The sequence below is a fragment of the Castor canadensis genome, chromosome 4, assembly GCF_047511655.1.
Source record: "Castor canadensis chromosome 4, mCasCan1.hap1v2, whole genome shotgun sequence".
NCBI lineage: Eukaryota > Metazoa > Chordata > Mammalia > Rodentia > Castoridae > Castor > Castor canadensis.
Window position 1 is genome coordinate 134682749 of NC_133389.1, and position 109272 is coordinate 134792020.

General features: G+C 35.2%; 1 protein-coding gene and 1 pseudogene across 4 annotated transcripts; both read left to right on the top strand.

Moving 5' to 3' along the window:
* The first annotated feature begins 19544 nt into the window (after nucleotides 1-19544).
* On the top strand, nucleotides 19545-81390 carry Dnajc10 (DnaJ heat shock protein family (Hsp40) member C10). 4 transcript variants are annotated; one of them, XM_074071223.1, is made up of 23 exons: nucleotides 19545-19683; nucleotides 21084-21433; nucleotides 22961-23123; nucleotides 24506-24556; nucleotides 32336-32418; nucleotides 32647-32778; nucleotides 33281-33374; nucleotides 34395-34472; nucleotides 36534-36577; nucleotides 41540-41677; nucleotides 43637-43726; nucleotides 44516-44629; nucleotides 49572-49686; nucleotides 60218-60345; nucleotides 60654-60770; nucleotides 63991-64092; nucleotides 66138-66293; nucleotides 66882-67015; nucleotides 67949-68002; nucleotides 68257-68404; nucleotides 73466-73585; nucleotides 75955-76059; nucleotides 77550-81390. In XM_074071223.1, the coding sequence occupies exons 2-23, from the start codon at nucleotides 21230-21232 to the stop codon at nucleotides 77559-77561; spliced, it is 2382 nt and encodes a 793-aa protein (XP_073927324.1). In that variant the 5' UTR covers nucleotides 19545-19683; nucleotides 21084-21229; the 3' UTR covers nucleotides 77562-81390. The 4 variants fall into 4 exon arrangements, with proteins under 4 accessions (XP_073927324.1, XP_073927327.1, XP_073927328.1 ...); XM_074071225.1 differs by lacking the exon at nucleotides 19545-19683 and adding an exon at nucleotides 19956-20093; XM_074071226.1 differs by lacking the exon at nucleotides 43637-43726.
* An 8247-nt stretch (nucleotides 81391-89637) lies between these two features.
* On the top strand, nucleotides 89638-90422 carry LOC109677087 (malate dehydrogenase, cytoplasmic pseudogene; annotated as a pseudogene).
* Nucleotides 90423-109272: the final 18850 nt, after the last annotated feature.

Sequence of the window (109272 nt, forward strand, 5' to 3'; positions counted from 1 at the left end):
TACCTGAAGGAATGTGAGAGTCAACTTACAACAAAGGCGCCTGCACACCCATGTTTATTGCAGCACTATTCACAATATCTAAGCTATGGAAAGAGTCAAGATGCCCCACTATTAATGAATGGATTAAGAAAATGTGGTATTCTTGGGGATATACCCAAAAGACTGTTACTCCAGAGGCACCTGCACATCCATGTTTATTGCGGCACTATTCACAATAGCCAAGTTATGGAAACAGCCAAGATGCCCCAGCACAGACGAATGGATTAAGAAAATGTGGTATCTATACACAATGGAATTTTATGCAGCCATGAAGAAGAACGAAATGTTATCATTCGCTGGTAAATGGATGGAACTGGAGAACATCATTCTGAGTGAGGTTAGCCTGGCCCAAAAGACCAAAAATCGTATGTTCTCCCTCATATGTGGACATTAGATCAAGGGCAAACACAACAAGGGGATTGGACTATGCGCACATGATAAAAGCGAGAGCACACAAGGGAGGGGTGAGGATAGGTAAGACACCTAAAAAACTAGCTAGCATTTGTTGCCCTTAACGCAGAGAAACTAAAGCAGATACCTTAAAGCAACTGAGGCCAATAGGAAAAGGGGACCAGGAACTAGAGAAAAGGTTAGATCAAAAAGAATTAACTTAGAAGGTAACACCCATGCACAGGAAATCAATGTGAGTCAATGCCCTGCATAGCTATCCTTATCTCAACCAGCAAAACCCCTTGTTCCTTCCTATTATTGCTTATACTCTCTCTACAACAAAATTAGAAATAAGGGCAAAATAGTTTCTGCTGGGTATTGAGGGGGGGGAGCGGAAGGGGGTGGAGTGGGTGGTAAGGGAGGGGGTGGGGGCAGGGGGGAGAAATGAACCAAGCCTTGTATGCACATATGAATAATAAAAGAAAAATGAAAAATAAATAAATAAATAAAAATAAACTTAAAAAAAATAAATGAGTAAGAAAAAAATGAAAAAAAAAGAAGAAAATGTGGTATTTATACACAATGGAATTTTTACTCAGCCACAAAGAAGAATGAAATTTTGTCATTCGCAAGTAAATGGATGGAACTGGAGAACATCATCTTAAGTGAAGTTAGTCAGGCTCATACGATCGAAAGCCACATGTTCTCTCTCATATGTGGATTGTAGACCTAAAATAAAGGCAGCAATATTATGGGACATGGTACACACTAAGGGGAGGCTTCACACAGTAGGGATAGAGCAAGGGAAGGAAACTAAAATTCAATGTGATTGATGGGCTCACTGTACAGCAATCAATATAGAAATCTTAAACTGGCCAGTCAACCATGGGGAGGGGACTCAGGAGGAGTGAAGAGGACAAGAAGAGATGAACCAGTAGGGGCTATAATACATATATGCATTGAAACACCAGGAAACTCCTAGGGTAGCTATCTTTATCTCAAACTAGCAAAAATGCCATGTTTCTCTTTTTATCTTTTATGTTTTTCCTTCTACAAAATCAGAGAACAGGAGGGCAGAACACAGCAGGGGGCTGGCACTTGTGGGTGGGGGAAGTTGGTGGGGAAAAGGGTAAGAGTATGCATTTGGTGCAAATATGTATGCACATGTATGTAAATGCAAAAATGATACCCGCTGAAACTGTTCCAGAAATCAGGGAAGGGGGGAATGAAGGAGACTGGTGGAGGGGGTGAATTCTAGTAGGATATATTTGGTACACTGTAAGAACCTTTGTAAATGCTACAACTACACCCACCCAGCACACAATAAAGGAAAAATAAATGAAACCTCTTGCAATAGCTCTAAGTGGGACAGGAGGAGGTTAAGGGGGAGAAATAGTAGTTGTGATCTAACCAATGTACAGTGTAAGCCTGTTCAGAATTGTCACCATGAATCTCTCATGTACAACAAATATATCCTAATAAAAAAATTTTAAAAGACTCATGTAAATATGTCACACTGTTTTCACATAGTATGTTGAACTTGCTTTTCTCTGCAAATCTTATTCAATTGATGTATTTTTTACACATGTATGAATATGGAACACTGAAACCTGTCAAAGGCATTTTAAGGATGAGGAGAAAGCGAGAATAATGGAGGGAATGAAACAAATTGGAGTACACTGTATACATATATGGAAATGTCACAACAACCCCCCCATACAACTATTATGTACTAGTAAAAATGTTTAAAGAAAGAATTGTAAAAACAAAATATTTTCCCCAACCAAAAAAAGCATGGTGAAAGACCATTCTTTGCTGTAAGAATACTTTTGTATAAAGAACAAATTTGTGTTTATCTTTATTACTTGATAAATGCTTATTATGTACCAAGCTTTTTAAAACAAGGTATTTTAAAATTTTCTAAGCAATGCTGTGAGATAAAAAGAATTATGACTATTGTACAGATAAGGAGAAAAGAGGTTAACTGATTTGTCCAAGGTTTAAATGGAATAGTTGGAAATCAGACCCACATCTGTCTCATTTGTCTATAATCTCTGCTCTTAACCATGAGAACTGTCTGCTCCAGCACTCAGGATCATTTAACCTTTCTCTTCTTCTGGAAAAAAAAAAAACCTTATCCCCAAATTTCCTTTATTTATGAATAATATTCTCATAAGACAAACCACTTTTTCATCATCTCTGTCATTATATCATTATATCATACTTTTTAAGATTAACACAAGTACTTCTGTAGTAATATTTCCCAAGAATAAAAACTAGTAGCTTATTCTCAGGTTGACTGCATTGTAAGGATATCTCATGGTTTAACTGTTTTCAAAATAAAACATATAATAAGTTAGTTCAGCAAACTAATTTTTTAAAAAATTAATCAGTCTGGCTCAATTGTTAGAGTACCTGCCTAGCAAGCAAACCCTAGTACCAGCAAAATAAAAATTTTTTAAATTAATCTATGGGCTTCATATCCTGGTTAGTTTCCTGTTTTAATCAATTTTATTTCATTCTAAATGTTAAGGTTTATCATTAAACCTGTGCCCAAATAACTAGAGTCCTAGATTTGTCTTATACCAGCTATTTATTGTCACCCTTGTCTTCAAGAATATGATAAAGGAGATGTGGACTCCGAGTCAACAATCAAAGAACAGAGCTTTTATTCCAGGAAAACCAATTGACACAAACAATGTGAATAAGACTGATCATATGCATTGTTAAGATGATTCTTGCATTTTATGTTAATGCTCATTTAAAGAATACAAATAAATAAGCAAATAAAATTTAAGGATTCTAGGTTCCTCTTAAACCAATATATAATTAAATTTTAAATTATGGAAAAAAGTTCAGCATGTGTAATGAATAATTTATTTGTATGAGTATTTATTGGGCACATATAAAATGCAAAGCACTGTGATGCTTTTGTCAAAGGATACAAAAATAAATAAACAGGTTCTTTGCCCTTTCTAGGTTCCCTTCTAGGAGAGAGAGAAGTGTACATAGAAGGTGGTATGTACTAGGGATGTAGCTCAGGACAGAACATTTGTCTATCATGTGTGAGGCCCTGGGTTCAATCACCAGTACTACAAAGAAAAAAGAAGATGATATGTGATGTACATCATAAAATATTTGCAATGAATTCATATGAAGGGTCAGAGAACATAGGGACACATTGTCTTATTTTTCATAATTGTAAATGCTATCAAAAAGATACTTCTACATAAGATAATATATAAATAACTAAAATTAAATTAGATCAATACTTTTAAAAGCTACTTAGAATTCTAAACTTATTATATGCCACCTTAATTTTTTCTTACTCTGAGTTATTAGGAAACTTTTCATTAGGAAAATGGCTGGTGTTATTCCCCCACTTCATTGATGTGACTGGGATAAGTTCCAGTCCTCTTCTACTAGAAATAAAAGTAAATTGGTGACAGTTAAAATATACAACTTTGAATTTGTACAGATTATTCACTATCTTTCCTGTGATCTTTCAGATATGAAAATCATACAGGGTACTTTCTGAAAGAATAACCATTTTTAATGCTTTAGTTATAATGACAAATAGAGATGAAAGTTAATGATGTGAACTTGTTCAGGTACATAAGCTGATTATTAAAGTGGAACTGAACAACCCAACTTGGTTAGATAGCCTTGGTCTAAACATAATTTCTCTTATGGAATGGGTGGGGAGAATTTTATTTAAATGTTCATTTTATGTTACATAAAAATTCTACTTGGGGTTTATTCCTAACAACTCTTCATTACCTGCTGGCCATTTATTAAGTTCCTGTTAGACTAATATCAACTTGTATTATAGAAGAAACAGAATTATCCTTGTCATTCATTTGCATAGCTTTGAAAATTCAGTGACTATGCCAAAAGATCTCTGATTATAATGTAGGGCACATATTTATGAATGTATAAAATAGTTAGAAATTCTGATTCTGATCAGGGAGCTGGAATGACATGACAAAAAAGAAGTATCCTAAAACAACTAAGCAGGACCCAGTCCTGGGTTGGGTCAAACTTATGTTTCCATTCTATAAAAAATGTACTTATTAAGTATATGTTATGGTCATGAAAAATCTAAAGAATAAAAAATGTCACAAAAAGAATCAAAAGGAACCTCCTCCTCACGTGGTGCAATAACTAATCAATCCAGCCAGGGAATCCCAATACCACTGACTGTGCTGTCTTGAACAAGTCATTTCACTTCACTCAACCTAGGTTTTCTCATCATGAAATATGTCAATTATCTATACTTTGGAGAAATTAAGAATTAGAAATAAACAAATACACCAAAAAGAATGTCAAACATATTCTAGAGTATCCATAAATGATACGATTCCAACTCTGATTAGTTCTTCTTGGTTACATGAATGTGGGGTTACAGGAAAAATACTATTTATAAAGCTAGTTATTTCCACCATTATCTACACTTGCCTCTCCAAGTAACTTTTCCTCTCAATTCACCAAATTGCTGAAGTATTCAGCACTCTTAAACTTCAGGATTCAAAGCAGTTGATCTGGCAGTGACTCTGGCTGGGACAAGGAGAACGGAAGAGTTATAGGATCCATGAACTGAAAATGGAGTGAAATCATTCAAATGTTATCCAAAAATTCAAGTACGTACTTAGCTTTCTTGGTGTATGTGTACCGCATCTCCTGATGTTTACCATATAAGAAATTACAACAGGGATAAAGGAGAGTAGTGGAGGTGGTGAATTCAAGTATGATATATTTGATAAATTGTAAGAACTTTTGTAAATGCCACATGTACCCCCAACCCAGCACAAAAATAAAATTTAAAAATCATTTTAAAAATTACAAATCCATTATATATTAACATATTTTTATGCATCTGTTGAGATGATCAAGTGGTTTTTGTCTTTGCTTCTGTTAACGTGCTGTATTACATTTATAGATTTGTGTATGTTGAACCATCCCTGCATCCCTGGGATGAAGCCGACTTGGTCGTGGTGAATGATCTTTCTAATATGATGTTGGATTCAGTTTGCCATTATTTTATTGAGGATTTTTGCACTGATGTTCATTAAGGAGACTGGCCTATAATTCTCCTTTTTGGATGTGTCTTAGTCTGTTTTGGGGATGAGTATAATACTGGCTTCATAAAATGGTTAGGAAGTGTTCCTTCCCTTTCTATTTTGTGGAAAAGTTTAAGGAGATTTGGTATTAGTACTTCTTTAAAGGTCTGATAGAATTCAGCAGAGAATCCATCAGGTCCTGGACTTTTCTTTTTTGCTGCTTCAATTTCATTTTGTGTTATAGATCTGTTTAGGTGGTTAATATCCTCTTGGTTCAGTTTTGGATGGTCATAAGTATCTAGAAATTTGTCCATTTCTTCAAGATTTTCTTAGCATATATTTGTGAAAATTATTCTCCAAAATCAAGGAGTATGATAATACTTCACAGTTCTATAAATCTTATATTTGGCCTTATAAAAGAGGACTAGATTTTCATGTGTTTTTACATTCAGGCTACTGAAGTTTTCCATATGAGGTAGTCTGGAAAACTTCCTTAAGAATAGGAGCAGGCTAGAGATATAGTTCAGAGGTAAAGCACTTACGTAGCACATATGTGGCTCTGGATTCAATCCTCAGCACTAAAAAAACAAAAATTTAAGAAAAAATGCTGATTCTTGAAAAAAAAATGAGAGTAAATAAAATAGTTAACATCTCATTATCATGAAAATAGTTCTGACATTAGGGATTCCTGGAAAGAGACTGGGAGTCCCCAAGAGTCCCTTGATGTTATGGCATGAATCATTGGATTACATATAGACATCTTTGTCCTAATGATGGTTTGAAGTGTTTTAAAAAGATATTATTTTAATTCTTAGTTATATCATGGAGAAGATGGCAAACTACAACCTGTAGTTTTCTTCCTTCTGCACATGTCAAATTGATAGATAAAATTAAATGGAAGGCTTAATGTTAAACTTAAGACTATAGGGCAATGTGAAAATGTTCACATGTACTAGAGGTCCAAATATTGTGTACAATAACTTTTTAAACAAAAACTATGTAAAATAAAGCCTTTCTCACTGGGAAGACACTTTTCTTTTCCAGGATACTTTGCCAGCTCCTATTTCTTAATTAATGGTAGGTGGCACCTTTTGCTGGCTCATTGGCATTTTTACAAACTGAACAAAAACAATTACAGTTGGGACATAAGGAGATAGGCACAGCAACAATATGTTTTCTGCTATCAATGCAGTGGCAATCTGTCTTTTATTATTTTAATAACAAAAAATTATTCAACTAATTAACACTGCTAATTAATAAAGGAAAAGACATTGAGAACATTTTATAAGAAATATATATTTAATCTTCATAGGGTTAAGTCTGTCAAGGAAGAATTCATGACAAAAGACTTAACAATTATATTTAACTGAAGAATATTATTGATTTTATTATTATGCTAGAAAACATTCTTATGAATGGAATAACTGCTTTAAAACATTCACTGATGATAACAAGAAACTTCAGATTCTGTGGTCATTTATGCCAAGAGAATTTTAAAGTCTAAATCTGACTATTACAGGAACTAAACCTTTTGAAAGGAAAATAGGATAGAACAGTGAGGAACTTTTGAAAGGAAAATAGGATAGAACAAAATGTGAGATGTTGGCTATTAGGTATGACAAGTAAAAAAGAAGCCATCATCAGGTCAATATTTGTACCTAGGCAGAAACAGTGGTTCAGTGGTTAAAAGCTGAAAGAGCTTTTCAGTATCTTCTCCCTTCCCTGAAATCTTATTCCCTCCTTTAGGAACAGAGAACGCTCATCCTACTTATTTAGCATCTCCACTCAACATATAGTTATGTTGAGTAGATTCCTCAACATATTAGTCTATACTTGAAATTTAAAATTATCAAATAACCTTAGCTCTGGTTATATTAATTTTGACAGCATATTCATTTCTGTTTGGTATTTTAAAATGCTGAAGAGGGAAAAGCTCCTGGAAATGATATTTAGTAAATAAATGCCATTAGGGTAAAACAGATTTACCAAGAAGGAGGGTAGTATGTAACTTGGAACTGGCTGAAATGAGTATTATAGTCCAATGTAGCCAAAGTAAACTTTTTTTTCTTTTTTCTTTTTTTTTTTTTGCTTTTATTTATTTATTTTTAATTGTTTTATTATTCATATGTGCATACAAGGCTTGGGTTATTTCTCCCCCCTGCCTCCATCCCCTCCCTTACCACCCACTCCACCCCCTCCATCTCCCCCCCACCCCCTCAATACCCAGCATAAACTATTTTGCCCTTATCTCTAATTTTGTTGAAGAGAGAGTATAGGCAATAATAGGAAGGAACAAGTGTTCCTGGTTGAGATAAGGATAGCTATACAGGGAGTTAAAAAAATTTTAACAATCACAGAAGCAACAAGATATTTTGTTTTAGTTTGGTTTTAATACCCTACTTGTGTTCTTTCTTTCTTTTCTTGTTCTGGCCACACAATATTAAAAGGCACATAGCTGCTAAAGCAAGCAGAAGTTGCAAAAGACAAATAGTGGTTCTCTCTCATCCAAACTCTAGTGACTCCAAAAGCCCAATTGTATATTAGCAATATGAGAATATCAGGGCCCTCAAGCCTTTCTGATTTCATACAGATAGTAACAAAAGAGAATGAAAGATTAAGTGGTCATTTAATTATGTCCCAATGTTTACAGTAGCAGAGGTAAGAGAAAATTCAGATTTTTCTTTAAAGCAGACGAAGGTAAATTTGGCATTGAAAATCACAGTTTGATGCATGGTAATTATTATGTCAGGCACTGTTCCAAAGCACTTCATTTCTACAATAGTCCACTGTGCTTTGTGTCCCACATCCATTCATGGAGGGAGGTGCTATTTTAGTCCCCCCGTTACATCTAAATAACCCATGGGCCAAAGAAAGTTTGTTAGGAAAATTAAAATATTTGCCCTAAGTAAAAATAAAAACACATGGTATCAAAATTCATGGGATATTGCTAAAATAGTTCATTGAAATTTACAGCTTTAAATTCTGTACCAGAAAAAAGAAATGTCTCATATCATGAACTTAAAACTACACCTTATATAGGCAAAAATTTTAAAGATCAATTAAACCCAACATAAGCAAGTTCCTATCCTGTTCTTGTTCCATTCCTGATACTTCCATGTCCCTAATGTCTTGGCTTGCTAAAAGTTGGTTAAGAACAGATCCTTGAGGAAATACAGCTAAATCATGTACAGCATTAGGGTAGCAAGTGAAGCCATTCTACCAATGGTTATTAAGGAGCAGACTGGTTTGACTTTTTCTTTCCCTTTTTCAGGGATCCATTTCAACAGTTTATTGTCCCTACATCCTGCAGGTGATATGGTGCATGGAATACCCATAGGATCCTATGCTAGGAGGCCCAGCTTATTATTTTCTGGGTCATAAAGAAATTTTGAGTGTGTTTGGAAGATGTCTGGATAACCCAGAAGTAAACAGCATCATGCCTACAATGCTTTAAATGTGTATGTGAGCATCTGCATCTAAAAAACCAATTCCTCTGTTTATGTAAATCATCAGATAACTTGAGAGTCTTGGTAGGGTGGGATTATTTAGCAACTACCCAGAGAACATCTACTTCTTGAGACAAACCATTACTATTTAAATTCCAGGGAACAGATATAATTTGGAGTTCTTCCTTGGTTTCATTATCCAGATGGTTTGAACTCTGCCCTAATATTCCCTCTATATCACATACTAAGAACTCAGTCTTAGTCATTACGGGAAGGGGTTCACATATCCTATTATTTTTTTCATAAAACATAGCTGGGGGCAACTTCAAGGTTATTCTATTTGGTCCCTTGAATTTAAATGCCATAATCACATAGCCTTCCAAGAGGAAGAATCATTGTACAGGCCCACCAAGCAATTCTGTCAGTACACTTGGTAAAGTTATCACCTTTTATGGGACTAGGAGTAGTAGGAAGAATCATCAGAGCCACACATTTAATTCTTCCCCCTCCTCTTTCACTACAAAGTGCCCTAATGACATTCTGTCTCATACTATATAGGGTTGACAGACCATTACATACTCTGCTTACATGACAACCTATATTGCTCTGGGGATAGGGAGAGGATCAGGGAAGTAATCCATTTATTTGGCCTTAGGTTATCTAGAATTATTTGCATGTTCCACTAGTAGTTTTATTTGTGACTCCAGTGAACTCTTGTGCTTCTGCTTCACCTCCTATCTCCCTGTCAGTTCCTAATAATAGGGAATATTATTATGGAATACTGGTGATCTGCATCTCATCTCCCCAGGTCTTGACATTCTCACCAAATTTATTGTTTAAGAAACTAGGTACTAATGTTAATGGACTAAATTCCCCCATCAAAAGACACCAGCTGGCAAACTGGATTAAAAAGGAACATCCAACAATCGCTGCCTACAGGACACCCATTTTATTGACAGAAACAAGCACTGGCTGAGAGTGAAAGGCTGGAAGGAGATCTACCAAGCCAATGGCCTCCAAAAACAGGCAGGAGTAGCAATACTTATCTCAGACAAAGTAGACTTCAAGCTTACATTAATTAAACACGATAAAGAAGGACATTCCATACTAATAAAAGGGGAAATACACCAATAGGAAATAACAATTATCAACCTATATACACCCAACATCAATGTACCCAATTTCATCAAACATACTCTGAAGGACCTAAAAATATATATAAACTCCAACACAGTGATAGTGGGAGACCTTAATACTCCCCTATCACCAATAGATAGGTCATCCAAACAAAAAATCCATAAAGAAATCCTAGAACTAAATCACACCATAGATCAAATGGACCTAGCTGATGTCTACAGAATATTTCATCCAACTTCTGCACAATATACATTCTTCTCAGCAGCTCATGGAACTTTCTCCAAAACTGATCATACCTTAGGGCACAAAGCAAGCCTCAGCAAACATAAGAAATGGACAGATTTCTAAAACTTACAACCACCCAAAACTGAACCAAGAAGATATTAATCACCTGAATAGATCTATAACACAAAAAGAAATTGAAGCAGCAATCAAGAGTCTCCCAAAAAAGAAAAGTCCAGGACCTGATGGATTCACTGCTGAATTCTATCAGATGTTTAAAGAAGAACTAATACCAACTCTCCTTAAACTGTTCCACAAAATAGAAAGGGAAGAAACACTGCCTAACTCTTTTTGGTTTTTGTCCCAAAACCAGACAAAGACACCTCCAAAAAGGAGAATTATAGGCTAATTTCCTTAATGAATATCGATGCAAAAATCCTTAAAAAAATAATGCAAACTGAATCCAACAACACATCAGAAAGATCATACACCATGACCAAGTTGGCTTCATCCCAGGGATGCAGGGATGGTTCAACATATGCAAATCTATAAATGTAATACAGCACATCAATAGAAGCAAAGACAAAAAATACTTGATCATCTCAGTAGATGCAGAAAAAGCCTTCGACAAGATCCAACACCACTTCATGATAAAAGCTCTAAGAAAAGTAGGAATAGAAGGAATGTACCTCAACATTGTAAAGGCTATATATGACAAACCTACAGCCAACATCATACTTAATGGTAAAAAACTGAAACCATTCCCCCTAAAATCAGGAACGAGACAAGGGTGCCCACTATCCCCACTCCTATTTAACATAGTGCTGGAATTCTTAGCCAGAGCAATTAGGCAAGAAGAAATAAAAGGAATACAAATAGGTAAATAAACTGTCAGAATATCCTTACTTGCAGATGATATGATTCTATACCTTAAAGACCCAAAAAACTCTACCCAAAAACTCTTAGACACCATAAACAGCTACAGTAAGGTGGCAGGATACAAAATCAACCTACAGAAATCATTAGCTTTTCTATACACCAACAACGAACAAACTGAGAAGGAATGTATGGAAACAATTCCATTCACAATAGTCTCAAAAAAAATCAAATATCTCAGAGTAAATTTAACAAAAGATGTGAATGAACTCTACAAGGAGAATTACAAACTCCTGAAGAAAGAAATCAAGGAAGACTACAGAAGATGGAAATATCTCCTGTGCTCATGGATCAGTAGAAGCAACATAGTAAAAATGGATATACTACCAAAAGCAATCTACATGTTTAATGCAATTCCAATCAAAATACCAATGACTTACATCACAGAGATTGAAAAATCTACCCTAAAGTTCATTTGGAAACACAAGAGATGGCGAATAGCCAAGGCAATACTCAGCAAAAAGAGCAATGCTTGAGGTATCACAATACCTGACTTCAAACTATATTACAAAGAAATAGCAATAAAAACAGCATGATACTGGCATAAAAACAGACATGAAGACCAGGGGAACAGAATAGAAGATCCAGATATGAATCCACACAACTATACCCACCTCATTTTTTACAAAGGTGCCAAAAACATACGATGGAGAAAAGACAGCCTCTTCAACAAATGTTGCTGGGAAGAGTGGTTACCCATCTGCAAGAAACTGAAACTAGATCCATGTCTATCACCCTGTACTAGTATCAACTCAAAATGGATCAAGGACCTAAATATCAGACCTGAAAATCTGAAGTTACTACAGGAAGGAACAGGAAACACTCTGGAGCTAATAGGTATAGGCAAGGACTTCCCAATAGAACCCCAGCAGCTCAGCAACTAAGAGAAAGGACGGACAAATGGGACTTCATAAAATTAAAAAGCTTCTGCACAACAAAAGAAAGGTCTCTAAACTGAAGAGACCACCCACAGACTGGGAGAAAATATTTGCCAGCTCTATATCAGACAAGGGACTGATAACCAGAATATACAGGGAACTTAAGAAACTAAACTCTCCTAAAATCAATGAACCAATTAAAAAATGGGCAACTGAACTAAACAGAACTTTCTCAAAAGAAGAAATTCAAATGGAAAAAAACACATGAAAAAATGCTCATCATCTCTATCCATAAAGAAAATGCAAATCAAAACCACACTAAGATTCCACCTCACCCCTGTTATAATAGCCATCATCAAAAACACCACCAGCAACATGTGTTGGCAAGGATGCAGGGAAAAAGGAACCCTAATCCGCTGCTGGTGGGAATGCAAGCTGGTACAGCACTCTGAAAAAAACTTGGAGACTTCTTAAAAATCTAAACATAGACCTGCCATATGATCCAGCAATCTCACTCCTGGGGATATACCCAAAGGAATGCCACACAGGTTACTCCAAAGGCACCTGCGCACCCAGGTTTATTGCAGCACTATTCACAATAGCCAAGTTATGGAAACAACCAAGATGCCCCACTATTGATGAATTGATCAAGAAAATGTGATACTTTTTCATAATGGAATTTTACTCAGCCATGAAGAATGAAATCTTATCATTTGCAGGTAAATGGATGGAACTAGAGAACATCATTCTGAGCAAGGTCAGCCAAGCTCAGAAGACCAAAAATCATATGTTCTCCCTCATATGTGGACTTTAGATCTAGGGCAAATGCAGCAATGTGGTTGGACTGGGACCAAATGACAAGGGGCGAGCAAATATGGGTGATATAGAAATAGGTAGAAAACCCAAAACATGAAAGCGTTTGATGTCCCCACTGTAGAGGAGCTAATACAGAAACCTTAAAGCAACAGAGGTTATCATGAGAAGGGGATCAGTAACCAGGGTAAAGATCAGTTAGAGATGAATAAACATGGGTCATAACACGTGTACATGAAAGCAATGCTAGGAATATTTCTGTATAGCTGTCCTCAACTCAACTAGCAAAAACACTTTGTCTTCCTTATTATGCTTGTCTCTTTACTTCAACAAAACTAGTGATAAAGGCAGAACATGACCTGCCTGGAACTGAGGGGGGAAGTGGGGGAGAGGGTGGGGGGTTGGGGGCAGGTGTGAAAAATGACCCAAACAATGTATGCACATGTGAATAAATAAATAATAATAAAAATAGTCATCATATGTCACATAAAAACTCTTCCTATATAGAATTATTTACACATGTCTTTATATATAGATCTTGAAATATAAAACTATTCTGATAATATATACATTGAAAGATATTAATGTAAACCTTATAGATACATGTAAAAAACTTTGGAAAGATACATAAAAATATAGTTTTTTGTATAAACATGAATACCCCATATAAATATACAAGATAAATATTCTTATTTGAAAAATTCACAGAATAAATATCTTTGTACCATAATAATAAAAAAAAGAAACTAGGGACTTCAAAAAACTACTTCCTGCAACCAGGTGGTAAGTATCCATCCCAACCCCTGAAATTGGTCATGCTGCCATATTTGAATTCTTTCCCATTTCCAGGTTAGGTCTTTGATCTGTGGTACATTGGTATGCTGGATCAGATGCCCTGAGTTTTGTGCCATGTGAAATAATCAGACATCAAAAACATCAGGCCTATGATAAAGCTCCAAAGAAAGTAGTAGGTGTGCAGGTTCCTTCTTGCCTACCTATCATGCCTTGGCCTAGAACCCAAGCATCAAGAAGGCCTAGACATAGGCTTAGAAAACACAGCCTAGCCCTTGTGCTATGGGTATTTTGATTGGGAAAATACTAGGTCCTGTCTAGCATGATTGGGATTCTGGATCTAAGTCTGTGGTTACAAATGGTAGGCCAGCAGCTTGATCCACTACCTCAGAATTCCACCAAGCATTGAGTAGCTTATTTCCATGGAAGTGAGCAAAAGGCCAAATCCCTCTTTGACAGCACACCCAACAAGGAATCAGTCTCAGGCAAGTTAATTATAATGTTTCACCTGCTTTATTCCTTTGTATATTTTCAACATACATACTTAAATCCTTTTAATAGTACTCAGTTCTTCCATTTCCTTTCATCCTGTTTTTTTGAATCCGTTGGCCCTTTCATAGGAAAAAATCCTAACTGAATCAAAATGTAAATAATTTTATTGCCCTGTTTACTTTCATGTATCAGTTTCACTGCATTAAGGCATGCCTAGAAAACTGGTAAAGGATTATTTCAGGGCTTGTATTCAAGTGCGTTTCCAGAGAAATTGACATGTCAATCAGTGGACTGAGTGGGGAAGATACACCCTCCATTTGCATGGGCACCATCCAATCAACCTAAGGCCTAGAGAGAATAAAAAGAATTCAGTTCTTTCGCTCTTGGTCTTGAGACACAAATCTCATCACCTACCCTTGGACCTCAGAACTCCAGCCTTCACCCTGCATGTTTTGCACCAGTGCTTCATGTCTTCAGTCTCAGAGTGGGACTTCTACCATCAGTTTCCCTGGTTCTGAGGCTTTAGGACTTGGTCTAAGCCAGCTATCAACATCCCAAAGTCTCTGGCTTGCAGGTTGCTTGTCATGGGATTTCTCAAACCTCCACAATTGCATAAGCTAATTCCCCTAATAAATTTCCTCTCATCTATCTATCAAATCATTTCTCTGTCTATCCTATTGGTCTCTCTGGAGAACCCTGACAAACACATCTCTCTCACAAAGCAGTAAGTGTATTAGATTATGTTATAGTGTTAGCTCCTTTAATTTACCCCTTACTCACTTCACTTTTTTTTGTTGGCACTGGGTTTTGAACTCAGGGCTTTATGCTTGCTAGAAAGGTGGTCTTAAGCACTTGAGCCACTCTGCCAGCCCATTAGTTTCAATTGGGTCTTTTTAGAAGAAATGAGCACATTCCTATTTATATATTATAGCTTGTCCCTTATCTATACAAATACACACACACACACACACACACACACACACACACACACAAATCCTAGATAGCTTTGCCATTGAATTACCAAACATTTAAGGAAAAATACCAATTCTATACAAATTCTTCCAGAAAGAAGTGAATATATTCCCAACTTATCTTATGAGCCCAGCATCATGCAGGATAGAAGACTACAAACCAAAATCCTCATGAATAGAGATGCAAAAGTCCTAAACAAATTTTGGAAAATCTAATCCAATAATATATAAAAAGGAACAATATCATGACTGAATAAATTTACCCAGTGAATACAATCAACTTAATTCACCATATTCATGCATTGGAAAAAACAAAACTGTGATCATCTCAATAAGTGCAAACAAACCGTTTGGGAAAATCCAATACCTAGTCCTAATAAAGCCTCTTAGCAAACAAGTAGAGTACTTCCTCAACTTCATAAAGAGCATCTATTAAAGAAAACCTACAGCTGACATCAAGCTTTATAGTTAAACAATGAATGTTTTCACTCAGTACTTTTATTCAACATTGTACTAGAGGTTCTAGTCAGTGCAATAAAGCAAGAGAAAGACAAAAAACACTGTCTGGAAATAATTTAAATTGTTTCTACTCATAGAAACTATTATCATTTTGCTTAGAAAATCCAATGGAACCTATGAAATGCTATTGGAGTCATTTAATTTAGTTATGCTGCAGGATACAATTGAGTACATAAAAATAACTGTGTTGCTGTATATTTGTAATGAACAATCAAATATTAAAAAATAAATAAATATATGTGCCCTATACCCCATATGTATAAGCTATTCATGTGTAGTAGTTTCTTCTTGGTGTTGAAAAAAGGGGAAATATGCTTTTGAGTTATTTTTCTAAGTATGTCATCTTCTCCCTTCCTAGCAAACTAGGACTCTTCCTTGATACTTCAAAGAAATCTCATATCCTTAGCCAGGTTTCTTGGGATGCAGAGATTGGGAGGACCTCTGTTCAGGTCCAGCCTATGCAAAAAGTTTGTAAGATGCCCCTCCCTCCCTTAACGGAAAGTTGGGCATGGTGGTGAATGCATGTCTGCCATTCCAACTACACAGGAAGCATAAATAAGAAGATCTCAGTCCAGGCCCACCTAGGCATATAAAGCGAGACCCTATCTCAAAAATTGCCTAAAGGGCTGGCAGAGTAGCTCAAGTGGTAGAGCATCTGCCTAGAAAGTACAGGATCCTGAGTTCAACCCCAGTACTATTCCCTGCCCAAAAAATCTCACATCCTTACTGTACCTATTGGCAGATGCCTTCTCTGTGCACTAGTTGATTTATTAAAGGGGCTACAATACAGAATTAACACTACTATCCTTAGGAAGTTGTGCTTGAAAAGTTGGCCATTTATTGGCACCCAGAAACTTTGCTTCCAATACTAATGTAAAACTGTTCTGAAATAATAAGAGTGACTCACTGTGCCTAAACCCTAAAAATAATGTCGGTTGAGCTACCTACTTTCCTTCTGGGAATCTAGACTTTTGGTAACTGCTAAGTAGAGGATGTTTATGTGTACAGTTCCCAACAAAAACCTTAGGAACTGAGTCTAAGAAGCTTCCCTGTACATAACACATCACACATGTTGTCACAACATATTGCTGGAGTCGTGCATTCTGTGCAGATCCCACTGGGAGAGGACTTTGGAAGCTTGCACCCAGTCTCCTCCACACTTTGCCCAGGCCCCTTCTTTCTTTGCTGATTTCTGCTTGTATTCTTTCTCTGTAACAGATCTTGGACATGAAACAATTACATTCTTAACTATATTCTTAACCCTATGTGTCATTCTAGTGAATCATCAAACACGGGGAGTGATCTTGGGAACACCCCACATGGGGTGCAATGATTAAAGCTGTCCTGGATGCAGGGCCACACCAACCATCATCTCCAAGTTCTCTCATTCCCCATCAGTCTATTTGTCACTTGAAGAACATTCAGAGCCAATTTTACCTTCTGGAGCATTCTTCTACCTCTGCTTTGCTCAGTCAATTCAACACCTTTTGTCTTCCATGTTTCAAGGATTCCTAAAAATTTTCAGTTCATTGAGGGTACTTCTTGTTCTACAGCAATGATGTGGAATTTTTTTTAACTTATCACTAGAGATTTGGTGTATAGATATATAGTCAAACTTTATCAGTCTATAACCTTACATCCCATTCTTTGCTTTCGGTACAATTTAGCTAGAGGTTAGTGCTAAGAAAAGCCAAGGTATGTACTTATTATAGAGCTATAATAATTATATGTTTATATACACATATGTATGTACACATAGTTGTGTATATATACATTCCTATGTCTGCTTGACTTTGACTTTTGTTAGATTGCTTGATTACTATATAACATTTTAACACTAAAAACTGTAGTGTCAAAATAATTGAGATGTTATCTTATCTCCACCTGGAGATGTTACAAGAGATATCAGAAAATCAACAAATGCTTTTTAGTGTCTACAAATTAGGTCTTATCTAATAAAGTGTTACTAAACTTCCCAAATCAAGTATATATGACATAAAAAACTCCCCTAGTTTAAATAAATGCTGTCAAAAATATTTCAGTTAACTGATTGTGCCTTTCTTTATGTATTCCAGAATGAAGCTGCCCATGTTGGAATTCTAATTCTACCACTTACTAACTGTGCAACATGAGGCAAGTGGCTTAGCCTCTATGTATTTCCATTTTTTTCATCAGCAAAATTGATTAACAGTGCTTACCTCCCAGGGTTGTTGTAATAATTAAATGTAAAGTGCTTAAAATAGTATCTAGGCATGTAAAGTAGGTGTTTTAATTATAATTAACATCACTTTACAGTAGCCAAGGAAACATAGATTATTTTCTCATTTCGACATTTACTTTGGATTACAATCTTTGAGCAAGTCCCTCATAAATCTTCCCAGGCCCTAAGTTTTCTCTGTGTTATTTGAAGGAATGGACTTTGTGAACACGAAAGCTTTGCCTGATTCAAAACTTTCAAATGTGTTTTATTTAGAAACACCCATACTTTCCTCTAATTCTCTGAGTAGCACTTCACCCTAAAATTAAATCCCTATGGGCCATATTGTTTGTTTCACTCATTTGACATTTATTTTCTGTGAATGAGTTCTTCACCCACCTCCACCATGTCAGACAATAATAACTTTAGGAACTGGGGGTTACTCTTTCCTCTTTGCACATAATAAATATTGATTCTTCAGTCCATCTTAATGCATATATTGAGTAGATGTCAAGCACCATTCTATCTAGGCATTGAGGGAAAAAAATAAAATCATATTTCTAATCTCTCATTTTCCTCAACTGTGAAGTAGCCATAATACAATAGCCACTATTATACGATTATTTGGAGGACTGAGTTAATACAGGTGCACTTAGACCAGTTCCTGGTACATGTTAAGTATCACATCAGGTCGCTTTAACAGGTCTGCCTTGGTTAATTTTACTGTACTTTCTACTCCTTCCTACCACACACTGGTTTAGCCGTGGAGCCTAAAAATTTTTAAACGCCGACATTTGATTTACTATCTGTAAAGTTGTTATCAACAACTTATTTCATGTTAGAATATCCGCTTTATCGTTTCCTCTCTTGACGGTTGTAAATGCAGCTACTTTGTTGTACTGCTGTAGGTTCAAAATGCAGTTTAAAAAACAAGACATGCAGTTTCTGTACCAGATCATGTATATGTAAAGGTGAGAGACAGGGTTGTGGATAAAGTACCAGTTTCTAGATCGGATGACTTAGAAATACTGTAGAATGCAGTGTGAGCTGATAAACGAAAATTCTACTTTTATTTCTTGCAAGTTTCCTACTGCCTCTCCACTTCTCTGGGATGACATTATGATCAGTTCAGGCAAGCTCCCTTTTTTCTACCTAATTTCCCCTTTCTGCGTCAGCCACCCATCCACCGGACAAAACCTCCAAATCTCGGCTTCTCTTGAGGAGCAAGATCATTGGGAAGCCGCACGCCAGAACTTGCTCCCGTTTCCCGTCACCCTGGCAACGGCATCCGGAAGGGGCGGGCCCCGCCGTCCTTCCTTCCGCCTGCGGCGGGCGTGGGCCACACTGACTGCAAGGGCGCGGTCCGCGCTACTCTGACGCGTCCCTCAGCTCCGGGATGGAGCCGGACCTGGAGCCGGAATCGGATCCCGCACTGATGGCCACGTCAACCTACACCTACGCCACCATCCCCACCCCGTCCGCCGCGGCGGCTGGCCTCCCGGGCCGCGTCCTCCACGCCTTTCCCACAATGCCCCGCGCCAGGCCCCGCCCCGGCTCGCCGTGGAGACCGGCGCGCGGGGTTCGGACCGGAGCTGGCCGCGCGTGCGTTCTCCCCGCGGCCGCGGCTGGTCGTCCCCCATCCCGATCTCGGTCGGCAGCTTGGCTGTCGGAGATTGGGTGATTTCCGCCCCCAACCCCCCCCTCCACCGCGCGCACACTTTGGGTTCCGCTGGACAGGGTCCGCCGCCGGGGATTGAGGATGGGGGAGTAGCTGCAGAAGGCGACACTGAGGTGGGCGCGGGCCGGGGACTGGGGATTCCCTGTTAGCCGGGGGTGGCCTGGGTGCTCCGGAAGGAAGGGACGACATGCTGCGCCCCGAGCCTCCAGCCTTCCTCTGATCCCGTTAATTCCCGGCTCCTTGCTCCGGTTTCTCACTTGAGCTTCAATTTCTCAGGCTCCCTTCTTTTAGTTCGACCTGAGACTTTGGACGCACGCTTCACAGTCCCGTTACCCCCACGTCTCCATCTTCCCCCATCCCTCGGTAGCTGGCGGCGGGAAGGCATTGGCTGTGCGCTGCTCACCTGCAGCTTCCTGGGCCCTGCGCTCTGCCACTCCCACTGTGCCTGCGCACAGCCCTTACACAAGGAACACCTCCTCCCACGGAGGCGATCGATGTCTGTTCTCCAGGGTAATTCACAAAGGTAGAGCTTTTCTTTTCTTTCTCTTTCTTTCCTTCCTGCGTTCCTTTCTTTCCTTTCTTCCTTTCTTTCTTTTCTTTCCTCTTTCCTTTCCTTTCCTTTTTTTTTTTTTTTTTTTTTTGTGGGACGAAAAGGAGGGATTAGAAATGAAACAAGGACCATGCACAGGTAAGGAGAAAATTTTAGACCTAGGCATTCGGGTTTACATGAAGACATGCAAAACTGAGGATGCTAGGGAAGTACAAAGCAGCATGAGATCTTAGGACCAGGTATACTTGTTTAGATGTGATATGCAAAATAGTGACTCTACCCTCAGAGGTGAACTGATTCCCTTCACCTTTTCTGTTTCTTAGCATATTCTTATACTAAACATATACTTTGCGATAAACTTACACTAACTTGCAGTTATTTTATTTTATAAAATAGTCTACTTAAATTCAATGTAAACTCTTTAGAAAACTCAGAAGATGGCCTACCATTTAAGTTATCTATTATAATTGTATAGTTCACTGACATCTTCTAAAAAGTTATATGAAAAGTACAAAAGTTCTGAAAGAACATTGTACTTTTTTCTAGCCCCTTCAAAGGATATTTCCCGCAAAATGAGATCTGATTAGAAAGAAAACTTAACAGTTTTAGGGAACTACCAGGAAGAGGCATTACAAAAGGACATCATGCTGGGTAGAAAGAGGAAGGAAATACATCTTTTTCCTACCGCGGTGTTCTGATGCTGATGAGACTTGTCATTGCATTAATTGTGTGTGTGTGTGTGTGTGTGTGTGTGTGTGTGTGTGTGTGTGTGTAAGTGTTCTAGCTAGTTAACACCACTACCTTTTTTCCTGAATCTTAAGTGCCTCTCAGAGAATAGAGGCTAGAGCACTCACCCAATTTACCATTTAATGGAGGTTGTAATGCTGATCATGTTACTTGCCAAATGATGTCATAGCAGTTTCATTTGAGATGTGTTTTAACTGCCTGGTTTCCTCTCTTTAGATTAACATTTTTGGAAACAATTCTGTGATGTTTCATCCACCCTCAAAGTGATGTGGACAGAACTTCTCAAATTTGAGTATTATATCAACTGGACCCAGCAGTGTGTCTTAATGTTCACTTAAATCAGAACTTGTATAAGAAAGAGAATGGGAATCTGGTTAAATAAGGATGACTACCTCAGAGACTTAAAAAGAATCGGTTTCTGTCTTCTGATAGTGTATATGGCCGTTTTAGTGGGCACAGATCAGGATTTTTACAGTTTACTTGGAGTGTCCAAAACTGCAAGCAGTAGAGAAATAAGGCAAGCTTTTAAGAAGTTAGCATTGAAGTTACATCCTGATAAAAACCCAGTAAGTAAAATTTTTTTTTAAATATTTGATCATTGCATTTTAGTGTGTTTTGATATTTATTTTAAAATAAATGTTCAAAATTCTTAAGAACAGTGACATATCAAAAATTCAGGGGCTGAGAATGTACTCAATAGTACAGCACTTGCCTGGCCTGCACAAGTCCCTGGGTTGGACTCCAGCATCACAAAAAATAACAATAATAATAATAGCTCAACTAATTCAACTATTAAACCAAAGAAGCAGAATGTCCCAATTTTAAGTAGTGGGAAGATTTGATCAATAACAAATATGTAATTCCTTCTTAATTTGTAAACTGATTTCCAACAGATGTATTAAAGATGTTAATCCCAAAACCATATGTCAAATAGATGAAGTAGCATCGATAGTAAAGTAGATAAAGTATTTTAAAATAGTAACAAAGTAATAGTTCCTTAGAACTCAGTAGGGTATATAAAAGTGACACCAGTAGCTAATAATAGTTTTCATGCTAATAACAGCGTTCTTTAACTTTCATTTTTTTCATGAACATGAGCAGTTAGAAAGTTTTATAAATTACAACCTGAGAGCAACCAAATACACTTCCAGTTATAAATATTGTGTATCCCGTAATGTATATATTCTTTAGAAACTACTTTTGTTCATTTTATGGTATTTTAACATTTATTTCATTAACTGTTAGATTTAAATCTCTTGATTGATGAGAAGGACATGGTTAAGTTATTTTCTGTAGGTAGGAGTTTTTAAAGTAGGATTATGTTATTTCAATTACATAAGGCTGAACAATGTAAACTTCTTAGTTGATTAACTTTCCCTGAGAACTATATTATCTTTAGGACTTTTTTGTTTTAAAATTTCAGAATACAATTTTTCACTTTCCATGTGAAATATGGTAGACCTCAATCTAAGTATTACTTAAATAAAAGCATCCTTTAAAAACCAATTCTACAAAGTCCTGAGTTCAAACCCCAGTCCCACAAAAAAAAAAAAAGCCAATACTTCTACAAAGCACTGCAATAACAGAGGAACATTTTCAGTCCAACTTAGAATTGTTACTCTGGTATTATTTCTTATTATCTAATGGAATGTATCACATACTTTTTTTAGTTAAAACTTTGATTTTCCTCAAATAGAAAAACAACCATAAATGTTTATAATTTAGAAATAACATTATTTTTAAAATTAATGAGTCTATTAGGCAGTTTTTTTCTGAGCTGCATTTCTTAGAAGGAAATTATATTAGTCTATGTCCATTGTTAATATTATTTGGATATGTTATATAGTAATGAGAAATTGTATTACCACATCAACTTTTTGAAGTCAGTTCTTTTTTCTATTATTCTTTTTTTGAAGGTGGTAGTTTCTTAGAAAATACTTCCTTATTTCATAAGAACTTGTATCACATTGTACTATCTCTGTTTATGTTGATATCTAATATCCCAGAAATTTCTGAACTAATTTAATGTATATGTTCTGAAGAGACTTGGACTGTATATCTGAAAGAACTGTTACATATAACATTTTTAACAGAACAATCCAAATGCACATGGCAATTTTTTAAAAATAAATAGAGCATATGAAGTGCTCAAAGATGAAGATCTACGGAAAAAGTATGACAAATATGGAGAAAAAGGACTTGAAGATAATCAAGGAGGCCAGTATGAAAGTTGGAACTACTACCGTTATGATTTTGGTAAGTTGATATATTACTTGTAGGGTTGTTTTTTTAATCTGAGTACAAGTAAATTTTGTTTCACTGCTTGCTTAGCTTATGTATAATATACATCACCTTGATTAGCTCTTTTTAATTTACTGTGCAGTGGAATTCAAAAGGAAAATCACTTGACTATATAGATATTATCTATACAAACATGAACATATATTGGTCAAATTGTACTTAATAGTTTTAAAATAAAGATTCCTATATATATGTTGTATTAGAAGTTAAATATTGAAGCCTTTCAAAACTTTTTAGGACATCATACTTTCCACAAAGGCTGAACTTACTTTTAAGTTTAATAGCAGCTTCTTAGAAGAAATGTCACCCTTCTCATGTGGAACCCCTACTGATAATGGTTTAAGTTGTTAACAGGAATAAGAAATAAAAGAGCAGAGGTAGGAAACAAGTTAAAGGAACCAAGTGGGAGGGAAAATAAATACAGATATCAAGGCAGGAAGGCGTGTTCTAATAATTAGTGTTTCTCATATTATTAATTAGCCTCAAGTACAGACTAAGAACTGAAAGTATGCTTTTATATTAGATTAAAAATACTTTAAAGTTTCTGGAGAGTCTACTTCTCAAGACTGATTTTCTTTTCAAAATGGTATTCTCAAACATAATCCCTACAGCTTGATGACTACATCAGTTCATATTTGTGATGAAAAATGTATGTTCCACAAATCCGAAAATATTGATTTAATGGCCTCTTACAGAAAAAGTTTGCTGCCTTCGTCTGTATGCATTTGTTAATATTATTTGGATATTTTACGTAGTAATGAGAAATTTTCTTACATTGATTTTAATTGTGGTAAATAAAATTTGTATTCACTATTTTTCTTTATCTGTGTAAACTTTGTAATCATAGATTTTTAGCAATAGAAAATATTTTAAAGCAGCTTCCACTTACTAAACACCATATAATCTGAAAATTAAATGTGTTCTATAGTCATAATTAACAGTAATGTACCATTCAATTTCCCAGTTTTGATATTGTAACGTCATCGTTAGGGGAAGCTGGGTGAAGGATACATGAGAGTCTGTACTATTTTTGCAACTTCTGGTAGTTTATAAGTATTTTAAAATAAAAAGTTGGGCAGAAATTTTCTATATAGATGAAATTATGTGGTTATTAGGAATCTCCCCCCCACATACATTCCTGTATGGGTCATGTCAAGAAACTAGTATCTTTAGATGACTCTTTAACTGTATCACCAGTAGTATTGCTTACTATTGATATTTCTTTTACTTTGTTGCAGGTTGAGATTTAGTACAATAATCTGATTTTTTTTTTTTTTGGTAATCTATTTTTTATGGAGAAGTTTTAATTTATTATTTCTATGCATTTATAAAATTAGGTATTTATGATGATGATCCTGAAATCATAACATTGGAGAGAAGAGAATTTGGTAAGTTTGTGGGCATATGATTTTCTAAAACTATTACAAGTCCAGTCTTTTATGTAAAAACCTGTTGGTTCCAAATGTGTTCAGAATTAGAACTTTGTGGGGTTTAAAAAAGGTAATATGGTATATATTATATATTAAACGATGTTCCTAGAAAAATGTGAAACATTGTACCATAATAAAAACCCTAATACTTCTTCAGCAAAATGCATAAGTATTATACCAAACAAAAGAAATAAAAATAATATGTGTCGCCATACAGTTTAGGTCAGATTTGGATGCCAGGTTAGCTTGCTACATATTTGCGAATAGACTCCTGGTTTTAGGGCTTTAAATAAAATAGTTTTATTATATTTTTGAGTTAGTATGCATTAATAATACAAGGGGGTATCATTGTTATTTTTATTCATTTATTCACATGTGTGTACATTGTTTGGATCATTTCTCCCCTCTACTCCCCCCTCGCTTCCAGGCAGAACCTGTTCTGTGCTTTTCTCCAGTTCGTTTGAGGAGCAGAAATAAGCAATAATAAGAAAGACATAGCGTTTTTGCTAGTTGAGATAAGGACAGCTATAAAGAGAAATTCCTAACATTGCTTTCATGTACAAATGTGTTACAACCCAGGTTGGTTCATCTCTAACTGATCTTTACACTGGTTCCTGATCCCCGTCTCATGTTGACTTCTGTCACTTTAAGGTTTCTGTATTAGTTCCTCTGGACTGGGGACATCAAGTGCTTTCATGTTTTGGGTTTTCTACCTATCCCCATACCTCCCGTATGTGTTCTCCCCTTCTCATGTGACCCAAGTCTAACATTACTGTATTTGCCCTAAGTCTAAAGACCGCATATAAGGGAGAACATACAGTTTTTGGTCTTTTGAGTCTGGCTAACCTCGCTCAGAATGATGTTCTCCAGTTCCATCCATTTATTTGCAAATGATAAGATTTCATTCTTCTTCGTGCCTGAGTAAAATTCCATTGTGTATAAATACCACATTTTCTTGATCCATTTGTCAGTAGTGGGGCATCTTGGTTGTGTCCGTAACTTGGCTATTGTGAATAGCACTACAATAAACATGGGTGTGCAGGTGCCTGTACAGTAACCTGCGTCGCATTCCTTTGGGTATATCCCCAGGAGTGGGATTGCTGGATCATATGGCAGATTATATTTAGATTTTTAAGAAGCCTACAAATTTTTTTCCAGAGTGGTTGCACCAGCTTGGATTCCCACCAGCAGCAGATTAGGGTTCCTTTTTCCCTGCATCCTTGCCAACACATGTTGCTGGTGGTGTTTTTGATGATGGCTATTATAACAGGGGTGAGGTGGAATCTTAGTGTGGTTTTGATTTGCATTTCCTTTATGGCTAGAGATGGTGAGCATTTTTTTCATGTGCTTTTTTCCATTTGAATTTCTTCTTTTGAGAAAGTTCTGTTTAGTTCAGTTGCCCATTTTTTAATTGGTTCATTGATTTTAGGAGAGTTTAGTTTCTTAAGTTCCCTGTATATTCTGGTTATCAGTCCCTTGTCTGATATAGAGCTGGCAAATATTTTCTCCCAGTCTGTGGGTGGTCTCTTCAGTTTAGAGACCTTTCTTTTGTTGTACAGAAGCTTTTTAATTTTATAAAGTCCCATTTGTCCGTCCTTTCTCTTAGTTGCTGAGCTGCTGGGGTTCTATTGGGAAGTCCTTGCCTATACCTATTAGTTCCAGAGTGTTTCCTGTTCCTTCCTGTAGTAACTTCAGATTTTCAGGTCTGATATTTAGGTCCTTGATCCATTTTGAGTTGATACTAGTACAGGGTGATAGACATGGATCTAGTTTCAGTTTCTTGCAGATGGGTAACCACTCTTCCCAGCAACATTTGTTGAAGAGGCTGTCTTTTCTCCATCATATGTTTTTGGCACCTTTGTCAAAAATGAGGTGGGTATAGTTGTGTGGATTCATATCTGGATCCTCTATTCTGTTCCACTTGTCTTTATCGATATTCATTAAGGAAATTAGCCTATAATTCTCCTTTTTGGAGGTGTCTTTGTCTGGTTTTGGGATGAGAGTAATATTGGCTTCATAAAATGAGTTAGGCAGTGTTCCTTCCCTTTCTATTTCATGGAACAGTTTGAGGAGGGTTGGTATTTGTTCTACTTTAAACATCTGATAGAATTCAGCAGAGAATCCATCAGGTCCTTGACTTTTCTTTTTTGGGAGACTCTTAATTGCTGCTTTAATTTCATTTTGTGTTATAGATCTATTCAGGTGATTAATATCCTCTTGGTTCAGTTTTGGATGGTCGTAAGTATCTAGAAATCTGTCCATTTCTTCAACATTTTCAAATTTATTAGAGTATGGGTTCTCAAGGTAGTCTCTGATGATTTCCTAGATTTCCATGGTGTTTGTCGTTTTCTCCTCTTTTGCATTTCTGATTTTACTGATTTGGGTTTTTGTCTTTCCTCATTTTAATCAGGTTTGCCAGGGGTCTGTCAATCTTATTTATTTTTTCAAAGAACCAACTTTGTGTTTCATTAATTCTTTGTATATTTTTTTATTTGTATTTCATTGATTTCAGCCCTTATTTTAATTATTTCTGTCCTTCTGCTTGTTTTGGGATTTGCTTGTTCTTGTTTTTCTAGGAGTTTGAGCTGTAGTATTAGATCATTGATTTGAGATCTTTCTGACCTTTTAATATATGCACTCATGGCTATAAACTTTCCTCCTAGGACTGCCTTTGCTGTGCCCCATAGGTTCTGATAGGTCGTGTTTTCATTTTCATTAACTACCAGGAACCTTTAATTTCCTCTTTTATTTCATCAGTGACCCATTCGTCATTGAGCAATGTGTTGTTCAGCTTCCAGTTATTTGCATGTTTTTTACTACTGTTTTTGTTGTTGATTTCTACTTTTAATGCATTGTGGTCAGATAGAAAGCATGGGATTATTTTTATTTTCTTATACTTGCTGAGGCTTGCTTTGTGCCTAAGATATGATCAGTTTTAGAGAAGGTTCCATGAGCTGCTGAGAAGAATGTATATTGTGCAGCAGTTGGATAAAATATTCTGTAGACATCAGCTAGGTCCATTTGATCTATGGTGTGATTTAGTTCTAGGATTTCTTTATGGATTTTTTGTTTGGATGACCTATCTATTGGTGATGGGGGGTATTGAAGTCTCCCTCTATCACTGCGTTAGAGTTTATATATATTTTTAGGTGCTTCAGAGTACATTTGATGAAATTGGGTGCTTTGGTGGCATATAGGTTGATAATTGTTATTTCCTGTTGGTGTATTTCCCCTTTTATTAGTATGGAGTGTCCTTCTTTATCGCATTTGATTAATGTAAGTTTGAAGTCTACTTTATCTGAAATAAGTATTGCTACCCCTGCCTGTTTTGGGGGGCCATTGGTTTGGTAAATCTTCTTCCAGCCTTTCACTTTTCAGCCAGTGCTTGTTTCTGTTGATGAATCTCCTGTAGGTAGCAGATTGTTGGGTCTTCTTTTTTAATCCAGTTTGCCAACTGGTGTCTTTTGATGGGGAAATTAAGTCCATTAATGTTCAGTGTTAGTATTGATAGGTATGTGGTGATCCCTGTCGTTTAGTTGTCTTTGTTTTAAGGGTTTGATTGTGTGTAGCTGAACTGATGTTACTCTCTACTTTCTTGCCTTTTCCTCTCCTGTGGTTTGGTATTGCCTGCCCTTTCATGGTTTTGTTTGCTTTCACTTTCTGTGTGCAAAATTCCTTGGAGAAACTTTTGTAGTGGTGGCTTGATGGTCATACATTGTTTTAGTTTCTGCTTATCATGGAAGACTTTTATTACTCCATCTATTTTGAATGATAGTTTTGCTGGTAGAGTATCCTAGGATTGAAGTTACTTTCATTTAGTGCCCGGAAGACCTCACTCCATGCTCTTCTTGCTTTGAAGGTTTCCGTTGAGAAACTTATTATTTTGATGAGTTTACCTTTGTATGTTATTTGTTTTTTCTCTCTTACCGCCTTCCATATTCTTTCTCTAGTCTCTGCTTGTTGTTTTAATTATAATATGTCACAGGGTAGTTCTATTTTGGTCAAGTCTGTTTGGTATTCTGGAGGCTTCCTGTACCTGGATGGGCATAGTTTTCTCTACATTTGGAAAATTTTCTGTTATTATTTTGTTGAATATATTACGCATTCCTTTTGCTTGCACCTGTTCTCCTTCTTCAGTGCCCATGATTCTCAGGTTTGGTCTTTTAATGGCATCAGTGAGTTCTTGCATACTCCTTTCACAGGTCTTGAATTGTTTGACTAATAGTCCTTCTTCAGTTTTTCCTTTAACTACCATTTCATCTTCAAGTTCTGAGATTCTGTCTTCTGTTTGTTCTATTCTGCTGGAATGGCCTTCCATTTTGTTTTGTATTTCTGTTTCATTCTTTTTTCTGAGGTTTTCCATATCATGGGTCACTTCCTCTTTAATATTGTCAATTTTCATCCATAATTCATTTATCTATTTATGATGTTCTCTGTTTCATTTTGGTGTGTATTTAGGGCTCCTTTGATTTCATTTATTTTGTGTATGTGTGTTTTCTCATATTCTTTATTTTTGTTGTCTTGAAATTTCATGAGTGCCTCTCACACATTTTGGCTGACCACGTCTAGTAACATCTCCATGAAATGCTCAGTGACTACTTGCATGATTTCTTCATTCAGTATGTTCTTGTGGGTTCTTTGGCATAGTTTATCTTTGTTTTATTGGAGTCTAGATGTAGGTATCCGTTTTCTTCATTTCTTCCTGAATCCTGTACTAATTTATTTTGAGGGGGAGAATGGTTTCCATCCCTTTGTCGTCTTCCCATATTTCCACTTGGTACCATTTCTGTCCCTGGATTATGTGTAATTTAGTGTTAGCTGAGTTAGAATAGTGAAACAAACAAAACCAAGAAAGAAGGAGAAAAAAGAGAAAGAAAAAGAAGTAGAAGAACAAAAAAAAAAAAAAAAAAGGAGAATGAAAGAAAACAGCAGGGAGAGATGCCGGATGATCAAACAGCAAACCAGACAACCAAACCCTTAAAGGAAGGCAAAAAAGAAAAAGAAAAAGAAAATCACCAGTTCTCAAACAGTAAAGTTTCAGGCTTAGTAGTTCTGATGTTACTCCTTTAGCATCTAGTCCTGTCTATCTGTGTCTCCTAGGCAGATTTGGAGCCCTCCTGTGGCTGGTGGCAGGTGGGTGGGGACCCATGGGTCTGTGGGCTGTCCTTAGGGCAATCTGGCGGGTCTGTGGAGGGCCTGCCTGGCGGGCTTGAGGGGCAGTGCCTGGCCAAGCAGAGATCTGGGGGGCCTGTGAGCTGAGGCCTGTCGGGGCAGAGGGGCAGGGACCTGGTGAGTTCTGCTGGGCCTGTGGAGAGCAGGCCTGGCAGAAATCCGGTGGGCCTGTGGAGCCCGGGCCTGGCAGGCCTGAGGGGTGGGGGCCTATGGGAAATAGTGCAGACCTGTGGAGCCTGGGCCTGGTGGACTTGAGGGGTAGGGGACAGGCGGAAATCATGCAGGCTTGTGTAGCACGGGCCTGACAGGGCTGAGGAGTGAAGGGGGTGCGGAGCAGAGATCCTGTGGCCTGCAGAGCAGCAGCTCCACAGGCCTATGTGGCAGGGCTTGGCGGTTGCGCCAGCTGTTCTGTTAGTAAATTGTGGTGTGGAGAAGTCCACGAACTAGGGGTTCAGAGTGCCGATGTTTTGGCTCTCCCTGGTGCTTTACCTCAGCCAAGTGTGTCTCCAGCATCTCAGCAAAATCCCTGATTATGGAGCTCATGTGGCTGTGTCCCATTCGCCATCTTGGATCCCTCCACAACTGGGTATCATTGTGATAATATCATACATGCATGCAGTGTACTTTGAACAAGCTCACCCCATCTATTTTTACTCTTATCCTAGTCCCTCCTCCCCATTTTTTTCAAATTTTTTGTTGGGTTCCATAACATATATATAGTATATGTATATTATATGTATGTTATATCCTCTTCATGTATATTATATGTATGTTATATCCTCTTCACCCCTCGGTATCCTTTCTTTTCCCCCTCTATCCTTGTGTTGATCCCTTTGGCTTATCTCACTCAACATGGTAATTCCAGTTCCATCCACTTTCCTGCAAATGACATAATTTCTATTTTCAGTGGAGTAATATTCGATGATATATATCATATTTTCTTTATCCATTCATCAGTTACTGGGCACCTTGCTGATTCGACCATTTAGCCGTTGTGAATGGAGCTGTAATAAACATGGGTATATAAGTATCTCTCTTCTGTATTCTTATATTATTCTATAAGGAGTGTGTATTTACACTGCTTCCTATATATACCCAAGAGTAGTATGGCAGGATCATAATGTAGGTCTATTTTTAGATTTTTGAGGAAACTCCATACTGATTGTACTACTTTATATTCCCACCAACAGTATATGAAGGCTTCCACCTCTCCCCCATCTTCACCAGCATTTGTTGTTTGTTTTCTTGCTTGTTGTCGGTCTGAGTGGGGTGAGATGGAATCTCGGTGGACTTTTGATTCACATTTGCTTTGTGGCTAAAGATGTTGAACATTTCTTTATGTATTTATTTAGCCATTTATTTTTCTTCTGTGAGTTGTCTGTCCAGTTTGTTTGCCCATTTATTAATTGGATTGTTTCTTTTGCTGTTTAGTTTTTTGAACTCTTTGTATATTCTGAATATTAATCCTTTTTATGTTGAATTGCTGGCAAAGATTTTCTCCCATTTTGTGAGTTGTCTCAATTTTGGTACTTGTTTCCTTCAGTATGCAGAAACTTTTTCATTTGTGCAGTCCAATTCTTACTCTTATTTCCTGGGTGATTTGAGTCCTGTTCAGAAAATAAATGCTTTCCAGAGTTTTTCCTATTTTTTGCTGTAGTACATTCAAAGTTTCAAGTCTTATATTAAGAACTTTGATCCATCTGGAGTTGATTTTTGTCCATGGTGTGAGATTGGGGTCAGTGTTCTGCATGTAGATAACCAGTTTTCCTAGCACCATTTGTTGAAGGGGCTATCTTTTCTCTAGTGTATGTTTTTTGCTCCTTTGTCAAAGATCAGATGGCTATAGCTGTATGGTTTTATTTCTGGGTCTTCTATTGCATTTGTCTTTGTATCCATTTTTGTTATGATGGCTCTATAGTATAATTTAAAGTCTAGTATTGTGAAACCTCCAGTATTACTTTTTTTGCTCAGGATTTACTTTTGCTATTTGGGTTCTTTTATGCTTCCATATGACTGTGGTATTCAAATCTATTGTTTTAGCAAATATATATTAATGTTTTTAAGTGATAAACTCTTTTAGATTTTTCATACACCATGATTTTCCAAGTAAATGTCTTATTAGTGGAGATTAATTCCCACAGTCCTTACTGTTCAGGTCTTTTGTTTGATTCTTTGAGAATTTGAAGTTGCTGTCAGAATTGATTGCCTACATACTTAACCTATGTAAATACTTAGAAGAGCTTCAGTCTCGCTCTCTGGTTCTCTTTATTTCTGTCATCCTCATAAACTGTAGCATGAGGTTTGCTATTATTTATTTGTGCCACCTTCTTTTACAGCTTCATGACCATATTTATCTTGAATTTCAAGACTTCAAGTATGGGCATGGAGAGTTAAAGTTACAGTCGACTTGACATTGAAATACTTTTTAGGAAAAATCTTCACAAAAAATGATAAAGGCAATATGAAGAGTTAGGGCTATATTTTTCATTCTGATCTCACCAAAAGTTTTTTTAACTAATGCAGGCATTAACCTTTAGTAAATAATTCTGGTTTTTGTACTTTTAGATGCTGCTGTGAATTCTGGAGAACTGTGGTTTGTAAACTTTTATTCCCCAGGATGTTCGCATTGCCATGATTTAGCTCCCACTGTACGTATTTATTTACATCCTGATTATTAAAGTTTTATTTCTAATTGATCCATTATTTGTGCATTTTTTCTTTTTTTAGTATTTTAGTATTTTTCTTTTAATAATTATCAAATACTTTCACATATGTATGGTTTTATTTGATAAAATTTCTCTCCTTTAAGATTGTGTGGGTTGAAGTGTATTCAAGAAAATAAAAATGAAATACTTATGTTTTCTTTTTTCCTCCAGTGGAGAGACTTTGCTAAAGAAGTGGATGGATTACTTCGAATTGGAGCTGTTAACTGTGGTGATGACAGAATGCTTTGCCGAATGAAAGGAGTCAACAGTTATCCCAGCCTGTTCATTTTTAGGTCTGGAATGGTAAGGGATAAGTTAGCATTTTATAAGAAATATTAGAGTAAACATGATGTATAATTTTTTAGGGTGTTTTGGTTTTTAAGTTTTAGTTCAGGTACCATGTAATAATAATAATAATAAATATTTTAGATTATTTTATGAATACTCTGATGCCATTCCTTTGGCTTTGCTATATTTCAAAATTAAATGTTTGCCAGTTTGTTTCTGTTTTAACATTATTTATTCAAAATAGATGTTGTTCTTTACAAAGAATTTTGTGGAGTTGATGTTACCTCATTGAATATAAAGCTCTAATATCCTTCTTTCCCCAGTTTCCAGTGATAAAATGTCTTCTGTAGACTGTCTACTCTCAAGATTCTCTAGAGTATCATTTGGAAATTTATTATAATGTTGAGAGAGAGCTTACTGCATTAGTCAAGATAATGTAAAGCCAATACATTTAGAATTTTTTAATGAGTTTTAAAATGGAAAAGTAAAAGATTTTTTTTTTTATAAAAATAAATAGGCTGCCGTGAAATATTACGGAGACAGATCAAAGGAAAGTTTAGTGAATTTTGCCATGCAGCATGTTAGAAGCACAGTGACAGAACTGTCAACAGGTAATTTTATTGTCTTAATTTGCTTGAATTTCAAGGATACTTCAAAATTTTTATGTTGAGTTTTACAATGGCATTGAGTTTTTGGTCCTAATATTGAAATTTTGAAGTATCTTTTCCATGCTACTTAGAAAGTAATTGTGTCATTGCTGATTTCTACTGAAAAATAGGTATTCAACAAATTAGTTCTATTTATATAGACTAAAACAATTAAGATGTGGGAAATGGTCATAGATGGGAATAGGTGAAATGGCATCTTTCATATTGCAGCTAAATGTTTAGTAATGGAAGTGTTTTATTGCTTTCATAAGTGTAAGCAGTAAATTGATGCCTGTAAGTCCAAAAGCAGACTATTCACTTGAACTATCTGTAAAATAGTATTTGTAGCTTAACCGTCCGGATGTTCATTTCCATTCACTGAATGCCAGTTATGTGCCAGAAACTGTTAAATACTAGGGCTGCAGAATTAGCGTATAATTCCTGCATGCACTAACTGAATATTTTACTTAGAAAGATACCACAAGACAAAATGTAATGTAGTAACTCTTATGATAGAGATAAGCTTAGAGATGCATAAAGAATATGAAATAATCCCACTGAGGTTACAAAGTACTTCTTGAATGGTCTGACCCAATCTTTTATGGAAATGAATAGGAAACCTTTCCAGAGAGTATTTTGTATCTTGGAAATGGAAATATGTCTGAATTTGACAAAAAGAAGGCTGCAGGTGGTGGTGTGTGGTGAGAAATATGGCTAGCTAAAAGGGAGACAAAAGTCAAATCACAAGGGGCCTTAGTTACAGTTCAGGTTTTCTTACTAATGAAATAATAAATTTAAAATTTGTTACAAAAAGATTGGAGAGCCAGTGAAAGAATTTGACATGCTCAAAAAGATTTTTAGAAAGGTAACTGATAAAATCCAGAGTAAAGAGAAATGGGTTGTGATTAGAAAGAATAAAAATTGTCTGAAAGACTGCATTATTGAGTAACAAGTAATCAGATATTTGCTTTATTTTGTTTTAAGGAAATTTTGTTAACTCCATACAAACTGCTTTTGCTGCTGGTATTGGCTGGCTGATAACTTTTTGCTCCAAAGGAGGAGGTAATTTTATCATTTTGTTAGAATAAAAAGACCATCTCATTTAACTTTTAGATGACAGTTTAAAAGTATGCTACTATAAGTGGTTTTTTAATAAATAATTATTTGAAACTACTATTTAAACCCAAATTTATAAGTTTTTGCTGAATGAATATGTACCTTTTTGTTATTTTACATGTAAGAGTTATCAAATGCTACTGTGTAAATGTGTCATTTATATTTGGTAGGTAGATAAGTATTTCAGCTTAATAGTACTCATGATAAATAGTACCTCATGTAGCCACAGAAGTATTTGTCAGTTTGCAAAAATAATTAGTTATCAAATATAATCCCTCCAAAATAATTTTTTTGTAATATGAACCTTATTTCATACTTATGTGTATTTAAAAATTTACACATTTCCCTCATAAAATTATCTATATGAAGATGGTAACTTCTTCTATTTCTAAGACCTTTTTTGGTAAATTAAGTTGAAAATTCAGTATCCTACATAGCAAACTATAAAATGTAAGCTGTTTTCAATGAGATCAGTTTAAAATTGATCCCAGTGTTATAAAATACTATGAAATCATGTTATCATTCTCTGGTAAATGGATAGAATTGGAGAACATCATTCTGAGTGAGGTTAGCCTGGCCCAAAAGACCAAAAATCGTATGTTCTCCCTCATATGTAGACATTAGATCAAGGGTAAACACAACAAGGGGATTGGACTATGAGCACATGATAAAAGCGAGAGCACACAAGGGAGGGGTGAGGATAGGTAAGACACCTAAAAAACTAGCTAGCATTTGTTGCCCTTAACGCAGAGAAACTAAAGCAGATACCTTAAAGCAACTGAGGCCAATAGGAAAACGGGACCAGGTACTAGAGAAAAGGTTAGTTCAAGAAGAATTAACCTAGAAGGTAACACCCACGCACAGGAAATCAATGTGAGTCAATACCCTATATAGCTATCCTTATCTCAACCAGCAAAAACCCTTGTTCCTTCCTATTATTGCTTATACTCTCTCTACAACAAAATTAGAAATAAAAGGGCAAAATAGTTTCTGCTGGGTATTGGGGGGGGAGAGGGAGGGGGCGGAGTGGGTGGTAAGGGAGGGGGTGGGGGCAGAGGGGAGAAATGAACCAAGCCTTGTATGCACATATGAATAATAAAAGAAAAAGGAAAAAAAAAATGCAACCAAAATAAAATATCTTTTCATTCAAAAAAAAAAAAGAAATCACTAATACTTTCTCATGTATAATCCCTACATGGATCTTTTACCCACAGTTGACCTCTTAACCCTTATGCTGCTGTGTTAGGAACGTATTGCCTCCTAATTAAAATTAGCCACTCAGCCCATTCTGTAAGACCTTTGTCAGGAAGAAAACACTTTTGAGCAAAACTAGTCTTAAACTTAAGTCTTTTTTTAACCAGAGTTTTATCTCGTTCGAGCTTAATACCCATATGTCTGTTCATCCACAGATGAACAGACTTTTTAAACTTTCTTATGTCCCTTTATTTTACCCAGGGTAAATTGGTTTTGCCTATGTCTGTAGGGTCTGCCAAATCTTACCTCATTGTATCCTAGCATTAGTATTTGAAGAACTTTCATAAAAATAATAATCTATTTCAAGATTTTATTGTATTTTGAGGATTTTTTACATATCTTTATCAGAGAGATCCATTACATTTTATTTCTTCCAAATCATGAGATCTGTTGGATAAAGGAAATTGTTAATAGGAAGAGAGAGATTTGAGAGTAAAACTCTAAAGAAATATATGCTTCTTTTCTCTGTGGCTAGAACTCCTGAGAAATTAAGGGTAGGGAATGAAAGAGCAAGAGACAGAGAAATGTTAACCTGTGTATGTTCTGACACCCAGTTTCAGTATTTACCAGGACAGCTCAGTTAACTGTCTTGGAGTCAACATGATAATTTGGGGGACAGGCATAAGAAAGAGTCTTAATAAAGCTGACACAGGGAGGTGTGGCTCAAGCAGTAGAGCACCTGATTTGCAAGTATGAAGCCCTGAGTTAAAAAAAAAAAGTGAAAAAAAACTAACAAAGTTTTTCCCCCTTCAGATTGTTTGGCCTCACAGACACAACTCAGGCTTAGTGGCATGTTGGTAAGCATCCATCACCTCTCTAAAACTGCATCACCTTGTAATGAAGCACATCTAGACATTGACTCCAATTTTACTTCACTTATTTGTGATTTTTTTAATTGCTCATAAACGTTCATAGCTGTTTCTCTCTAAATAATTAGTTGTGTTCCATAAGCTTTGAAATGTGATGCTCTAATTGTCATTCATTTCTAAATATTCTGTAATTTATTGTTACAAATTCTTCTAGTTTTGTGTAGCATTTTTGACATTACCAAAAATTACTTATTTTGCTCACATTATGTTATGGTCGGGGAATATGGTCTCTATGATGTTGATTCTTTAATGTTGTTGAAGCTTCCTTGATGGATTGGGATTTTTTTCAATTGTAAAAATTGGGAAAGTTCTAGGTGAGGTCAAAAAAAAGTTTTTGCTGGGTGCTGGTGGCTCACACCTATAACTCTAGCAACTTGGGATGCTGAGATCAGGAGGATTACAGTCCAAGTCCAGACCGGGAAGATAGTTCACTAGACCCTATCTCTAAAAAGAGAAAAATGGATTGGAGGCATGGCTCGAGAGAGTGTCTGCTTTGCAAGTGTGAAGCCCTTAGTTCAAACCCCATAAAAAAGTAAATAAGTTTTCTGTGTATGTTAGATGTAATTTTTGTATCTATTAGATAAAATTAATCATGTTCATATCTGCATTTATTTTGTACTATTTGATCTATAATTTCTGATTTGGGCATACTAAAACCTCTAACTACAACTGTTGATTTGTATTTCTGTTACTCCCTTATTTGTATAGTCACTTGTCACTTAAATATAGGGATATGTTCTGAGAAACATGTTATTAGGCAATTTTGTCCTTGTATGAACATCATAGAATATACTAAGACAAAACTACATGGGTCTAACCTGCTTTATACCTAGCCTATATGACAGCTCCTAGGCTACAAAACTGTTACTGTACTGAAAACATAGTAACAAGTATTTGTGTATCTAGACAGAAAAAATTTTAAACAGTAAAAGTATGGTATAGAAGATTTAAAAAAAAAAAAAAAAAGATACAGCTGTATAGAGTACTTACCCTACATGGAGCTTACAGGACTGAAAGATGCTCTTGGTGAGCCAGTCATTGGTGTTAAGTGAATGTGAGGATATTACTGTACAGTACTGTATTCTTTATAAACACTGTACAGTTAGGCTATACTAGGTTTATGAAAAACAAATTTTCTTCAATAATAAATTAACCCAGATTACTGAAACTTCTAGATTTTTTTTTAAAAAAGCTAAAGCACAAATACACACATTCACTAGACCTACTCAGAGTCAGACTCATCAGTATAACTGCCTTCTACTTCCACATCTTGTCCCACTAGAAGATTATTCCAGTGGTCGTCTGTGATAGCTATGCCTACTGGATCCCTCCTGAAGGTCCCGCCTGAGGCTCTTCTTGAGGAGTTGGTGCATATATAAAGTTTATAAACTTCACAGAAATAGGTCCATCATGGTTGGCTTGGTTTGTTTTCTTTTTATAATCATAGATTTTACTTGTAAGTAGACAGTGCACCACAAATATCCCTATTAGTGGAAACTAATAGGGTCCATGTTAGAATTCATGTTTTCAGACCTCTTAAAGAGCTTATTAAAGTCTGCAAGATGTGTTACTAAACCTTTCACTGAATTCTCTTGGGGTTCTTTTTTCTTCTTTGCCTGCAGTTTCAATTTTCTCTAACCTCTTCTTTAGCTGTACATTGACTAAGTGATAGGAATTTTTCAGCTCCATTATAATTTTATTAGAGCATGGTCATACATACAGTCTGTTGTTGGCCAAGATGTGCTTATACAGCACATGACTGTATTTTGACAGATTGCTAACAGTAGTATATTCATTATCATTATATCCCTTGGTAGCTATTATTTTTTCCCTCTGTGCATTATGGATTTTTTTTTTTTTTGCAGAAATTGTTTTATCTAATATCAAACCTACTAACTTAGTATTCTTGTGTTTTATTCCCTTCACTTATTTACCTCTGTGCTTAGGCTAATGGTTTAAAATCACTTGAGGATCTTTAAAAATGTTAAAATACTAGAACTAGGCAGGTCTCCCCCAGATCAGTTAAAATTTGTGAAGGTAAGGTCTGAGCATCAGTGTCTTTTTTTTTCAGTCTTTGGAAACAGTTTCTATATTGTTGGTATTATTTCACCCTCAAATAACTGGAGGCAAGAGGAGGTAGAATCCCATCAGGGAAGCCATCTGTGCTTAGATTTTTCTTTACATTCATAGTTAAGGATTTTTCTACTTCCTTCGTTTGGTAAATTCTGCTCTTCTACACCTTTGTCCTTTCAACTAAAATTTTAAATGTTATTTCTATACAGTTGTGTATAATATCCTCCCATTTCTGTGAACCTTTTTTTGTTGTTGTTATCTGTAGGATCTTTAGTGGTGTCTGCTTTTACTTTCAGAAAGCAGTTTTTTAGATCATGTATTTTTAGTCTCAAGAGGGCTTTATCAAGCTTTACCATCTTTTCTATTTTCCACTTCATTGATTTGTATGCTTTATTTCCTTCCTTCTCCTTTCTTGGGGTTTAATTTACTCTCTTAAATTGTTGAAGTGTATGTTTAGGCAATTAATAGTTAGCTTTCCTTTTTCATAGATGAATTTAAACTACAAATTACTGAATATAGCTTTAGCTACATCCTATGTTTTGATATGTAGCATTTTTATTATCAATTCAAAATATTTTCTTACCTTTCATTTTGTTTTCTTTGAATCACAGATTTAGTACTGTATTTAATGTCCAAGCATGGGGGGAATTTTTTCAGTTTTTGTGGTTTTCTTTTGTTATTGTTGACTACCTTAATTCACCATGGGTAGTGAACATGGCGTCGGTTTTTTTTAGGGTTGTTGAGTCTTATTTCATAGCCCATTGTAAGATGATTTTTTGTAAATATTAGTGTGCATTTGAAAAAGTAAATTTTGAAGTTCATAAAATTAGTTGGGCCAAGTTTATTAACTATGTCATTCAAATCTAGATCTTAATTTCATTGTCTGCCCTTCGATCAGTAACTGAAGGAAGTGTTTTAATTCCTCCATTTTTGTGGATATTTCTCTTTCTCCCTTTAGTTCTGTCAACTTTATCTTTACATATTTTAAGCCTTTGTCATTATGTAGAAACTAGCTTAGAATTGTTATATTTTCTTAATAATTTGGGTCTCTACCCTGATGAAATAACTGTTGTCATGCCTCTTGCCTTTAAGTCTGCCTTAATATGAATACGACTATGCTAACTTGGCCTTTGGTTAATGTTGGCATGATACACCTTTTTTCTTCTTTATTCTTTTGTTTTGAGACAGGATCTTATTATGAAACTTTCTTTGAACTCACAGTCCCTCCTGAGCACTGCGATTACAGGCATTTGCCACTATGCCCAGCTTTTTTTTACATTCTTTGCTGTCAACCTTGCTATATTCTTATATTTGAGGTGTGTTAATCGTCAATCACCATACAGTTAGGTCCAGTGTTTTATCTAGTTATTATTATTTAACTTTTTCTATTTCTATTTAATATTATTCCTGATAGATTTACCATCTCATTAGTTTTCTGTTTGTTCCACTTATCTTTCCTTTTTGTCTTAATCAAGTAAGCTCATAAATTCCATTTTTCCTACACTAGCTCCTTAGTTACCCATTCTTTTATCCTTTTTTCTTTAGTGGCTACCAAAGAGATTAAAACATGTCTCTCTGATACATCCATTTCCTAGATAAGGCAAGAGCCCTAGGACACAAATTCCTTTACTACCTCCAAAACTTTGTTGTCATATTTTTTTTTTTAAAAGCCATATGGCTTTTCTTCTTCTTCTTTTATTTAGTTATATCTCTCGTGCAGTATAAATGCATGTGTTGTTTGTGATTTGGGGGATTAAACCCAGAGCCTTGCACGTGCTAGGCAAGTATCTACCACTAGTGACATCCCCAACCTAAGTCAATACAGCTTACATGTACAACTTAATTTTTATATATGTATGTATCCATATAAAACCATCTAGGTCAAGATTTATCTTTTCTACATTCAAAGTGTTTGTCTTTTATTTTTCTGAAGTTCTGTTATGATTTCCCTATTTATTGTGCCTTAATGTTTATTACACTTCTCTAATCTACAGGTTAATAACTTTCAAAAATTGTAGAAACCTCTGAGCTGCTACTTCAGTGGTTATGTCCCATAATTTCTCTTTTTTCTTTCTGGGATCACAATTAAATGTGTTAGCTCTGTGTTTACCATCCTTCCCAGTCCAAAACCTTTTTTCAATAACTTGAGGTCCTAAGAAATGTACCTTTCCTTTTGCTTTGTTTTTAAGACAGTTTTGCACTCTTACCTTGAATTTACTATGTAGCCCAGGCTGAACTTGAATTCATACAGGATTTTTATAGCTAATTAAAGGAACTCAACCACCAATGGGTGAAAACAGACAAGGTGCTCATTTAAATATGTATTGTAGGCACACACAATATCTGATAAAAGTGCAATTTTAATTATAAGTCTTACACAAGTCATTTGATTTTTTTTAACCTGAAAGATTATTGAATAGCCTGCTTTCTATTATAGTTATTTTGTAGTCTATTTTGTAGACTTGCATGAAGAATTGTAAATAAGTAGATGTTTAGTATCAAGAAAGTTGGGTATTTTATATTCATATATGAAAATAGAAGAATAAAACTTGTTGAAATTATTCTAAGAAGGGGAGGGGAGACAAGGGAGACAGACGGAGGGGAAAAATTAATTAAGATATATTATAAGCACATATGTAAATATCACAATGTATTTCCCTGTGCAGTCATTATATGCTAATAAAATGTTTAAAAACATTTTAAAAAATTAATTTTAAAAAGCTTTATTATAAAGGTATGATTTTTAGCTAAGTAAAGCTAATTTTTTTTTAACTTTTCTTCCATTTACAACATGTTTTTTATTTATTTTCATTTTAGGATGGTCTTGTTAATGTAGGATGGATGGATTGTGCCACCCAGGACAACCTTTGTAAAAGTTTAGATATTACAACAAGTACTACTGCTTATTTTCCTCCTGGAGCCACTTTAAACAACAAAGAAAAAAATAGTATTTTGGTATGAAAAACTTTTTAAGGAAATTTCTTTACATATACGTATAAATGTGTATGTACATATACATTCAAAAGTAATATTTTGTAAGCAATAAGAAAGGAAATGAATCATGTACATAATTTGGTTCTGAACATTTCATTACTTGGCACAAATATTTAATTTTTGGAATTCTTTTAATATATATTTGAGTTTGTAAATTCTATTATAATGAAATTTTAAACTTATATTGACGTATTTAAAACCATTACACTTTTAAACTCCAAAGGTATGAAATACATTCCTAGGTTAAGTGAAAGAACATTTATACCATATGCTTTCATTGGTTTCCATTTAATTGTTTATTTTCTAATGATAAAAATATAGATCATTCATAGATTTGGCTTTTTTAAAAAGCAGCTTGTGGGAATACCATGTTTGGAAATCATACGCAGTTCACTTCTCTATCTTTATGATGGCAAGCTGAAACTCCACCTGGTTGTCATATTGCTGAGGTAAATAACAGTGGAATATTGGATAGATCCCTTAGGAATCCCAAAGACTCAGAAAAGAGACTTCGTAATTTTTGTTTTAAATTCTTTTTTGGATGCTAAAACTACTCATTTCAGAAATTTATATACAGTACAGAAATGTATTTAAATTAAGTCACTCGTAGACAGCCACCATCAAATCTTAATAAATACCCTTTAAGATCTGCGTTTTTGTATTTGTCCAGGTGTGGCATCGTGCCGATAACTCAGTTTACATCTGTGTCTCAGACCTCTGCCCTTCTATCCAGAAATATTACACACACATACACACACTTACTACTGCCTGTACAACACCTCCTCTGTATTAGCCAATGTCTCAGGTTTAATTACCTATAACTATATTGCTAATATTTTTCCATAAATCTCCTTCACTCACAGTTTTTCCCAGTTTCAGTTGATGAAAGCTCCATCCTTTATTTCTCAGAACAAATATCCTGGAGTCTTTCTTGATTTCTTTTTTTCTCATACCCTATAACCAGTTCATCAAGAAAATGTATGGCTCTATCTTTAAAATGTTTCATAATTTACCTCCGTTGCTACCACCATGCTTAGCAGTTTATAACACACTCTTCCATTTTTTACTCATCATTGTTTTTCTTCTGCATTAAATTTTAAGTTTGGAATTGTTTGTAGATGTATGCCAAGTGTCTAGAAGTGTTCTGGGTGTGTGTGTGTGTGTGTGTGTGACCTGCTGTATGTATATAAACATATACTAAGTATATAAATTGCATTCACACACATGTATACATGAAATAGATGCAAATGTGTAATTTTCCTCTGAAACCTCCTATGTGGTTTGTTTGGTGGAGGTTACATTTCTAAAAACCTCTATAATAAGTATAATATTCCTTCCAATTTTCCAGCTATAAGTTCTTAATTACTTAATAAGTTCATAACTTCTAATCTAAGTTACTGGTTGCAATATAAAGTGTGTAGATCATCAAATATTTTAGAAATTTTTTTTTTTGCTGTACTGGGGTTTGAACTCAGGGCTTCACACTTGCTAGGCAGACACTCTATCACTTGAGCCACTCCGCCAGCCCCTCATCAGATATTTTAGAATCAAAATTTTAAAGAATGTGTAAAGCATTGGCATTCTATAATGGTTAGCATTAAAATTAAACTGCAAATAGAATATTTTCATGATAATTTAGAGGTCATTCCAAATTACTGAGAGGATTATCACAGAAAATTCCAGTTTAAGGAAACACTTAATGAATTCCTTTTTTAAAAAACATCCCATTACACAATATTTTTCTTAATTGCCAAAATATGTTTGGGGTACTTTTAAAACACAAAAACATTTGTAATAGTTTGAAGGACTGTTTAACCTCTAATTGTTTTCTTAAAAGTTCCTCTTTAGAAACTGAAAAAAGGGCACTGTAAGAAATGAATATTTGCACAGAAAGATTACAATATGATTCTCTTACTCTAGTTTCTTAATTCATTGGATGCTAAAGAAATATATATGGAAATAATACATAATCTTCCAGATTTTGAACTACTTTCAGCAGACACACTACAGGTAATGTTTTTATTAATTGTAATAAATGTTTGTAGGATTTCAAGTCTTTAACATTTTAAAGTCAGGATTTGTTTTGTTCATTACTAAAGAGAACTGAAAGTAGCAGTTTCAAAGGATTAGACAATAGTCAACTCTAGGTTAAATTCTAATTGCTAAAATTCTGGTCTTACTCTTTCAAAGTGCTTCTATAGTTTTGGAAAATCTACCCAATCCTGAAGGTAGGCTTCAAAAGAAGGACTGGAAAGGCAAGATTTTTGTTCTTTTGTGTTTGTTTTTTTTAAATCACAGAACAATTTGGGATGTGATTTGGAACTTTGTATATCTTGTTCACAGAACTCTGTATTGTTCACTGACATTTGAAAAACATTGCCTGTGAATAGAATGTTTAGAAATGCTCGGTTAGTGATAAATTACTTTATTCTACTTAATTGATTCTAGAGTTTTCTAAGTAGATTGCTGCCTAATCTTTTGTGAAGTCTGAAAACCCTGATTTCTCCAACCCCACCCCCAGTTTTTGGCTATATATTGTTAAAACCATATTGTTTTGGCCACACTCATAAAGTTTTAAGATTTTATAACTCAGTGACTTACCCCTTATAATATCCTATAATTAATTTACATTGCATTATTTCCAGCAAACCATAGAATAAAGAGTACAAATGAGTTTTAATTTTAGGTAGTATTTTGATTTTATGGGTAGGGTAACTAAATCTAACTTCAAATGAAAGAAATAAAGATTAAAAGTCTTAGTTTCCTGTCTTTTACATTGCTTTTCCTGTCACTTTTAAGGATCGTTTGGCGCATCATCGCTGGCTCTTATTTTTTGATTTTGGAAAAAATGACAATTCAAATGATCCTGAGTTGAAAAAACTGAAAGCGCTACTGAAAAATGATCATATTCAAGTAAGAAAAAAAAATGAATTTTGCCTAGCCTTCTATTAGTGTGCTTCCTTATTACTCTAATACATATAATTAAATTTTAATTAACATAAAAATCCCATAAGTGCTTTTAGTCTTGGGTTGTATTTTCTTGTTTTCTCTTTTCTTTTTCCTATTAAAAATTGACATCTAAAAATAGTGAATTTTCTTTTCTTTTGGCATCTGAGGGATCTATCATAACTTTTTCAGGAATACATACTGTAGAAGAGCATCTTCCCCTTTTTTAAATAAATACATGTTTTATTTAACCTAACACATCCAAAATATCACTTCAATATAAATTTTTTTACTTTTTAAATTGATATATTATTTGTACATACTTAATGGGTACAGTACAATAGTTCCATAAATGTATACAGTGTGTAATGATCAAATCAGGGTGCTTCCTCAAGGGTTTATTATTTCTGTGTGTTAGAAACCTTTAGACTCATCTTCTACTAGATATTTTGAAATATACTAAATTGTTATAGTCCATAGTTACACTACCTTGTTATGAAACACTGGTACTACTACTTCCTAATTAACTGTGTTTTGGTACCCATTATCTAGCCTCTCTCTCTTCTCCCTCCTTTTCCTAGTCACCAGTACTATCCTGTTCTCTTCTATAAAACCAAATTTTAACTTCCACAAATGAGTGAAACCATTCAAGATTTGTTTTTTGCCTCATCTTATTTCACTTAACATGCTGTCCTCTAGTTCCATCCATGTTACTGCAAATGAAAGGATTTCAGTCTTTTTTATGTCTGAATAATATTCTGTTGTATATGTAAAGATAACATACGAATGATATCTTTATCATTCATCTGTTCCTGAATACTACAGTTGTATTCTATATCTTAGTTGTTGTGAATAGTGCTGCATTGAACTTGGGAGTTTCAGGTACCTCTTTGATGCAATAATTTCATTTCCTTTGGATATATACCTAGTAGTGGGACTGAGGAATTATATGGTAATTCTATGTTTAGTTTTTTGAGGAATCTACATACTGTTCTCCATAATGGGTCTACTAATTTACATTTTTGCCAACAGTGTAAGAGTCCCCTTTCTCTATATCCTCATCAGCATTGGTTGTTTTTATTCTTTTTGTTAAAAACCCATTCTGACTGGAGTAAGGTGATATCTTGTTGCATGTCTCTGGTGATTAGTGCTAGCAAGCGTTATTCATATATACCAGTTGGTCATTTATTTGTATTTATCTTTCAGAAATGTCTATTCAGATCATTTTCCTATTTTTAAATCAGATTTGGCCTTTTGCTACTGACTTGTGTTCCTTATGTATTCTGAATATTAATTCCTTGTTGGATGAATAGCTTGCACATATTTGCTCTCATTCTATAGGTTGTCTCTTCATTCTGTTATTTCCTTTGCTGTAAATAAGCTTCTTAATTTCATATCCCATTTGTCTTTTTTTACTTTTGTCTGTGCTTTTAGAGTCTTATCCAAAATTATTTCTTCCAATACCAATGACTTAAAGTGTTTATCCTTTTACCCTAGTAGTTTCATAGTTTTCAGATTTTACATTTAGGTCCTTGATCCATTTTGGGTTGGTTTTGTATGTAGTGAGAGATAGGGATCTAGTTCCATTCTCCTGTACATGTACATCCAGTTTTCCCAGCATCATTTATTAAGGAAACCATCTTCTCCTCAATGTATGTTCTTGGCACCAGTGATGAAAATGAACTGACTGTATATATATGTATTAGTTTCTGGGTTCTGTTTTCTGTCTCCTTGATCTATTTGTCAGGTTTTATGCCAATACCAAACATTTTGGTTACTATAGCTTTGTAATACGTTTTGAAGTCAGTGAAGTCAGATATTAAGATATCTCCAACTGTGGTCTGACTGGGTTATTTCAAAAGACCTGTCTTCAGATTCAGAAATCTATCCTTCTACTTAGTCTAGCCTGTTGAAACTTTTATCTCACTGTCTGGATTCTTTTGCTTCAGGATTTGTTTGGCTCTTTTTTAATGATGTATATTTGTGTTAAATTTCTCACTCAGATCATGAATTATTTTACTCATTTCATTGAATTGTCCATCTGTAGTCTCTTGTGTTTTGCTGAGCTTGCTTGGGATCATTGTTTTTAATTTCTTGTCAGGCATTTAATAGATTTCCTTTACATTGGGTTGTTTCTGAGGAATTATGTTTCTTTGGAAGTGTCTTGCTTTCTTTTTGTGTCTCTACATTTATGTCTATATTTCTAGTGTAGCAGTTGCCTTGTTCATTTTTGTGGATTAGCCTTTGTTGGGAAAGTCCTTTGTTTACATGGGACATAAGGTGTCAGTTTGCTAGGTACTTAGGCTTTGGTTCTGAGTGAGCACAACAGTGTGATATGTGGCCTGCACCTGATCAATGTCAGAAGTGTCTGCAAGCACCTCTGTGGTCTAGATTGCAGGTGATTTTGGAGGGTAGTGTGCTTCCAGAGGTACATGATCACAAGCCCCAAGAGTTGAGCATCAGTGGCAGCATAGACTAGCAGTAGCACTGCTGTCGTTGAGGGTACAGACTGTGCTAGGGCATGTCCTCAGGCCCTGCAACACAAAACTCAGAGGTGCTGTGGTTTCTGATGGCAGCAGCTGCAATGAGGAAACTGCCTACTGGCCCATAGAGCAGGATGTATTTTAGCAGTGGCTCTGTCATATAGTAGTTGTTGGGGCTCTACAGGTTGGTGGGGGAGTCCAATATGAGTCCCTTCTCTGCAACAAAGCAGTTACATGGACCCCACACAGGCTGGGTCTTAAACCAGTGAAAACTGTGCTTTCAGGAAACCAGGGTCATAGTTGAGTATGCTTTGTTCCTCTCTCTGTGCTACCATCTGTGCCATTTAGGGTTCCTGTTACTCCCTTGGTGAGTTCCATTATTCTTCTTCAGTTGCTGTCCTCAAAAATGTAGTCATTCCTTTGTTGCCCTGGTTCTTCTCTATAACAGCACAGGGCACCCCTATTCAGCTATCTTGGATCCTTCTGCTCATATTGTTTAATCCTATGTAATAAAAATCAGTAAGTTGATTATGAGACAACTATCTGTGTGATCCCAGCACTGGGTGCCACAGAATTTTCTGGTCCTGGGCTTCTACTCTAATATAATTTTTTTTATCCATATGTGTCTTCAGTTTGGGGGGCAGCAGTGTTCCCTGTGACTCTAGTTCTCTGATGGGCTTGAGAGAGTTGTTGCATTCTGATTTGCTCAACTTTTTCTTCTTATATGAATGACAAGAATAACAATTTCCAAACTCCAGATGTCTTGCATGCCAAACTACTCTTTCCTTTTTTAAATTCTTAATTCTTTTTTGAAGTAATTCTTGCTCATTGTTTAAAAATAAGGATATATAAATGAAAAAAAAGAATTAAAATAGTTATCAACAAAAACACCTATACTCTCAGTACTGTTGATAACCATGTTAAATATTTACTATATAACCTTTTAAACATTTTAGGAATGTCTGTGTGTATATGTGGGCAGGTGCTTATGTTTGCACATGCACACATACTATAATGATCACTGTAATGAATACACATGCAAATTTACATGTTTTTGGTTGTGTTTTTAATTTTGAGACAGGGTCTTAATATTTCACCAAATAGCTTCAAACTGTGGATCCTCCTGCCTCAGGCTCCCAAGTGCTGTGATTATACTGCCTTTATATGTCTCCTTTTTAATCAAAATTAATTCACTATATGCAGTTTTGTAAACTTTCCATTTAAAACACACACACACATTTTCATCATTCCCTAAAGGCTAATTAGTATTTTACTATGTGGTTACATCATAATTGTTTACAAATCTTATCTTACCAATTTTTAAGTTACTTCCATTTTTCATGTCAGACAGTGCAGGTTTTGTCTAGTTATTTCCTTAGTATTAAGAATTTTGGGGCTGAACGTGCGGTGGTTCATGCCTATAATCCTAGCTACTCAGAAGGCAGAGATTGGGAAGATCACAGTTCAAGTCAGCATGGGCAAACAGTTAGCAAGACCCCATGTCAACCAATTTAAAAGAAAAAAAAATCTGGGCATGGCGATACATGCTTGTCATTCCAACTCTGGGGGGAGAAATTGACTCTACTTTATTTATTAAGGGTTTTTTATCCTCACTACTAGAGTCCTCCAGAAAGTTTCTATCAATTTGTAATCTCATACCATATGGGTATCTCTTCACATTTACCAACCACGTATCTTTCTTTATAATCTTCACTATTCTGGTAGGCTAAAAGTAATTTATTAACAATCTTCACTTTCATTTATTTGCTTTTCAGTATGTTTGGAATTAAAAAAAAAGATTTTTAAATGATTATTATCATAGATCATATTTCTCTAGTTTTTTTGTTTATATCCCTGGCACATTTTCTTTTTTCTGATGAGACATTTGCCCGTCTTTTTTATTTTTTACTTGATTCTCTGTCTTATAATGTTACTTTTTTTTTATTTATCATTTACCTATTTTTATTTATGCTTTTTTGTTTTTTGTGAGTTTTTTTGTGGGACTGGAGTTTGAACTTGGGATTCTTATGCTTGCAAAGCAAGTGCTATACCACTTTAGTCACAGCTAAAGTCCAGCTGTTTTCTTTCACACTGTGTGGAGACAGGTTTATGTGATTTTTTTCAAGTGTCTCACTTACAAAGTTACCTGTCCTGTATCCCAAGATTAAATATATCCTACATATTTTTAAAGAACTTCACATTTTCTTGGAAATTTCCTTTTAGGCTTTTTAACTCTCTAGGAAGTATTCTTTAACTAAATTGAATTCAGCATTAAATGTAAATGAATTTTTTTTTATTTTTATAACCCATTAGATACTTTTCAGAAATTAAGTCCTTAGAGCGGTGTTATTTTGGGATTAAGAATATTTAAAATTGAATAAGACTTTATGTTTTTATTAAGTTCACTTTCTCTTTCTCCTTCCTAGGTTGGAAGGTTTGACTGCTCCTCTGCACCAAACATCTGTAGTGACCTCTATGTTTTTCAGCCATGTTTAGCAGTATTTAAAGGACAAGGAACCAAGGAATATGAAATTCATCATGGTGAGAACAGGAAAAATTATGAAAATTTATCTTTACTTTGAAATAGAAATTTTCTAATTGTGCTTTTTATTTTGTGTGACATGCTTCTTGTAAATAACTTTTGCTCTCATTTGTTACTAATACCCACATCTTGAATTCCATATAGTCATTTAATTCTGTGTCCTCTTTTTAAAGTAAATCCTTTTTCTCTGCTTAATATTTTGATTACTGTTGCAGCAAAAATGTGATAGGGACATGTCAATGTGGTAAGGAATTTTCTTGCTGATGAAAAGTAAGGAATATCTGCAGTTTCCATTCCAGTGTGTCAGCCATTATAAGCAATTTGTAGACATTGTTTTAGATTTTTCTTCTAGTAGACTACTAGACTTCTCCACTAATTATAGTTATCTCCTATATTTATACTATGTCTGCATTTCATCTTCTTTGGGTCTTCAGTTTTACATTCATATACAGTCCCATTTCCTAAAGTTTGGGAGACATGGGAGTCAGACACATTTGGATTCAAAATCTATCTTTAGTTGTGTGTCCTACCTTTAGTTGTATGTTGTGGACAAGACAAAGGAATCCTTGTCCTGAAAGAGGATAAACATTGCAAAAGAGACACACAGACTTCAAACTATAATGCAGTTAAGTGAATAACCTACACTGTTAATCAACAAGCACTACTTCATATGTTAGGCTATGAAGTTTAAAATACAGTCTAGTAAAGATAAGAGGAGGAAGAACTATAAGAGCACATGAAAAACATTTAAGTGGCCTTTATGCTTCAATTACAAGCTCAAATATATTTTTTCCTAGCAAATGTCAGGAAGTAACATTTGAATCGAGCAAAAATTGCTCAGTTTCCCAAATCAAATGAGGTAAAAGAAGTGAGTCCCTTTATGCCGAAGGAACTTTGTGAGCAAAGATAACCCTAACAATAACTACTTTCTACAAGTAAGACATTTTGCTTAGGGCCTTACATAGATGATTCATTTTCATCTTCATAACTACCAGTGAGCAAGAAAACTAAGACTCAGAAAAGCTAAGTAACTTGGCCCACTACACAATTAAAGATAATTATTCGGAGATGAATCAAAATGTGTTTGACTACAAAATCTAAGCTTGTAGCTACTAAACTATGCCAGACCCTGGCATAGTACTAGAAGTGACTATTTTAATAATGGCGAAACATTTTTTTTACCTCTGAAATGTTTCTTAGACTCCCCTCTTCTCCGTGTTTGTCATCTTGTTATAAGCTTATAAACTGTTGTAACACATCCCCTTATAGACCTGCCCCTCTTCTAGTCTTTCCTCTTGGTAATTGGTTCTTTGTTTTGTTTGCAGTTAATTCCCAGAACACTGTTTTCCTGTCACTTTTCTGCCTTTGTCCTCATTTCTGTAGAATAAACTTCAGATTCCTTATTGTATAGCAGCAGTGACTTTATCTGTTTTACTTACTACTCTCTCTTAAACAATTAGAATGGTGCCTGGCACATGGTAAGAAATCAGTAAATAGTTTGTTAAATGAAAAGGATATTTTTATGACCTACATCTGCCACTTTTCCAGCCTCATCTCCAAATAATTAGTTTCAACTACTTTTCGATCCTCGATAATGACATGTTCTTTCACTCCTTTATGCCTTCACACATGATTTTCCTTCTGCATTGTACTCAGTCCTTCCTGTTCCTCAAATATTTCACAAACTCCAACTCATCCTTCAAAACTTAAAGCTGTTTCTCCACTGAGAAATACACTGTGATTCCCCCAAGCACTTCCTTTTATGTGCTGTTTCTAATTTTATAATACACCTGTAGCATTTCTTTGGATTTATATAGGTGGTGTTGAGCATCTTTTCTGTTCCAGGTACAGTAAATAGGGGGAAAATATGAACTATATGTAATATCTGCCTTAAAGAATATTATAGATGAGAACAAAAAGTGCAAAATTTTTTAAATTTTGTCTGAAGTAAGCAGTATTAGTTATCTTTTGCTGAGTAGTAAGTAAATTATTCCCAAACTTAGTAGCTTTTGAAAACAACAAATGTTTATTTAGTTTTTGGTGGTCAGGAATCTGGTAATAGCTTAGCTGGATGGTTCTGGATGCAAGTTTTCTCGTGACTTTGCAGTCAAGGTAGTTAAGTGCTATAGTCATCTGAAGGCTAGACTGCAGCTCCTGGACCTGGATTCAGGGTGACTTGTGAGATAATCAGGAAGGTTTATAGGGAAGGAGGCCTAAGTTCCTTACCACATAAGCCTCTCTAGGACTGCTTGCAATATATTAGCTGACTTCTAGAATGAGTAATCTGAGAAAGAAAGAGGCCAAGACAGAAACAATATCTGTCATAGCCTGAGCTTAACAAGGTCAACCATTACATCCCATATATTGTTGGTCACATATACCAACCTTGATACAATATAATAGTATGAGTACATGAGAGACGGGCTACCACAGATAATAAGCTTAGGTTGTACTTCGAAGTAGTAGTAGAGAAACCCCTAAAGAAAGCAGTCTGAAGTAAAAGTAATAATTACCCCAATGAAGAGGTGATAAACACATTCCAAGAACAAAAACCAGATGTATTCATGAGATATCCTTATTAGTCTCAGACAAGCAAGAATTTCAAGATAACTAGAAAGTTTAGTGTTGGGAAAGGAGTAAGACTTGAGATTGCAGAGGGCAGCAGGAGTCCAAATTATGTGTCTAATCTGTCAGGTAAAGGAATTTGGACTTTATCCTGAGAGCAAACAGATATGATTTATGTAGGTTTACACTTCATAAAAAGTGAATGGCTGCCTAGAATGGGTGGAAGCAAGATTGGTGGAACGGATAGCAGGTAGAAGCCTGTCACTTATATAAGAAGATGTCTGCCTTATCAAAATGATGGTAATGAAGGAAGTAGACAGATTTTTTAAATTCCAGCAGCACAAACTCATTATAACTTAGTGATTGTTAAGATATGGGGGATCAAGTGAAAAAAGTCAAGGATAACTCATGTTTCTGACTTAGTGAATTGGCAATTGTGTAATTATACCATTCAGTGAAAAAGAGAACAGTGAGTGAGGAGTTGACAAGTGGACACATGCAATTCACAATTGAATATGGGCTTCAAGAAAAGAATATGGGCTGAAAAAATTACATTTTAAATTTTATGTATATATATGTATTAATAGTAACAGTGACTAGAAATGAAAAAAAATAGAGAATCAGAATGCTCAAGATCACCTTTAAGAGAGGATCAGAAATAGAGAAATTTTTAAAGCAATTCAAGAAACAACTAAAGATGATATTTATACAGGGGGTTTTGTTAAGACATTTTCATATATAAACATTTTATACCCCAGTTTGGATGCATCCCCTCCATTTACCTTTCTACCCCATTCCCTTCTTAAAATAACTTCAGCTGGTTTCACTGTTCCATATTCATACATATATAGAAAGGACATCAACCATATTCACCCTTCTTTACTCACTTCATTTACCCGCTCCCTTTTGCTAGTGCCCTCCCCTGAACATGACTTGTTTTACATTCATGTCTGTCATTGTTTAAGTGTTCATTGTTCAGTGGGGGATTTGCCTTGGTATTTTACCTGTAAATATATTTTGCTTACATCAGTCTAGCCCCCTTGCACTGCTCTTCCTCCCCCTTTTCCTCCTACCTGTGTTGTTCAAGTTTTCAGTACATTTTGCTATGTTTTGTTCCTACACAGATGTGGTGTATTTTATTATTCACTATCATTTGTTTTCTCCTTTTGTCTCCTCTAACAGTCCCACTCTTGGAAACATGTTCTAGATAGATAATAATAATAATAATAGTGCTTATTTGTATTGGATCTGTCTTCCAGATATGAGAGAAAACATGCAACCTTTGTCTTTCTGAACTTGGCTAACTTCACTTAAGATGATATTCTCCAATTCTATCCATTTACTTGCAGATGACAAGATTTCATTCTTCTTTATAGCTGAATAAAAATTCCATTGTATATAAATACCACATTTTCTTAACTATTCATCAGTGGTAGAACATCTGGGCTATTTCCATATCTTGGCTATTGTGAATAATGCTGCAATAATCATGGGTGTGCGAGTGTGTTTATTCAATCCTGACTTACACTCCTTTGATTATATGCCTAGAAATGGTATTGCTGGATCATATGGTAGTTCTATTTTTAGTTTTTTGAGGCGCCTCTGTACTCTTTTCCATAGTGGTTGTACTAACTTACATTCTCACAATATATATGAGGGTTTCTTTTTCTTGCATCCTCACTAGCATTTGTGGTTAGTTGTGTTCTTAGCCATTCTAACCGGAGTGAGGTGGAATCTTAATGTGGTTTTTAGCCATTCTAACCGGAGTGAGGTGGAATCTTAATGTGGTTTTTTGGGCATTTGTACTTTTTCCTTTGAAAAAACTCTATTCAATTAATTTTCCCATTTCTTTATTGGGTCACTGATTCTTTAGGAATTAAGCTTTTTTGAGGTCCCTCTAGATTCTGGTTATTAATCCCTTGTCAGATATGTAGCTAGCAAAGATTTTCTCCCATTCTGTGGGCTGCCTCTTCAGTCTGGTACCATTTCCTTTGCTGTACAGAAGCTTTTTTGTTTCATGTGGTCCCATTTCATATAGTCAGTCCTTTCTCTTAGTTGCTGAATCATTGGAGTTCTGTTTAGAAAGTTACTGCCTATGTATTCCTTACTTTTTCCTGTGGTAGTTTTAAAGATTCAGGCCTTAATATTAAGGTCTTAATTGCTTTGTTTTGTTTTGTTATATTGTTGTTATACTGGAGGTACATTGTGACATTTATAAAAGTGTTTACAATATATCTTAGTTAAATTCACCCCCTCCATCATTCTCCTTTGTCCCACCTCCCCCTAGTCTTAGAATGTTTTAACATATCTTGTTTTTCCATTTTCAACATGAGCACATAATATTTTCACCATATTCACCCTTCTATAGCCTTTCCTTATATTCCTTCATTTGATCCACTTTGAGTTGATGTTTGTTCAGGGGAAAAAACATGAATCTAGTTTCAGTTTTCTATATGCAGATATCCAGTTTTTCTAGCAACATTCATTGAATGTTGACTAAGAGTGGGGAGAGTGAGCACACTCACCTGATTCCTGACTTTAGAGAAAATACTTTCAGATTTTCCCTATTTAGTATGATGTTGGCGATGAGTTTGTCGTATATAGCCTTTATTATGTTGAGGTACATTCCTTCTATTCCTAGTTTCATCAGAGCTTTTCTCAAGAAAGGATGTTGTATTTTATAAAAAGCTTTTTCTGCATCTATTGAGAGGATCATGTGGTGGTCTTTGCTTTTGTTTATATGCTGTATTACATTTATTGATTTGCATATGTTGAACCATTCCTGCACCCCTGGAATGAAACTGATTTGATGTTGAATTCGGTTTGCCAGTATTGAGAATTTTTGCATCTATGTTCATTAAAGAGATTGGCCTATAATTCTTTTTTTGTTTTGTTTTGTCCTTGTCTGGTTTGGGGGTGACTGTAATATTGGCTTCATAGAATGAGTGTGGTGATATAATTCTCTTTCTATTTCATGGAAAAGTCTGAGGTGATTTATATACTCTTGGTTCAATTTTGGTTGGTCATATGTGTTTTGAAATTATCCTTTTCTAGATTTTCCAATTTATTTGAATTTAGGTTTTCAAAATAATCCCTTACAATCCCCTGAATTTTGTTGGTGTTTGTTGTGATTTCCCCTTTTTCATCATCTGATATTATTAATTTTGGTCTTTTCCCTACTCAGTCAGGTCTCTACAGGTTTACCAATCTTATTTTTTTCAAAGAACCAACTTTTTGTTTCATTAATTTTTTTGAATGGTGTTTGGACTTTTTCATTGATTTCAGCCCTTTTTTTTTTGTTTTGTTTTTAATTTTATTATTCATATGTGCATACAAGGCTTGGGTCATTTTTCCCCACTGCCCCCACCCCCTCCCTTACCACCCACTCTGCCCCCTGCCTCTCCCCCCTACCTCCTCAATACCCAGCAGAAACTATTTTGCCCTTATTTCTAATTTTGTTGTAGAGAGAGTATAAGCCATAATAGGAAGGAACAGGGGTTTTTGCTGGTTGAGAGAAGGATACAGGGAGTTGACTCACATTAATTTCCTGTGCGTGTGTGTTACCTTCTAGGTTAATTCTTTTTGATCTCACCTTTTCTCTAGTTCCTGGTCCCCTTTTCCTATTGGCCTCAGTTGCTTTTAAGGTATCTGCTTTAGTTTCTCTGCGTTAAGGGCAACAAATGCTAATTTTTTAGGTGTCTTTCCTATCCTCACCCCTCCTTTGTGTGTCAGCCCTTGTTTTTATTAAATCTCTCCTGCTGGTTTTGAGTGCAGCTTGTTCTCATTTTTCTAGGAGTTTTTCCTAAGACAATGTTTGTTTTAGTCAGCGAGATGTGTTTCTTATAAACAAGTCATCCCGTCTTCCTTTTTAATCCAGTTTACCAATCTATATCTTCTGATGGGGAAGTTAAGACCATTAACATTCAATATTAATATTGAGAGATATGTGGTAATCCCTGCCATTTTGTTGGTTTTGGTGAGTATTTGTGTTTTTGTTCAATAGATCATTTCCTACTCTATCATTGTTTATCTGCTCATCTCCTGAAATAAAATTATTCCCATCCTTCGTGGCTATGTTTATTTTCATCTTCTGTATATAAGATTCTTTTGACCATCTTATGAATGATGGTTTAGTGGTCATATATTGCTTTAGTTTCTGTTTATTATGAAAAATTTTTATTTCTCCTTCAATTATGGATAGCTTTGCTAGACAGAGTATTGTTGGCTTAAAATTGTTTTCTTTCAGTGTTTGAAATACCTTATTCCATGCCCTTCTTGATTTTAAGATTTCTGTTGAGAAATCTGCTTTTATTTTGATAGGTTATCTTTACAGGTTATTTATATTATTACGGCCTTCAATATTCTTTCCCTGTTCTCTGTGCTTACTGTTTTAACTATAACATGCCTTAAGTAGATTCTATTTTGGTCATGTCTGTTTGGTTTCCTGGAAGCCTCCTGTACCTAGCTGGGCATCACTTTTTTGAGATTTGGGAAGTTTTATGCTATTATTTTGTTGATCATATTTCCTGTGCTTTTGGCTTGCACCTCTTCTCCCTGTTCAGTGCCCATGGTTCATAGGTTTGGTCTTTTAATGGAGTTGCAGTCTTGCATATTCCTTTCATAATTCTTCAGGTTTTTTCTCTATATATTAATGTTTTTTCCATTGTATCTATTTTATCTTCAAGTCCTGAATTCTGTCTTCCACTTGTTCCAGTTTCGTGGTGTGGCTTTCAACTTTGTTTTATTTGACTTAGGGAGCTTTTTATTTTTGGGGTTTCCTTTTTTTTATTTTTTCCAAGACTTAACAGTGTCTTTATTAAGCTCCTCCTTCACATCTTGTCTTCTTTATCTTTTTTCAATATCTTCCTTGATTTCATCCTGATGTTCATTTATATCCTTTTTTGAGTTTAGTTGTTTCTGTCCCTTCTCAAACTTTTTATCCCATTTTCTTGGAATTTATTGACTTGTTTTTGTATATGTCCTGATTAAACTCCCTGAACATCTTAGTCTTCTTTTGAACTTGGAAACTAAGGTTTTAGCCCCTTTACTATCCATCAGATTCTCTATTGTGTGATTGTTGACCTCTTAAGGAGTCATATTCCCCTGACTTCTTCTATTTCCCATGCTCTATTTTGAGATTTACTCATATGTTGTTTATTAGTAGGTTGGGAGTTTTAGTCACCTGAACTCTTTCCCTTGACTTAATTTCTTTGTTCTGGCTGGATTGCTGTTGTCTAGGTTGTTTTTTCATTTCTGTTCACTGACCTGAGGATATAACTGAGCAATAACAAATTCACAAATTTAGTGCCAAACCAGTTATTTATGTAAAATATAAAACCCTTGGCAGTATTATCTGTAAACAGAGAGGTGTTGGGGAAATAAAAGTTGTTTGCATAGAAATTAAAGCTTAGTTAGTAAAAATAATGGGAATGGAAGAGATAAGGAAGGAGGAGGATAGGGAGAAAGGGAAAAGAGGCGTGAGGACTGCAGGAAAATAAAACCCTAACGTGTGTAGAGGTGTAGTTCAGTTGTGGAGGTGGGTGCTATTGTCAGGGATTGCAGAAAGATGGGAAGGATGGGAATAATATAAGAAGCTAGTAGAATAAACCACTTTTTAAGTGATTTATAAGGAAGAGATAGAGAAAGTGAGGGAAAAGAGAAGGAAGAATAGAAGAAAAAACTGGAATTAAAGGATGTACAAATTGAAACTTCAACAAAATGGAAAACAAAAAAAATATTTTTTATTACAAATTTCTTCCTTGTGAAAAAGAATGGGTTTCTTCTGTGTTCAGTGAGTACACTGGACACTTCCCTCTAATTTCTAATTTTCAGGTTTTAGTCTCCTGTTCTCACATGTCCCCTCTGGGTGCTGTCCCTCCCCAACTGTGCAAGTCTGTGTCTCTTTACACAAGGCCTTTATTTGGGTCCTTGCCCCTCCTTAGGATTGATAGGCTGGACTGAGTTGCAATCTGTGGCACCCTTACCCACCAGGCTGGTTTGGGGGTTCCACTCAGGTCGTTTAGCCACAGGCTCCACTGGGGCAAAAAGGGGGTAGTTAGGTTAAGCTTGCTTGGCTAGGTGGGTTCTCCAAGTTGGTCAAATGCAGGACTGAACAGAGAGCAGTAGCCAGCCTTTCCTGCTAGTCAAGTCTAAGAACTTTAGTTTAGGTTATTTGGCCAAAAGCTCTTCTCTGGGCAGGTCATTAGTTTCAGCTTGCTGTAGGCTTCTTGGAGGTGGGTGAATGAGTTACTGTTGCCCACAGGCTGGGCTCAGGCTTGGCTAGCCTGCACCCAGCTAGCCTGCCTGGAAAAGTGCATGCCTGGACTGTGCTGCAAGCCATAGCACTCCTCTCTTACCAGGCAGGGCAGACTTCATCAAAGAGCTTTCTCATGGAGGGTACAATCAGATGCCAGCTGGACTGTATGGTATCCTCAAGTACTGAAAACAGCAAGCTCACCTGAATGGTTTATAAGCACCTCTCTCCAGTGTTGGAGGGACTCAGGTCAGTGGGCCATGGGCAGCAGGCTGTGATCATTCCCTTCCTCCGTAGACCAGTACTTCCCAGGTTCTTGCAGGACTTGCAGCCCTGTATGTCAATTTTTAGCTCTTCCAGTGGTCTTTCATGGACTAGAGGTTACTCTGGACCAGTTTTTTAAAAATCCACCCCCATCAGAAGCACAGTGTGTTGTTTGCTATACCCCACAATACCTTCTTTCATTTTTGTTTGCCTTGACATTTCACATGGGGTCTGTCACATAATAGATGCTCAAATTAAGTTGAACTATTGATTGAATAAGTCAGAGGGCACTTGGAAAAATAAACTTTTTAGGTTGAGAAAGATCTTATTTGCCGTGCCAAGGCATATATTCTTTTAGGCAGTGGTAAATTCATTAGAGGCATTTAAGCAAGGACACAGTATAATCAGATTGAATTTTTTTTAACATGGGTAGAAAATGAATTATTTGCTGGACAAGATGGCTTATACCTATAATCCTAGCTACTTAGGAGGTGGACACCAGGAGGATTGTGGCTCACAACCAGCCCAGTCAAAAAGTTCATGAGATTCCATCTGAACCATTGGCTGGGTATGCTGACATGATCCTATCTATCATCCAGCTAAATGGGAAAGCACAAATAGATGTATGGTCCAAGCCAGCCCTGGTTAAAAAAAAAGCAAGACCTTATTGCAAAAATAACAAGCACCAAAAAGACTGGTATAGTGGTTCAAGTGATAGAGCATCAGACCCTAAGTTCAAACCTCCCTACCCCCACCCCCACGCCAGTACCACCAAAAAAGAAGAAAGAAAGAAATTGTATTAGTTAAGGAGATCTGAGGACATAAATACCAGTGTGGCTATTGCAGTTGCCCAGATTAAATTAGACCTGGAATGGATGGAGTTATGATACAGGGGCAGAGAAAAGGCAAGGCTCATTCTGGGAAATATTATTTAGGAAGCTGATTGATGATTATGCCATTTCCAAGACAGAGAATATGATAAAAGGGGCAAGTTTGGGCGAAGATAACTCCAATTCAATTTGGATAAATAATGTTTGAAATGTTTATGAAATATTTAAGTACATTTTTCTACTGGGCAGTTGGTAATAAGAGAAGCTTAAGTTGAAGAAACAAACGGTGAAGGTAGACCATAGTAGTAGCAAAAAGCATGAAGAATTAAAAGAATACTACAAAGAAGTGATTACTATACATCTGGTGATGAGGAAGCATTTCACAGAGGTCTTAACATTTAATGAGTCCAAGAAACAGAAGAATATGCAAGGAAAATGTATTCCCAGTAGAGCAAAGCCATTTGTGGCATACAGAACACTAAAACCTCACCAAATTCAATCTGTTCATAAATTCATTTTCCTTTTTTTTAACATTTTGAGTGTAAAAACTTTGAAATGTTGCTATGGTTATGAAAAGCAAAATGTAAATCTTAATTTTTCTCTTATTCAATTTCAAAGGAAAGAAGATTCTATATGATATACTTGCCTTTGCCAAAGAAAGTGTTAATTCTCATGTTACTACTCTTGGGCCTCAAAATTTTCCTGCCAGTGACAAGGAACCATGGCTTGTTGACTTTTTTGCTCCTGTAAGTTATTTTTGTCAAGAATTTCATTATTGTCATATTTTCTCTTATCCATAGCTGAAAGACACTTTGTGGATAACCTTGAACCATCAGTACTAGAACTGTTTAATCAGTTTTGGCCAATGTTAGCATATAATGCTTCTAACTGAGCACTGATATAATTAACTCTCCAAGGATTAAGTATATACCCAGAAGATACCCCACTAAGTGTAGTTTGTCTTATTTAGCATATTGCTTATTGAGAAAATGATGGGATTTTTTTTTTGTTTCATTTGGCTCAGTGCTTATTAATATACATTTTTCTTTCCCAGTGGTGTCCACCTTGTCGAGCTTTACTGCCAGAGTTACGAAAAGCATCCACACTTCTTTATGGTCAGCTTAAATTTGGTACACTAGACTGTACAGTTCATGAAGGACTCTGTAACATGGTAAGGAAAAATATAAAAAATTTACTTTAATCAATGTTATTGTAAGGTAGAGACCTTTAGCAGTCTAATTCAAACAAAATAACTTTTTCAAGTGTACATCTTCTATTTAGAGTATTAATAAATCACTTAAGTAATTTCAATAAAATATTTAATTGTGATAGATTAAATCATAAATAGATAATATTTGGTTGAATGTACATAAGGTCTTATTTTATCGAATTCAGTCATATCTTAAAATGCTTTTTATTTAGATCTTTATAGCCTTTAACTTTTACCTTTTTGGCAGTCTACAATTTTTATTCTTTGGATTTTTTTCTAAATGTAGTTAATAGGAGGAAATTAAAATAATAAACAAGTTTTTTGAAACCTTTGTTTACATGAAAAAATTTTCTAGGATAAATAAGTATTCACTCTCCAGTCCTCAGTTCAAGGAAGAACTATAAAGTTTATACCTCCTGATAAAATTGTATAATACCATCTATAAAATATCCTCAGTAGAAAAAAAAAATGCTAAAGCTGATCAGACCTCCAGATATACCACTATATAGGAAATACAATGATGGATACAAGTTAAGTGACACCATGGGCATATAATCTACAAATCCCAATAAGATAAGGAGAACCTTATAGGATACTCAGTTTATTCATCAAATTCATTGAAGGGGCTGGGAGAGAAGAGATGAAAATATATATATTGAGTCAAATGCAGTGTTTAGGCCTTATTTGGATTCAGTTCAGACAATTGCCGATTTCAAAGAATTACTGATTTTTAGGTGTGAAAGTGGTTATATTGATGGTAAAATTCTTACATTTTAAACATTAAAATATTTATGGATACATTGATAGATCATCTGAAATATGCTTTAAAATAATCTTCTGGTGGGAGTAGAATATAAGGGGGGTATAGATGAAATAAGAGTAGCCATAAGTGAATGATTATTATAACTATGTGAGACATGTAAGTTTATTTCCTTTCTACTTGGTGAATGTTTTAACTCATAAAAACCCAAGTGCTGCATGCGCCGGTGGCTGACATCTATAATCCTAGCTACTCAGGAGGAAGAGATCAGGAGGATCACATTTTAAAGCACACCCCCCCGCTCCAGGCAAATAGTTCAGGAGACCCTGTGTTGAAAAAAATCCATCACAAAAAAGGGCTGGTGGAGTGGCTTAAGTGGTAAGAGCACCTGCCTAGCAAGTTTGAGACCCTGAGTTCAAGCCCCAGTGCTACAAAAAAAATTACCCAAGTGTTAAGATAGGAAGAGGAAGGAAGGGAAACAAAAGAAAGTTTTTTTAATCATAAAAGAGAAGTGGGAAACTTTTATGACATCTGTGTGAGAAATAATTTTACTGACAGAAGTACAAACTATAATTATAAAAATTAATGAATTTAACTACATTAAATGTTCAAACTATAAAGAGATGCTATAATGTTAAGACAAATCAAAAACTTAATAGGAAAAAAAGCTGAGAGATTCTAGACACTTTGTACAATGGGAAATCCCAAAGCATGTGAAAAATGCTTGACTTCACTAGTCATCAGGAAAATTCAAATTACATGAAAAGTCAGATACCCTCCCCATTAATCAAATTGATGAAAATTTAGAAATTGACAACAGCAAGTGTATGAATAAGTAGTAACATTGTGAAACTCCAGAGTATTTACATATAGATATGCCAAGCTAGGGATGTAGCTCAGTGAGTGGTAAAATGCTTGCTTAGTATTCTCAAGTCTTTGGATTCAATCCCCAGCACTGAAACAAGAAGTCTTTACCAACATAGGAAAGTCTTAAAATGCAATGTAAAATGAGAAAAGTAAGTTATAGCATATCATAAGTACAGTAAAATTACAGTTTTTAAATGTTCAAGACATTATAACATATTGCTTAAGGATACATACTCATGTAGCAAAGGTATAAAAACATTATCCTGACAGATAAGCACTAATTTCAGGATATTGATAAACCCTTGTGTGAAGGAAGGAGAGAAATGGGACCTAGGGAGAGAATGTCAACAAAATGCCAATGTGGCCAAAAGTTAATTTTTGTTAATTAAAGGGGACAGGGACATACAGGTATTTGTTAGATAATTTTTGTTACAAAATTGTTGTTATAGTTTCAGTATGTTTGAAATTTTAACTTTTTTAAAAAAGAAATATAGGGCCTTTGGTTTTGACTGTCCTATAGTAAACAATAATTATCTTACATCGGGTAATCCCAACTACTCAGTAGGCAGAGGTCAGGAGCACTGCTGTTCAAAGCTAGCCTATGCAAAAAGTTAGTGAGATCCTATCTCAGTCAATAAACCAGGCATAGTTATACACACCTGTCTTCCTAGCTATTCAGGAGCCAGCCTCAGGCAAAAAAGCAAGACCCTGTCTAAAAAAAAAACCTAAAGCAAAAAAAAGGTGTTGTGCAAGTGGTAGAGTTCCTGCCTAACAAGTATGAGGCCCTGAATTTAAATTCCAGTACCACCAAAAATAATCATTATAAATAATAATTACCTTATAATTTGATAAGATAAATAATAATTCATTTGAATTCCTTTAGTTTTTCCTCTTTTTATCTCATATCATTAAATGTCACAGAATTGAGTATGGTATTAGATTCATCTGAAATAGAGACCAGTTGGCTCACCTTCACCACTAAGTCATTTAGCCTCCCAATAACTCCAGTTCTTCATCTATAAAGAAGATTTTGGAATTTTTAACTACTAAACAGAATTGTGAGCTAAAAGTAAAAAACTGCATGTTTAGTGCTCAGCACATAGTAAGCACTTGTTTAGCTATAATTGTCTTGTTGGAACTATTTGAATTTGTACATTTTTTCAGAGCTGATAAATGTTGGTGTGTTTTCTAAAGTTATTAATGAATCTTATTGAAAGATGTCAGTTTACTAATTAGTAATTATCAACTTTAAGAATGCATTGTGCAGCTATAGCAAATCCACAAACAGGAATCCCTTTGTGACTTTTAAAAAGTAAAAAAAGACTATCTTGAATACAGAATAAAAAATGACTACATTCTTTGAGCCTGATTCGTAATTCTTTAACTTCAAGTATGGTCGTGTACACATTATTCAATTATTTGTTCCCACTATTTTATTTTGATTTATTTTCTACTTACAGAAAACAAATTTAGAGTACTATTACTTCAAAAAGTGACTGAAGCTACAGATACAACCTGCCTTTCATTTTTAATTTATCTTCTCCTTTCTAACAGTATAACATTCAGGCTTATCCAACAACAGTGGTATTCAACCAGTCCAGTATTCATGAGTATGAAGGACATCACTCTGCAGAACAGATACTGGAGTTCATAGAGGTATTTTAAATTACAGCCTGAGGCTAGAAATCCTGGTTATGTGTATACTTTGCATGTTTAATAATAGTACTTAATTTTTTTCACCCAAACCATTTTCTGACAAGGAAATGAATTTTATTTAAATCATTGTTCTGTTCCCTTATCTAGTGTCTTGTATGTAGGAAACAAAACTGCTTATTGATTATATGAAATTATACTTCAGCATAAAGCCTTGTCACCCATTTGTGCTCTTTTCCTCTAAAAGCAGAAGTGCTCTGCACCACAGCATGAAGCTTGGGCAGCATCTGCCAGGCCTGCTGCATCAGTAGCACAGAAGTATTCTGTACCCACAGCACTCTTCCATTCTCATTAATAGTCCTGACTAAATGACCCGAAAAATGAATGACCATCCTATTCTCATCTGTTCCCCTCCAAAATATATTTTGTGTTGTTTTGTTTTTGATAAAACTAATTTCTTAACAAAGAATATTGCCTGATATTATAGGCTGTGACTTTAGTTAATATGTAATGTCTAGAAAGAAGTTGTGAGATATCCCCAATCAAAATGTCCAAAAAAAATGATAGATTTTTCATTTTCATTTCATTTTCAACTAAAGGTTCATCTCCAAGGCAATCATTCTTGGTTCCAGAACGGAACTATGTAGCTTATCTGGGCAGCTCTTTGAACCATATTGTATTGTCTCCTCATAGTCTTGAAGTTGCCTCTTATCAGTCTGTAGTAGTTTTAGTGATAAAGACAAAGGAAAAAAATATACCCTGATTTAAGAAAATTGATTTAAGCAAATTCTGAACTTTAAAAGTTAATTTGGTAAATGTCCTTAAGCATCTTTTGATTTCTCTAAAGCAGGAAGGCTTGTTTTTTAATGTTTTTATTAGTATATGATAGTTGCATAGGGATTTCATTTTGGATTTCCATATGTATTATACCCCAGTTTGGTTCATATCATTAATCTTCCTCTTCTCTCTCTCCTTGAAATAACTTTGACAGGTTTCATTGTTCCATATTCATACATATATAAAGTACTTCAACCATTTTCACCCTCCTTTACCCTTCTCTTCATTTACCCTACCCCTCCATTAGGGTCCTCCTCTTAACATGACCTATATTACATTCCTGTCCTTCCATGTTTTTAGTGTCTGTTCATTGTTCAGTGGGGTTTTGCCTGTAAATATTGTACTTTAGTCTGTCAGACCCCCTGTTACTCTTATCTTTTTCCCCTACCCTGTATTATTCAACAATTTTCAGTTATGTATTATTTCTACATAATTGTAGTGTATTTCAGTATTACTCATTCCCTATCATTCCTTTTTTCTTTTCCTCCTCCCTAGTGTTCCCAACAGTCTCACTTTTGGAAACATGTTCTGTGTATATATGTATATATAATAGTTTATATTTGCATCAGTCTTTCACATGTGAGAGAAAACATGTGACCTTTGTCTTTCTGAACCTGGCTGCTTCATTTAACATGTTCTCCAGTTCTATTCATTTACCCAAAACAGAGCCTTCCTATATGGCATATACCAGCAGCTTGCCAAGAAAATATGAACTCTTTATATCTATTATAATAGTCTGCTCTTTTTATCATTAGCATATAATAGATTGTGATAGTTAATGTGCTTACAATATACCTTAGATTTACTCCCTCCATCGTTCTCTCTCCCTCCCCTTCTTCGGACAATTTCAACAGGTTTCAGTCTTCTATTTTTATATAGAAAATAAAATGCATCCACCATATTTGCCCTCATTCACCCCTTCTTTATGCTCTCTCCACTTCCACTGGTGCCCACCCCATAAAATATCTGTTTTATTCCCATCCTTCATTTAAAAAAAAAAAATATATATATATATATATATATATATATATATGGGGGTTCACCTTGGCATTTCAGAAATGTATATATTATGCATGCTTTAATCAGATTAACCCCTCTTCATAACTTACTCACCATGTTCCCCTATTATTAACAGCTTTTAGTGCATTATGTTATATTCACGTATAGATGAGATGTTTCATTATTTTACATTCTCTCTGTGTTTTCTTTAGGATCTTAGAAACCCTTCAGTGGTCTCTCTTACACCCTCCACTTTCAATGAACTAGTTAAACAAAGAAAGCATGATGAAGTCTGGATGGTTGATTTCTATTCTCCGTGGTGTCATCCATGTCAAGTCTTAATGCCAGAATGGAAAAGAATGGCCCGGGTGTAGTAAAATACTTTATCTTAAATATTGCCACTAAGAATGTTTATTTAATAGTTTTTTTGAAACAAATATATAAATACCAGAATGGAAAATGCAATCAATATTTCATATTTATAAATAAACTGGAGTTAAAGTTATTTTAAATATATCTTAACAATTAAGATTTTTTGTGCTATTTCCAATAACATTTTTATATTTGGGTTATGAGTCAAAGGATACCTGCAATGCTTGCCTCCATTAAAAACAGGAATTTTTTTAAATACTGCAGAGAGTTTCATTAGTTTTTGGGTCTTATCACTGGTTTTAGAAAAACATATTTTCCCTATATAATATATGAATGAAGGCAGCTATTTAATCTGCACTAATTGTTGCAAAGTCTTACTTACAAAATTAGATTTTAAATTTGTTAGTATAAGTACCCTGTTATATGTTAAGTCCTTATCCATTGTTATTTGGTGACAGTCACTGGTAAATAATACAAAGCAACCATTTCACAGTGACTGTTTAACATATATAAAACATAAAATATTATATAGTTTTATTTTAGTCATTGATATATATATATATATCACTTTTTTTCTTTTATAGACATTAACTGGACTGATCAATGTGGGTAGTGTGGACTGCCAACAGTATCAGTCTTTTTGTACCCAAGAAAATGTTCAAAGATACCCTGAGATAAGATTTTTCCCCCAAAAGTCAAATAAAGCTTATCAGTATCAGTAAGTATTCTCTCAAATTTGAAGTCATTTATTATAATCATCTAATCATAGTTAAAATTTAAGTTAATCCAACAAGTATTTATTGGGAGGGCCACCATGTTCATGAGCACTTCAGAAGGTAAAGAGAAAATTCAATGGTAAAGTTGTCATGAAGTTAAATAGTCTCAAGAAGATAAGGTGAGGAAGAGCTAACATTTACTACATCATTATTTGATTTCAGGTACTGTGCTAGATTCAGTCTCACATTATTTCCACTAGTCTTCACATTTATTGTGTGGGGAATGAATTATTTACCCCTCCTACTATTTCAGGGAAGGAAATAATTCTAAGCATTTAGGAAACTTTCCCAAGTCACACACCTACTAAGGTTTGAATCTGGAGTTTCAACCCAGGACTATTCTAGTGTCCACACTGTATCCGCACCACACAGAATTAGGTAGTGTTAGGTAGAATATGATGAATGTTATTAAAGAAGTAAAAGTGAGTTGTGGAGTCTAAAAGAAGAAGGGATCACACTGTGGGGAAATCATGTAAAGTGCATTTTTGTGGTAGCTTTTGACATGGATCTCTAAAAATGGATGGAAATTTAATAGTAATAACTTGAATAAAGGTTCAGAAACTAAAGTCTTGAACATTTTGAGGAGATGTCCAAAAGGCAGCTAGATATTCTGGATTATCTGGAGCAAAAAGATATCAAGACTAGGACTGGGGATATAGCTCAGTGATACAATATTTGCTTAGCATGCATGAAGTCCTGGGTTAAATCCCCAGCATTCCCTGGGGCTTGGGGGATGGGGTGAGGAGGAGGATACAAAACCTATAGAAGCCATGAAACCAGACTGAGAGGAGAAATGCCAGAGGAAGTCAGTCAACTATATTTTTAAATTGCTGTTATTTACAACTTACATATATTTTTTTCTTTTTTTCTTTCAGTAGTTACAATGGTTGGAATAGGGATGCTTACTCCCTAAGAATCTGGGGTCTAGGGTGAGTAAAATGCATATCATTTTATACAATAGATTCAAAGCTATTTACCTTCTTTTTGTCTATAGTTAAATATTCTGTGAGTTAAGGTTCTAGCATTTTATATTACTTAGTGAAGGACTGTAAGATAGAACTGAACTTTATTACATTGGTATTCTTTGGAATCACTTTTAACTTAGAAAGTATTACATTATTGTATCTTAGACTGTTTGCCTTGGATTTATATAATGAAAAAAGATTTTGGTTCCTTGCCACAGATTTTTGCCTCAAGTGTCCATAGATTTAACACCTCAGACTTTCAATGAAAAAGTTTTACGAGGGAAAAATCATTGGGTGGTTGATTTCTATGCTCCTTGGTGTGGACCTTGCCAAAATTTTGCTCCAGAGTTTGAACTCTTGGCTAGGGTAAGTCTGTCTACTTAAATATGTTTTAATAATTGGTAAAATATTATAACAGTAATTCTTAATTTAGTTATTGAAAGTTTCCTCAGAATTTAAAAATAAATTATAGTCTGTTTCTATAACTAATCTTTGCAGTAGATTTCTTCTTTTTTAATTAAAGTTTTTAGCTAATGTCTTCTCTATCTTGACTGATAAACCTCACCATCTTCCTAGCCAGGAAAGTCAGAAACATTTCTTCTTCCTCTTGTCTTACATTTCCTTTGCCCACCATCAATACTCTGCTACCCTCCAGCCAACCGCTAGATTCTGTTAGTTCTGTCTGCTAAATGTCTGTCATCTACTTATCCACTGCTCTTTGTTCAAGCCTTCATCATCTCTCAGCTAGACTTGTCAAACTTCCAGTCTTCCTTCTTCAATGTTGTCCTGGTGATCTTTCTAAAATACTGCCTTCTCCAGCTTATTAATCAGATTTGTTGATATACATCTATTGACTTCAGGAGTCTATTCTGACTCTTCCTGCCTCTTCAGTTTTATCTCTGTCCCTCCTTACACTGTAGGCACAACAAAATACTCCAGGTTCTCTGAACATATATCCTTATGTACGTGCTACTCCCTCTCTAAAATGTCTCTTTGGTCATCTGGATTGTTTTTTCCCCTTATCCTAAAAAAATACAAAAACAGCTCCAGTACCACTGGTTCTCTGTCCTGTGCCCTTATTTAATTACTGTCCATATGATATTCTGTATAATACATATGTGTGTCTTCCATAAGACTGAGGTTCATGAGGGGCACATAAAGGTCCATGTCTTATCTTTCTTTCCCTAGATCCTAACTCAGCAAATGCTTATAAAATTCAACTAAGCACATCTACTCAATGCAGTCTGAGTTTTTGGTGTTTCTTTCAGTCCTACAGTCCTCTTGATTGCCTAATCCAGATTGATAGCTTCCTTGCCTATATAGCTCAGGGACTCTTGTCATAGGTAAACAATACCCATTAGAATGAGAAATTCAGCACTTGTTCCACCATGTGCATCCCAAGTCAGAGGAGTAGTTTTCAGCAAAAAGATTTTTTTTAAAAAAAAAACTATTCTAAGCTATAAAAGATTATTTTAGTTATTGACTGGTCTTTCAAATAAAAGGTTGTTAATTCTTTCTACTTAATCTTTCCTTATGCTTCCTTTTTATCAAATAATTCTAGCAAAATATTTTACTCCCTCATCCATGATGTATGGAAAACTGTGTCTTGAATATAGCAGAAAATTATTAAACATGAAGTGAATCATTCATTCAGCAAATCCCAAGCAAAAGGCATTATACTAATATGGGGGTTACAAAGATGATAAGACAATAATTCCATGTCCTAAGACATGGAGTAAATTGAAAATAAGTTATACATGATACAACAGTATAATTGCTCTAATGAAATTAGAATGAAATCAGAACATGAGCTGATGAATGGAAGAGTCATACTAGGAGGAAACAAAAGGTTCCACAAAAAAGTTAGCACTGAGACCAAAATTACATTGTGGCTAGGAGTTTGACAACTAAAAGTGTTGGCTAGAGAGCTATCTGCACAAAGAACTGAACATTCAGGGATCTCCACTGTTAGTCCAGTATTTCCAGAGTGTAAATATGAAAGGGAAGTAGCAAAAATTGAAATGCAGAAAAGCAGCAAGGAGAAGGACGTTTAGTCCTTTTCCCAATCTGCCATAGTGCACACTATCTTATGATTATTACTATTCAGAACATATTCTCTATAGGTGTTGAGAAGAACTATAGAGTATGTATGGGAGCACTCCATTTGCATTTTTAGAAAGATCATAGTAATAGTCTGACCAAGGACCAGTAAGAACAGAGAAAAATATTTAGAGCACCAAAAGAAATACAGGGTCCTCTCATAAATAATTAAAAATATAAGTAAACATTTTGTAAATGACATAGAAACTTCTTTAAATCTCATTTCTAAATTTCCCTGACCTTCAGAGTGAGTGATTGTGTGACTGTCTGTCTGTCTACATACATGCTAATTCTTGAGTCTTTGCTGGTGCCCTGTTGTAAATAAGTCAGTCTACTTGTGTACCCTAGTAGCTGTGGGGATCAAAGATTATTAAATAATCTCAGCAGAAATTATTTAAATTGTCCTGAAGTTAGAGAAGATAACTTAAACTGGGATTAGGATGGTGCTGATAGAAATAAGGGGATAAATACAAGAGAGAGATAAGAACAAACAGGATTTAAGGTTGTGTTGAAGAAAGGAGCTAGGAAAATCCTACTTCCTGCCTTGAACTGAATGAATAGTAGGAAGAAGAGTGGATTAAGAGAAAAGGATTAATTTTAGACATGTCATGTTTGAGGTGCTCGAGACATTTATGTAAAGCTGGCCAATACATGGTTGACTATGAAATCAAGAGGAGAAATTGGGTAGTATGTAAAATTTTCCTGAGAGACTGTTCACAGTGAAAAGATTGTTAGCCAAAGATGGGAATTTGATTGGATATTATAACTTGAGGGTAAAGAAGGAGGTCCCCATACTGGAAAAAGGAAAACAGTGAGGGAATAGTGACAAACGATGAGAAAGTGTTACTAAGAAGACCAAAACATGCCATTCAGTTTAGTCAAGTAGCAGTCACCCATAATCTTAGAAGTTTCATTGGAGGGAGCAGTGAGAACAGAAGCCAGACAAAAATGCCACATAGATAGACGATGAGAAGTGGCAAAAGAGTAGACTGTGGTTTAGAAAAAAATGAGAGCAACCAATATGCACGCATGCTAGGGGAATCACTGCAATTCAGGAAGGAGTTCTTCTATGATCTTACGTATATATACTGAAAAACATAAGGGATCTGACAGGGAGGGTCTAGAGGATATAGATGGAGTAGTCAGCCATGCACCAAAAAATGCTACCTCAACACATGAGACCTGACAAAGGAAAAAGGATTAAGACAGAAACAGATGTTTGTGAGATGATGAAGTTGGGGGCAGGTAAGAGAAGGTAAGTTGGCTTAAGGTTAAAGTCAGAGTGTTCTTGATAAGGAAAAGGAGAATGTATTTGCAGCTGGAGAGGAGATAATAGGAAACTTTATTAAAGGGCCAGGAAAAATCTGGAAACAATCTTGCTTGAATGGGAAGGATTAGAGCTATGTTTTTAAAATAACAGTTCCTAATGCAGGAGGTATCACAATACCTGACTTCAAACTATATTACAAAGCAATAACAATAAAAACAGCATGGTACTGGCACAAAAACAGACATGAAGACCAGTGGAACAGAATAGAGGATCCAGATATGAAGCCACACAACTATAAGCAACTTATCTTTGACAAAGGAGCTAAAAATAACAAAGGAGCTAAAAATAGACGATGGAGAAATAGCAGCCTCTTCAACAAAAACTGCTGGGAAAACTGGTTAGCAGTCTGCAAAAAACTGACACTAGATCCATGTATATCACCCTATACCAAGATTAACTCAAAATGGATCAAGGATCTTAATATCAGACCCCAAACTCTTAAGTTGATACAAGAAAGAGTAGGAAATACTCTGGAGTTAGTAGGTATAGGTAAGAACTTTCTCAATGAAACCCCAGCAGCACAGCAACTAAGAGATAGCATAGATAAATGGGACCTCATAAAACTAAAAAGCTTCTGTTCATCAAAAGAAATGGTCTCTAAACTGAAGAGAACACCCACAGAGTGGGAGAAAATATTTGCCAACTATACATCAGACAAAGGACTGATAACCAGAATATACAGGGAACTTAAAAAACTAAATTCTCCCAAAACTAATGAACCAATAAAGAAATGGGCACGTGAACTAAACAGAACTTTCTCAAAAGAAGAAATTCAAATGGCCAGAAAACACATGAAAAAATGCTCACCATCTCTAGCAATAAAGGAAATGCAAATTAAAACCAAGCTAAGATTCCACCTCACCCCTGTTAGAATAGCCATCATCAGCAACACCACCAACAACAGGTGTTGGCGAGGATGCGGGGAAAAAGGAACCCTCTTACACTGTTGGTGGGAATGTAGACTAGTACAACCACTCTGGAAAAAAATTTGGAGGCTACTTAAAAAGCTGGACATCGATCTACCATTTGATCCAGCAATACCACTCTTGGGGATATACCCAAAAGACTGTTACTCCAGAGGCACCTGCACATCCATGTTTATTGCGGCACTATTCACAATAGCCAAGTTATGGAAACAGCCAAGATGCCCCAGCACTGACGAATGGATTAAGAAAATGTGGTATCTATACACGATGGAATTTTATGCAGCCATGAAGAAGAACGAAATGTTATCATTCGCTGGTAAATGGATGGAATTGGAGAACATCATTCTGAGTGAGATTAGCCTGGCTCAAAAAACCAAAAATCGTATGTTCTCCCTCATATGTGGACATTAGATCAAGGGCAAACACAACAAGGGGATTAGACTATGAGCACATGATAAAAGCTAGAGCACACAAGGGAGGGGTGAGGATAGGTAAGACACCTAAAAAACTAGCTAGCATTTGTTGCCCTTAACGCAGAGAAACTAAAGCAGATACCTTAAAGCAACTGAGGCCAATAGGAAAAGGGGAACAGGTACTAGAGAAAAGGTCAGATCAAAAAGAATTAACCTAGAAGGTAACACCCACACACAGGAAATCAATGTGAGTCAATGCCCTGTATAGCTATCCTTATCTCAACCAGCAAAAACCCTTGTTCCTTCCTATTATTGCTTATACTCTCTCTACAACAAAATTAGAAATAAGGGCAAAATAGTTTCTGCTGGGTATTGAAGGGGGGGAGAGGGAGGGGGCGGAGTGGGTGGTAAGGGAGGGGGTGGGGGCAGGGGGGAGAAATGAACCAATCCTTTATGCACATATGAATAATAAAAGAAAAATGAAAAAAATAAATAAAATAACAGTTCCTTAAATATAAATATATATACACACACACACATACATACATATATACATATATGTATATATATTTGAAGTATTTTATATCATATTGCTTTGCAGTTGCCAGAATAATTTATGCCAAAGGGAAAATGGCAAAACATATTTTTCTTTTTTCAGATGATTAAAGGAAAAGTGAAAGCTGGGAAAGTAGACTGTCAGGCTTATGCCCAAATATGCCAGGAAGCTGGCATCAGAGCCTATCCAACTGTTAAATTTTATCAGTATGATGGAACAAAGGTATGTGCAGGCTTTCTCCTTCTTTCTTTCTTTAGCAGGCCAAGCTTGGAGATTTATTTTCAGTGTTAATATGTATTACTTTTTTTAAATTAATTCTTTCCATGAAGAGAAAAACAATGAAGAGAAATTTATAAGGATTTTGAAATATAGTAACTGAGCACTTATATTGAAGAATATTAGAGGTTTAAGGTTCAGCAATACTTTTGGGCACTGCTGACAAGGTGCTTTTTTTTTTTCCAGTAAAAATCAAAGTTATATTAATGAGTAGAACAAAATGCAAATGACAACCTGTATTTGAGCTATGTCTTTCAGCCAGTATAATTGGTAACTGAAATTACTCAAGACCTTTACTGTCTTCACTAATAAAAAAATAAGATATATTTGACAGAACTGTGGCATCATTTCAACAAGAATTTTGATACTTTTTCAGACATTGAAGAGTGTCTGAAATTGAAGACTAAATTTCTTATACTAAATTAGTTGTAAGAAAGTAAATGAAGGGCCTGGGGACTTAGTCCAGTAATACAACACTTGCCTAGCCTATGACTGGCCCTACCACCACAGTAAATGAATAAATATAAGTGAGTAAAGAATGAGAAATACATAAGAACCACCAAGTGTGATTTTTTTAAGAGAAAAATTAAAAGAACTGAGGAGAGTCCACAGTGTGGTAAAGATAAAATGTACTTTCTTCTATTCAGATGCTAAAGAGTTAAGAAAATAACATACCTTTCAGTATCACTTAGAGAGCTGCCAAAAAAGCAAAGTCATTTTCTATCCAAAAGTATACTTGAAAGATGATAATAATAGGTAAAAGCTAAAGAACTGCCATGAATCATAAAAGAGTTGAACAAATGATACTGATGATCAGTAAAACCAAAATACAGAAGGAAGGCACCCTTGAATGGTCTTTAAATGGGCGATATTTGCCTGGACTGCAATTGCTGACACAAGTGTTGATCCAATCTTGATGACATGGCAAGTTGAACAAAAATAGTAAGAACAACAAGGTCTTAAAACTTTATTATGGCTATTGAGGTCACTAAGAATACCCTGTAATGCAGATTGCTACCTAGAGTATTTACTTCAATGTTTCTGTTTAAAATGCTTTATGCTATGAATAAGTTTCAAAGCAATGAACTTACTTTCTTTGGGGGTGGGGGGAACCTATGATAAGCTAATCAGATATTTGCCATGTACTTGCTTTATGATAAAACATTCAAACTAGATAATTTTGAGTGTTTTTATACTTTTGGGGGGAAAATATCAGGTTAAGATCTGATACTATTTATTGATACCTCTAATACATTTTGGAATAACTAATGAAATTAGGTAACAAATTTCAGAAATCTACAACTGTCACAGATCTATGTTTCTTAGTGAAGGTTTTTGATTTGTCAAGAAGCTGTCTCTGTCTTAAGAACAGCCTGAGCCAAACAGCAGAGTGTAAGTAAAGTGCCTGAACCTTTATTCCCTTTGATACTGATACCTCTAGTTTACCAGACATGGTGGCACATTTCTGTAATCTCAGCTGAGGCAGGAGATCGTGAGTTCAGAGCCAATGTGACTCCATTTTCAGGTTCTCAAAATAACAGAAGTTGTTGACATAAATTGGGGTCTTATTCAAGAAGTATCAGTATAATGAGCAATCACATTGCTCACATGGAGCTGTTTAAAAAAATGATATTTGTGTTCAGAAGAGTTCACAGGACAAAGTTGGAGCCCACAGGTCCCTGACCAAACTGAAAACCAGGTGATCCAGAAGTCCAGGCCAGACCAGAAAGAACAAAGCAGAATAATGAATGGCACGAAAAGTACAAATCAAATGGGCTATTATACACAAAAATAAAATAATAGCACACAACTTGGGCTTGGGTTTTCTGCCAGGAATAAGGAACCAGTGGCTGCAGATCTAAGGTGAGCAGGCAAGGATACATTGACCTGCTCCTACCCTACTTATCAGCCACCTTCCTGCTGTGGGTGGATGAAAACTGGGAGATATATATTGCTTTGCATTATTATAGTTGGGCAAGACTGTCGGAACTAATGATTGTATAAGATTGGAGTGATTTCAGACCTCTGGAGAAATCTTTTCTTTTGTCATTCAGATGTGTTTGAAGCTTTTGAAGTCAGTGATGCATTTTTCCCAGAAATTATTTATATTCCCATTAAGACTATTGTTAGTATTTATTTCAGGTATTGGTTAACTGTGCTTTTGCAGCATTATTTCCCTGAAGAAATTTGAATTTCAAACACTTAAAAGTTTTGGAACAAAAGAACTTTAAAGCAAATTTAACCAAGTTTCCTAGATAACAATATCATATTTTGATCAAATAAATAGGAGATAACAAGAGTGTTTTTAATTTTAGAGAAATATTTGGGAAGAGCAAATAAATACCAGAGATGCAAAAACAATTGCTGCCTCAATTTATAGAAAATTGGAAATTCTCCAAAGTCAAGGAAAGAGAAATAAGGTGAGAACTAAGCCAAGAACTGACTTTGACAGAAATTATCAAAATGTATTCTTAATATGCATTACATGTAAAATAAAAATTCAAAAAATAGAGCATTTTCTATTTTGGGAAATATAATCAAAATACAACCTCTAGACACTGAAATTAGAAATTTGTACAAAACCATTTAACAAAAATTAACTAAGTTCCCTACAAAAACTTACAAATAAATGTTCATAGCATCGTAACAGCAAAGAATCAAAACCAAGTGTCCTCCAACTACTGAATAAACAAAATGTGATATAGCTATATAATGGAATATTTTTCAGCCCTAAAAAGGAATGAAGTACTGATCCATGCTACAACACAGTGAGCCTTGAAAATGTATGCTTAGTGAATGAAACCAGATACAAAAGGCCACTTACCATATGAGTCCATTTGTGTGAAATGTTTAGGAATAGATTAATCCATAGAGACAGAAAGTAAATTAAAGTGGGTGCCTGGGGTGGGACTAAAAGAGCATAAATAGAGTGACTGCTAATGGATAAGAGGGAGTTTTGAAAAATGTTCTAATATTAGATTTTGATGATGGCCATACAACTTATATATACCAAAATCACTGAACTCCTTTAATTAGGAGATTTTATGATGTGTGAAATGTATAATGAAGCTATTATTTAGTGATTTGTGACCATTAACAATTTAAATTTTGCTTCATTATAAAGAGTATATTGAGTTACTACAAGTAAATATATCAAAACTTCAGTACATTTTGGATATCAAGTTTTCTTTCATTCTTAGCATACTTAGAATGTATCTTAACCCCATAATCATCTTGATCTCTCTTTGAATATTTAAATCTAGTAAGCAGTAATACCTCTTATTATTCTTCAGAAATCAATTCATTTTTTCCTCTTTTAAATTGTGTCATTGTAGGACATACTTAGAAATAGACCAAAGAGTACATGAATGTTGGAGTACAACATTTTTGAATGGAATTTAATACAATCACATATGAAATATCTTAGATTCTTTCCTGGTAAGGCAAGAAAACAGCACAGCCTCTGAGAGAGCTGGAGAAGTCTGAATTAATAGAACCACATTAGAATCCAGGCTCTACTGTAGTCCAGTTTGGAACTGCAGACTCCATTAAAGAGAGCTTTTACAGCCTAATTCCTGAATATTTTATCCAAATCTAAAGGATAGAGAAGAGATAGTTACGAACAAACATGTGTTTCTTGTGTTTTTCAGGTTATTTTAAAATTTGATTTTTATTTCATTAAGTATTCAAAAGAAAAAACATTAATCATAAGCCAGAATATTATAGCAAATTCTCTTCCACTGTTACAGTGAGGCAAATTGTTTCATGTGGTGAGCCATTAACTAAGAACATCTAAGAACGCTGAGTATTTTTTAAAAGGTAAAATGTTGATTAGTTTATATTTTACCTTGTTTTAAACAATCTAAACTCATGCTTTTCTCTTTCAATCACTTCTGTGCTACTAACACAGGATGAACTTTGATGATGTTGAAGATGAAGGAGAAAAATCTGAAAAAATAGCATCAGAAGATACATTTTTAAGAATGTTAACTACATTCGTGGTGAAAATAAATGAACTTCGTGGTGAAAATAATTGCACTGCCCAAACTCTGCACAACATTGCTATAAATGAAGGGTCTGCAAACCTTTATGTAAAGATCCAGATCATAAATGTCTTAGGCTTTGTAGACTATATGGTTCTCTATTACATCTTCTTTGTTGTTTTGAACAAATCTTTTAAAAAAATAGAAAACCATTCTTAGCTCAGGGCCATACAAAAATATTCCACAGACCAAATACAGTTTGTGGGCCTCGCTTGCTGACCCCTAGAAGTGATGTTTTGGGTTTGGCTCTACAATGCATCTGTTCTGCTATCCTCTTTATGCTGAAAAGAGTAGGGTTTTTTTTTGTTTGTTTCTTTGGTTGTATTTTGGTTTTTTGGTTTTTTTCCACTTTTTTGTGGCTGGTGTGGTTCAGTTACCTGTTCTCATAAAAATCCTATCTCAGACCATCTATTTCATTACAGATATATACTCATGATATAGCAAAATGAACAGATACCCTCCCTGTTTTCATATTATAATACAGTAAGGAGATTCTCCATCTTTTAAAAGTTGAAGAAATGCTTTTAATATTTCACAACTTGAGTTTTTGGTTTTCTTATTTGGGTTTTTTGTTTGTTTGTTTTGGTTTGGCAACAGTAAGCACAAATTCCCTAAAGACTGCTATATCATCCAGAAAAAATTGAGGGAAAAATATTTACCGCAATTAAATAGGCATTGTAGAGTATCCTAATTATATTGAGTATTTAGAGTTGCTTTAAGTATTTTAAAGATATATGTTCCTTTATTTTCTGAAACCACTTTTAAAATATTTTTCCACGTGATGGTCGATTTTTTTTTTTTTTTTTTTTTTGCGGGGAGGGGGATCTTTCTAATATTTACGTATTTGTCTTCTGGGTTTTCTATTTGATCTGAGTCATTTTTTACATTGATTTTTTTTTCCCCCATAGGTATGGTTTTCACTCCTGTAAAATCTATTCACTATTCAAACAGGAAAAATAATTTTAGACTTGTTTTACAGTAGCTCATAGTGATACTCTGGTTTTTCCAGTTATTAGTTTACTGTCAGAGGCTGCCTTTCTCGGATAAATATTGGCACAATAACCGAAGTTATTTTTGTAAGAAAATCAAATGTATAAATCTAGAATGGGGTCTTTTAGTTTGAGTTGTTCAGACTCAAAAAAATCACAAAGTTTTTTGCTTGCATTTTAACAAAACTGTGAGTAACTTGTAGTTTAGTTAATTCAGAGTGTATGAATGGTAAAGATTCCAGTTGATCAAAGGAGGTCAATGAATAAAAATATTCAGTTTTTCTAAAAACCTATTAACATTATGGTCTATGTGCTTGGAAGAGTTTTGTTTTTCTTTATCACTTTGACCTGCTTCCCAGTATTTCCACTAAAGTATTTAGAGCTATAATTCATACAGAAAGTAATAGACTTTCCTCATTTTTAACTAACAGTTTTTAAGCTCTCGCATATTTTTCACTATATTCTTAATTCCCTGTTTTGAATTCTGCTTTATACATAATGGCACAGTCACATCTATTCTTAATGTAACACCAGTTTTTTAAATTATGGTTCATAATAGCAAGAACTTTTTATTTATTAAATTTTAGAAGCCTAGGACTTCTTCAATATTGGCTTTATACAAAAATCCCAAAGTAGAATGCCTGAGGAAGTTTTTGTTTGGTAAATGTGTACTAAATTAACATATCAGCTAAATGTATACTGGCCAGTGAGAAGGACAGAAGAGAAATCTAAGGTATGGTCCTTGTCTCCCAAGTGTCTACAATTCACGGTTCTCTCACTGAACTCGTACGTGTATAGGTACTTGTATTACTCTCTGTAAAATTACTTCTTGTACTATCTGAGAAACATTTTAAGTAGTAATTAAACTGGTAAATATTGACTTAAGTTATATGCCTATACTAACAGCTGTGGAGGCAGGTTAAGTAAACTGTATCATAAAATGACATACATCAGGTGGTGTTCTTCAGTCCTGTTACCATCATTGGATCTTTCAAACACAGCAGCAGATTGAGGCTTTTTTTAGTGGCTCTGTTGGTTCTGTTGAGCACCTCAGAGGAGTACCATGTATAAGGTGCTATTTCAGAAACACCCATTTGTGTATGCAACCCACCATGTGTAACATGATACCAATCAGACCAGATCAAGATCTGGCAACCAGCCTTGAAAGTTTGCAACATTTAAAGTATGTGACTGTATAAAACTATTTGGAGCTTGTGTTTTGAACATTAAATGGTTTGCCTATTCTAATTTTCCAAATGTTACTTAGATCTTATCTTTTTTTATTTAGAAGTGTATGATTAAGATAAAGAAAAAAATGAAATAGTTATTGTATAATACCTTTTTATATTCTAAAAGTTTTAATTTTGTTTACAGTACAGTTATCAAAATTTTATTTATATATATATATGCTATTTCCCATGAGACAGTATAAGATGCTTAGAACAATATTAAATGAGGGCATAGCATGTTTAAGCCAAATGTTTTAAAGAGGAAGTTTTGTTTCACATTTAGTCTAGTCTTTGTCCTTCAAATCTACCAACAAAACCAGATAAATTAGATTGAACAGATTCATTCTGTTCCAAAGATTAAATTGAAATGAATCTTAATTTTTTAGAATTCTGAAGATGAAAAGTAAACTTTTCTGATATTACTTTCTTTTACATATGTGCTGAAAATGTTTAAATATACCCAGATTCTTCTAGTGAGTAAACTTATTTTTAGTAGGAGTAGTAGAACTTGGGCCAACCCACCAGGTTAAGTATAACATGTTATTGATCATACATAAAGATGTGGATTCACTAACTCACCTAATTTTTCTACTTAATCCTGGCTTTGCACTTAGGTTCCCTTACTATCACCAGTTTCCTTGTGAATAGCTGGGTATATTTTTTGAGAAGTAACTAATCAGAAATGTGGCCAAAAGCTGATGCCAAGCTGGCCCACATCAATATTGAATTCAGGAAATGTGTATCTCAGCCACTTGTTTGCATTTGTGTGCCTACAGTCCTGAAAGCAATCTTCCTCAAAAAGGCCTGCATTAATCTCCATGTATAAGTGGTTAATTAACCATTAATGCAGGACTCTTCATTAAACAATTGTTATTCTGAAGATGTTATTGAAGGGGTAAAAGAATTGTAGTTGTTGGATTTAGGGGAAAATGAAGGTAGAGAATACTTACTCTACCAGCAACAAATAACTGTTGCTTTGCATATTATGCTTCAATAACCAAGAGAAAGAAGAAATGGAAACTTACAAAATTAAAATTCTTGGTGCGGTATTACCAAATGGTAAAATGCTTAACTAAAACATGATTCTGAGACCAATTATCTAACAAAACACCCCCTATATGTATAATTTTATGTATCTTTTTTTAGGTCATTAGGTAAATCATACAGCAAGGCAAGGCAAAAAATAATTGTACTTACACACACATGCACCTAACAGGAGCCACTGCTAATGGGAACAATTCAGTGGTTTTAGTGTAGTTAGGAAAAATAGTTAACTTATAAAATATCTTCCCCATCTTGAGTTATGAAGATTATGAAGGTAAAGTCTGTACCGTTTTCTTCTTTTTTGAGTAAGTTTAGATTTATCCTTTCTAGTCTCCAGTCCAGCTTTCTTTAGTTCTGTTTTTTAAATAACCTTTCCTTCCTGTTTTGTTACAAGAGTGGAAATTTATTAAATGATTAATAAAGGTGTTTTTTGTGTTTATAATTTTTCAGACTTGTAACAGCAGTATCTCACATGGTTTACTATAGAGAATGAGGGTATTCTTGAAGATGAACTATATTGTGATTTTTTTTGTATCTTAGTAAATCATTCTCACAGAGTCACCAAAGAACTCAAGACTAAATAGTATGATATATCAAAAGGCCGGTAATCTAATTTATCATATTAGGACTTTGGCAAATTAATTTAGTCTGTAGCAACAAATACAAAAAGAAAAACCTATTTTACTACAAAGACAACAAATTTTAGAATTCATTTTGTTGATTTTTTATAAACTTTTTTAAAAATCTAAATTAGAAATCCGCTACTACTCCTATTTACATTTGTCTTTGAAGAAAGTAGCCATGTCTTTCTCAATCCCTGCTGTATTCAGAAGCTAGCACATGCTTTTAAGCAGATGTACAATGTGTATTTTAATCCACTAGACTATATTGATTTAAATTTTATTTAAATTTACCAGTTCATCTGTGATAATTGAATGCCAAATATAATTTTGTTTTGTGTCTAAAATTACAGCTTTCCCATCAAAATAACCAATATTCACAGAAATAGAAAAAACAATCCCTACATTAATATGGAAATATACAAGACCCAGAATAGCCATAGTGACTGAAGGGGGTGAGGAGTAGCTAGAGACATCACAATATTTAACTTCAAAATATACTAGGAAACTATAGTAGCCAAAAATAGCATGGTACTAGCATAAAAATCAACACATAGACCAATGGAACCCTAACATTAATCCACACTGCTACAGTCAATTTTTCAGCATCACCAAGAATATACAGTAGAGAAAATCTGTGCTGGCAACCTTGGATGTACATAAGCAAAAGAAAAAAACTAGATCAGTTCCTTTCACCATGTATAAATGTCTACTAAAAATGGATTAAATACCTAAATCTAAAACCTGTAACTTTAAAGTTATAAGGAGATGGAAAACACTTCAAGGACTTGACACAAGCAATGATTTCTTAGCTAGGACCCCAAAGGCACAGGCAAAAAAAATTAAAATTGACAAGTGGGATATGTTAAACTAAGATGCTTCTGCACAGCAAAGAATTAACAGAAAATCTACAGAATGGGAGGCAGGGGAAATTTTACAAACTATTCATCTGACAGGACATTAATAGCCAGAATATAAAGAACTCAAGGACTGGAGGTGTGACTCAAGCACTAGAGCACTTGCTTTGCAAAAACAAAGCCCACCAAAACAAAAAATCCAATTTAAAAAATTGGCTACAAATCTGAATAGACCCTTCTCAAAAGAAGACATACAAATGGCCAACAAATGTGCAGAAAAATGGATGGAACTGGAGAACATCATCTTAAATGACGTTAGGCAGGCTTGGAAGGCTAACTGCCACATATTCCCATATGTGGAATATAGACCTACTACAAATGCAGCAGTATTACGAAACACTGGTCACACTAAGGGGAGGTCACATTCAAGAGGGGTAGGGTAAAAGAAGGAAACTAAGATGTTAAATATGGTTGACATACTTTATACAAGAATGTATACAGAAATCTTAAACCTCCTGAAACCACCATAGGGACTAAGGTAGAATGAAGAAAATAAGAGGAGATAAACCAATTGGGGTTATAATACACATATACATGGAAATATCACAAGGAAATCCCTGTGTAGCTACCTATATCTCAAAAAAGCAAAAATGTCATTTTTTTTTTCTTCTAAAAATCAGGTCCTGCAGGAAGGGAGTGTTTGGTACCAGGGGGAGAGAGGGAGGTGGCCTGGAAAGGGGGTAGGAGGGTAAATACTGTGCAAAAAAATGTGTACACATATGTAAATGCAAAAATGATACCTGCTGAAACTATTCCAGGAGTTGGGGGAGGGAGAATAAAGGAGAGTGGTGGTGGGGGTAAATTCAAGTGTGATATATTTGATACATTATAAGAACCTTTGTAAATGCACAACAATAAAGGAAAGAAAATTCTCCATTTCGTTAATCAACAGGGAAATGCAAATGACCACAATATGAAATCATCCCACCCTAGTTAGAATGGCTATCATCACACAAAGACTAAAGGAAATTCTGGCAAGGATGTTGAAAAATGGAAACACTTAAGTATAGCCATTAATTCCTCAAAAAACTAAAGTAGAATTTACAGTGTGATCCCATAATCCCACTCTTGGGTATATATCCAAAGGAGATAAAATCATTATACTAAAAAGATACCTGCACTGCCATATTTATTACAGCATTATTCACAATAGCTAACATGGAATCAACCTAAATGTCCATCTATGGGTGAACAGATGCATAGATAGACACATGTATACAGACACACACATATATATTATATACAATGTGATATTAAAGAATGAAATACTGTTACCACCAGCAGCAGCAACACGCATGGAACTGGAGTCCATTGTATAAGTGAAAAACCCAATCACAGAAATAAATACATCTCACTTATTTGTGGAAACTAACAAGGCAATAGCTTGGAATAATGGAATAGAACAATGGTCACCATAGATGAAGAGGGACAAGGGAGAAAGGGGATGGAAAGTAAAGAGTGGCAAAATACAGAGTAGAGGAGTTGCTTTTGGTTCTTTAGCATAGTAGGGTAACTATGGGTTAAAACAACCTGATATTAGAAAATGACAAGAACAGTAAAATCTCAACACATTTTATTACTCTGATTTAATTATTGCACATTATATACATGTATTGAATTACCATAAAAATTTACAAATGTCTCATCAATAAAAATATAGCTGATGATCTGTAAGTTTATTTAGCAACCCTTAAAATGTTTGTTACTGTATCTATTGTGATAGATACAGTAACTTTTTTAAGATGTTAAACAGCTTTATTGTAGAATTTAAGGTAGCTATTGATTTTTTTCCTCTACAGAAGATCCTCAGATAGGCTCCTCTGAGGGTTTTAATTAGAAACATCAGGCTCCAGTAGGTGGCAGTGAGAAATAAGTAGAGACTTCATTTCTCCTAGAAAATACCATTTCTACTTCAGTACTGTCCAAGGATCAAAGGGCCTTGTTTGACTGTTTTTGTTTTGTTATTTACTAAAAATATCCTGAATATCAGTCTTTGATTATAGAAATTGCAAAGAGACTAAAATTTAAATTTTGTATCCAAAAGTTTATTATCTAAAATAACAAGTGTGTGAATAGTATGAAAGAACAAACTTTAAGAAAAATTGTATAGGCACATAGACTACTAGAGATGTGTGAGGAGCCACTGATGCTCTGTTCATGAAGAATGGTGCCTACATTAGTCAGTTTACAATAGGCTGCTTTTAAGAAGTAAAACATTTGTCACATTGTACTGTTGATCACTTAATTTTTTCTTCTCAAAACTCTCAAAATTTTCTGATGCTTTTTGTACTGCTTTAATTTATAAGCTAAGAATCCCAGTCTTCTGGTAAAAAAGAGCTTTTGGTCTTAAAAAAAAAAAAAAAAACTTTCCTGTCCTAGTCCTATGACTCAACTACTTACTGAGTTTAGCGAACTTACTTACTTCATTTCTCTGTACCATGATTAATTTGCTAAGGGATAAAAAAATTTCTCTTCTACCTACTCCATCAGATAATCAGAGATAAAACACTTGTTTTAAAAATAATAATATGCAGACAATAAAAATCAAGAATTTGGGAGCAAATGAGATTTCATCACAGTAAAAAAAAAAAAGCAGTAAACGTAACCTGTAAATTAAAAAGAAAGAGGCTTTGGGTCTTATCAGCCAATTGCAGTGTGTGGTCTCTCTAAATCTTGATGTGAGCAAAAACATAATAAGGAAAATATAACTGATAGTTGGTATTAACCAAATACGTGGTGAGAGGTGATTTTGAGTATGCTAATGGTATTTTAAAAATAACAATGTCTGATATTTGCTTCAAAATAATCTACTGACTAGAATGAGGGAAAACAGAATGGGGTGGGGAAGGGTTAGAAATACAATGCAAGGAATGGAGGTGGTTGTTAATAAAACCATTGGCTCATTTGCCCAGTATTCAAACTGAGAAACTGAGGTACTATTTTGTCTGTTTGAAATGTTCCATAATAAAGTTTAAATAATTAACCTTTAGTTTTAGAAGAGCAAAATAAAATTTATGCAGAAGCCCAAAGGAAACATTTATAATCATTTGTGCCAATAAACCAGTTTAGTGAGTTAGAGGTAGTAAAGTTACAGGATGAAGATGGAATTGCTTGTCACCCAGTAGGACCACTTTGGAAGACAGTCAATGTAGTTCATTTTCCTTTCATAACTTCTTCTCAACTTGGAATCTGAGAGCGATTTCACTTCTTAAAATCTATGTAATTGACTTAAGCACTCAAAATGCTTGAAAATCATAATCCTGCTCCCTCACTGAAGTCGTAAGACTGAAATCTCTGAAAGAATTGACTAGAGATCATCCAGTCAAACCAGATGATCTTTTGCAAGGAAGATCAAATAATTATGAAAGACAGGGTGAAACATCCTAAGGTCACTTCTGCTGTTTTCAGGGGACTAGCCCTGAGTAACCTGCAGCTCTAGATTTCCCAGCTTTGTATGGGGGTGGGGGCGAGGTCTTTCTTGTGCTCTTGAGCTCAGTGTTATTCTCTCAGTAGTACTTCCATATAATAACTGCTTACTAGAAGCTAGACCTTTTCCCCAAAAATCATTTACGGGAATTTTATGCATTATGCAACATCTGGTGATTCTGCAGAATTTTTAATTTTGTTCATTTAACAAACATTTAGATCTATTAAGGTACTTTGTATGACAGTAAATGATCATATAATTAATAGGACTAAATGAACTCATGGGTTCTAGTCAAGAATGCATGCATAATCTCACACACACACACACACACACACACACACCCCTTCTTACTTTTGTGTTCTTAGACAAAGCACAGAATTTCACTTGATTTCATCTTCCTAGGGGGTACTGTGTTCCTTACCCTTGCCCTGTGTTGTGGCATGAAGACCATCATTCTTTGTTTTGTTTTGTTTTGTTTTTGCAATGGGATCTCAAATTTAAGATCCTGCCTCAGTCTCCTGAGCAGCTTGAGATTAACATTCCTGTTAATGTCACCTCTTAGGTGTTACCTAGAGAACCTAGGAACAACTCCTAAGATACTTTGCATGCCCCAGCCATGACTTACAGAGATTTATATAGAGATCGAGGCTCAGAAAAATTCTTAGGTAAGCCATAAGCCCCAAGTTAGAGGCACAAATTCAGTCCTAGTAAGTTTAGTAGCTTTTAAGTAGGAAATTCCTTTGTTTTGAGAGTGTAAAATCAAAGATTTAAGCACCTAAATTTTTGTTTTAATTATTTTCAGATTTTACAACGGCCCATTATGATTGGAATATTTGTCTTCCCGCCCCCAGTCCTTACACTGAAATGTTCATCTCCATGGTGATGATCTTAGGGGTGGCACTTTGGAGAGGTGATCAGATCATGATGGCAGAGCCAGAGAGACAGCTCATCCTTTCCTTCAATCATGGACCAGGAACCAGATGCTAAACCTGCAAACACCTTGATCTTGGACTTCACAGTCTCCATAACTCAGAGAAATAAATGTTTTTATATGACACCCAATTTATATTATTTTGCTATAGCAGCCTGAATAGACTAAGACAACTATAGTAAGAAAAAACTGCTCAAACCAGGAAAGGAAAGCTCTTAGTGGAAAGGTGTAGTTGATACCCATGGTAAAGTTCAATTCTTTTTTTCCCATTATGTTTAAAATAATTTTTCTGGTCTTCCTTTTTTTTTTTTTTTTTTTTTTTTTAAATGGGACTGGGGTTTGAACTCAGGCTTCACTCTTCCAAAACAGGCACTCAGTCCATTTTCTCTGGTTAAGTTTGGAGATGAGATCTCACAAACTACCACGGCTGGCCTCAAACCACAATCCTCCTAATCTCAGCCTCCCCAGTAACTAGGATTACAGGCCTGAGTGACAGGTACCCAGCTGATCTTCCATATTTCTTTGTTCCATTTTTAATTTCCTACATCCACAGATAACAAGTGAACATATCCTACTTGTGAAACTCAAATTATAAAGTAAAACCTGAGAATCTCTAGATTCCCAACAAACCCATAGAAATATATCTTTACATGTTCAACTGTAAACTTTAACAATCTTGAATTCTTACTATAGAAATATAGTGAGAAATATAAAATACTCTCACTATAGAAATATATTTTGTAACTTGAATTTTCATCTAATAAGTTGCCTTAAAGATGATTCTAAGCTACTACTATCCACAACCTGCACTATTGTTTTAATTGCTCTGTAATATGTTAATATTTTATAATATGAGGCTTCCATAATTCAGTTAAGCATTTATTCCTGGAAATTTAGATAATTTCTCTACTGCAAAGTTCCTATGACTATCCCATAAATGTACATTGTTCAAATGTGTATGATGCCATTTTACATAAAAGTAGAATCTAATATTGTAAATTGTCCTCTAAAAAAGGTATACATTTCTGTGCCAATCTATAGTGTGTGACAGCACCTGTCTCCTCATTTGGTGCCAAAGGGTTTCGGTGTAGTCCATGTTTGTCAATATAAGTGCTCAAAAATAGTTCACTCTTCCTTTAATTTACCTGTTGTTTTATATGTCTTGTCATTTCTATTTCTTCCACTGTAAGTTACATATTTTTGTTCTTTTCCTACATTTCTATTGAACTATTAAGCAAACTAATTCTAAAATCCTAACAGTTCAACACAATTTCATTCCTTACACTACATGTCCACTGTGAGTCATCAGGGAGCTGTGTTGATAGTGACTCAGAGAAAGTTACCCTTGAACCCAAATTACACGGTGTCCTCAGCAGGGAAACACTGGCTGGAGAATTGCATGTGGTTTGCCTTGAACCAGAAACAGCACATATCTCTTATACACCTATTTCTTCAGAAAGAAGTTTTCATGTGTTCACACTAACTTCAGGGGATGAGAAATACAAGTTCTCATATATAACATTTAGTAAACAACATCTGCACATTTTGGAATATTTGCCATTTTACTGATAAATATTGATATTACATAGATACAAAATTTAGTCTGATATACATATATCACATATGTATATGTGATATATACATAAATTGGATTTTATATATATATATAAAATATATATATTTTGTTATATATATATAAACAAAATTATCTTTAAAAAATCTCACTTTAAAATATACTGACCTGGGTGAGCCAGGGACTAGACTTGCCCAAGTCCTAGGTCCAAATCCATAGTGGCTGCCCCTACATGAACACAAGAGATGGTCCACAGTTATGAGAATTAACAGCTTTCAGTCTTGTACTGGCTGAATGACCACCCCATGTTGAGTCAGGCTCGAGCAAGGTACACATCACCTGCTGCCCGTTGTGGTCTCTGCTTCTTAAGGATCTGGGAATTGTAGATGACAAGAGTGTGGGACTACTTTCTTATCTACTATTTACCTGGTGTTTTGATTCTAAATAGTTTACATGTTGTATGGTTCAAGCAGCACAACCTATGACCTACTATCAAACAGTTCACTTGTTAGGATAAAAATGTGCGTAACAAAGCTACCCATTCTAGGGCGGGCCTTTCTGTGCAACATCACTACTGAAAGCTCACATTGTCAGTGGTCTCAACTTCAAACCAACTGAAAGAACTGAAGAGACCTAATTTAGTCAAAACAAATACAAGAATGAAGATGTACTTACAAGGTGGCATACAATAAGCAAAGAATAATTTTAAGAATTGGGTAAATCTAAATTGAAGTAATGATTAGTAGAAAAACTAAGATGAAGCTGGGTGTGGTGGTGCATGCCTGTAATCCCAGCAGTCAGGAGGCTGAGGCAGAAGGGTTGTGAATTTGAGGCCAGCCTGAGTTCATAGTGATCCTATCTGGACAACCTACTCGTTTCCTATAATCTCAAAAATAGGTATAACAACTATTTGAAGAATCACTATTTAAAACAAATGAGAAAACTAGAATAAAAACAAAAAGTATAGAAGTTGGGTCCATGTTAGAGGTAATTTGACCTAATGAAACTCATTTTGCAGACACAGAAATTGTCAGCACCTTTCCCAATCACATCTAAAACCAATCAGAGTCCTTGTGACTGGAACAGCTGGTCACATTGAATATTCACTTTTGTACAGAATTGGAAATGGATGGATCCATCTTTAGTAAAGACCAACCTATAATAGGTGCTCCCAACAGTGTCCTAATGGAACTGCAAGACTGTACCCTTCCGCTCCTGGAAGATGTCATCCCCACAGATAAACAGGTCACCTTCAAAAACCTAAATGTCACTGTTCTTGTGTGCTCCATGCCAAGAAAGGCAGGCACAGAGAGAAAAATTGAAAACAAGTGTAAAAATCTTCAAAAGCCAGGGTGCAGCCTTGAAGATATGCCAAGAAAGTTACGGTCATCATTATAGGAAACCCAACAAATACCAACTGCCTGACAGCCTCCAGGTTGGCTCCATTCATCCCCAAGGAGAACTTCAGTTGCTTAACTCTTGGATTACAGCAAAGCTAAGTCTCAGATTGCTCTTAAACTTGCTGTGACATTCTTGATGTAAAGAATGTCACTACCTGGGGAAACCATTCCTCAAGTCAGTCAGTATCCAGGTGTCAACCATGCCAAGGTAAAGCTGCAAGTAAAGAAAGTTGGTGATTATGAAGCTCTTAAAGATAACAGCTGGCTCAAGGGAGAATTCATCATGACTGCAACAGCACAGTGTCATCAAGGTCCAGAAAAGGTCCAGTGCTTCATCTGCCATGAAAGCCATCTCTGACCTCATCAGTGACATCTGTTTTGGAACCCCAAGGGAGAGTTTGTGTCCAGGGGTACTGTCTTTGATAGCAACTGCTATGGCATTCATCATTATCCACTCTTTTTCCCTGTTGTAATCAAGAATAAGACCTGGGTGTTTGTTGAAATTCCCCTAATTTCTCCAATGAAAAGATAGATCTTACTGCAAAGTAAAAAAGAAAAAAAAATGACAGAAGAAAAAGAAACTGCTTTTGAATTTATTTCCGCCTCATGACTAGGTCACTCATTTTGATGTTAACAAATACCCTACAGCTGAGGAAGAAAGGTCATCTTTGACTCCAATAACAATAGTGCTATACTTAAGTTGCCTATTAAAAACAACACTTTTTAAAGATTGTGTGCTTCCTGGTACAGAACTACTAATTCTGTTAAGTGCTGCATTCTAAATAAAGACATACTCAAGTGAAAAAACAAAAAAGTATATATAAAAAGTGGTAAAATTTGAAAAATATCTAGTGTATAAGAATGGAGAGTCAAAATATTTATCAAAAAAGGAAAAATATTAGCAATGTATAGTAATAATAAGACCTTCTGTAAGTGATGGTCATATGTGTTCTTCAGTTCCAGAAAACAAAAGGAAGGGGGCTTTTCCTACGGCACCAGCAACTTTCTGTTTGTCTCAAATGAAAGCCAGGAAACTTTCTTTCTGGAAAAAAAAAAGACAAATTTTAGGACTTTCTGATCACTTAACAAATGATTACTGTTCTCATAGAACAGAGTTAACTACTATCAACTATTTCAGACTTGGAGAAGTATTTTACTGGCAACCAATCTCCAGAACTGTTTCATCTTGTAAAACTGAAACTTATATCCATTAAATTAACAACTCATTATTCCTTGCCTCCACCCCTGATAAGCACCATTCTGTTTTCTACCACTTTAATTACTCTAGATACCTTATAGAAATGAAGTCATATAGTATTTATCTTTTTTTGTGGCTGCCTTATTACACTTAGCAAAATGTCCTTAAGCTTCATGCACAGTGTAGCATGTGTGAAGATTTTCTTTCTTTTTAAGGCTGAATAACATTCTTTTTCAAAGGAAGAAGTCCAAATGGCAAAAAAGCACATGAAAAAGTGTTCACCATCCCTGGCCATAAAGGAAATGCAAATCAAAACCACACTAAGATTCCACCTCACTCCTATTAGAATAGCTAACACCAAGAACACCACCACCAACAAGTGTTGGCAAGGATGTGGGAAAAAGGAACTGCCATACACTGCTGGTAGGAATGTTAGCTAGTACAACCACTTTGGAAAATATGGAAGTTTCTTAAAAAACTAAACATAGATCTGCCATATGATCCAGCAATATCACTCATAGGGATATACCTGAAGGAATGCAACTCAAGTTATTAAAAAGGCACCTGCACACCCATGTTTATTGTAGCACTGTTCACAATAGCCAATCAATGGAAACAGCCAAGATGCCCCACTACAGACAAGTAGATTAAGAAAATATGGTATTTATACACAATGGAATTTTACTCAGCCACAAAGAAGAATGAAATTTTGTCATTTGCAAGTAAATGGATGGAACTGGAAAACATCATCTTAAGCAGAGTTAACCAGCTGAGAAGGCCAAAATTCACATGTTCTCCCTCATATTCGGATTATAGACCTAAAATAAATGCAAAAATATTATTGGACATGGGTCACACACCAAGGGGAGAATGTGCACGGAAAGAATAGGGAAAGGAAAGGAAACATAAAATCTGAATGTGGTTGATGTGCACACTGTAGAAGAGCAAATAAAGTAATCTTTAACTGGCAGAGGCCATTATGGGAAGTGGACTAGGAAGTAGTGAAGAGGTCTGGCAGAGATGAACCAATGTGGGTTGCAATACACATGTGCATGGAAGCAACGCTAGGAATCTCTCTGTATAGCTATCTTTATCCCAAACTAGCAAAAATGCTGTCTTTCTTATTATCTCCTATGTTTTCTCTTCAACAAAATCAGAGAACAACAAGAGAGTGGAACAGGTTTCTGCCCAGAAGGGGTGGGATCGGGGTGGGGGGAAAACAATGTATACACTTGTAAGTAATATAAAAATGGTAAAATAAAAGTAAGGAAAAGAAAAGTTCTTACTTTTCTCCATCCTTACAACATTTGTGATTTTTAGTTTTTTATAGTAGCCATCCCTCTGGGTATGAACTGATCTCATTTTTGCACTTACAGAGTTTTTAACTTTTTGCTTTCCATATCAAAATATCTTGTGGAAAGTTGGTTACGTTGTATTTTGATGCCTTGCTTCATGTTATTCCCTCATCTGGATGCATTTTTCATCCTTTATCTCCTTTAAAACCAAAATCCAACTTCCACTATGAAGCCTTTCCTGATTACTACATTGATTTCTGAATTTCCACAAGTACCTTACCCTCTGCCCTAAAGGTGGCATTTGTTTTTCCTGTATGTTGTCACCCAAACTAGGCGGTTAAATTTTTTAGAGAAGCAGCTTATTTTATATTGGTAAACTTCAAGAATTGATGAAGTTTATTAGTATAAAATGTATTTAGTTTGCATGACTTCAGTTTGCATGGTTTAGTTTACATGACTTTTAACAGTTGAAGTGTATCAGTATAAAACATTTAGTTTACATGACTTTCTGCATGTGAAACGTGAGAAGTTTACAAATTAAACACTTCAACCTTATGGAATTGAACAATACTTAGATATGTTTAAATCTACTATATAAAATTCCAGAATTGAAAGCCATTATCTAATGAAGCATCTTGCCTCTTTTCTTAAAATAAATTACACTAGTAATAATCATACCTCCAGCACAAATCAAATAACCTTAGTGATTTAATTAATCCGTTACATCCCCTGCTAAGCTGACTTGTTTTCTGACCTTGCCTTTCAAGTAGCTGTATTTCCCTCTCAGCTATCCCTAGTCTTTCCGCCTTTGTTCACTCTTCTGGTATTTAAACTTTATGACGTATTTTTAAGTAAATGCTTTAAGAGTTTGTCATTTTGGGATAAAATATACACTACATAAATTCAGTGGGTAAACACCCCCACACAGATCTATTCTACATGAAATGTGTTCCCTAAGAAGTAGGGCAATTCATCCATTATGGAATCGAGCCATAAAATTTGAATCCAAGCAGTAATTCTCCAAGTAAAGAAACTCTAGAGCCTGCTTTTCAGTCCTCTGAATCATAACTAGCTGGCAACAAAAGCTACCTTGCCATGGTGTGAATAAGCCTTAACATAAAACTCCCTCACCCAACCTCAAAAGTTAGAAATTAAGGGAGAAATGTACTCAGGTAGTCATTTATATGCAACATTTTTGAATACCATTTTGGCCAAATTAGTATCAAATGAATTACTGTAAGGTGAAATTTAGAAAAAAAATACATAAACACCTTGAACTTTAACAGCACAGTCAGCCAATAGGCAATGTGTGTTCTGACACTAGACTGGGGAAATAGATTTGTCTATGATAGCTTTAGTAAAATACTGACTAAACCCACTGCAATTCCATGTCTCATCTTCAAGATTCTCTTCAAAGCTGCCTCCTCGCTGGACAAATTTGAAAAGTGGAACCTGGTTTCAATAATGATTACTTACATTATTCTGCCTCTCACTTCTTTTCTGTTTAATAAATCTGAGTTCAAGTGTACAAATTATATCCAATGTTTTCAAGACACTCAAATATGTGGATAAGTTTTCAAAACAGGAGGTTAGTCATTCCTAATATGTGTGAGGATTTCTAGTTAGGATTAGTGGTTATAATGTTTTTTAATTAATTGTAACTTGAATATGAAATTGATGTTAAAATCCAAACTTCATTTCAACAACAGATAATTAAAGCATTTGTAAATTATGTCTTATATTCTGAAAAGTGTTAAAGATATGAATTTTAAATGAGGATAATTTTTTGTATGTGGTGTTGGTACTGGGCTTGAACTCAGCCTCACATTTGCTAGGCCAGTGCTGTGCCTCTGGAGCCACTCCACCAGCCCATGAATTTTAAATTGAATGCTAAACATGATAATGTTCAAAGTAATCAGAGAGCTGGATTCTAAAACTTACCTTGTAAGTTCAGGCCAGTTTGCTTCACTGTTTCCCTGCCCTAGACTGAATAAACTTTGAAAGCCAGGATACTAACTTGTTCACTTCTTTAGACCATGGTCTCGGTGCTCAATACATACTTGAATAATAATAATTCATTTTTTTAAATGCAGGTACACAAGTCAATTCATAACTAATCCTCATAAATCATGTATACCATCAATGAACAAGTATTCTTTCTTTATGCTATAATCTTTCATGATTTTCATTAGAATTAAGTGTCTTAGATGAAGTATATGTTTTATTGAATTAAGTAAGATTGCACTACTATAGTTGGTTATCACTGTAAGGAATTCTGGGACATATGGAATAGGATAATATTTGGAATGCCAAGAATAACGTCAAAGATATATTCACTCATTTTTCTTCCCCATAGCTTTAAGTTAGGGTTGTTACAGATCCTGGCAGAAGCCAATGATCTCATTTTAAGTTTCTTCTTCCTATCTCAAGTAAATGTCCAAAAAAATCCCAGTCAATGGATTTATCGTTTAACCTATTTCATTTCTCCCCACAAATTATGGATCTATTGGTTCAAAAAAAATCAACCTAAAATGTATCCATTTCTTGATAAATTTCAAGCCTATAAAGTTAAGTTTTCCTGCAAGACAAGTGAGTAGATGTTAGGCTCAACTTTCCCATGAGTGGAACATTTTGATCTTCTTTGTCATCTTTCCTTTGGCTTCCTGAACAGAAATCATTTATGAAGTTAGCTATATGAGCTAAACATGAACACCACATCATTCCCCAAAAGTTTATTGAGCATCTACAATGTGTTAGGCTTTATTGTAGGCATTTAAAATAGTGAATTAAAAAAATTTCTCAACCTCATGAAGGTTTAATTCTAGCAGTGGGGCAGACAGACAATAAATAATTAACATCAGCTATGATGTGTTGAAGAATAAAGAAAAAGGTAGAACAGGGTGAGAAGGGTTGTGAGCGTGGGGGCAGCACCAGAAGAGTTACAGTATTAACTACTGTGGGCAGAGTAGGTCTGCTGAAGAAGGTATTGAAGGAGATGAAAATCAGGCCACAAGATTATCACAGGGTAGAACACATGGACAGGCAGCCTCCAAGGCAGGTTGGCAAGTTCAGGGAATAATAGGGAGGCTAATGTGACTGGAATGGACTGACCTAGTGGGCAAATCATAGAGTTAAAGAGAGATACAGAGAGGAATGGGGATCCAGATCATAAAGGGCTTTAAAGGTTATTTTAATGACTTTAATTCTTACTCAAAGTGAAATAGCAAAATTCCAAAACCAAAAAGATCTTGTCAAAAGAAAACCTTTTAACAAAATTAATTTAAGAATTTATTTGAGCAAACAATAATTCACAAATCAGGCATCAGTGGGAAATGCAGGAGGTTGAGAGCACTCCACTCTGCAATGAGGTCAATGAACATTGACAGATAGAAAATGGAAGAAAAGTACAGATAGCTTTGTTAATTACAACTAGGTGTTGCCTTATTTGAATATTTGTCATTAGCTGAAGCTTAGCTGTTTGTGAGGCTGAGACCTGGCTATCTGTTACAAAACTGTATGTCCAAATTAGGTTTTTGTTGGTTTACATACTAAGTTAAGTGGCAGTTTATTACACAAGAACTCAAAGTCCAAAGACAACCTCAAGCCAATGACCTGCTTATTTAATTTAGCAATCCCAAAACTTTCCAGAGAAAGTTGCCTACAAGGGAATAAGAATCAAATAATAATTAAAAATCTAGATATTCTGGAAAACTGTGGAAGAAAGCCTTCCTAGTTCATACCTCATCTCCCCCCACAGATGGATGAGTTCCAGGCAACTAATAGAGATTTTTTTCTTCGGTGGCTAGAATGGAATGGTGGTGGAATGCCTCCACTTGATAAAGACATAAACAAAACTAACTGGGATCCAGGAAACAATGGTTCCAACCAAAAGCAGAAATGAAGTAAAATCACCAGATAACAGTTGAACAGGAGGCCTAAAGATGACCCAGGTCTGATTGCATTTGGAGAGCAGAGAGATTAGGAAATGCATCTCTGAAGGAGAAGGATATGGTAGGAGAGACCATGTCTGTGGGCTTGGAGAAAACTTGAGGATATAGGAAACAATTGGTGGCATATAGAAATGAAGAATCTATTAAGACTCTCTCCTTTGAATGAGCACAGCATTAAACATACAGAATAAGAAAATTCTACACTGCTGATAGGCTTTGCATTAAGCTATGTTTTCTATAAAACACTGAAATAAAATAAATTTGACTCCCCTACTATGCTCCCCTCATGTCAGTACGGCCTTTACAATTCATCACTGTCCTTACATTGACATCCTAGATTTGTACATAGGACACTCTAAAGAGGTCTTATAGGTCTTTACAACAAGCCTCATCATTTTTTAAGCACACCCTTACTTTCGGTCACAAACAGGTATTATAGCCCCACCTTGTACCTTTCATGCTGCAGCCCTAAAATAGTTATTTTTCCAAGTGAGTAATGACATTTAAAAACTAAAATTTAGTCATTACATGCTTATTTCTTCCAAGCTGAATTTCACTCCACGTTTCTAGGCCTTTCAAGCAGATTGATATAAGAAATTTATCTATTCAGTAGTGATTTGGAAAGGTTTGCCACATAATCATATTACCAATGAGAAATAGAGGGATAAAGTGTGCTTTCAGATAGGGGGCTCTGAAAAGGACATTAAGTAGTATTAGTACTTTTATGATATTTCAGCTAGATATGCATAACCTGAATCTAAAAAAAAAAAAAAAAGGAACAGACTCAAGTTGAGAAATACTTTAAAATGTCAATACCAAGAAAAATAAAAAGCACTAACCATTCTAAGTGTTGGCTAAAAATTGGATAGTCTAGAAATATCACACAATGCTACTGGAAGATAAATTAGTAACTATTTTGGAAAAGTTTACTAGTCTTTCTTAAAAAGTTAAACATACAGCTATTTATATAATTGAGATATGATCATACAGATATTTACTTAAAAGGTAAGTACGTCCATATTAAGACTTGTATACAAATGTTCATAGCTTCATATAAAATTTCTAAGGAAACAACCCAAATGTTCATCAAGAAGTAAATGGGTAAGCAATCTAGTATATCCACATGAAGGGGTACTTTTCCATAAAAAGAATGAAATATTGACACAGACATCAGCATGGATGACCCTCAAAATAATCATGCTGAAAGAAAAACAATCAATAACCTATAATTGCATATATATATATATATATGTAATTCAAAAAAATGTGAACAAATCCAGGCCCAGAAAGCAGATAGTGGCTGTATGGGGAATATAAAGACAGAAAGTAGCTGGAGATAGGGAATAGAAAGAGATAAGGAAGCATTCAGTGGTGAAGGATACGTTCATTATCTTGATTATGTTGATCATTTCACATATTTACATATTTAAAACATATACAATAAAATTTGATTACAGGGGGAGGGGGGCAGGGTGGAGAAATGACCCAAACAATGTATGCACATGTGAATAAATGAACAAATAAATAAATAAATTTGATTAAATATACTTTATTGTGTGGCAATTTAATCTTTATAAAGGTTTTGTGAGGGACAGTATCAAAGTTTGCACTCAGGGCTTTGTGCTTGCTAAGCAGGTGCCCTACTACTCAATCCATGCATCCCAGCATTTTTTGCTTGAGGTATTTTTTGAATAATACCTTGCTTCATGCCCAGGCTGGTCTTGAACTGTGATCCTTCCAATCTCTATTTACCAAGATAGCTAGGATTACATGTGTGAACTATCATGGCTAGCTCAATAAAATTTTTAAAAAAGTAGAAATAAGTCCTAACATTGTAAACCATAGAGGTTGAAAACTTATTCCAGAACAAAGGAGATTAAGAGGAGTGATGAATATATGCAATACTTGGTCCTGAACTGGATCTTTCACTAAATCCTGATCCCTACCTTGGGGGCAAGGAGTGCTTCCACCCACACAGCACAAAAATGTCAGCAGAAAAATGTCAGCAACCCCCATCATAGCAGCAGATCTGCAGTCCTAACTACAGGAGAATTCCACAGTCCTCATAGGCTTTAAATTCCAATTGGGAGAGCTGAGTGGATTAAGGGCAATCACTCTGCTTAAAAGAAGATACTCACATTGGGCCTCCTCCAAACCCCAGAACTCATGCTGCTACAATACCCACCGCTAGATGTCATCCTGTCTTAGGGGCTAGTAGGCATTTCCCTGATGCTGCCAGAAACCTTGGAACTGGGCTCACTTCATAGGTAGAGGATAGCCTCCTCAGAATCCTACAGTTTCAGGACCAGGAGTAACCATAACCATGAGTCCAAGTTCCACTCATACTTATCTTATAGGAACTAGGGAAGTTCTTTTTTCCAGCCCACAATCTTGGGACTTTAACTGCTGGTGCAAAACCCCAGCTTCATCTGTGCACTTCTGTCAGGGGCAGATGAAAATCATAACTTTTTACCATAGTTCCAGAACACAGCCTTGAGACTGTAACCAGTAGTGCAAAAAGCCCCAACATCACCCGAGCTGGTCCCTAGGGACCATGGTGAGGGCCCATCCATCTTCTATAACTTCAGAAGCAAGGCTATCAAGCCTTAACCAAACCAGCACTTACTCTGAATGAACTAAGGACATTTTCATCCATATCCTGCAGCTCCAGGACCATATATACCAAGCCACCAGCCAATACCACCTATGTTTAATCTTAAGTACCTAAGGAAGGTTTCTGCCATGTCCCACACCTCCAGAAGTATGGACAGCAGCACTGTAAGTCCAAATATTAACTGAACATATCCCCAAAGATCTAGAGAACATCTTCCCCATGGCCCATGAACTTTATAGCACAGTCTCAAAGCCCTGATACTGTTTATGCTTGTTCTTCGAGACCTGAAAGTGTCATCTGGGACCCATGAGTCCACAAAACTGGTAACAGTGCTACAAGCCCCATTGTCAATTGCAATCATCCCAAAGGTCCCCTTTGTGTTCTAAAACCACAGGTCCATGGTTACTAGTACCACACACCTCAGCACCACCTGTCCTCATCCCATATGGCCTGGAGAAGATCCCATCCCATCTTATGGCTCCTAAACTGAAAATCCATTTAACAAAATAATAGATAAACATTTCCCAAATCTTCAAAGAGGTATGGACACCCAGATATAAAAAGCTCAAAGGATCCTGGCCAGATTCGACCAAACAGATCATCACCAAGCATATTATGGCTAAAATGCCAAAAGTACAAGATAAAGAGAGAATTCTAAAATCAGCAAAAGTATCAAGTCACATATAAGGGAATTCCCATTAGACTTACAGCAAATTTCTCAGCAGAAACCTTATAGGCCAAAAGGGAATAAGATGATATAATCAAAATCCTAAAAATCAGCCCAGTGTACTATATTTACCCAGAAAAACTGTCCTTCAGGAATTAAGGAGAAATAAACTCTTTTCTAGATAAGTAGAAAGTAAGAATTCATCACTACCAGACTAGTCCTACAAGAAATGCTTGAGTCCTATACTAAAAACAAAAGAATAATAGCCACCATAACAGAAACATATAAATGTATAAAGTCACAGAAGAACAGATCTACAAAAAAGAAAATTAAACCTTAGTATGACAGAAAATTTCCAAACCACATAGAGGTGGACAGAAATAAAGAATATGCAAAATAATAAGAAAACAACAAAATGACACAAGGAAGTTCATACCTATCAATAGTAAGCTCGAATGTAAATGAATTAAATTCACCAGCAATAATCATACAGTGGATATATGTTTTTAAAAGACCCAAGAATATTCTGCCTACAGGAAATTCACTTAACTGGTAAAGATACACATAGACTGAAAGTGAAGGGTTGGAAAAGATACCATGAAAATGAAAACCAAAAGCAAGCAGGAATATTCCTATCAGATAAAGCAGTCCTTAAATAAAAAACTATAAACAGAGACAAAGAAGGTAATTATATATTGATTAAAAGATCAATTAAGCAAAAGATGTAACAATTATAAACATATAATGTGGGCTGGTGGAGTGGCTCAAGTGGTAGAGTGCCTGCCTAGCATGTATGAGGCCCTGAGTTCAAATCCCAGTACCAACAAAAAAATTTACATATTATAAACATATAATGTTCCCAACAAGGGATCACCCAAACATATATAGCAAATATTAGATTTAAAGAGCAAGAGAGCCCAGAGGTTGGGGGGATGGGGTTCAAATAATGTATATACATGTAAGTAAATGTAAAAGTGATAAAATTTTTTAAAAAGTGAGAGAAAGAGAGATGCTACAATATACTGCTAATTTGGGACTTCAGCACCTCACTTTTTTCATTGGACAGATCATCCAGACAGAAAACCAATAGACACATCTAAGTGGAGTCATACTAACACATGTTTAAAGAACATTTCATCCAACAGAATACATGTTCTTCTCATTAGCAGCACATGGAACTATAGATCATATTTTAGTCTCAATATTTAAAAAAATTGAAATCATACCATGTATATTCTCAGACTACAACAAAATAGAACTACAAATCAGTATCAAGATGAAAAGAAAACATAAATGCATGAAAATTTAATAACATGCTCCTAAATGACCAATAGCTAATTGATAAAACTAAATGGGAAATTTAAATTTTTCTTGAAATAACAATGACAGCACAATATATCAAAATCTATCAGAGGGAGGAAAATGCATCTCTCAAAAATTACAGCAATCTCAAATAATCAATAAATCTCAAGTACTTAAAAAAGCAAAAACAAATGAAATCCAAAATTAGAAGGAAAAATAAAAATCAGAGCATAAATAAAATTTATTTTATGAAACAAAGAGTTGGTATTTTGAAAGGATAAACAGAATTGACAAAACTTCTTCTAGGTTGACAAAAAAAGAAAGAAAACCGGAATAAAAATGGGAGACACTATAATTGATGCCACAGAAATAAAAAAGATAAACTACTATGCTTTAAAACAAAAAAAAAAAAAACCCTGGGAAACCTAGAAGGAATGGAAAAAATTCCCAAACACATAGAATCTTCCCAAATTGAATCAAGGAGAAATAGAAAATCTAAATAGTCCAATAATGAATGATGAGACTGAAGTAATAATTAAATGTCAATACTACTATTATTCAGTAGTGAAGACCTAATGACTTTACTGCTGAATTCTATAAAACATTTAAAAAAAAAAAACAACAAATTCCAATTCTTCTTAACTGTTCAGAAGCATTGAAATGGAAGGAATTCAACCAGACTAGTTTTACAAAGCCAACATTACCCTGATAGCAAAATCAAACATACAACAATAGCAAAGAAAACTACAGACCTATATACCTGATAAACACAGATGTAAGAGTTCCCAATATAATACAAGTAAACCAAATTCAAAGCACATCAAACATTATACACCATGATCATGTGGGATTAAACCCAGGTGCAAGAATGTTCAATATATGCAATCAATAAACATGATGCAACATATCAACGGAATGAAGGACAAACACCATATGATCATCTCGATAGATGTAAAAAAAAAAGCAAGTGATAAGATTCAATACCCCTTTTGTGATAAAAACTCTCAATAAGGCATAGAAGGAACATCACCACTCTTTTTGAATGTTGTACTGAAGGTCTTAAGAGCAGCTAAGCAACAGAAAGATAAAAAGCATCCAAATTGGAAAGGAAGAAGTTAAATTAATTCTGTTTGCAGATGACATGATTTTGTGAACAGATAAACCTAAATAGTTTAGCAAAAAGCTGTTAGAACCGAGATTCAGCAGTCTCAGTATACAAAAATCAACATACAAGAACAAGTAGCTTTTTTATACACCAATAATGAACTTGCTGAAAAAAATTAAGTAATTCTATTCACAATAGTTATCAAAAATCAAAATATTTAGTTATAAATTTAATGAAGGAAGTAAAAAAAATCTCTATAACAGAACAATCAACACTGATGAAATTACAGAGGAAACAAAAAAATAGAAATATATCCCTTATTCATGGATTACTTAGCAATAATGTTATTAAAAGAACAATCCTACCCAAAGTGATCTATAGATTCAAAGCAATTCTCATCAAAATACCTATGACTTTCTTCACAGAGATAGAAATAAAAACTAAAACTCACTACAAAAGACCAAGAATAGCTAAAGCAATCTTGAGGAAACAAACAACAAAAGCAATGCTGGAGACATCACAATACCCAACTTCAAAACAAAGCTATAGTAACTAAAAAGTACGCTACTAATTTTAAAACCTACCCATTAACCATAAACCAACTGAATAGAATAGAGGACTGAAATTAACCCACACCCATACAGCCAACTGATTTTGTAAAGGCACAGAAAACAGACAGTCTCTTCAACAAATGGTGCTGGGAAAATTGATTCTTTGGCCATAAAAAAAAGAATGAAATCATCTCATTTGCAACAATATGAATAGAACTGGAGGTCATTATGTTAAGTGAAAATGAGCCAGACTCAGAAAGACAAATACCACATGTTCTTATTTGTAGAAATTGAAAAGTTGATCTCACAGAAAGGAATGGAATTGTGGTCACTGCAAACAGGGAAAGGCTGGGGTCAGGGCAGAAAAAAGTTAAATAAGGGGCACCACAACACAGAGAGCAAGAATTAGTTTGGGTTTGTATGGCACAGTAAAAAAAAAAAAAAAAAAAAAGTTGGTTGAAACAACCTGAATAGAATAGTTTGAAATTCCCAACACATAAAAATGATCACATTGACAAGATGGAAATGCTTATTACCCTGATTTGATTACACATTGTATACATGTATTGAATTACCATAAACTATACCATAAATATACAAAAATAATATATTGATTTTTAAAAGAGAAAGGAAATCAGTCAGTCCCCATCTCAGTTGCTGCTACAGCTAAAACTAAAGCTCCATGCTTAATATAGAAAAGCTGAACTCCAGGTACTGGTCAGGAAATAACCTCAAATTCACTACCATTCAAATTTTTACAAAAGCTCAGTTGAGAGGAATAATTATGGGCAGTGCCCTATCAGACCTACTGTCCATTCTTTCCTCTAAATAGCCTAAAATGTTTTGCTAAATTAAGCCAGACTAGCAGAGATCCACAGACCTGACCACATGTTCTGAAATCTCCACCCCTACTGAATTGCCTTTTACTCAGTTTGGCTTTGGTGTTTGTTATACATTATGACACAGTGTGGGATGTTAGAAGAAACAGCCTATGAAAATCTGTTAGATTTATTGGAGAATAGAGTCCTCTTCACCACATAGTGGCTTCTTTGTGAGAATTTACAAGAGAAACTTCTTCCTGGTCTCCCAACCAGAAATAATTATGCTACTCTTGAGAAACTAGCTTGTTTTTATCTCCTGAACACTGTGGATCATGTTAACTGCTCATTTTTCTTTCTCAATTTTGTCTGCCAAAAATCTTAGAGGAGAATCTTTGGTCTGCAGCAGGACCGTAGGACTTACAATTTCTATTTGTGTATTAGCCTTAATTCTAGCTTCATTGTCGAATCAGTAAAGTGTCATGGAGCCAGAGTGCCTGAGTTTTAAGCCCCAAGCTCTAACACTTAAAAATGTATATGTGGTCTTTTTCACTTATCCAGGCCTCAGTGACCTTATATATGAAATGAAGATAAGAATACCCATCTCATGGTATGACTAGTGTTAGGACTCACTGAATTCACAAATGCAAAGTGCTTAGAACAGTACTTACCACATAGCAAGTGAGTTGTGTTTAGATATTATTTCTCACTTCACCTTTTGTACTCTCACTTCTCCTTGCTATGATCAATTGTTAATGTCATCTTTTTTATGTATGTATTAAGACACTTTAAATGCTTCATGGATGAAGATAGTGGAAACAAAAGAAAATTAATGCTAAAAAGGCCAAGACCATACTATGGTGCTTACATCTGTCAGAAACTATTAGAAGTCTGATGAAGTGTTGATGACGGGGTTCTGTGAGAAAAGCCCTTTATACCACGTTATCAGAAGACAAGCCCAGCCCTTAGGGAAGGAGTTTTTCTGCTTCATCTTTGATTTCATGATGGTCTGGGCCTCTCAAGAAGCTTCCCTCTGGTTGCTTGGCTAACAAAGCAATATCTACTTTGTTTGTATGTGGGAAGCATTTATTAAGATAAAATAAAAGTCAGATATCCAGCATAAAGAAAAATAAAATAGAAAAGGGTGTTATTAAAAAGCACTGAACAGTTTTGTTCCTAATATTGAAAACACTTTGGTTAAAATAAAACCTGTGTTTTACTTCATGATTTAAATAGCACAGCTGACATACATTTTATACAATCTATTTTCTCATTAACTTCTCTCACACCTTGTCTCTGGTGATAGCTGTTGGAAAGGCTAGAATTGGTCTTAGAACAAACATCGAAGGAATCCCTTGCTGTGCAAAACTACTTTCTCCAAATATTAATTACTATGAATTAGAGCTTATTCCTTAGGTTTCAATCACAGCTAGTTTTCTGTTATACTGAAACTAACCCTGAGAAGTTATCTTGTATTAAGCCTTCTCAACTCCTTGAGATAACAATTGTATTCCTAAAAGTAGGTTTGAATAAAAGAAGGGATTTAGTCAGATGTTGACTCAGCACCTACCATGGGCTCAACTGCAGATACAACAACATTATATTCACTTAAAAAGCATCCAAATGGAAGGAGACCAGGAACAAACAATGTGCTAGGTGATAAGGGCAAAAAAATAATCAATTTTGTGAAATGGGAAACAATTATGGTGAGGGGTGTGGGGCTGGAGATGGAGGGACACTATTTAGGGAGTTCAGGGAAGATCTCACTGATGAGAAGAGGCCTGTGGTAAGGGAATAGGTTACACTGTGGTGGAGAAGGAAAAGCACCCAGTGAAAGGAGAGAAGGTCCTGGAGTTCACGTCACTGGCTACTAAACAGGAGTCAAGGTCAGAGTCCTATCTTGGCTCTGCCCTACTTGACCTCATCTTTCAGATGAAGGTAACAATGCTGACCCTGTCTGTACTTTGTACCTACTGAAGTTTGGGTTTATGTTTAAAGAATATTTTGAGCCCTCCAGGCAAAGAACACTAAGAAAACACAGGGTATAATTATGTTATTTTCCCCATGTTTTTCTCCTGTCTCTTTCGATTTTGGCTGTTACTTTATTAAAAACAAACAGAGTTGGTGGCCTACTCCTCCCAACCTCATCTGTCAGTTCAAATGTGCTTCTGCTACCTGAAATCATCCTTTATACCAGCGGGTCAACGTCAACAGGAAACTAAAAAGAAAATGTTCTACCATGAAGGCAAACTACCTCAGTCAGTCATTGCTGGACTTGGTGTGTTAACCCTTACCAGAAGGGGTCCCTTATAAAATTTATTCTGAGAAACATAAACGAGTGCAGATGTCACCAAGTCTTTGAGGCAGAAGGAGAGCTGTACAGATAAATCTCTGACAGGTGAACAGAGTCCTATAAGTCATAACTTACTTTTTCTAGATCTGAACAATTCAACAGGTCTTTTTTCCACAGTCTTCATATTTTACATTAACTTCCTTCCATTTTCTCTTAGCTACAATAGATCATGGTAGACCTGGAGAAATTGGGATAACTGAAGAAAAAAATTTGGAAATTTTTAATTACTGAAATTGAGAGCAGCAAAAAGTCCACTTTGATGTTCAAGTCTCTGAATACTTAGAATGGCATTTTTAAAAGACAACTCTATCATGGAAAATGCCAAACATAATTTTAAAACAGAGAAAATGGGGTGTTGGGGATGGAAGGGTTGGTGCTGGGGATCAGCCTAGGCCTTGCACATGCTAAGTACATGCTCTACCACTGAACTGTACTCCCATCCCAAGTAGACAGTGTAACGAGCCCCAGAGAGATGCACCATGCAGCTTTAATTACGTTGACACATTGTCTCATCTGCGCCTGAACCCAATTCTCTATGCCTCTCTGGATTACTTTTAAGCAACCCCCAAACATCACATCACTTCACCCTTATAAACGTGGCTGATTTTCATTAATCTTGGTAGTTATGTTCTATAAAAGCCATCACAAATGCTGAATTTGCAGATATTAAATCATTGTTCCTAGGGAAAACACAAGGTTAGCTTCCTCTGGTTACATTTTTGCCAACCAGTCAGGTCACATTTTTGCCAACCAGTCAATAAAGGCCTTGTTTTATGTGTGTTTCTGTTTAAAGACACTTGATTTAATATACACTGTTGATTTATCAACATTGAACTCATGGTCAATAGCACCATAACCCATGATTACATGAAGCTTACCTAACACATGTTTTCTCATAAGGCCCATCAGACTTGTACTTGGGAACACTAGCCAGCACTTTAGTACTACACTTAGGGACCACTTTAAGCAGTTAAATCACCAAAAACAAAAACAAAAAACCCACAAAAATGTGAAAAACATGCACAAAATAGACCCTGAGGATACTTTTTTACTAATTTAAAGAAAGCAGAGTGTCACCTTGTTCCATCTCAGCTAGGACTATGTACTTCAGGCAACTCAAATTTTTTTTGCTACTCTGTACATGTCTAGAAATGACACAAAAAGTTCCATAAGTATTGAGGCTACAAATATATTTTATCAAGTAGGCAAATTTATAAATACAAATTCATGAATATTGCATATCAACTGTATTTTGATGTATATCTAATGTAGGGAATGTTTTTATTAACATAATCACAATATCTTTGGCACATAAGAAATGTAAAACTGGCATTTTATTTTTTAATAGTTTTATATTTTTTGAATTAGCATACATTAATAATACAAGAGAATTTCATTGGGATGATTCCATATGTGCATATAGTACATGCTGAACAAATCTACCCCCTCCATTATATTCCCGTTGCCCCATACTCTCCCCTTTCTTCAAACAATGTTTGGTGCAATTCATTATACTGTTTTCATATGCATATGTATACATATGTATATGTAAATATATATGTACATATATATGTAGTGTACTTCTGTCCATGTCACCAGTTTCCTTTCCTTTTCTCTCCCCTTATTAAGCCCTCCACCACCAACAGTACCCCTTTCACATTAGTGTCCCGCTATCATCCTCATCCTTATAGGTCTAGGTTCCACAAATGAGCAAGAACATGCAGTATTTGGCTTTTGGGACCTGGCCTATCTCATTCAACATATGATCTCTAGTTCCACACGTTGAAAGCGAGTATTTTTATTTTTTTACGAGTTGATACTGTGGGTTTTTTTTTTTTTTTTATGAAAGTGAGTATTTTTAAGTGGCACTGTTGCTCAAAGATCAACTCAAACATTAACTGTCTACTGCATGTTTTAATGTTGGTTGGGACGCCTAACTTATAATAGTGATTGTAGAATGTCTTATGCCAATTATAGGAATTACAAATATAGCAAAAATTTGTAATTAAAACATTAATTTTATAATTTTTTGAGGGCAAAACTCCCTGTCAGTAAGAAGTTCCAGTCAATATTATTATGAGGAAATGACTCTTTAATTCCTCATGTTCTTGCATAGCAAGCTTTTCACTTATATTTCTGCCTTTTGCATCATATTTTAAAAGTACATTTAATGGGACTACTTTTAGTTTCTTAGCGTTCGTTTATACCATGACTAAGATCATGACTTATGTTAGGAACTCTACTTTTCCCTTTATATATGTACACATATACATACACACATACATTGACATATAATGTTTTGCAGTGCCGAGGATCCAACCCCAGGTCTCAATGCTAGGCAAACATTCTACCACTGAACCATAACCCTGGCTCCAGCAACTCTATTCTTCAAAGGTGGCAAGATACAAGAGCTTCAGTGATATGATTAATCCAGTAGATTTCTCTCCAAAATGTCACCAAAGCAATGTGAAATATATGCAAAGTTTCCTATTGGGAACTTTCTTTTGGCAGTGTTGGAGTTGGAACCCCAGGGCCTCATGCATGCTAGGCAAGTGATCTACCTCTGAGCTATGACCCCAGCATCCCTATTAGCAATCTTGATGGCATTACTCTCGAAGTGCACTGGCTCCAATTTTTAGGATATTGCATGAGTGGCTAACCCTATAGACATTGGGAAACATTAAGTAAAACACATACGAAGTCTATTTCACTCAGGAGTCCCAAGAAATTCCCTTTCAGCTCATCATCCCCACAGACATTTCAATGGTGTCACGAGGCATTCATTCTTTATTGATGAGTCAAGTATTGTAGACCAAAATAATTATTTTCTAAACTGAAATTTTAGTTCTTGATTTAAGCCCACAATTGACAATGACTATTGTAATGAAAAACATAATTTTAAGTGATTGCATTTGGTCCATTACACTTATTTGGTCATAGAAAAACCACACTGTGGGATGTCATATTTGAGCATATGAATTCTAAAAATTAAACTGGACATGCTGGTAGATGCCTATAATCCCAGTACTAGGGAGTCCTTATGAGGCAGGACAATTGCAAGTTCAAGACCAGCCTGGGCTACAGAGTGAGACCCTGTCAAAAAAAAGAAGCTAGGTGTGGTGGTACATACCTGTAACCTCAGCTATGCAGAAGGCAGAGGTAAGAGAATTGTAGTCCCAAGGCCAGCCCAAGCAAAAAGCATAACACCCTGTCTGAAAAATAGCCTAAAGCACAAAGGACTGGAGGACTGGCTCAAGTGCTTGTCTAATAAGCACAAGGCCCTGAGTTCAAACCCCAGTACTATGTAAAAGGATAAAAAAGGCAATTCAGAAAATTTATGTTCATATGTGGATAATTCTAAAGCCAAAATAAATTATTATAAGTCACTTAATGGTGTTTCTCCAATAGAATGACAAGTTCTTCCTTGACTCTTGTAACATTTCAGAAGAAACATTCCAACTGGCTTAACATATAATAAAAATATTAATTAGGCCATCCATGGTAGCTGACGCTTGTAATCCTCACTACTTGAAAATTGAAGATAAGGAGGATTATGGTTTGAGGCAATCCAAGCAAAAGGTTTCTGAGGCCCTACCTCATCCAATGA

Bases quoted from the DNA above. Each gene is read 5' to 3' on its own strand.
- Dnajc10 (XM_074071223.1), top strand. From the start codon at position 21,230: ATGGGAATCTGGTTAAATAAGGATGACTACCTCAGAGACTTAAAAAGA. The intron at 32,419-32,646 runs GTACGTATTTAT...TTTTTCCTCCAG, and splicing joins GCCATGATTTAGCTCCCACT to TGGAGAGACTTTGCTAAAGA. The intron at 43,727-44,515 runs GTAATGTTTTTA...GTCACTTTTAAG, and splicing joins TTTCAGCAGACACACTACAG to GATCGTTTGGCGCATCATCG.